We start from the raw sequence: 121971 nt of genomic DNA on the forward strand, positions 1-121971 counted from the left end.
TTCCCTGGTGGCTCAGTGCTTAAGAATCCACCTGCCAATGCAGGGGACACAGGTTCAAGCCCTGGTCCAGGAAGATCCTACATGCCGCAGAGCAACTAAGCCCATGTGCCATAACTACTGAGCCTGCGCTCTAGAGCCCGCGAGCCACAACTACCGAGCCCCTGTGCCACAACTACTGAAGTCCACGTACCTAGAGCCCGTACCTAGAGCTCCGCAACAAGAAAAGCCACTGCAATGAGAAGGCTGAGCACCACAACGAAGAGTAGCCTCCACTCGCCACAACTAGAGAAAGCCTGTGCACAGCAACAAAGACCTAATGCAGCCAAAATAAATATATAAAATAAGTAAATTTATTTTTAAAAATTGCCTTAAAAAAAGAAAACAAACTTATCGTTACCAAAGGGGAAAGGAGAGGGGAGAGATTAAGAGTTTGGGATTAACAGATACACACTACTATATAGAAAATAGATAAACAAGAACCTACTGTATAGGACAGGGAATTGTATTCAGTATCTTTTTTTAAAATTGTCATTTATTTGCAAATAATATAATTGTCACCATAGAAAATACAAGACAACCTAAGGATTTTTTTTTTTTTTTCTGGCTGTGTGGCATGTGGGATCTTAGTTCCCCGACCAGGGATCAAACCCATGCCCCCTGCATTGGAAGCACAACATCTTAACCACTGGACCACCAGGGAAGTCCCTCAATATCTTGTAATAACCTATAGTGGAAAAGAATCTGAAAAAGTATATATATAGGTTATAAATATACGTATATATATGTGTGTTTTATATATATATATATATAACTGAATCACTTTGCTGTACACCTGAAACTAATACAATACTGTAAATAGACTATACTTTAATAATAAAAAAAAAAGAATGCAACATAGTTATCTTGCCTGAGTTTCTAGCAATAATTCAGACTCAAGGCTCCAACATCAACTCAACCTTCAGACTCGGCAGCCCCCAAAATAATCGAGTGAGCCAATTTTTTTAAATAAATATCTTTAGATAAGAAGAAAGGAAAGAGAGAAAGAAAGAAAGAGATAGATATCCACACACAGAGAAAGAGACGCATGTGTGTATATATATATATATATATATATATATATATAAACGTACACATACGGTTCTGTTTCTCTGGAGAATCCTGAAAGATGGAGAATGAATGAATGATGTTGTTCTAGGCTGCACACAGGAAGCAGAAAGCAATGAGTGTCTGTCTTGTGAAGGCACCATGCTAGCGCCATGCCTGGGGTTGCAAACGTTGCTCCTCCCCTCACAAAGCTGAAGTTGAGTGAGGCTGATGCCATCAGCCTTGCCATCAGGTGGTGACATTGCTCATCCTGAAGTAAAGATACTGAAGCCTGGAGTGGTTAAGTAACCAGGTCAAGCCACAGAGCTGGTATGTAGAGCCAGGATCTTAACCCAGGTTTTCACGGCTCCAAAGTCCACCGTGTCCCCATTTCATCAAGCCTCTGATTTATCTGTAACATCATGAAAGTCAAAAGGGGAGGCTTCGGGAAGAACAGAGTGGGCCACAATGTCAAATGCTTGAAAGAGGTCAAGGAAGGAAGGCTGAACCGGGAGTAGCTCCTTCCACAGCCCCGATCCAAGATATAACCAGCAACCAAAGGCTTCCTACCGTCAGTTCCAAAATAAAAGAATCTCTCGCCCATTTGTAAATGAGGAGAGGCACCTTTGGGAATTTCTCTTAGAAGGACCCAACTGGAAAGTCCATCACTGTATCTAGTGGTATCAAAGAGTCAGAAACGTTCATTGTAGACTCAAGTCATTAACAAAATGTAAATGGAAGAATAGAATTTTTTTTAAAAAAAAAAGGAAGTCCTGGTAAAAGTACAAAGAATAATAAATGTGTAAGAAAGAATAAATAGGATAAGAATTATAGAAATGTTAAATATCGTGTAATCAAGCAGTGTGTTCCACAGGGACCAGTTAGTATTTGGCTTTATAAGTGATGGGAAATATACAGGAGGTGCTCCCAGCATGATTTTCCATGAAAAAGATGCCTTTTGTTCTCAAAATACAGGGTGCTCTGAATTAAGTAGAGTGGGTTTACAAAGTTCATTCAACTGGAGTCATCTCTCTCTCCCAGCCAGCCCAGCTACTGGTCATTGCCCAGCTGATTGGAGCCAGAGATCTCCCCTCTGCCAGATTCAACACGAGGGGAGAATGAAGAATGCAGTCTCTTATTTACAAGCTGTGAGGCCTGCAAAAACTTTGCAGAGTCTATCTCTCCATTTGGTGATAACTGATCTCCAGGGGCTCAGAAGGGGAAGCTGTTTGGGTTAGCAAGTGTAGGTGTTTGTCCCGATTTCCTGCTCTCACAATGCTTTCACTTATTCCAGCAGATGCAGCCTGATGATTCACTGGAGACCAATGGTCATTTGTGCTGCTCCCTGGAGATAACTCAGAGCTGGTGTTTGGGGATGTACGCAATCTTTGAAAAACCAGACTGGCCCAAGTCTCAGTAGCTTGTTAATTCCTAAACTGATGAATGAAGCAATGCTCAGAGTAGTAAGAAGTTGCCAGGCTCTGCCAAAGGCCAAGCTTTTGCTCACAGTGGTTGGTTCTCAAGTTTCACTCAGTGATCTCTCAGCCTAGCCCAGAGCCAAGACCATTGAGCAAGGACTCTGGAAACCCAGGTTCCATACTGATACACAGGACTTAACCTCTCAAGACTCAGTTTCCTCAGCAGGACCTCAGCAAGGTCCCTTCTATCTCTAAAGGTATACGAATCCATGATTTAAGTGAACAAGTGCACTTATGTATTTCCTTAATCAGACAACACCAAGAGCAGGGGTTTCCCACCAACATCCAATACACCGGCCGTGCAAGTAGAAACTGCATATTGCCCCAGAAAATGCAAGAGAATCAACTGAAAAAAAGATATCAAAATTCAGAATGATTCTGGGAAACAAGCTTAATATACTCAGCATACCTAACAACCAATGAGAAGAGTTATACTAACATCAAAAAGTGTAAAACACCTAGGAATAAACTTCCCTGGAAACATGCACAAGATCTACATGAAAAAAAGTTTAAAATGTTAATGAGGGACACAGAAAAATATTTAAACAAATGAAAACACACACTTCATCTTGGACAGGAAAACTTAACAAAATAAAGATATTAATTCTCCCTAAGTTAATTTAAGTTTTTAATATTATCCTAATAAAAATACCAATGGGACATTTTTTTAACTGAACGATGGTTCTAAATTTTGTATGGAAAAATAAATAAACAAAAATAGTGATCAAACTCTTATTTTTAAAAAGATTAATAAGAAGGCGCTAGCCCTCTCAATACATTGCAAAGTATGATAGTCAAAGCCATTTGATATCAAAGCTTGAATAAACAGATTATTGATACAGAAGAGAAAAATCCAGAAATAAACCCAAATATACATAAAAATTTATATTAAATATATATCCACATAAGAATTTATACAAGAATACATAGACATAAGAGAATCTACATTTTTTTAATTCCCATTTTGAATTAGTGGGAGGTAAATAGATTATTCAGGAAATGACGCTGGGACAATCAGGTTGCCATTTGGAAAAACATAAGGTTGAATATATGTACACTCTACATATTACAAACGACCAAAAACAAAAATTCCAGGTGAAAACAAAATGTAAACCTTGAAAGCAAAACCACAGAAGTCCTAGAAGAAAACATGGGATTTTTAAAAATAATCTTAACAGTGGAGAAGGTTTTCCGAAATATTATACAAAATTCCAAAATCATAAAAGAAAAGATCGATAAACTGAATTACCTTTAAAAAAAGAAAAGATCATCATGATTTTTTAAAAACATAAACAAAGTCAAATGAAAAACCAGGAATAAATATCTTTAAAGTATATTTCAGACAAAGGGCTAATTTCCTTCATGCAAAGAACTTCTCAAATCAATGAGATAAATAACCCAATAGAAAACGGAAGTAAAAATATGAACAGAAATGGGCAAAGAGTTCACATAAAAGGAACTACACATGGCTCTTATCATAAGAAAAGATGTTCGATCTCAGTCACAATAAGATAAATGCAAAACAACTCTCAGAGATACAGAATTGACAAAAACCAGAATGTTGGATAACAGGCTCATTTGACTAAGGAAAAAAAGGCACTCAAAATTGCCTGTGAGAGTGCAAATAGGAAAATCCTCTAAGAGCAATTTGACAATTTCTATCAAAATTTAAAAAGTAGAGATACCCCTTGACTCAATAATGCCACTTCTAGAAACTCATCTTATAGGTATATTTGTATATGAGTGAAATGACACAGATATGGGATAATAATTGCAGCATTGCTTGAATAGCAAAAGATTGGAAACAAATGTTCTTCAGTAGGGCGCTGATTAAATAATGAACTACTCAGATATACTAAGTGAAAAAAGCAAAATGCAAAGCAATGTGTACTGTACACTACCACATGTGTTTAAAAAATATTGAATATTACTTACATATGCTTGTATATGCATGGATAGTCAATGCATATAATCAATACAAAAACTAAGAAGTTTTATCTGGGACAGGAACTGAGTAGCTAGGAAACAGGCATGAGAAGGGCAATTGTTTTTCACTGTACTCGCATTTATAACTTTTAAATTTTGTGCTATTCAAGAAATTTCAATTAACGCAAAGGCCCACAAACTGCAGATTCTTCAGCCTTACACAGGACCTGCAGGATCAAATTCTCTGGGGAAGGAGCCAGGGGCCTGCAATTCTAACAAGCACTGTGTGTGATTCTCATGCAGAGAAGTTTGAGAAGCCCCAACAGAGAGCATCATTGGTAATGCAACTGGTAATGCAACTTATCAAAATAATAATAGCAACAGTGATGTAAGCAGTAATGAACACGTATTTAAAAAGATAAAGCCTAAGACACCACTGCCAAAATCTTGCACAAGTTTTCCTGAAAAAAAAATGCTCTGGCACAGCCTAGCATAGAAAGAGTTTACACCACGATGAAGTATTCCTTGTTCTCGCTGGTGTTTGGCTTCAACCACTGTTAATCATTTCACTAGCTTTTTATACTTTGCAAAATGCTTTACCCTAATCCTTTGAAATAGGTAAGAGCATAACAAGCCTTACTTGAAGTTACAGGAAAAAGAGATAAGTGAAATGTTCAAAAACAGCTCACCTCCAAATTCACTACTTTCCAGCTAACAACTATGAACCCAGCTTCCGTGTTCTAAAGAAACTTACATCCAGAAGAAACGTATACATTTACTAGGTTCCTTCAATCTAGGCATGGCTTGTGTTACAAATCACAGTTGTGTATTTCTGAGATGCTAGGGGAGAGAGAAAGGGCATAGCCCCAAGTCTCAGACAGCTCTGGCCTCCCCTCTGTGTTCTTCAATTTATTCCCCTGTAAATCAAGGTGAAAAAACAATATGGTGGAGTGATTAAGAGCATGTGCTCTGGAGCTAGAATGCCTGGGCTCAAATCCCAGCTCTGCCACTGTGTAACCCTGAGCAAGTTACTTAATTTCTCTGTGCCTCCACAGACACATCTGTAAAATGGGGATGGTACCACCTCACTCACTTGGTATGGGGATTAGATAAATCAATACATGTGCAGCACTTTGTATAGAAACTGGCACATAGTAAGTGCTAGATAAATATTTGCTATTATTATTTCAGACCAGTCTTGGCGTACTAAAGGAAAAGAATTCACAAAAATAACGGTAAACCCAGGGAAGGGGTGGAGAGACAGGGAGGAAAACTCTGTAATGGCTAAAGAGAAGACACAGAAGGCAAACAACAATGAAAAGTTGGTTGTTTCCAAGAAATAAAAAACCAACTACAAGATATTGAAGCAATGGGCCAAGCAAAGCAAAGCTGTTTTTTCCTAGTTCTGTGGACTGCTCGGCAGCCAGACGTTTCCATTTTCCTGTCTGGGTCTGTATCGCTGTATAAGTTTTATGTCAGGAGCCCCAAACCAAGCAGGTTTGGCGTTGGGGGTGGCAGCACCTCTTACCAAGCCCCTGTGCTCATAAGTATGACCAGGACTGTCACCCTCACTGTCCCCTAAGGCAACAGAAGGGCTTTGCCTCCACAGAAAAACCCGAGGTGGTGAAGGGACTGGAAGCGCTCAAAGGGAATCCCAAACCCACCAGCTTCCTTGGTCATGGACTCAGGGAGCCCAGAGCAGACCACAGACCCACCATCACTTCGTTGCATACAATCTGCACTTGGGACTCTGGGCAGCAAATGCAGATGGAAGGGACCCCTGAGACCACACTGCCTGATTTCTCCATTTTACGGTTGCTGTGGGGACTGAGGTGCAGAAAGAGGAAATGACCTGCCCCAAAGTTCAGTGATACCTAGATAATTATCTTACCACAGGGACCACTGATAACTGAAATAGAAGCCCTTCTACTAATTATGCATTATTTCATCTTTAATTGCCATATTTTAGCCACTCTTAAAATGCTCATTCTTTAAAAACAAGAAAAAGCCCACTACGTAAAATAAGTATCTCGTGAAAATAGTGACTTCAACTGTGGAACCATCTCTTCCCTGTAACAGCTGCTGAGCAGGAAAAACGGTGAAGTAGCAGCTGTCCCCCTAGTTCTCCAGGGCAGATTTGCGAGATGCTATACAGTGCTTGGAAGTGTTGTCCACTCTGACCTGAATCTCAGAGCTGCACCTCCATCAACCTAGTTTTCATTTCGAAGCTGGAACTACCAACCATAATTAATTTATCCAAAGTTCCTATGAACTTACTTAGGCTCTTAGCCTAATATCTTAACCAACCGAAAACACCACGATTCCTTTCCTCTGCAGGTCCTCACAGCCATCTCTTTGTCCCTGACACACCCTTCCTCAGAGGCCACCGCAGAGAGGTCTGCTCAGAAGCAACCGCAGCTAAAGAGTCAGCCACACAGAATCCATCCTGGGGTCTCAACTGGACAGAGCTGCAGGTACCAAATTTTTGCCCATGGACTGTGTTTTGAAAGATCTGGCCTAGCAAATTTATTTATTTATTTATTTTTAACATCTTTATTGGAGTATAATTACTTTACAATGGTGTGTTAGTTTCTGCTTTATAACAAAGTGAAACAGTTATACATATACATATGTTCCCATATCTCTTCCCTCCTGCATCTCCCTCCCTCCCACCCTCCCTATCCCACCCCTCTAGGTGGTCACAAACCACCTAGCTGATCTCCCTGTGCTCTGCGGCTGCTTCCCACTAGCTATCTATTTTACGTTTGGTAGTGTATATATGTCCATGCCACTCTCTCACTTTGTCACAGCTTACCCTTCTCCCTCCCCATATCCTCAAGTCCATGCTCTAGTAGGTCTGTGTCTTTATTCCCGTCTTACCCTTAGGTTCTTCATGACCTTTTTTTTTTCCCCTTAGATTCCATGTATATGTGTTAGCATATGGTATTTGTTTTACTCTTTCTGACTTACTTCACTCTGTATGACAGACTCTAGGTCCATCCACCTCACTACAAATAACTCAATTTCATTTCTTTTTAGCAAATTTATTAATATTTGTTTCTCCTTTTAGATAATCAAACATATCTGACGGCCCATCAGAGCTTCCAAACAACAGAAGGTAACTCGTTTTGTCACCAAACTGACTTGCTATTTCAACCCAGAAACAAAACGCATTTTAATGAGCCTGAGCTGCCTTATTCTGAATAAATGTTTGATTCCCTGCTCTGCCCTCCCGCCCTCTCTCCACACACCTTCTCAGAGTCACGGGGATCCGAAGACCCCGTGGACAATGCCGGTATATATACTGAAGCCACCACACTGCCTCGAACTGAAAGCAGCCTGGAATCCGGCAGAGCCAAAGACTTGCTGTATTGCCCTCCCGGCAGCAAAATTTATCTACAATCTGAAATTACATCAAATTTCCAAGGACTGGCGAAAACATTTCCCATGAGCAAGAAGTTAATTTATTTGCAGGGGAAAATGAATGGTTCCTCTGCTTTCCTGACCCTCCCATAGGCACCGGGAAACAACACGAAGTGACCCTGAGGAGAGACCCCAGACAGAGCCCTCACTTATGTAAGATGACCTAAAATCAACCAGGGTTGACAGAGGACATAAATTCTGCAACACACAGTAATGGGTCTGAGGAGTCTCGAAGCCAAGATCCAGACTGGACCTCTATTTAAATGTACTCCCTAGGGCTTGCCTGGTGGCGCAGTGGTTGAGAGTCCGCCTGCCGATGCAGGGGACACGGGTTCGTGCCCCGGTCCGGGAAGATCCCACATGCCGCGGAGCGGCTGGGCCCGTGACCCATGGTCGCTGAGCCTGCGCGTCTGGAGCTTGTGCTCCGCAACGGGAGAGGCCACAACAGTGAGAGGCCCACGTACCGCAAAAAAAAAAAATGTACTCCCTAGTGAGAAATAACTTGTTTTTTTGTATGTTATTCTTTGGGGGAGGAGTGCTGAAATTGTGTAGTTGGAAAAAATTATCAAACTTATGCCTTATACAATTACAGGTAAACAAGTTATTGAAAAGGCCCAGGTTAGTGGAGTTCATTGTGTTAGGACAGGCCACAAGAAGCCCTCTCCCCCTCTTTCTGCCCCTTGTAATTTATTTCACAAATTCCTTCCAATTTGTGTTCAAAAAAAAAAAAGAGGCACTTTAGAACCTAATGGCATCTTAGGATTAGAAGAAGCACTATTTGCGACCATCCCCAGAAAAAAAAAAAAAAAAAGATCCTTTAGAAGACCCAATAAGAAAAATTCATTTTCCAATCAAAACATATTAACTCTAACATCTCCCAACCCACCAGAAAGCACTCAAAGTAATGAGAACCGTAAGAAGAGGAAGGGGGGGAAAAATCAGTCAGTCGGGGTAATTTCCTTCTGCTGTTGACCATCCCTGTTCTGTACAATAATCTGCCAAACTCAGACTAATATCTCTGAAGCAACCATCTCTACCACCACCTGGGCTGGTGGGGATCCCTCATTTCATTCTCCCCAGCTTTGTTCAAAAGTGCAGGTAAGCCAAGGGACATCAGACTCTCACAGGCCATAAACTTCAGATACCCCACATGGAGTAAGACATCCAAACACCCATGTGCTAAGTCAAGTCAACATTCAGTGCTGGCTATGTGCCAGGCACCATGCTAGGCACTTCACGTGGATTCTCTCACTTAATCTCATGAGTTATATGCCTTATTTTACAGATGAGGAAAATGAGAGCTGGGTAACTTGCCCAAGGTCACAGAGAGCACAGACTTGAAACCTCGTGGTCTGACTCCAGACCCTGCTTTCTTAACCACTGTCCCAGCCCACCATAGGGTGTCAGGGTACAAGCGAGCTTCACCGACTTCCCCAGACACACACGCGCACACACACACATCCCAGGCCTGAGTCTGGCTTCCAGCACCACCCCACCACAAAGGAAGACGTCCCTTCTCCTGATTCAGACTGGACGCCATAGACCGCTGTAATCAGTACATGAAAAATGAGCCACAGTTAGGGAGCCAAAATGAAACGCCATCATTTTGTGTTGTGAAACAGCCTCCCGATTTCCTGAAATCCGTGCAGCAACATAGAAGAAACAAAGGGGCTGTTCAAATCATTTTATATCTTCGGCTGAATGTAAAGACTTTAACTTCAGATGAGCTTTGAGATATCACAGCACTTCGTAAAAGGGAGGAACTAGAAAGGAAATCATTCTGTTTCTGGGCCACAGAGTATTTTTCATTCAGAGGAAAAGAAACTCTGGCCTTTTAAAATGTTTTTAAGGATTGATCCTAAACAGAATGCTTATAATCACAGAAATGTCTTATAATACTGGGTCCTTTTCACTTATAAAGTTGTCCCCAATGCAAGTTGAAAGTTGATAACTCGACTCCATGTGCCAACTTCAAATGAACCAAGGTATAAAACAGCTCCAAAAGGACAATTCATTGAAAAGAAGGCCGTAAGGCAATTTGCAAACGTCACATGCACTTGCTTTATATGAATAGCTATAGCCACATACAGTATCAAAATGAAACTATAAGGGAAGGAATTCACTGTACAGAAGACAAAACAATACCCTTTTTATTTTTAAAACTCTGGTGAAATAGGTTTCCATATGACATCCCATTTTTTAAAAAATTAACGTAAACCAACCTGCCTGTGGGTTAGTCACGCTACAGAGACCTCATCATAGTGTGTACAGATGCCTAGAGTATTTACAAATGTTATCTGTTAGGTAGTAAAGTTTTTGTTGCCATTTTTCCAGCACATATTCCACAGTAAAATAAAGGGGAGATATTGGTGTTCTTGTACAAAAATTCTTAACAAATGGATAAGGCAATTTACCTGAGAGAAGATTTGTTCTTGAAATATTTCTCTTTTCACAATTGGAAATATAGAAATGGGATGTAGTTGTAAAAGAAGCATAAGAATGTCTAAGTTTACATTTTTTCTTTTAAATTATTTAAGTACCATTAAGTTAAAATGTTTACATTCATTATAAAAAATGTTGTTAAATCTTATGCAAATGATTTAACACTGATTGCTGCAACGCAAATTGCACTTTTAAAAAAAATTATTGTATACATGGAAGAAAAATATCTTTTGTTTGCTACCCTGTTTACAAATTCAGACTGACTTCAGGTCAGTCACACAATATGAACTTTGAGAAACGTCAGTCACAGTGTATGTTACAGTTACGATGCAGTCCTGCAAACCGAGTGATATTTTTGACAGGAGACCTCAAGAACCGACTCAGCCTCCAGAGGCGTGTACCAAACGAATGGTCTTCTCCACGAGCGCATGTGAAATCTGGGGGCGGAAAAGGTATGAAGAAATTCTGGAATAACCAAAACCGATCAGAAGACGCACAGGAATTGGGGCAATACACATAAAACTTTTGTTTAAAAATCTCTCTCAATATTCCTTAGCAGGCAAGGCCCCGGTTCCTAGTCCAGGTTTCTGGAAGTGGCACACTGGACATCAAATCCCCTGGCCGACCCTGGAAGTGGCCGTGGCTGGGGAGGCTGTGGGCTGCTCTGGCCCTTCTCCCGAGCCGGTCCATCGTCTCCCTGGGTCTTCAAGACAGGGCCAGGGTGCTAAAGGCTGAGCAAGCCTCACGGGAGATACATCTCTTTCAAATAAAGGCACGGAAATCCTGTGTCAGAGGAAGATGTCCAGTCGGCATCCTCAGCCCAGTCCGGACTGCTTGCCAAGAAGATCACGAAGGCGGTCCCACGGGCCCCGGCTGTGTCCTCCTCCTGTTACCCGTGGCCGCTCAGGCCAGGGCCAGGGCACACCAGGAATCCTGTCTCACCGACGACGTGACTTCGGCCGGCGAGGCCAGGCTGACGCCGATGTACAGCCCATCTTGACCTGAGTACTTGAGCTCGCTGTTCTCGGGATTAGCGCTCTCCCCTGCTCCAGACATCACTGAGGCGCCTGCCTGATGGAAGAGGGGGACGGAGAGGAGAGAGAGAAGGGGAGAGACAGTTACCAATAAATTGTCAGGCAGCTGGTCCCTGCTAGGTAAACATTCGGGGACAAGTGAGACGGTAGCACAGCTGGCAGAGCTGCTCCCTGGGCGGTATGGTGCCACTGACCTAACTCGGGCGATTTCTGCTCTTAGAAACAGCGTCCTATTCACGCCATTAACTCGTGGCAGGAACCACCAGGCAAGATGCGCAGCTGGACGCAGGTAGGAAAGGGGAACTGGAGGTGGCCTATTTGTAAAAAGTGCCAAACACTCAGATCTCCGACAGTGAAACAAACCACACCACGTAGGTCAACAGGCCTTAAGGATGCCCACACAATCTAATCACTGCAAAAGAGAAAAGGCAGAGCACGGCGCGTACACACACGCGCGCGCACACACACACACACAGCGGAACCACGAGGCTTAGCAGTTCTATCAAAGTCTGAGAAGGAAAGATACACAGTTCAGCAAGACCTGATAAATGAAATTTTTGAGCCCTGACTTCATGGAAAATTAACCCATGCATACACAGGATTTAATTCTTCCCTAAAGCACAGGCCACGTTTGAAGCAGACCATGTGATAAAGAAAATGCTAACATCCTATATCTGTCATGATCGTGGCAATCATTTCTTGAAGCAAAAGGTCACCTTTCTCTTGTTTCATTCCTTCCTTCCTTCCATCCAAATAAGAAAAGCCAAATAGCAAACATGATATAATTTAGTAAAATCAAACCAAAATAACTAAAATCATGTTTAGACTATGGTTTGAGAAAACAGTTGCATTTGGCTTTTTTTCTTTTAAATCTAGCCATAATCACATACTTGTGAATCATGCTTTCTTTCCTTCTAAAAGCTCTGAAGCCCATTATTTCTTCTGAGCTTTCAGGGTTCCATTCCATAAACTACTGGACACTTGTTTTTTAACACAGGTAGAACATCTTGTACTTTTCAAAGCACTCCTTTTCTACATTCACAATCCCATTAAATCCTAAAACATCCATCTGTCTGGCCAAGTTGACGGTACATCCACTTCAGAGAAATACAGGGCACCAGACACTGAGGGAACTGAAGGGAAGGGCCCCAGACCCTCCGTGGCTCCACTCAGGAGCCTAGCAGTCAGCGTGGTCCTACCCTCTCCCAGAAAAGATCTGGTTTTCTCTCTGACCCTCACAATAGCTGTATGGGACTGAGAGGTAGGATTTGGGGAAGTGTGACCATGGAACTTCCTGTCCACCCATCCCAATTCCCTCCCAGCTGGACAGACCAAGTGTGGCCCCACCACAGGTAACGAATCCTTCCCTTTCCTAGCAAAAACGAATGTTTGTGCAAAGCCAGCAACAGTCCCTACCTCTGCCCCCAAACTTCTTTTTAAATAATACAAACTTAAAGATGTAAACCAAGGGCTTTGGGTGCCTAAAAAAGCAAATTTCACAAACTCACTGAGATGTCTAAAATTTAAAATAGATTCTTGTGAAATAGATGAAATAATCCTGTCAAACAAACTAAAGCTATGGATTTAGTTACACGTAGAAATACGGTGATTACTTTTAGCTCAGAACCTCGGCTATAAGCAAACTCAACATAGATCCAGATTTAACCCCCAAAGAAATACACAAAAGGATGCTATTCAATTACAAAAAGAGTCTTCATTTTAGAAAAGAGCTATCATACAACTAGTAGAAAGAGTGAGCTCCCTTATAAATGACTAATGTCATACCCAGCTTGGTATTATCTACCTATTCCCCAAAAAAGGCACATTTGCATTTATCTGACTAAATCTGACTTCACCACAGCAAGTGCTATTTTCTGAAATGGAGGGGGTGCCTGGACTGACCCAGGAAGCAGCCCACCTCAAATGGCCAGAAATGCTGAGACAGCAGAGGGGTCTGCCGTCACCACAAGCCGCAACAAGAAACATGAGCAGGGCACCTCGGCCCCGGGGCCGAGTCATTCCCAGGTTGTGTGGGGAACTAGGACACGCACGCACTCGAAAGTAAGACCACTCAACAGTTATCGTGAGTTTATGAGTGTCTGAGACAGGGAGGTAGAACAAGAGGTCAGAGAAGGAATCGCAGAGGGGAAAGGATGCCCGGGGACAGCCACAGGCAGCCTGCACGGTAGGACCAGCACGGACTTTCAAATTCTACCCTGGTTCAGCCACCCGCCTCCTGAGCTTCCTCCTTGGGAAACTGGCCCTACCTCAAGCATGTTTGTGATGATTAAGTGAGCTAATGTGTGCAGGCACGTCAGAACGCCTTGCCACGTTAAATATTCCATGAAGGGAAGCTATTGCTGTGGGTGAAGAAAGGGTGCTCAAAATTGGTAGCATGCAGGATGTGGAGAGGTCTGTTCACAAGACAAGACAGCTGAAAGGGAAGGATATTAAGCAATGAGTCAGAAAAGATTCTGTGGGAGAGAGAAACTAGAGAGTCTGACCTAGAACTTTCTGTGCCTCAGTTTCCTCACCTAGAAAATGGAAATAAAGACGCACATATGTCAGAAGGTTGCTGCAAAAGAATTAAATGAGTGTATGTAAAGCCCTCGTGAAAGTGTCTGACAATAGTCAAGACTACACACGTATGTGCTATTGACACTATGAGAATTTTGTTATTGTAGTGAAGGAGCGTGGACCTCACTCAATCTCCCCAATGTCAGCCTTCACCAGGCAAGGTGCCGCCATCACTGGGTGGGAGCAGCCCTACGAACTCAGCCAGAGCTAAGTGAAAACCACCACAGCCATGACCTTATTCTAATCATCACTGACGGCTCTGCACAGAGAGAAAGCAAGGTGCTCCTGCAGCCCTTCAAAAGGCTCATCGTCCTTTTTCAAATAAGCCGCATTAAAGAGACCTTAATACCCTGAACATTAGTCTTACACCTGAACAACAGTCCCGAAAGCTACTGTTGAAATACCTATTTACTGTCTTCTTTGTTCAGACAAAAACGTTAAGCTATATGGCAGGCAAACCCCAAATTACATGAGTGATGAGCTCCTGAAAAAAATATCAGCTCATTGGAAATCAAAAGCAACATTTGAGTTTGTCAGAAAAAAATACAACAAGTACTTGTGCCCAAGGTTTGAGAACCTTATTTTTAAATGGGGATATACTATTTAAACACAGAATGCTGCGATGCACAGCGTTTTTTTCTATGTCAGTCATACCTCAGTAAAAAATAACTTGAAATTTCATGTCACAATACATAATGAGACCATCACGATGAGATCAGATGGGATGGATAACGCCAGCCCCCTCATCCCTGGCTGGCGGGGTTATACCCTGGCGCACACCTTAGAAGGTAGTTAGCAAAGCCATCAAGAACTTTATACCCTACTTAGCTCTGTAATTTCACTTCTGGAAATGGATTACAAGGAAAACATTCAAAGGGACGGAAAGGCTCCCCACAGGAAGACATCCATTGCAGGGTTACTTATAATAGTGGAAACCATGGAAATAATCTAATGTCTCATAATATAAGGATGGTTTGGGAACGAAGGGATATCTGCTTAATGAACTATTATGCAAGTATTAAAAATAATAAGATCATGTAACAAAATGGAAAAAATCCTGTAATGCAATGTTAAGTGAAAAACAGCAGGATAGAAATTCTAGGTCATAATTACAACTTACCCATGTGCATGCAAATGTATTTCAAGAGAACCCAGTGTGGGGTGGGAGACTGAGGACCACCTGGGAGGGCCCAACCAGTTAGCCACGTATACCTTCCTTCTGAATATTTTAATTGAGTGGCTTACTGCCGTCTAACTCTGGGGGAGAGGAACAGAAACATGAGGCACCAGTACTTGAGAGCCAGCCTGGACAGTCATAAAGCAGCATGAAAAACAGGGGGGAATCAGAGTGGAGGGAGGATCAGATGGGCCCCCATGCACCCCTGAGGTCACCTCTGAGCCATCTGGCATAGGCTGGAACCCAGCCAGCCATGCACGTGTGCAACACAGTTCCAGGTACGTGAAAACCCCAGACACAGTACACAGATGGGTGCAACAGTATAACCTGAGGTCTTGAAATGGGCATTCTAACAGCAGAAGAAGACTAGAATTAGCACAACTCTCCTTAAGAAACCTGGCTTGTCACATTGTCATCTTAAGTGCCTTCCCTTCACTGGGGATATTCACGAGCTACCTCTCAAGAATCAGTTCAATCTGGGGGGAAAAAATTATTAGGACCCTGGACCCAGTACACACACACACACACACACACACACACAGACCAATATAAATGCCAATTGGTTAAGGTTTTCCCACGTCTACTTAAATCCCTGAAAGGATCAGATCGCAGACATCTCAACACGGCCAGAGCAGGCACGTCACTAACCCCAAACCAGCCTAATCCCCCGAAAGTTCCTGAACAACAGTAGAGGAGAGTGCGCCGGACGCCCACAGCCGAGCCATCCTTCCTTCTTTGGGAGGCAGCTCCGCCGGGCGAGGTCCTGGCTCTTTCTCTGATCAAAGTGCAAGACGAGGGTGGAGCAGAAATCTGTTCTGTGTTATCACTCCCAGCTTATCGGCCTCCACCCTCCCACTGACGACTGAAAATCGGGGCACTTCCTGTTGAAAGAATGTGTTATCAGCCCCGACCCAGGCCGGGCTTAGCACTGCAAGCAGGCCCGGTCAGGTGGGGGACCCACAGCCACTGGCCGGACGCCCCCCCCCCCCCCCCCCCCCCCGCCTAAAGGAATAAATGACTTCAGGGACAAGTCGCGGCTGCAGACCTGGACGTGGAAAATCTCCACTGGCCCGTGAGGCAGCACAGTGGTCTTTGGATCACCCAGATGGTTTTGCTGTGAAAATAAGCCTTCGCTCATTTTCGGACACGTATCTAGATGTCAAGGGTTTCTGACTTGCTGAGCTCCTCTAGCCGATGCCCAGCAGTGTCTGGCTCACAGTGGGCTCGCCAGCCATGAGCCTTGTCACGTCCCATTACAGGCAGGCCCAGAGACAGCCTCCCACAATACCCACGAAGCAGATCTGGAAAGTGACACGTCAGAGCAAAGGGAAACCTTAAAGGACACAGCCTTTCCAGAAGAATTACAGAGGTTCTCTGGCTTGTGAATTATAAACAGGAATTTCATTTTTGAGGAAGAAAACCAAAAAGGAGTCCGCTGGGGTGTGCTCTGTCTGCCTGCCATGCTATAATCTCTCCTAACGCTGCCTCACAATCTGGAGAAACAAACCTGGCACGCCCGGCAGGCTGGGGGGTGCGCGATCATTCCCAGAGCACAGGATTTTGAAGATGATCACACTGCCTCCTCAGTTTGGATTCGGGCTGTCAGCTTCCACGGCCTCTGGTCTGTCCTTCCTACACATCTAAGCAAGTTGTGGTTACAGCTTTTCCTTGTGTGAGGGGAAGCCAGCCACCCCTCACTGCCAAAGCTCTCTTCTCTGCTTTCGTCACCTCTAGGTTAGACTCTGGTGTTTGATGGCATCCTTCCTCAAAAGAAAAATTAAAAACTCTGTCTAAGTTCCTAACAAAGGAGAAACACTTTCAGATAAACCTTAACTTCCACTCTAAAAACCAAGTTCATTTCAGTTTGGATGGAGGGAACAGGACCAGACACAAAAGTGCCCCAATAGTTGAGGAGGTAACGCTAGGAAGATACACAAACACACACGGGTTCTGTCTCCACCAGGACACGTGAAAACCATCAATCACAACAAAACCCTCTAAGTCTCCCACAAGGGCTCAAGAAAGCTCAAGAAGGGAGAGTCACGGTCACCTCAGCCGATGACCCAACTCAGTGTTTAGCAGAATCGTTTATTTTTTTGTAATTTAGCAAACAAATTCCTTACTGAGGAGAGCTCACTGGCTGTCCCCTTGACCCCTCGTGCCCCTTCTGGGCCTGAGCTGGCAGGGTTATATCCACAGCCAGGATGCTTCTCTTTTCAAGGAGGGAAAGAATTATTCTACACACACTCTACTCTGGACAAAGGAGCAAACTGTTTTATGCATCTGTACATACACACAGCAAGCATGTTGTGATAAAGAAAGGCATGGCCCCAAGTTTATAAGTACTCTGGGATTATCAGCAAAACACTGATGTACAAATAGAAATTGCAAGAAGAAGGGTTTGTCCCACAACTTGAAGTCACTGGCCTACTAAAGAAAAAGTTTATCTTTGGAAATGAATCAACATGGACGGCTTTATTCTAGTCAAATTCAGTGGTGAAAGATCCAGAGGTGAGATTTAAAACCTGATGGATTAGGATCTTACGAAAGACGGGCTTTTGAGGAGCTCAGATGAGCGTCTTCCTCTGGCCATATCTACTAGACAAAGCAGACCTCGGTCCGAGCACCAAGCAGCATTCACAAGAAGGCATTATGAAAGTGCTAAGAATTGTAACGAGTGAAAAATTGTTGCTATCGGGGAGATAAAAGTATTTAAACATGGTTCCTTTGTGAACACAATAGCTTTACATCTCTAAATTCACCCCATTAAGAAAGGGAATGACATTTATGTCTAATGTCTTGGGATGGAAAAAATTCCATGCAAATAAAGCACATCGCTATTAACTTCCAAGGTCATATTTAAATAGTGCTATTCTTCTTGAGCTTCAAAGTGGTCTGCAGGCATCTCCCACTTACGCTACACTACACTCCTAAGGACCAGATGGTAGGAATTACTCTTCCCCTTTAGGAGAAGGAGGAAAACCTTGGCAGTTTGCTATAGTCACACACAGAGCTGGAGCTAGCGCTTGGTTGCCTGACTGCTTCCTTCCAGCTGCTAATCCGTGAACCCCCAGGATAAACTTCAGACCATATTCAGGCTTCATCATGAATGAAGCGACTAAACATAAGGAGAGCTTTAAATTAAAAGTATTTTGCGTTTAATAGGATAAAAATATGATTCTGGAGCGTGTGCACCAGCTCTGGTGAAACCATGCCATGCTAACAACTACCAAAAGGGGCAGTACACCAAGTAAATTATCATTTAAATATCATCAGAGGGCTTCCCTGGTGGCGCAGTGGTTGAGAGTCCGCCTGCCGATGCAGGGGACACGGGTTCATGCCCCGGTCCGGGAAGATCCCACATGCCGTGGACAGGCTGGGCCCGTGAGCCATGGCCGCTGAGCCTGCGCGTCCGGAGCCTGTGCTCCGCAACGGGAGAGGCCACAACAATGAGAGGCCCGCGTACCGCAAAAAATATATAAATAAATAAATATCATCAGATAATGACTTGGAATTGTTCACTCAAAAGACTCCAATGTGACATTGAAATCAATACCTGTTATTTGTTCAAAGCTTTCTTAAAATCTGAGGTCAATAAAATAATTTCTTTTTGCTCTGGCTCACAAACTCTTTTGAGTACTGGCCCTGATATGACAGGTAGCTGAATCACGAATGATCACATATGTCAACACCTACCTTTGGAGGTACTTTTTTTAATTATTAAAGTTTCAGAGAAAATTAACAAATAGGTCTAAACACAGAGTTAACAGATTGTATTTAATTCATATCCATTAGATCTTCATATTGCTAGTAACTCTTTTGGCAGACACCCATGAAATGCATAATAAATTACTTTTTGTTCCAGTAAAGGAATTCATTTTCTTCGAAGATTCATTTAGCAATAACATTTCAGAGTATCCTAAGCCAGCTTTCTTAAATTTGGCCGTGTTTTCCGTAACATTATTTCATGTTTTGTGACAATTTTTGTATATTCTTATAGAGGCAGGGGGGGAAAAAAAACTACAAGGCATCTGTAATCCGCAAAGAAAAGTTGTGCTCTGAGATGAAGCCTTCTAACTTGAGGCCATATGAAAAGGCAGCCCACACTTATTCTTTACCTAGTATTCTGGCTTTCAGATTGTGATATTGAGTCAGTTATTAAACAAACCACAGTCCTGTGATAAATTGGGTGGACATATATGTTATAAACTATTTAAAGAGCAATACAGTTTTACTGTTTCCTAATATACATACAGGGACATTGTCATATTAATGTAGTAAGTGTATTTCTAATCACCATCCTCCCCATGACACGCGCACACAAGAAAAAAAAAAAAAGAGGGAAGTCTAGAAAAGGCCTTCAGATCAAAGTGAAAGTATGCAAACTCCACATGCTTTCACATTCCCTGCCAGGGTGACGTGTGACTTTCACGGCGAAGGCCAATGTGGTCAGACAGGAACGTGAGTGAATTATTAGAAGGGTCTGTGAAAGAAGAAAAGAAAGGGAGCCTGGCACGTAAGGAGCGTGAAGATAAAATGCCAACAAAATATTTATGTTCATGGCTAGCAGCAAGTGGCGAGTGGGATATTAATAACTGTGATGACTGCCAACTCCCTGGGAGAGGTGGGAGACATCGGCTCCAGCCCCGGCTGCAACGCGGGCTTGTCTTATGACCTTACGGAGTCACTCCGGATCCCGGTTTATAAATGAGGCAATAATAATACCTAAGTGCAACTCTCTCGCCGACCCTCGTGGGAGATTAATGCCTTTTTAACTCTTTTTATTCATTTAGAAAAAAGTATCTTGGACTATAAACTCTGGGGGGAAAATGGACACTTGCCTCTTAAGAAATGCTTTTTTAATGATTTTGTAAAAATTAAATTGAAGGCAATTTGGACATTCTAGAAGTTCCAACTCACTTGGCACTCACTGTGTATGGGTTTAAATCACACCATCAGGATTTTAATACCGTGATCTTAAAGTATTTCATATTTTAAGGGAGACTTTTTACCATCACATGCACGTCAACAACAGTAAATTTTACTACTTATTATTTTTCCTATTACCCAACTAACAAAGTCTTAGAATTATAATACATTTTATTGATAAGTATAATGTTTCGCAAGAAAATGTATACAATGTGCCTTGTGTATTTGGTCATGAGAAAATCACTTCTCTAGTGCTATTTTCCTAGCTGTACTTGATGCTGAAGTTATAACCAAAATTAGTCAGCTTTCTTTAAGAACATGTTATTTCTTCTCTCTAAAGGCTTCAGCCTATCGCATATTAATCCAGCATGCCATAGGAGTAAGAACACTGACTCTGCCTCGGCCAGACCTGCATCCAGACCCAAGCCCTGCCTCTTAACCTGATACATAGCCTTGGGGCTATTACCGGGTCTCACTCCCCCACATGGAAAATGTAAATAAAAACACTTCATTTGTACAGTGATAATTGGGAATAAAAGAGAAAGGGTACATAAAACATCTGGCACTTAAAAGGTACTTGACAGAAGCTAGTTTCCTGCCTTCCTACATCCACAATCTTATGAGAAAGTACAAGAGAGGAAACTCCCCCAAAGCAACCGTAGGGTAATTAATCCACTAAGGCCTGGCTCTCAAGTACCCTAAAGGCAAGTGTGGAACATTCAAGGTAAGAGTTAAGCAGGGGGACTTCCCTGGTAGCGCAGTGGTTAGGAATCCGCCTGCCAATTCAGGGGACATAGGTTTGAGCCCTGGTCCGGGAAGATCTCACAGGCCGCAGAGCAACTGGGCCCCGTGCGCCACAACTACTGATCCTGCGCTCTAGAGCCCGTGAGCCACAACTTCTGAGCCCACGTGCCCCAACTACTGAAGCCCATGCACCTAGAGCCCGTGCTCCACGAGAGAAGCCCGCGCACCGCAACGAAGAGTAGCCCCCACTCGCCGCAACTAGAGAAAAGCCGCATTCAGCAACGAAGACCCAATACAGCCAAAAATAAATAAATAAGTAAATAAATAAATGTATTTAAAAAAAAAAAAAAGAGTTAAGCAAGAACTTTGGTCCCCACTCCAGCGGCCTCTTGAATCTTCTCTTCTTCACACTCAAGTTACCCTGCGTGAAAGCAACTCATACTGTATGCAGGTCCTTCATGAATGTTCATTTCAAGTATTTAACTACTACAGAAATAGTTAATAACAATAGAAGCTATTATTTTGTGACCAATCATAGTGCCAAGTAAATCCAAAGTGATTCAGCTACTCAAAGAAAAAGACAGTGGAATATAAACTTGCTAATAAAGAAATAAGCTACGTGACTCAAGCCATGTTTTCCAATTTTCATCACAGTATGCAAATATTAACATATAAAATAAAATCTATAAAAAGAATATAAAATATTAACCTGCCAAGTACCTAACCTTTCTTCAGAGGGCCTTATAAAGACATCCAGATATCCCAACAAATGTCAGTCCCTAAATCACTGCCCCTCAGCTACGGAGCACTTAAGCACTTAACTCTTTCAAACCACTTCTAACATGAGATTTAGCACCATGCAGCTCAGAGGTATTACTTCTGACAAGGTCATCGAATAAAGCTATTACCTAGGACTGACTGCAGTAGGGAAATGGGTCCCGCTACACATAGTGCATCCCAAAAGGATAAATGAGGCAGGAAGGAAGATACCTATTCAACACTGAGAAACTGACCAAACATGGGCAAGGCCCATCCAAAGGCAGAGAACCAGCCAGAGAGGAATCTGAGATGTGGTCCTTGTCTGAGTATAAGGATGCCTGCCTCTCTCTCTGTGGAAGCTGTCACCAACAACAAACCACAAAGTGAGGAAATGAATTGCACTTAGACACACCACCCTTAACACATCTCCATTTGGAAGGGTCACCTGGCAGCTACCCTGAAACCATCTTGCCCCAAGTAGTCCCTCAGGTCAGGACACGTCACCACCTCCAAGGAGGTAGTTTTCCTTATTAACTGTGAAAGGAAAAGCTGCTTGTAAAATGTACAAACAGGCATGCTAACATTTGTTTGCATCAATTATCAAAATGCGCCCAGTTAAGGATGTTTTAATTGTTGGCGTATAACAACACATTTTTGGACAGAAACACCACAGTGGGTGTTAGAGAAAGTCCATCATTTAGAAATGAACATAGTGTGGACCCTACTTAAGGCTGACTTCAAATTGACTTGAAACAGTTTTAAATATCTGCCTTCCACCTAATTTATCCACCTCAGCTCCTGCCTTTGGCTTTTTCTAACCTACACTCCAGCCACACTGAATTCCTAAAACTATGTCCCTGAAGCATCAGTTACCATGTTCTTCTTCCTGAAAACCTCTATCCCGATTTTTCCCCCACAAAAATCCTACACAACTCATTCAAATTTCCTCTCCTCTGAGAAGCCGTTTCCAACCCTGCGGTCAGAATTCACGGCTCCCTACTTTCGACTCCCAGCTGTGTTGCTCATTTAAAACACTTTCAAATCTGACCAGCAGGAAGATCTGTCTATACACACGTGTCCCCACCACGACCACCACGTTACCAACAATCTGATATCCAGGACCTTGTTTTACTACACTGAAAACAGGGCAGCCCGTAGCACAATGCTTCTTAAATGGAACAATGACCGTAAGGCAAGGGCTAGTCAGATAGAGTTCGTCTCCATTTATTTCCACATTATATGTTTAACGATGACTTCAACATTATATTTGCAGTTTTAATATAAACTTAAGTAGGCTTTAATTTTTGTTAAATAATTATCTACAGAACTACTTGTAGGCAGACAAAATATATTCAGTGATGTTTTTATCCTCAGCCATTGTCTTATTACTCACTTTATCAAATTAATCCTTCCTGTCCCGAAGAAAATTAAGAGATAACTTTATAAATTGGGGGATGAGTTATAAGGTTTTTGTATATTATAGTTACATACATATATACAATATACACATGCATTTTAGATATGTGTGTATATATGTAATGTATCCTCCAGTTTTACAAATTTTTAGTTACAAGTCCTAAGAGGGATAGAATATATAGAGACTACTTATTAAATCTTATTTGGGAATTGCTGAAATACAATGTTACCATATTTGCCTCCTAATAACAACAAACGTAAAACATAACTCAGTCAATAAATGGAATTCAATGAAAAATTTAAATATTCTTACAATCCACAGAGACTCTAAATGCCAAAGAAAATCTGATGTCTGTTTAGGTCACTAAATAAACACTTTTCAGTAAATCTAGAAGATTTAGATAAAGAAGATTTCAGACTGAATGAAAAAAAAACATTTGGAGGAAATTTATCTTTACATTCAAAACTCACAAAATTAATCAACTGCATCAAAAATTAAGTGCAACACATTTCTTAACAAACACAAAGAATTCCATACAAGAAACTGATTACAAAATTCTGATAGGACTTCCCTGGTGGGTCCAGTGGTTAGGACTCTGCACTCTGAACGCAGGGGATCACGGGTTCGACCCCTGGTCGGGGAAGATCCCACATGCCACATGGCAAGGCGCCCGAAAAATAAATAATTAAAAAAAAATTTTAAATACAGAGAAAATAAGGAAAAGAAAAATGAAAAATAATAAGGTCTAATGAATAGTAAATATCATATAAATGAAAGCAAATAAATCATTTATTGCAATAATTTAAAAAAAGAACTCCAAAGGAACAAGACAGGGGCTATTTTAATACCAGGCTGCCCGGCAGCAGCAACGGGTCTTCCTGTTCTCATACAGGAGACAAACTGCCCTCCCTTCACCTCCAAAACTTACACACCACACCTGCACAGCCTGCAACAGAGAAACTGAGTCATAAGGGAGCAGGTCAGCAGCCTGATGACTATCAGAAGAAACGAGACAGAGGTCTAGTTAAAACACAAAGGAGCAACATGTACATAAAGCTAAGACATGCCACAAAGTCAACAAAATGAGGCTTCAGAGCAGTGCAAAAATGATTTTCGTGTGCTCCAGCCAGGCTTGCTCAGGTGCCAAGTCACGATAGTACCACCACTGAATATGCCCACATGCAGGGACATCAGAACTTAAAAGAAGTCCTCTAGGAACGCCTCCTGGTGATCTCCTGCAGCTGACTTCTCAGAGGGGAGTTAAAACAGCAAGTCTGATACGGTCTCTGCAACGGTCTCTGTGCTTTAAATCACAGTCATTAAGGAAAGGTAAGTAGAGCGTGTGGCCCCTTTCCTTGTTCCACTGGGAGTATGCCTACGATTGTCCTTTGTTTTGTAGCTTGGCTGTCCCTATTAAATGAGGACAACCCTGCAGGACTGATTTCCACCCCGTCAGTCACAGGGGCCGCTGGAGATCCACGGGGCAGACGCATCATCACTGGAGGTTTTAAACGCCAAGCCGAAGAAGGACCCAACCTTGCTGTGTGGATATAATAACATCCCCCTCACCTACAGCGCTCACAAAATCCTATAAAGCAGTCATTCACAACGCCAGCTGCCCTCCAACGTGATAAACTGGGACCAAAATGGGAAAATGTCACTTCTTTGTCAACACAGACGCCTTTCACAAATGCTTCTGCCAGTTGCTCACAGATAACGGCTCCAGCAGGCTCTTCACGGCACCGCCGCTGCCACGCTAGCCACGCGCACGAAGAACCAGCCGGCCCAGGAGGGTCTGAAAAGTGTCCAGGGACCAACGGACACACACTGGCACTCCTGGGGAAACCACTGAGTCTGCTACAATTATCCTTGGAGGGGACAGTTTCCCAAGGCAGCCAGTCTACTGGCTTTTGCCGGGTAGTCAACACCCACATCAGAAAGGCACCGATGCTGGGAGACTCCGTGATGGGCTGGCCATCCGGAGAAAACCCACGAGCCCAGTGCCAGCCCAGGCCAGGAAGGGCGGGTCCCTGGAGGGAGGAGGGGATGATGGGCAATCCTCCCCCCCAACACCCCCCACCCTCCCCTCCCCCGCCAAGCCCTGACCTCACCCCACCAGCTTCGGGAAAAGCTGTCAGGAAGCACTTCTGAGGCCACCTGGGCTCAGAGAACTGCCCACCCCCGGGTCTGCAACTCGCACCGCTGGTTCCCACAGAGGCTGCCCGGGCGCTGGGAGTGATGGGGAGAGTGCAGCAAAAGACCTTGTAAGGAACTGCTCTCCAACTCCCCCAATCTCTAAAGTACTTTTTAAAATATTTTTTTTAATACTAAAATTGCTTTGCCTCCTGGCCTCTGGGAGAAAACTGAGGCTTTCATCCGACGGCACTGGCCGACGAGCCGCCCCTGGCATGCTGGGTCCCAAGTGAGAGACAGATGCAGGGACACCAAAGCTGCCATGGGACTAGCTGCTGGACTCCCGAGGTCCTTCTTCCAGACAAGTCCGGGCCTGACCCTGTCACTGCCTTTGCACTGTTCCTCCCCTGGAGGGCAAAATTGATTGGACTTGCAAATAGCCAATTTTGAAATTTTACATCACAAAACCACAAGGGCAAAACAGACTCCGCCCACTAAGGTTCCAAAGCCCATTGTTGGGCAAAAATCTCTATTTCTGTGCCATTTATCATTCAAATTTAGCTTTTGCCATGCTAAGCTTGGACTGTAGCACCAACAAAAGTGAGTTGGAGCTGGCAGCAATCCACTTTTTAGCCAGGAGAGACAGATACTGAGGCTGAAACCCTAGCTGATCCCTCAACGCTTCAGAAAACCAGAACATCTTTTCTCCTGATTTAAGCCGCATAATTGCTTCTGAGGACTTAGGGCACAATAAAGGATATTTTAAAATAATATTGACCTTTTCATTTCCTCACAACTTCTATTTACCACTTTAGACCCTTGAAGTTACATCTTACCCTCCTGTAAAAAGAAGTCATTCACCAGAGTTCACCTTTATAAAGGCTAGAAACGTTCTTTGAGAATATGTGTCTGCAACAAACAAAAACAGCAGAAAGGCTTTTTCCCTTTGGAAACTCTGAACAAACTTCTTGTTCATTAACAAAAAAGAGTCCAAAAGAGTTTGAATTGGAGGAGTCAAAGAAAAATATCAAATATACCTTTAAGCAGTTAACAACTTTTTTTAAATTTTTGTTTGTTTAAGCCAGTAAAAATACCAGCTCAGTGGTTCCTGGTTCAAAGACAACTCAAGGGCAGTAGTTTCAATTTCACCTGTGGCGACTGTTCAAAAACACAAATTTCCAAGCCCCACCCCCAGAGACGCTGACTCAGAAAATCCAGGGTGGAGCCCAGGAATCTGTAGTATTTCAAAGTACCCCAAATAAAGCAAAATTAAATGTAGAAAAGAATTACTAAGTAGGAATTTTAATGCTAATGTTTCGTCCTAAACCAGTCTCAGTGTAATCCTCACCCGGGGCTGTGAAATGCTGCCGCACAGGTCGGGCCCTGGATCTCTGAGGACCAGGGTGCGGCCCGGTCATTTTTAAAGGGCATTCCAGGTAAATTTGGGAAACACTAGGGTGGGAAAGTGCTCTTCATTTGAGAAAAACTGAGTTTCAATTACAGCTTTACTGAAACGAAGTCTGTGATCTTCACAAAGACCCAGGCACCCTTGTCCTCAGGGGCGCGAAATCACACACAAACCGAACTGCTCACAAGCTGATCACCAGGCTGAAATAAGCCTGGGTACAATCAAGGTGCATTAGAAGACGGCGAGGCTGCCCAGCCCAGCAGAGGACTGTTAGGTGAAGATCGGCGAATACAGCAGCACATCACATGACTCACTGTGATGAGCTTTGCTCTGGGTAGATGATTTTTTTTTTTTTAATGTAAAGAAGGAAGAAAAGAAAGAAGGCTGGAGTTGATAAGACAAGCAAAAGCAATTTAAATGCCATGGGCACTGGGATATATAAAACCACTGAGCTGGTACTTTTCCTGATCTACATTAGAAATACATAATACATGTATATACATTTCTACTGTACACACATGTACATATATATATAAACTCAGATAAAAACCTGGAAATAAAACAATTTAAAGCACTTCAAAACTTCTTGCCTTTACTTGGGTTAATTTAACCATAAAAAAATGATGTGGATCTTAATTAAGAGGTTTGTAAAGTACTTAAGTTTGTCATTTTGTTGACATTTAAATGTAACTTCCTCTAAAAACTATTCTTAGGTATCAGCTAACAAAACTGAACTGTTGGTTTAGATTATTGTACTACCAGATAAGATAAAATTTGAGATAATATACCGGGAGAGCAACCCACTAGCTTAGAAGGAGTCTATACTGTTTTAACACTTACCCCTGAGGCTGTCGGTTGTGTCGTAGGGGAAGTATTTTTGCTGCAGTCATCTGAGTTAGAAGAGGTGGAAGTTGGAGTCATGGGAACAGAAGTATTGCTATTACCTGCAACAGTCAAAATTAACCTCATAAATATACATATACTCTGCTAAGTTTGGCAAATACCTGACAGTCAAATAGTATTTTGTTATATTTACCGGAGCAAGCTTTTGACTTATTTATGTTCTTAGGTTTTCGTTTCCTCGTTTGAATTCCCTCTTTTTTCATAGCAAGCGGTCGAGGCACCTAAAAATTGTTCACATAGGCCATGAGTTTAATAAATATTATATTGAAGAAAAACCAAACTAACTAAAGACCCAACCTCAGTACTGAAAGCCCTCATTTAAAAGAACTTGGCATAAATGCCAATCCAATTTTTACATACACTTCGAACTGCATAAAGACTACACTTTCCCCATCAAATGCAGAGATTCCTCCAGAAAAAAAAATAGGGAGGGTGATTTGCCAGGGAGAACTTACTCCTTCAACTTAATGTTTATTGTTTTAAACAACTTCAATTACAGAGTGAAACCACTGAATACATTCAGTGTAAAAACACTGAATACATACAAGAAAAATAAATATTTTTATTTCAAAGAGATCATGTATTCTTCTCCCTACATATACCAAGGAAAATTTTCTTTTTAAAATTGACACATATCTTGCGCTATCCTTAAAATGTAGAATCTAACTATAGCTATCAAATATAGCTATTCCTCTTTTGTATAAATGTATTTGATTGCATTCACATTTTTTAAGCTATAAACTAGTTAGTGTGAATTTCTAGTTGGTTCCATGCTTTTTTTTCTTTTTAAGTGTACAGTTTTTTAACATACACACACTACTATATACAAAATAGATAACCAACAAGGACCTACTGTATAGCACAGGGAACTATACTCAATATTTTGTAATAACCTATGAGGGAAAAGAATCTGAAAAAGAATACATATATATTATACGTATATAATATATATATTATACACACACATATGTATCACTGAATCACTGTGCTGTATACCTGAAACTAACAAGAACATTATAAATCAACTATACTTTGACTTTACAGCTTTTTTTTTTAAAGCTTACTACCATCTTATCAATTCTAAAACGCACTTTCCCACTTTTTAGTATTTCTAAAATTGGGATGTCTTACTATGGATTTGTGTGACAGTTTAATTGGCAGTATTTTTTGTTTCTTACTAGTAAGATAAAAGTTTCTATTATAATTAACAGGACCCTCCAGTCACAGAAGTACATATAGAAAATCAGATTTTTCACTTTTATGCCCTCTCCTTTGCTGATTTTTTTTAACTGAAACTATGTACAAACAAGACACTGAACATGTAGACACATGAGCAGAGTAGGTGGCGCACCCCATGGAGTTTCATGTAGAGTCCACAAGCATTGCACACAGGTTCACCCTCGGCGTTTCTGCGCCACAAAGTGGTGGTTGTGGTGTGACAGTTGGCACAGGACAATCCAAGCCGGCGGGAGGAAGGCTAAAAAGCAGCACAAGAATGTAAGTGTACAGATATGTGATTTTTTACGCATACGTTACATACATCAATGTATCACGTCCCTGCCATCAACAAGCATGTACCTGGTTATTATAAATAAGAGGTCCCTTGAGAAAAAAACCTTGACGTGTAATTAGGTTGACCTTCCTGGACCAGAGTGTGCTCCATCCAATACATAAGATTGATTTGCTCCAGCCCATTAGCATAGATTAAAGCAGTCACAATGCTGGCCAATGCCTGCACTCACTGTTGGCAGACGGCTGAGACACAAGAGTAAAGAAATGAGTTTTTCTGTGCCCACTCCTCTGGAATTCTGCTCGCACAAGGGAAACCAAGCTTCCTGGACAAGAAATGTTTTCTATCTGTGTGTATTGTCAGAGGCTCTGGCAGACCTGGTCCCAAATGAGGAAATTGTTAATTGAGGAGAAACTTCTAGATTTTTTTCTCTTTTTAAAAGATGTTCTAGGGGACTTCCCTGGTGGCACGGTGGTTAAGAATCCGCCTGCCAGTGCAGGGGACACGGGTTCAAGCCCTGGTCCGGGAAGATCTCACATGCCGTGGAGCAACTAAGCCCGTGTGCCACAGCTACTGAGCCTGCTCTAGAGCCCGCGAGCCACAGCTACTGAAACCTGCGTGCCTAGAGCCCGTGCTCCGCAAAAAGAGAAGCCGTTGCAATGAGAAGCCCGTGCTCCGCGACGAAGAGTAGCCCCCGCTCACACCACAACTAGAGAAAGCCCAACTGCAGCAACAAAGACCCCATGCAGCCAAAAATAAATAAATAAAATAAATAAATTTATTTAAAAAAAAAAAGAAATGCAGTCACAAACCACCTGCCAACATGTTAAGTGGCTTTGGGAAGTCTCTGCTTCACCTGAAAACTGAGATATTGATCTACTTCTCAGATATGTGCAGAGGAATAAACCAGAAACTGCAGAAGGGCCTATATATATTCACAGAAATGGATTTTCGAAAATGTACACAAATTTTGGAAAAAAATATATTTTAATACATCTCATTAATTATCATCATGATTGCCTATTGCGTGAATTTTTGTATTAACCATTTTATAAAGGATTAGCAAATTTTACAACATTGTGTTAGTGCTGGCATTGTCTTATATATGGTGATGCTGCTATATTTTATTTAGCCTGTCGATATAGTACTCAACTTTTGTTCATACAAAGGGTTAAATTTATCAGAAGAGGGCAACAGTCTGTCACTCTGATTTCTATGTTCCCTTTATACCCATAACATCCTTATATGGAATTTATTTCCTCTAAATTATTATGTGTGAATTATAAAGAGGGACTATTTAAGCTAGTATAAGTTCCTGCCTAGAATGACAAAAATCTAAGTTTGTTTTTAAATTACCTAGATAGGCAACTAAAACCCTGCTGTGATTTCAGTTAAACAAACAAAAAAAAAGCTATGGGGAAAATCCAGGGACCAAAGCAAGCTGAAAGACACAGAATTAGGGAAGTTGGTAACGATGATTAATTTAAGAAAAGAAGTTATAAAGAATGGACAACAAAAACACAGACTGAGCATTCACTGAATATTCAGACTAAAAAGACAGAGTTCCAAAATCTTCATTGGCAAATTTAAAAGTTAAAATTGTATTTTGCTTTTATAACTCACATCCTGTTGTATTGCTGTAGCATACTCTTTACAGACAAGTTGTAAAACCAAAGAGACACTGGGAAGCCTTTTAGTACTGCCATCTTTTTAAGAAATCAGTGCTCAGAAAGAATCAATTTGACTTTTGGTTGAAATGAATATGTTTGGCTAACAGAACTGTTTGGGAAATTGCTTTTAAAATGATGAAAACATAAAATCTTACACATCAGGGCTTTTTTTTTTTTCTTTATGGTTAAAATAAAATAATTTCCCAGAAGAGCACTCCTTTCTCTTCATAAATGTGAAATCAGTAAACTAGGGACAGGAAGTTTCATTTTATAAACAGGTCATTTATGACAGTTTCCAGTGGAATTTGGAGCCAATGTGAGGCGAACTTGTTATCAGAATTTGCCATTATAACAAAGAACTTTATGACTGTCAACTGCAGATCATAAGTGAAGCCAGTCCCCATAAACATGTGAAATGAAGGTGAGCGGGTTATAAAAGTTCCTGTAACAAGTGATCTCAGCTATAGTCATCACTGACAAGGAATTCAAGTTACACCATAAATCTCTTATTTTGCAACGTATTACAAGTTCAAATTCAGTGATTGGTTCTGTACTGCTAGCTAAACAAACTTGGGTTCAACATTCTGAGAACTAACTAGATCCAGCAAAACAATAAATAAGAAGCCCACAAGGAGAACTAATTGATAGACACACCCTTCAATTGGTATCATTTATAACACATTTACCAAGCACATTGGCTGACCTTGGTCACTGCCAAGACACCTGCTACACAGAAGGAAAACTCATAGATTCAGAGATGTTAAAAACTGGGGTTTTTTTCCTGTTAACAGTTATTTTTACTGGTAAGTGCACAAAACTAATGCCGCCATCTAAATATGGATGTTACTAGATCAAATTTAAAATGCCACTAGAACCTAAATTCTGCCAGTTTTTTTGCTCAATCTTGAGAAAATGTTACCTTCTGGACTCAGCTCAATGCGCCTTTCCAAAAAAATAATAATCAGTTTCATTGTTCATACATTGGCTAATACATGAAAACAAGGAACTTCCTTGGAATATTTTCCGGCAGTACTTTTTCTTTTTAAATATGATGCATATAAGAAAAATGAAAACCACAGGGAGTCAGGCACTGAAGTTAAGGATGCCCTTTGAAGAAAAGTTTAAGCTGTGGGAGACTGTAACTAGTTTAAGGCACATACACTCATTAAATTAACCTCGGCCACTTTATTTTAAATGCATTAAAAACAAAACAACCATAAAACTAATTGCTTCTCTTTAAGGTGTCAGACTTACATTGTGATGCAATTTCACTCTAATCTATTTAACACAAACAACATGTGTAGCATTTGTTCCTGCTAATTAGAGTATAACAATTAAATAAATTACTTGGATACTTAAGATGTCTGGCATCTAACTGTAAAATATTTTACTTTAAAAGGTATTAGAGTATGAGTGCTTGGCTAAACAAATGTTAGCCTTACGGTGGGGCTTGTGAAAGCTTTCGTTTATTTTCTCCAATCACTACAGCAGTAAATACCCTTTCCTTCTTAACAACACACAAGACAATAAGAGATTAATCCCTGAAGAAAATCAGAATTCCCGCACTTTAATAGAACATAGTGAAATGTGTCGGGATGGTGAAAATCCTCTACTTGCAAAAAACATGCAGACTGCATTTTCTTCTCAAGTTCTATGTAGTTCACTCAACATCCACATTTCAAAATAACAAAGGTTAGAGTAAATAAATTTTTCACCCGACTCAAGGACAGTCCAAAAGACGGATGGAATTTGGAGCTAAAACTAGTCTGGCTCTGAGAAGAAGTGGAAGGGGCCCAGAGGTAGAAGGGACAGAGTCAAAGGGGTCCAGGAGGATGAGGCTGTGGGGAGAAAGGGACTGTGGGTTCGCTGTTGTCATATCCATTTGAGGGGGCATGTTACAAAGAAGCATGCTTTTTTTCAAGAATAAACTCCAAACCAGACCAAAGAGTCCACAGTGAAAATAAAAATCTCCTTCCTTCACCTGACCTGGGGCTGTAGCCTCAGTTTTTCTCCCTGGAGGTTACTAACATTACTCATTCCTTGTATCTCCTTCCAAAACTATTTCACTGCATTTACAAGTACATCTAGAGATTTGTAAATATAGGGAGTTTGGGTACTTTTAAAAGATGGTAGCACACTACACCATTATTATTATTTTTTTTTTCCATTTAAGGACGTCACTCTCCTTTCAGGACCTGCGCTCGTGGGCGCTCAAACGACCGGAGAACCGGGCGTACCGCTGGGGCCGGCACTCGGCCCGCCCCGGGTGCCCCCGCGGGGACAGGTGCGGTCGGGCGGGGCCGGGCGGGGAGACCCCGGCCCCAGGGGAAGAGCGCCGCTTGGGGCCGGGCTGCAGGGGAGGGCGGCGCTCGCACTCACCACGCGCTTCTGCGGCTTGATGAGGGGCCGGCTGAGGCCGTTCATCTTGCTGTAGAGGCCGCAGGCGTTGCACAAGTAGTGGCCGGTGCCGTCCCGCCGCCACAGTGGCGTCTGGATGGAGCCGCAGTTCACGCACTCGCGGCTCTCAGGCAGGTCCTCCAGCAGGTCTGCGGGGACGAGAAGCCGGTGAGGTCCCGCCCGCCCGCCGGTCCGTCCGTCCGTCTCCGCGGGCCTCCCCGACACCCCAGCACCCCGATCCGCAGTGCCGGCCTTCCCCACCGGGCTTTCTGCTCGGCGGCCCGGCCGGGAGCCGGCTGTTGATGTCATCGCGATCGACCTGTTGACCAACACTTTGTCCAATACTTCTGCACCCCTGGGCGCACCCAGTGCAAACCCCAGGGCAGTCGGAGACAGAGCTGGAAGCCCGGCCCGAATCATCTGCCTCCTGTCTCCAAGGACCTCAGAGTTGAGCCGTGGGGAGTTTGGTTTGGGTCCTCTGACCCCTTCTTTCCGGCTGTTCCCAAGCTTTTCAAAACTGAAATCCATCATAATTACAATATACCACTTGCCAAACCCCAGCAAGCCTTGCAATATTAACAGTGATCACTGACCCCTGCCCTAACCCACAAACATCCCCGGACAAAGTGAGGTTGTCTTCTTTACTTCTATCTCAAGTTAACTTTTTGAAGGTATTTGCTGTATCTACTACTCTTCCTTTTCCTCAGTAAAAAATAGACAAGTGAAATTAGAAATACTGTTCTTGGGCACTTTTGTCAATTAATTAGAAATTACTCAGGTCTCCTCAGGGGGCGGGGAAAGCACTAAAAGATTAATAAACACAGAGATAAATGTTAAGCTCGATTTTCATGCCACAAAGACCAAATACTAAAATATTATGATTCCAAAGTGGGTCTTATTGCTTCAATCTACAAAACGTCTACAAATGGTTGATGCTTTACCAATTCAGAAAATTACTCGGACTGTCCCAATGCTAAATAAATTTTTTCCTATTTTCCTGCACTAAAATTTCAACTTATGTCATCTATTTAAATTATATTTGTCATTTGGCTACTTGGTTAGTTTTCCGGAGTTCACAATTAACCTAAACCTGCTAATTTACTCTAAAGAAGCCTTTAGAGTAAATGGTTTTAACATTTATTACTTCCCCTTGAATAAGTTAAATATGAATAATTATCTAAAATGAGGTTCTTATCAAGCACTTTTTAAATAGACTTTAAAATATCTCCAGTCTAGAGTTACTTATATTATAGAAAATTTAAATGTTACCATTTGGCTTTCTTTAAGGAGCATTTCTGAATCAATTTTTAAAGTAAATAAACATTACACTTTACAGTTTATTTGAAGAGTATGCTAGCAAGCCTTTCTATTCACGAGCAGTCTCCAGCTTGTGTCTACCGTCAACTTTTGTACAGATATTTAAACGGGATTTGGACATACAGAAATCTTTCATTCCATTAATATTATTTACCCTGCAAAACAAGTCTCCTTCCTCCTCAAGAAATACGTTTAAAAGAAACTAGCCTCCCACATAACTCGAGTTCAAAGTTGTCATGGGGATACTGCAACTTAGAACACATCACAAAGATTTATTCTTCTCCGCCCTAAAAGCTACTATTGACTACGGTAATCAGTAAAATGCTCAGGACTTCAAGGACACTGAAGTTAAACAAGGTATTTGTCTTTGTTGTTGACTTTAAAATGTTACCTATCAGAGCCCCTCTCCGTGGAGAATTGGGGCATTCCCTGGAGAACCCAGCCCTACGCCTGGCCTCCTTCTCCCGGGCTGGGAACAATAAAGACTCCCCGGAGAAGACAGTGTGAACGCCCCAGGTAAATCTCTTTAGTCAGCTGAAAACTCAGAGACAAAACGTAAAGTCTACTTTGGATAAATAAAATTTAGGAAGTTTGCTTATTTTTAATTAAGTAAAATCTACAGCTCCCATTGCCTCCACACTTTTCCCCACTCCTCATTCAGCAGCTGCAATCCTATAACTAAAATAAGAAAAAGCTACTTTTTATAAATCACGAAATCTGATTGTGCTGGAAGCTCTCTCACCACTTCCCCCCAATTCATCCTCTGTCTCCTAACCTGGCTGCTTTGGGTGGCCCTGGGCAGTGACAGACTCAGGGGAGAAGGGCAAGGCCAGCGAATGTCATCCCGGGACCGAGAATGGAACCCAGCTCAGCGGCAGCTTGTGAGGGCACTGGCCTCTGGAGACAGAACTCACCCCAAAACTCCCCACCAGCACCAGCACCAGGGAGAGGTAAATGGAGCAGGTTCCCAGAGAACAGCCCCCTACTCCACCCCCCCGCACTGTGCAGGTTGAGAAAGCTCAGTGCTCAGGTTTTAGCCCTGCCCATTTGCTCGAAAAAGAGTGCCTCCAAAAATGGTTTGTTTAAAAAAAAAATCAAAGTGGAGAAGCAGAGAATCAGTTAGGAAGCTGGCAGGAGAGGTGGTCTCTAGCATGGGAACACCTGTAATGGACAAGCAAAGTTAGGGTCATTCATCTCCCCCACCCCCAGACTGGCTTATTCTCAGCAGCTTCCTGCCTTCTTTAAAGACTCTTTATGCAAAAGCTGGGTGTTCCCAAACCCCTTTCCTTTTTTTTTTTTTTTGAAACATGCTCTGAGTCTACACAAGATTTTTCTAACTTTGCAGTGTTCTACCCAGAAAGGGAAAGAATTAGTGAAAGGATAGGCTAAGTTTAAATTGAAAAACTTACAACCTGTCTGTAATTGCACCCTACCACCTCTAAAAGGATTTTTCTCACAAAACCAATTACTTTAAACATCCAAAGACTCCGATTATGTCTTTTGGACTGCTTCTCTGTCCTGTGTAATGCTGGAAGAGGGCAAAGGGAAACGGAGGTCACGCTAAGGTGCGTCGCCAAGCAGGCAGAGCTGCCCCCTACCCAGCTCACACAACCTTTCGGATTCCCTGCTGGATTCTTGACTGACAGAAACCTCACAGCCTAACCACCACCCCCTTCCATCCTTTGAAGATCCTTCTCCCTGTCTCTCTGCTCCCGGGAGCCAGATGTGGGTCCCTAATGCAGCAGGAAGGGTGACAGGGCTCTGTGGTCTCAAGTCTCCAAACTTCAACAGGGCCCTCCCCACCGCCCCACTCTACACACAGACCATGGTCTCCAGGACCAGCTTTGCAAGGAGAGGAGAGGGGATTTTCAGCCCAATGTTACTGAGAGAGCGCAATTCAAATAAGATCCTTCACACCTTCAGGCCACTAGCATTCCCAGGCTGTCTCTGAACACAAGGCTAGCAGTGCCTCACTTGACCCTCACCAATTAGGGTCCCTAAAAGACTTGCTGTCCCTAAGTGAAGGGCTCTCCCGCGAAGCCCAGACCTGGGGCCTGAGAGCACCAGGTAGGGTACCTTAGGCTGATGTGCCTCCTTTGTCTTTGCCACTTCTTGACTCCCACAGCTCCCCTCAAAGAAACAACGGCCAAAAAAAGTCCATTTTTTTTGTCTTAGGAGACTGTCAGGTTATATCAAACAGGTTAAATACAAAGAGAGACCTCTGAAAGCACGAAAAAGGACCCAGAAGCTGAGGAAAGAAGCCAACGTGCCTCTGTCAGGCCAGACAACAGTTCACACCCTCCCTTGTCCTTGAAGAGCAGGACAAACACTTTTCAAGATGTGGGGCATTTGCAGGAATTTTGACAATTGTGTTTTCCCAGTTCACTCCAAACTGCCCCCAGACACTGGAATGGAAAGCATGAGTGGGATTGGAAACTGAAAAATTGTTGGCCTGGGTTCCGGAGGAAGAATAGGCGTGAGTGCTCCTGGATCCCTGGTCCCAGCCTGGGGGACGCAGGCGGGAGCAACAGCACGACACCCCGCCGGCCTGCTGATGACAAGCAAAAGGGCCCCGGCACCAGCCTTCCCTCGGGACAGTCACCAGGCTGACCTCTCTTCTTGCCCTCTCACTGAGGGTCAGGGAGATGCCAACTAGGTCCTTTTCCACCATGGACCTCTTTAAACACTCTCGTTGAGGGAAACACACGCAGCTCCCGACCTTGGGAGAGTTGAATTGGGTGTGACTGTGTGTATTGGAGGAGAGGGTGAATCGTATGCCCAACACGCTCCTAAAGTTACCCTCCAAATGGACTCTCACGCTTCCACCCAGGCAAACTGGAGTCTGCGACCAAGTTCAGGCCCTGTCCGTTTCCTCCTGGGCTCATTTTTTTCCAACTGCCCACTCCAGTCGCTATCCATCAAGTCCCTGGACCTCCTCCCAGACCCTGAGGCATATCTGCGCATCTAGTCTCTCTCGTTCAAAACAGAAGCACCACAACAACGCGGTCAGACTCCGGGCACCCAGACAGGAATGCCCTGGAAACAGGGCCCGTCAGCTAGCTACTCCACACCCCCTCGCGCCCCGACTCCCATGCCGCGGCGCGACCCTTACCTGCGCTGGGGCCCCGCGGCACAGGGAGCGGGGCTCCGGCGCGGCTCTGCAGGCTGTGAAGCACCGGGGTCTCGAAGGGTCCGGCGGGCCAGGCGGGCGTCAGCGGTGCACCCACGTAGGGCGAGTAGGCGCTCGGGTGGTGGTGGTGATGGTGGTGGTACGTCCCGTTCAGCGGCCGCGCGGCCGACAGCGAGCCATATTGGTGCTCGCGGCCGCCCATGGCCGCCAGACTGCCGCCTCCACCGCTCACGCCGCCCGCGCCCCCGCCGCCGGCCGCCGCGTAGCCCCCCGGGTCCCGAGCCGCGCCGTTGGCCATGGGCGGGCTGGGCGAGTAGGGGAAGCGCGCCGAAACGTGCGCCGCGGCGGAGCTGGCGCTGCCGGGCCCCGCCGCCCCGCCGGCCGCCGCGCCGCCTCCGCTGCCGTACGGGGGGCTGTCGGCGGAGGCCTGGGGCCAGCCGGGGTGCGCGCCCGCGCCGCCCGCGTGATTGGCGGGCCCGCCGCCCGCCCCCTGGAGGTACGGCAGGCCGGGCAGCATGGAGCCCACGCGCGTAGTGGGAACGTAGACTGGGGAGCTCGCCGCGGCCGCGGCCGCAGCCGCGGCGGCCGCCGAGTGCACGAAGCCGCCGGGCGCGCCGTCGTAAGCGGCGGGCCCCTGGCTGGAGAGGGCGGCGAGGGTCTGGTACATCTCCTCGGGCTGCTCGGGGGCGAAAGGGCTCAGCTTGGCGCCGCGGCTGGACCACAGCAGCTTGCTGGCGGTCGCGGCCTGGTCGAGGTCAGTGAAGAGCAATAGGTCCTCCCAGCTCGACAGGGCGCCCCCGGGGCCAGAGATCCCCGGCGCCGAAGGTCCGTGGGGAGCCCCGAAGGGATGCGAGGCGTAGGGGCTAAGCAGCAGCGAGCGGGCCGTGGGTCCCGCCGCCGCCTCCCTGTCGAGCTGCGGTGTCCTGCAGTTGCTGGCGCCGCCGGGGCCGCGCTCCCCACCGCGAGAGCAGCAGGAGGAAGAAGAGGAGGAGATGGGGGAAGGCGGCGTAGAGGGCTCCCGCGCTGGAAAGGCTCCGGAGTCGCTGGCGTCCGCAGGCGCGGCCCCGAAGCGCTTCGGCAGGCACCAGCCGCCGTCAGTCAAGGCCATCCACGGTCCGGCGCCCTCCTAGCTGACTTCTAGCTCCTGAGACCGGATGGGGAGGGAGACAGGGTCGGGAGGAGAGATAAAAAAAGGAGTTATCCAAAGCGCAGGCTGCACGACATCTTACCTCCACTCGCCTCCCTGGCTAATGAGATTCCTCAGAGATCCCGTTTCTGCCCCGGGCTCAAGGGGTGGGTAAGGAGAGGGGCAAGGGGCCTGCGCAGCCGCCACAGGATCTTCCCAGGACCCGGATACAAGCTCTCCCTCACCCGCACGGCTCGGGTCCCTTCGCGCTCCCTTCCCACCCCCTCCGCAGCATCCTTCATCAGCGCGAGCGCCAGACCCCAAGGGTGACTGCGAGGCTGGCCGAGGTTTTCCTTCCGCCCCGAAGTGGCTCCCTCCTGGCTGATGGCACACAAAGGAACTTTTTAAGTAGCCGTGCGTGTCGGCGCTGCCTTATCATTCCTCCGTACGGGGGTCGCTCGCCCGGAATGCCTCAATATGAGAGCTGCCCGCGTGAAAATCATTAGCACAGGGAAGGCAACCTGTTCCCGAAAACGAAACCGCCGCGTTCTCCCATACTGGCTTTCCCAGAGCTTCCCGGACTGCGCTGACGAGACAGAACGCGAGCCCCAGAGAGAAATGCAACCCAGCCCTGGAAGGTGGGGCCGCAGGGCGGAGATCGCAGTCTCGGACCTTCGGGACATAGGCAGTTCGGGGTGCGTGTGGGGACGGAGTCTCCTGCCCAACCCGCGTCCCCGCGGCGCCGCACACCTTAAGACACCGCTCGCCTCTGCAGCCACCAGCGCGTGCGCTCACGCCGGCCGCGCCACGCCGGCCAGACCACCCCGGCCCACCCCGCGGTCATCCCCAGCCGCGGAAAGGCCAGACCGTTCCGGAATCGGACGTAGCGGGGTGGAGCGGAGCGCAGAGAAAAGGAGGGGGAAATGTAAGGGGGGACGCGAGACCGCCCCGGAGCCGAGGCCACCCCAAAGGGGAGAGCAGGAAGAATGACAGGGAGACAAGGAGGGGGTGGAGGAGGGAGGCGAAATACAGCCGGACTGGCCTTCTCGGGGCTGCTTTTCCAAATCGCCTGGGCTCATCGGACATAACCATACTAAAATTAATACCCACACACAGACCGGGACTAGATAGCAGGAAAGAAGTCTCTGCCCGCCTGACTGCCGGCTCCCGCCCCTTTGCGCCAAGATAACTCGGAGATAAGGCTGCGCGCAGATAAGCGCTTCGGGGAGAGGAAAAGACACCATAAGTCGGTCCGCGGTGTCCCGGGAACCTGGGTGCCTGCTGGGAGTGGAGAAGGTAGAAACCCTCGGAGCCGATCGCGGCCCGCAGAGGGCCGGAGAGCCGAGGCCGACGGGCCAGCGACGGGTGGGGGGTGCAGAGGAGGAAAGAGGAGAGATCGTGCAAGAGAGGAAGCAGCCGAACCTCGGGTGGGCGCTGCGCATGGAGAACAGCCGTGGCGGAGGGGGCTCCAGAGCGCTGAGAGAGGCCGAGGGCGCCGGCAGGCGAGCGCGAGTCCGGGGTCTGCGCGGTGTTGCTGGTGAATAAAAAGGAGAGAGGAGGCGCCTCTTACAGCTCTGCCGGAAAACTGCAGCCTGCGCTCCTGATTGGACTCACCGAGCCCTAAACAAACAGCGCTCGCCGAAGGGTGCCAGGCTGTGGGTCGGAACTGCGCTCTGCGAGCAGCTGGGCGCTGGAGGTGAAGAGGAGGAGGAAGAGGAGGAGGAGGGAGCTAGGGGAGGAGAGAAAAGAGGGTGGGGAGGAGACGGCGGGCGGCGGGGGGAGGGGAGCGCGCCCGGGCAGACAATGAGCCCTGCGCAGCCTGCGGGTGTGGGCTAAGCCGCGAGCACCGTCCTGGGAGTAGGGGCGAGTCCATCCAGGGGGCGCCGATCCCGGGAACGCCGGGGGAGGGGCGGAGGTGGCAGAACGCCTGACCTGGCTGGCGACCCACACCCATTCCTCCTCCCCCAGTTACACGCGCGCTCAAGGGGGCGGGGGGGGGGCGGCGGTGGCGCTGGAGGAGTTGACCGTGCACAGCCCCACGCAGCCACCGCAGCGGGAGAGACGCGCCAGCTCCCTGGTCAGCGCGCCCCCCAGAATAAGGGGGGAAAGTGCTTTCCTCCGCTGGCCTTCCCCGCTCCTCCCTGCACATTAAATGAGCTTTTAGCTCCGCAGTTGTGTGTGACCGACCTTAAACTTTCCCAACCTCTTCTCGAGACCCTGAGGCTCAGGTCGTGGTGGCCGTCGGGGGTCTCGTCTCCTGTGATCTAGGAAAAAAGGAACTCGAGTGCCCAGCTCCCTATCTCTGCCCTGCTTTTTAGAAATGTACTAAATTCCTGGGAAGTTTCGGGAGGTTCACGTCAGCCCTCCCCAGCTAAACTACGGGAACTTTGGGGGTCATGGTGTACGTAAAGGTTAGTCCATGAAGTGTGCAGAATGGAAAAGGGTTTCCACGCCGGTCACCCCCGGAGGTGCTCTCCAAGTTTTGGTATCCCGTTTGCTCTGAGCTTTCCCTGGAGAACTTCAGGTAAGTATCAGATAAGTCGTTGGAAAGAGGAGGGGGTCACCTTCCCAGGTCCCAGCGCGAAATACCGCTTCCCCACCCCCATCCTCACATACACACCCCTTCTTCGCTCCCTCCAAATGGTTATCACAACTGTGTACAAACTGATACGGTCCTTAGCCAGCAAAGGGACTGGAAATGAACGTCGCGGGGTTATCAGCGCCGATCTGTCAGCGGGGAGTCGCGCGGCCGCAGGTTCGTCCGCGGCAGGAGCCGTGATATATGTCTCGCTCCCTTTCTCTCACAAAAAGGATTTCTTCCGACAGATGTGACCCCAGAAGTCTGTCGAGAGAGAATTTTAACTAGGGCAGGAGCAGTTGTTTTGTGGCAATGGATTTTTACACTTTTTTTTTTAAGGTAAATCGAAGTAAATGATTTTCTAAAGGTCAGTCTCCCTGAAAGCGTTTGGGCTGTGTGTGTGTGTGTGTGTGTGTGTGTGTGTGTGTGTGTGTGTGTGTATGTTTCCAGTTGGGGAAGAGAGAGGAGCCTGAGCAGAGTTGAGCCGGGGTAGGTAGGGCCATAGTAAAATAGGGTTTCGAGAGATTGTGAGACCTCCTGGCTAAATGTATGTTTCCTCTCTATGTGACTGTGAGCTATGAACCTGTGAATCCTGGGGGACAAGGGGCCAGGGCCTGGCAGAGCGGGGGAGGAAAGAGTGGAATCGAGGAAGTCGGCGATTCTTTTTTTTTTTTTCATTCTTCGTAGTAAATTGCTGCTGAACACTTTTGAATTTTAAATTGCTACCGAAAAGGTCCATAAACCGTTCTCATCCAATTTAGTCACTTTTATTACATTCCTCTTTGCCTCCCCCAATCACTGCGGCGGCTCCCAGTTTCAGCGTGGCCGCAATTCCGAAAAGACTGAAGGTAGAAAACTCTGGAACGGAGACTGGCGACTGGAGCAGGATCCAGGGGCTTTAAAATTTAACCTGAGTTCGATCGAATGCGTCTACCAAAGTAGATAACCCGGCGTCCGCCGTCCACTTAACTCCTACCAGGGCTTCCAATGCCTTTCTTTTGTTTTTTACGTGAGTTCCGATCAAATTTTTATGTAGACGGAGTTTTGCAGAAGCTCCTTTGTAAGCCGTTACAGAAAGGTTGTGGGCATTTGATTTCCTTTGAGTCCAACTGTTCTTAAATATTTCTGAGGTTTGCTCTCAAAAGCAAAGTTTTTTTTTTTAAATTCATATCTCAATGAGGTGATTTCTAACGAAGACAAGTTAACAAATAAATAAGTCCATTGGCTGAGTTGGAGTCCGGGCTGTGAACGGCCTCCAAGCCTGAGCCCCGAGGAGAAAGAGCCCCCGGCGCGAACCTGATTCCTGCTGTGTGTGTGTTTCTTATATTTGCAATTACGTGGGTGACCGTGTGAATTTCCTTGGACAATAGTTGACCCCCAGGGACCGGCTTTTCCCGCCAATCCGTAGCAGCGGGGAGAGGGTGCGCTGGCCCCGGCACGGCTGAGACAGAGGTGAGCGGCGGGACGCAGACCAACTCCACAACGTGCGAGTTCTCAGGCTCGAGAAAGGACAAGGCATTTTACCCTCCAGATTCCCAATCAGTTTTGAACATTGCTTAAAACAAAGGTGGGGGCAGGGAAGTCATTGTTTGCTCTTTTGCAGGGTCACAAGTTGTTTTCTGGTTTTTTAGATTGGTCTTGTTTCTCTTGTCAGTTAACAGAGAAATAAAACAAAACTGACCCGTGGAGTTTATTCAGACAGAATGCCAGGTTGCCTGACTGTTCCAGTTTGCAGTTTTCCCAACGCATCGCCTTTGGCCTTGGGGACAACACCCCCGGGGCCCCGGGGAGCGGCACATTTTCAAAGCCACCCCCCAGGGACCTGAGGCCCGGCGCTCTGAGCTTCCTCTGAGCGCCCCAGCTGGTCCGGGAAGGCCGGAGGGATTAGGGGGGCGCAGAGGAAGAAGTGCACCCCAAGAGCTGGCGATGGTCCCCACAGTGCTTCAGGTAGACGGTCATGCTCTTAGAAGTTTTCTTCGTGTTTCCTTTCCTTTCTTTTTTTTCCATTTCTTTCCCTAACGCCTCTCTCTTTTTGGTGGATTTGCTAATCTGGAACGAAATTGTTTCTCTCGGGACTGTTGAGACCCAAGGAGTAGCCCCTCCGGAGCGATCCTGCCTCCGCGAGCGGCCCTCCTCACCCTCGGAGGGGGGCGGGGTGCCTCCCGGGCGAGGCCTGTCCCCAGGGCTGATTTATTTGGGCCGCGCGCGCCACCCCGCTCTTCGCGACTCGAATCCAGCCCGAACCCAGCCGCCAATAGGGCAGGGGGCGGGTGCCTGGCGGCCAAACTGGAAGGGTGTTTGGGAGCCCAGTTGTGCGCCGCTTCTGGACGAGCCGCGAGGCCCCGACGAGGACCCGCGTCTTCCGAGGATCCGCCTTTACGCCCGCAAACTTAAGCTCATCCGCTTATCATTTCACCAAGCTCCTGGGTGCTCCAGCGACGTTTCAGGAAGAAAAAGAATACATACGATTTCTGACTTTAAAGCATAGGTTTTAACTTGAGAGGGTTTTTTGTTGTTGTTGTTTTTAACCAGATTTATGGGGCCTTCTCGCTTGTACCATATTTCTTCCCGTCCCGGGGACGCTTTGGCCAAAGGACACTGGGTCACCTCGGCGTCCTCCACGCCCGCCAGCGCCCGGGCCCACTAGCCGGGTCGGGGCGGCGCGTTCTCCGATTCAACTCGGTGGCTGTCACTCCGACGCAGGCCATCGCCCAGGGCCCTGACAGTTGTTGGAGGGAAGGGGGGGGCGTTGTCGTTGTTTTGTTTTTTAATTCTCGAAAATCCCAAAATACTCCTTAGAAATGTCAGGTGGTGACGGCGGAAGCGCGGGACGTGCGCAGCCTAGAGGTCGCCCCAACCGCGTGCCCCGGCTCCCCGCCCCCTGCCCGCCGCTGGTCCCCGGACTCAGGAAGGCGCAGCGCCCACGCCGGACCCCGGCCGGCCGCGATCGCGGCCCCGCGACCCCGCATCCCCGCGCAGACCCCGCGCGCCGCCGGCGGCCGCCAGCGCGGCGCGGAGGTGGGCTCGCGGCGGCGGCGCGCGAAAGGTCACCGCGGTGGCATTCCTCTCCGCGCGCTGTTTACGTGACTTAATGTACTTCATCCGCTGCGGGTAAGTTAGGGCCGCGATAAGGGGGCGGCCGGAGGAGGGTCGCTGTAAAAGCCCCACGCTGGGCGCCTTCCAGCCCTCCCCTCATCCATTAACCTTTTTACTTTCTTCTTCCCTCTCTCTTTTAAAGCTTGTTATCTAGGCCACCCAATGACCGACGAAAGATTTTCCCTCCCTGCTTCTCCCAAGGCCGCTTTAAACCAAATAAATTTAGCTATTAAGGGCCAAGATGTCTGACAAAAGATCGAAAGGTGTCTTTCCGTGATCGCTTAAAGAAGCGAAGGGGAAGCTTGTGGCTCTCGGATCCCGATAAGACATTCCACACCGGCGCCGGCCTCCCTCCCCGAGGCCTGCTTGCGTCCCGACACGCTGAGAACCCCACTTGGTGGCCCCGATCTCGGATGGCCGCCAAGTGGGGAGTGCCAAGCTCTGGGGTCCCGGGAGCCGGGGACTCCAGGCCGGAGCTGGACTCCCCAAACAGCCCCCCTGCACTAGGCAGAAAAACTAAACCGAACTCAGTGGGACCCAAATTACCTCCCATTTGGATTATTTTCTGATACTGAATAATACTACAAAGCCAAACCACTCCTAACCTCGTGCCCCGCTCCCCGCGGTTTGCCGAGCTAGGGGCAGTGTCACTCCCCATCTCTGGTCGTCCGAAGCAGACCTTTTGAACCCCAGTCAGAACGTGGTGGGTGGAAGGAACCCGGCGTCGGGATCATACAGGCTAATGGGGAGGGTGTGGACCCTCAGAATAACAGTGTCCAGGTTGGAGGCAGCAGTCCAAATACTCAGCCATCCTCAGGCTGAGTTTGGTTATGAAGTGTGGTATTTACTATTAGTACTATTAATTACTACGGGCTTCACTACATAAAGCCTAGGGCTGCCAGCTGGGCTGAGGCCCTGACCCTGGAGTAATCCCTTCCCTCTCACCAAAGGTGAAGCAAAAAATAATCCAGTTTCCTGATCCAGGACTGAGAAGTGGGCTTGGGGAGTCAGATGCCATGTTTTCCGTTTCCTGCACAGAGCTGCTGCTTCTCCCCTTAAGGAGATGGAATATCCTCCATACTCCAGGCCCACTTAAGCCTTTTCTACCACTTTGAAATACGGCAGGATAAGAAACTGGGGGTAAGAGATGAGACCACTCTCGGCTTCGCTGCTGTGGGGCTTCTTCCCACATCTTCTGCCTTTCCCATCTGTTCTTCTCTGGCAACATCAGAGACAGGACTCTGAATCCCAAAAGGCAATCCAGTATCTTCAGCGTCTGTCTGTCCTCTCATGCTGGGCCCCAGAAGTTAAAAATGTCCTTCTTCTCACTTCTCCCTCCAAATAAGGTGAAGTCCCAAATCATTCACCTTATCTAATCCTAAGCTCTTACCCAGCCTCTGGAGGTGAGAGAAATCAGAGCATCAGAGGGAAAGGGACCATTTATGCTCTCAAGAAGGTGAGAGAGATGCAGAAATTTCCATCCCACTAGACAGGCAAAACCTGGGCTTTCTCTGGGCTTTGCAGGTATCACTAAGTGTTTAGGCAATGCCCATTCCAGGGTCAGGGTGCAGATGCCACCGCCCCAGAGCTGTCTCAGCTCAGAGACCTTTGTGACTGGTTTCCTAGTGGGGCAGGGGGCATTGGGGAAGCAGAAAAAAATGAGATGATAGGCTTTAGCTGTTTGCTAAGTGACTAATGTCCTCCTTGAATCAATTAAAGAAAAAAAGTGCCCAAAAATTAAAAAAAAAAAAACTTGCTGCGTTTGCCACCCAGAAATATGACCTCTCCAGCTGTGTTGCAAATATGCAGAGAATTAAGACCAAAAGGTTGTCTACTTACATGCAGTCCTCCAGTTTCCTGCACTTGCGCGACAGTACTGAGTATGCACTGCACAAAGAAGAACTAGAAGAGGTAGCTACTAGTTTTGAAGTGTTTACAGTCTGAAAGGTTTGCAGTTCTGTAGAGCCGGTTAGGCAAAGTACCACAGACAACTTGCAAGATGGAGGGAGATGTCTGAGTCTTTTTTCTTTCTCTAGAAAAGTACCCATGCTCGGATTTTCCTCTAGGCTTCACAATGAGCTTATTAAAACGGGAGGGTGGTGTGCTAGCTCAAACACTAGGGAATTCCTAGGAGCCCAGACTCTGGGCCAGCCTTCCTGGGTTTGAATCATGACCCCTCCCCTTCCTAGCTGAGTGACCAAGACAAATTGCCTAACCTCTCTGCTTCAGTTTCCTCATCTTTAAAATGGGGTTGATAAAAGTACCTCCCTTACAGGATCATTGAGAGGATTAAAAGATGTCTTATGTATCAAGGGCTAAGAGTAACCAGCATATGGTAAGCACTGTGTAAGCATGACCTGTTTTTACCAATATCTATATTGTAATAGACTTACACCTACTACATCAGATTTCAGTTTTTTGGGAGACCCACCTATCCGCCAGAGTTAAATTAACTCCCAGGAAAGAACTTCTTTGAGCACTCATTCAACTTTGAGACCTGCCATTCACCAGAGGTCTTGGGCTTTTTCTATGTACCAGCAGTGAGGACTTTATTTATCGCATTATGGTAGGAAAGGGTGATGGGGCAGACAATTGTAGATCTACTTTTTCTGGTTCCTTTGAAGAGGAAAAATTCCTTGTTCCCTTTGCAAATGCCAGCAGCAGACTACAGGACAAAGATAACAATCTTAAGGTTTGTCCTCTGCTCTGAGAAAAGAACTCCAGTCCTCAGAAGCACCCCCCTCCCTGGAAGCTTCTTTCTGGCAGGAGATAGGAGTGAATGAACAGATGGGGCCATGAAGGAGGGCAACCTTGAGGACTGGCGTTAGATATAAGGGAGAAAAAAGAATTAACTAAATTGACCTGGTCATCTCACTACTCTCATGCTTTTTGCCTTTCAATTTGGCATTGCTGTTTATGCAGGAGACTTATTCTACATTAATCACATTTTGTTAAGGAATTTAAAAATAAATAAATAAAGATCTGTGAGAAGCTAGGGGACCCAATATTGATAGAAGAAAATCTAGACCATTCCAGACTTTTTCCAATTGATTTTTTTTCTTTTTCTTATAGCATCCCATCTTCTAAAATAAGATCTAAACTGCAATAACGAAAACTTAAAAAAGAATCCATGGGACATAACAAAGAATACTGTTCTCTAGATAAAATGATGGGGAAAGAGCTTTGTTTTTCAGGAGGCAAAGTCTGGAGGGATCATAAAAGTCTCCCACACTGTGCAGGTTTCCAGCCACGTTTGTGCCCAGAGCCTGTTTTTCTCTTTCTCTGACAGTCGTGATCTTCTCTCCATTTGATTTACTGAGTGCTGTCATTTCTCTGCTCTTTACTTTCACAATCACACATTCAAACCTGATAAAGTTCAAGACCCTGAATACTTGCAGCTTTCCCAGATTTACAGTCCTGTTGCCCCCCACCCCAGCCAGTGGTCCCCCGGCTGATTGAATCCTCATGGACAAAAGCCATGGGGGATCAGCAAAAAGCCAGCAGGTCCACGAGGGCTGGATCTCCAGAGAACGATATCCCCCATGTCAACTCTGTTAGTCAAAGCGAACCTTGGTAGCTTCCTCCCCCTAAAAAGAGATGTCAACATTCTCTCATTTTAGTTCCAACTTCCAGTTTGTAAACTGCCTGTGGGCAGGGACAGGCACGGTAACTTGCAAATTTTACAGTTGGTGAGAATTGGATGTAAAATCCTGGTCAGCTTACATGATTTTCCTGGATCTACTGAACAGCCTTGTGATCGAGGGCAAGCCACGTAACCTCTCAGTGCCTCAGTTGCTCCATCCATAAAATGGTAGAAATATTACTTCCTATAAACATTAATCACAAACCAATGACTTGAGTCCTCCTCTCTGTGTGTAGCTCTGTCAGGGCCCCAGTAAGACCACGAACACCTGTCTGATCTGGCTGTTTGGATTCTCCCAGGTTAAATACAAACCTAGAAGTTAATCTAAATACCGTACCAATGGGCTAAACAAAAGGAATGGTTCATTTCCAAAGACTGATCAGTTAAATTAGGCTCAAGTTTTCAAACCGCTGAAATGTCTTATGATGGAAGATGCTATCTAAATAATCTATTCTTTGCCTATAAATATGTCATAAGTCAACTAAATCACAGAACAGTGACAAAAAGCCATCAGTGACCATGAATATCCTTATTTCCAGTATGGTGACTATATGGGGACTTCATATTTATGACATAAGTAATTATTTTACATGATTTAATGTTTTCATTTATCTTGAACTATCAGAATTTTCTGAGTAAGGTAAGCAGAGATTTAAGTAGGTTTTTTTTTAAATCACTGTTCCAAATCCATGAATTAAAAAGGTGTGATTTCCCCCCCCCTTTTTTTTCATATTCTAGAAAGCTAAACTGTCATAATATCTAAGAGGAAAATTGTATTCACCTGTTAGGAAAGGAGGTGAATAATTGCCTACCTTCTTCAGAAGGCATATTTTTAACTTAACCAATCAGGAAACACCGATTGGAGTATATTACGATGTTGCTTTTTCTCCTGACCATAACAATGTTTACTTCTACAGAGGTGAATAAAAATAGAAACTTGACTTAGTGGATATCAAATAACTTTTTCTGGCTCCTCCTGAGCTAGGTGACTACTCTGTTTATAATCCCACAAATTAAAGACATGCAATTATCCAACAAAAACAGTGGGACTATTACACCATTTTTTAAAAGACTGACTACCACATAGCCGGTGCCCAGCCAGCTCTAGCCAAAAACCACAGTATGGAACCATAAATAAAGCTGTCAGCCTTCGCATTTCAAAGGCACCTTTCTGTAGAGAGCTCGGCTTGTGGTGAATAGAAAAGGGCCTACCCAGTGGTTGAGCTGGTGGACCGGCAGCAGAATCCGTCCACACCTCAGCACTGTGGCTAGATTAAGCTCTTGCGTGGAGGTTGAGAGCTGGGGGTCTGGGTTCGAATCCCAGCTCTGCAGCTCACTCTCTGTGTCCTTATGCAAGCTACTTAATCCCTCTACTTGTCATTTTCATCATCTGTAAAAAAAAAAAGGGGGTGGTAAGAACAGTAGCCTCCTCAAAGAGTTTTTATGAAGTCTCAATGAGTTAATATTTATCAAACGCTTAGAAGAGTGTCTGGCTCAACATGAAGACTATTTGAACCATTTGATAAACAAGGAAAAACACAAACTTCTATTTCAGGCTGCCTTCCTAGAGGAAGAGAGATGAGGGGGGAAGGGAGGACGCCCCAAGTCCTCAAAAAAGTTAGGTAGGAAGGCAAAGGCATAAAGAAAAGATATGAGAAGAAGACTTTAAGAATGTCAGATATTTCCTACTGGGGATTATTTAAGGTCATAAACTCACCCTTTCTGTGTATAAAACCTTCCAACGTGCTGTCTTTACAATGACAAATGTGCTAATACCTTGATCAGTGAATGGAGTCATAAGGTCTTGCCCAGCATATCGTGTTTATATCAGAGGCAAAAGTGAAGGTTGCAGAGGCAATAAAACTCTCACGGTGCAAATATTTTAACACCTCACACATGTAAAGATTCTTCTTTCTGGCACATGGGTAAATTTTCTCACTTGAAGAAGCCCTGCATGATGGCTAGAACTTGGCCCTGGGGTTGCAGCACCAATTCTGTCCTCGTGAGCTCCCCAAGTGTCCACAGTCACAACTGGTATGACTCTAATGGCCATGAGATCCATCCTAAAACCAACGAAGGCTAACACGTGTTTCTCCACCACACAATGGCCCTCTTCTTTCTTCACTCACCCCACCACGTTCTCACGATTATGGCTGCCTTCCTGATGCTCAGGCAGCACTGTGGTCACTGGGACATGAGGTGGGTCATAGGTGGGTCATCTTTACTGCGTCCCTGTTCTCCCCTGGTCTGCGACACCTGGGGGCTCGGATCACGTCTTGCTCATCTTTGTATCCTCATGGACACACACATTGTCTGGCCAGACTCTTGAGTGTGATCATTTTGAAAGTTTTAAGATACCACACTCCAAGCCCAAACATGAGTTCCAACATTATTAGTATCAGACTTTTCTACACTAGAGATAATTATCTCTTTATTTGAAGTTTTAAAATTCACTCTTTTCTCCTACATCCTCCCAAATAGAATTCTCAGCCAGAAGGTTTGAACGTTGACTTTTGGTGGGATTCTATATTGAATAGTGTTGATTATCAAATGATATCTTTATAAGCCACTTTCTGATCCAATAATCCTAATACAAACGAAACCTGACTGTAGCCTGTGGAAATTCGCTAATCCCAAGTACTGTATAGTTGGTCCTTAAAGGAGCTATTGCGAGGCTATTATTGCAGCAGACGTGTTCCTTTACTTCCCAGACTCTGTCTCAGTTTTTATGGACTTTATATTTCACTACGTTTTACTACTTCCAACTTCAAAATACTTTCCACATTTTTCTCTCTTAATTCAGCCACTTGAGAACATTATATTGTCTGTGTTCAGAATTCTATATTGGCCAATAATTTATTAAGCCAATTAGAAAGTGCACTTTAAAAGAAGAATCAGGGCTTCCCTGGTAGCACAGTGGTTGAGAGTCCGCCTGCCGATGCAGGGGACACGGGTTCGTGCCCCGGTCCGGGAAGATCCCACATGCCGCGGAGCAGCTGGGCCCGTGAGCCATGGCCGCTGAGCCTGCATGTCCGGAGCCTGTGCTCCACAACAGGAGAGGCCACAACAGTGAGAGGCCCGCGTACTGCAAAAAAAAAAAAAAAAAAAAAAAAAGAAGAATCAATGGCAAACAGTCAACAGCATCGCCAGCACCATGAACGTGAAGCGGAGGTGCAAATTCCATTTTGAGTCCTAGCCACATACTCCTCTTTTGTTTCCATCATTCTAACGTTAAGGAACAGATGTCAGTCCTGAGAGCAACTGCCTTTTGCCAGTAGGTATAACAAAGGAACAGATTTATAACTGGCACCTACCAAAAATACAATAGGATAAGGTCACACCAAAAAAAGTTAAACAGCACAAGAGAAACAAGGTCCCTTCTGAAGGATTCATTTGAATACAATGTCAAGTTCCTGTCACTTACATTTTCCACTGTGTGGTCAGGGCAGTGCAGATTGCTTTTCAGCTGTGGGGACTTGCCTGGTGTGAGAGCGGGTGCCCTATCTGGAGAAAACCAGCCATCAACTGCACCACGGTCCTCCCTCCCTGGAAGCACCCAAATACATGGCAAACAGGGCAAGACATGCTAAGGACATGCAGTTCAAACATTCTCACACAACACCACAAAATACAGAGCACCTTACAAGAATACCGTCGATGAAGTTCCTGCCCTACAGAATCCTTTTTTAAAGAATTGTCACCATAAGATATCCTACCTAATTAGAAGCACCCCAGTGAGATTCATAGCACAGTCCCGGACCCACATCAGATCAACTCTACTTCTGTAACCATCAAGAGCAAACATCAGTATCATATTTTCTCATATTTCCTTCATCTCTCGCACTGATGCAGGGACTGTAGGCTGGCCGTGATGAAGAGGCCAGAAAAGAATTGTCTCTCTCTTCCTCCCTCCATGTACCAAACCAGGGGTTCACTGAATCCGTATTAGTTCTGGACATAAACCTAAGGAACTCATTCAAGAAAAGCAGCATCCAAACAGCTACTCTTTTGCCTACGGAGCAACTGCCAGGCACACACAGGGGTCCTGTGGAGACTTCTTTGTAGGTGACCAAACACTGAGCAACAACAGGGCAGAGAATGGGGATTGATGTGGAGGGAAGAGCTGTTCCAGTCCACACCCTCTGAACCTCAAGAAGGAAAATGAGATCTATTAAATCGAGATAGATAGGGAAAGCCCAAGGCAAAGCTACGAAATACGTCAGATTGTCTTTCAAAGGTCTCTTGTTCCCCTACCCAGTGCTGTGTCGCCAACAGGGACAGTCATCAGTTACCTCACATTCAATCCTTCCATTCTTCCCTTTCCCAACAGCCCGCCCCAAACAGGTAGACACCAGGCTGATCTAAGTAAGGCTACTGGGATAACCAGGCCATCAGAGGTGATACACTCTTGTTTCAGCGGAGACTTTGTATGGTATGGTTTCTAAAAGGTGTGACTGGTGGAATTTCAGACTCCTTGGCAGTCTCGTGGGAGAGATTTGGGGGGACGAGTCTCTTGGTAACCTTTAATTCAGGTAGGCCGTCTCTTGCCACCCCTATATGCAAAGTAAGTTTTATCCAATCACGATTCCAAGCATGGATCCTTTCACTTCAAGGCACTCTCTCTGCTTACTTGACCAATTGTTTTTCAATCTATAACTTAAGTGTTGAGCCCAAAGCATTACGAACCATTGCATTTTTGTGTTGAAACCATCTAAAGATGACAGATATCTCTGCTCTTAGAAAAAGTCCCTGCTTTGACTAACCCATGGGTAGAGAAGGAGAAAATTACTATTTGCTTTTGCTTAGAAATACGAGCCTGTTTGGATCTCTCAAGTTTCCATAAATCTGACAGCTCAAAAAATGAGTTTACTGTAGGAAATAAGGTTTATAAGTATTCAGAGGCAAGATATGAGCTCTGTGCTAGAATTTCAAAACTGGTTAAAATAATGACGGCAAATCCTCAACTGCTGTGAAAACAAACAAGATACAGCTTGCTGAACGGCAAATGAACAATTGGCAGATGTCATATTATTCAAGAATGCTGCCCTGTTACAAGAACTCACTTTTTTTTTTTTAAATAAATTTATTTATTTATTTTTGGCTGTATTGGGTCTTCGTTTCTGTGCGAGGGCTTTCTCTAGTTGTGGCAAGCAGGGGCCACTCTTCATCGCGGTGCGCGGGCCTCTCACTGTCGCGGCCTCTCTTGTTGCGGAGCACAGGCTCCAGACGCGCAGACTCAGTCGTTGTGGCTCATGGGCCCAGTTGCTCCACGACATGTGGGATCTTCCCAGACCAGGGCTCGAACCGTATCCCCTGCATTGGCAGGCAGATTCTCAACCAATCCGCCACCAGGGAAGCCCAAAAGCTCACTTTTACTTACTTTCTCACCCTTGTGAGAAACATGAGACCCAGATGATTCCCAAAAGTTCATTTGTAAGTTGCTTCCAAGAAGTTGGAGCAGATTTTCTTATAGAAATAATGTGATAAATGATGGTTAGAGCTCAAAATACCACCCCTCCCTTCATCATTATACAGTATTGTAGACATGAGCATTGTTTTCTAGTATTGTTCACTGCAAGTATATACCATTTAATCTACATTCCTGGTTAATATGAGCAATTGGCTGCCATTCATAACATGTCAGAAGGAAGACACAGCCCCTAGAGATGGACCATATGATGCCTAGATACGAGACACCCCCAACCCTCTGTAAAGGTCCCAAGACGCAGAAACTCTCCTCTAACTGGATTGAGCAGTGAGAACGGTCATGTGCTGATGTAACTGAAGTTCAGAGTCAGTTTAATCCAGGAGCTCCTGCCCCATTTCTCTGCCCCTCCCCCTGTATATGTCTCTCCCATTTGTTGACTTTATCTTGAGGTCACTTCTCTCAGGCGGCAAAAGGACTTCTTCTGGCATCCAGCAGAAGAGGAAGAAAGCCCTGGTCACAGGATTCTAAGCAGGAGTCCTGAAATTCACTTTGATTGGACCCTGTAAGTCATATGCAACCCTGAACCACTGACCTTAGCTGGGGAATGGAATGGGCTGATTGGGTTAAGACGATCAAGAGTTAAGGTTGAGATCATCTCCCCTCAAAGTACACGGGTGATGATGTAAACGAAAATGAAAACGTGCGCCCACTGAGCTGGGGGAAGGGGAGAAATGGATAGATAACCAACAATAGCCACTAAACCATCTTTCCCTGTTGACCCCAGCCCCTGCCACTGAAGGAACATGTTACATGGCATGGTGGAGCTAAGGAAGCTAGGTTAGCAGGGGCAGGCACACAAGTGTGGGGATCAGAGGAAGGAAATGGACACGTTCTGCTCTGTTCACTCCATCCTAGAGTACCCTCTACCCCCAACCTCCAGGAGCCCCATAGAACCCCACTCTGTCTCAGATCCCTGCTACTAGACCTTCACCCCACCTTATAACTTTAGGACCTACCACCACCACGAAAAAAGAAAATATCAGTAAAAAATATATCTTTTCCTGCATCATTTAAAAGTGGCTACATGTCTTCCATCTTCCTCTTCATTCCACTTCCTTGTCAAAGGGAAATTCAAGGGCCCTAGGAATTCGACTCATGCTTTCTCCCCTGACAAAGTGGCTCTGGTACCCGCTGACTTCCCAGCATACTTTGAGACGAAACTGTGGTGGCTTTGAATCTACTCTTTAATCGTCTGTCTGTAGTCAATCACTCACTAAACACTGCAAGTTCAACCATGAGGCTGTCTAAAGAAATGTACAAAGAAAGTGGGATTAATACTGCTTTCCCAACTACCTCATATTAATAAAACTACATATATCCAGCTTTTGGCAGGGTACCCTCTTTTTGACTAACAGTGGGCACAGTGTTCATCCCTGAGCCATGAAGCTATAAAATATAATAAACAGGCTTGTGATTAGAAAATAGGCTGGAATTAAATTCACGACAATCAATGAAAACACAGAAGTAAAATAAAGAAAGGGTCAATTACTCAGGCTTCTCAGCAAAATTGCCCCACATAAAGACTGATTTCAATCTCACTCCCACTGTACTCCAAAAATCCCGCTTTCTAAAATGGTGGTTTCCCACTGCAGGACTGGCTCAGAGCCCAGGCCTGTATCTCTAGAGCTTTCCCCAGAGCTCCAAGTAATGCGGCCTTTGCTTGAATGGAAGTGGAAGGCTGGAAATAAATTGTCCCATGAAGTGTTAAATGGAAAAGAGTTAAGCTATTGTATTGCGATAATAATAATTTAGCTGTTTGTAATGGCTCACGGTCAGTTGAAATGCTGACTTAATAGAGAGATGGGCACGTGCTATATTTAGAAACTGACCATACCTGCCGTAGGTCCTGAGCAAAGCTGACACCTGCTCTGCAGTCTCAGAGGCGGAATATGCAGTCGCAGAAAAAGACAAGCACCGGAATGGAATTTTCTTTCTGATAATGGCACATAACTTTGGAAAGATTTGGCTTTTATTATATATCATTTTTGAAAATGAGGGTTTTGTTTCCGAATGAAGCAAATATATTCCTCAGAGTAAAAGTAAATTTATTTTTAAGTATTCTCTCTTTTTGACTGATTCCTCTCCCAAATAGTTTCACCTTTTCACTAGCATGATTTTATCCTCTGTAAAGAGAAAATCACTTTTAATTTGGGGTCATGAATACAAAGACAACAATCAGTATAACAATATTGGTTGTTTTGTGTTATTATCGCTCAATTTGGGATGTCATTGCCCCTTCGCTTTATTGCACAAGCTTTTTTTAAAAGGGCGAACTCTCTCTCCTCCATTTGGGTCGCAGTTTCCAGGAATGTTTTCCAAATTATCCACTCCCCTGTGATTTACCCTTCTCAGGGGCCCAGAGTTAAGTCTGGAGGAAAAGGTTAGTTCACTCTCATCACACTGGAGGCTGTTTAAATGGAAAGGAGTTTCGAAACCCTCATTTCTCAACTGTCAGCATTTAAAATATACGGGGCAGTCGCAAATGGACTTAAATGGACATAATCTTTTGGAAAGTAACGTGATAATCAGCTTTAATAGCCAGAGAGTTTATTGTGCAACATTGCAACACTGCTGCCAATGGTGGCAAACTGTAAAGAATTTATATGACCCACAACAAGGAAGTGGTTAAACATGGCACATCCACACAATGGACCATTCTATTGCCATTAAAAACATGTTTTTGAAGAATATTTAGTAAATGGGAAAATGTTCATCTTTATGGCCTAGTCATCTCTGCGGCTAGTGAGATAGGGAAGCCTTTATGTTCTCTTTCGTGCGTGCGTGTGTTTCTCTATTTTACATGTATCTATAATGAGCATGCCTTGTTTTTGAAATAAGAAAAAAAATTCCAGGAATTCAGGAAGGCTGAGGCTGGGCCCTCATCCTGGGTGTGAACTCTGGCTGTCACTGGGTCAGTGGATCAGGGAGCAATATTTATCCAGCGCCTACTTTGTACCAGGCACAGGGATGAATACTGGGGATACAAAAATGACAAAAATGAAATTAAACGATGCCAATCAGACGGAGTGGCTGGGCTGAGGCACTCGGAGTTCACGAGTCTTGATTATGTGAACAAATGTTGATGCTTGGTGTCCCCTTGGTCAACTCTAATTATTGGTACCCTAAGGATAAGAAGCTGGCGTAACAACAACTGTCTTAGTAACTTTTTAAAATGCAAGATACCAGGACTTCCCTGGCAGTCCAGTGGTTAAGACTCCAAGAGCTCACTGTAGGGGCTTCCCTGGTGGCACAGTGGTTGAGAGTCCGCCTGCCAATGCAGGGGACACGGGTTCGTACCCCGGTCCGGGAGCATCCCACATGCCGCGGAGCGGCTGGGCCCGTGAGCCATGGCCACTGAGCCTGCGCGTCCAGAGCCTGTGCTCCATAACGGGAGAGGCCCCAGCAGAAAGGGACCCGCATACCGCAAAAAAAAAAAAAAAAAAAAAAAAAAAAGCCATGTGGTGAAGCAAAAAAAAAACCAAAACTCCAAGATAACAATCATCAGAAAGTCCACCTAATCTAAAATTTCTTTCTCCTATATGCTATTTTTAGGAGAAAAAAAATGATAAGAAAACAAGGTAACATAGGAAGTGAATATTTTTTAAAAAATCAGCTCATCTCCTACCTCCTTTATAATGAATGGGACTGTGCAATAAGAGTTGCCTTTCATATTAATGTAAGATATTGTCTAATTTTTTTCCAGCCAAATTTTATTCTCTTTTTATTTATAGTAACTTGACTAATCCTGCACATCTAAGGAGTGGCCTAAAATGTGTATTTGATTCTAAAGAATACTTTTCCTACATCTTTGTGTTTGGATTCTTTGAAGAGTGGGAATCCTGCTACATATAGAAATGTTTAGTTAACTAGAACCTCTTAACCATTCTGGATAAACGGAAGATTTTGTATTGAGAATTTCAGGTCATCACGAAGAATTCAGCTTGAGATAAAAATAATTTTTGTAATTTATGTCTGCAAGAAGCTTCTGTTTAAATAACTATTGTTGCTTGCAAATAATAGGTTGGATTACAATGGGTGAAAATTTACATAATAATTAGCCAAAAGAATGATAGTCTTATTGATAATAATTTTGTTCAAAAGCAATATATTTTCTTGAAGACATATCATGTTATCAAATACAAATAGAAGTAATGTAATTTTTAAACAGTCCCAGAGAGGAACTAAAAAACTCCAGGCACTGCGGCTCTGTGATCTGGGGTGGAGTATCAACACTCTTAGGTTTCATTTTTCTCATCTGTAGAGTAGAAGTGGCAATGGCTACTTTCTTATTACTTTACAGCAATTATTTAAGGATAAACCATGTAGTAAAAAGTGCCTGTGATTCCTTCGCAGAACGATCTATAATTAGCTGAAACTCAGAAAATCAGGAGTGAGTGCAGATACATGAAGATGCCCCATCATCTCCAAGCCTTTGTCTGGGTACCTCCACCTTTGGCGGTCCCCAAGTGTTTGGGTAACAGGAACAAAAAAATAAGCAGTAGGTAAATATTCTCTTTTTTTTGCTTTAACAAAAGTATAATCTAAGGCTGTATAGGTAAATATATATATATATATATGAAGCCTGCCCAAGGTAAATCACAGCGAATATTCATAGAAAGAATAATGAAAGTAGAAAATCACCATCTGGAAAACACCACAATAATAGGTTCAGGGATGAATCATCACTGAAAGCTAAAATTAGTTAGTGAAAGTATGATAAGAAACAAGATTTTTACATAGTCTCAAAGTAGATCCCTATACTATTTACTAAGGAAAAAACAGTAACTTTATGGTGGGAAAACCTGACAAAGACCACCTTAACTAGGTAATTAAAGTTATCCTTTCTTGTAATGAGGCAGATCTACATCACGTGCCTCCCCACATAGATGCTCTGAAAAGGACCCAGCATCACTCTGGTGGTACACAAAGATTCATGAGGAAATACAAGACGACTCAAATTGAGGGTCATTCTATTAAATAGTTGACCAGTACTTTTCAAAAGTGTCAAAGTTGTGAACAACAAAGAAGGATTGAGAACATGTTCTGGAGTAAAGGAGATTCAGGAGATGCAGACAGCTACTGCAACCTGTGATCCCTCATTGGATCTGAGACCAGAAACAAATGGTGAAAGTTGAATCAGGTCTGTAGATTTGATAAGAGTCATGCATCAGGGCTTCCCTGGTGGCGCAGTGGTTGAGAGTCCGCCTGCCGATGCAGGGGACACGGGTTCGTGCCCGGTCCGGGAAGATCCCACATGCCGCGGAGCGGCTGGGCCCGTGAGCCATGGCTGCTGAGCCTGCGCGTCCAGAGCCTGTGCTCCGCAACGGGAGAGGCCACAACAGTGAGAGGCCCGCGTACCACAAAAAAAAAAAAAAAAAAGTGTGATGCATCAAAGATAATTTTCCAATTTTGATCATTGTATTATGTAAAATGTTAACTTTGGGGGAATCTGGATGAAAGGGATACAGGAATTCATTGTTCTAATTTGGTGTTTTTTTCTTTTCTTTTTTTTTTTTTTGGTACATCTGGAAAAAAAATGTCAAAGATAGGCAACTAGATAGAAATTTCTTAAAATTGTTTTTATGAGAGTGATACTCAGAGGAAATAAACAGAAATATGACTTGATGGGGACTTTCCTGATGGTCCAGGGGTTAAGACTCCGGGCTTCCATTGCAGGAGGCACAGGTTCCATCCTTGGTCAGGAAACTAAGATCCCGCATGCCATGTGGTGTGGCCAAAAAAAAGAAAAAAGAAAGACGACTTGATATACCATGTCAGGGTGTCTCAAAAGGCCCCTCTTAAGAATTATAGAGGGAGAAAATAATTTGAGAAGTCGTTTTCTTTTTCCCTTTGCCAAATATAGAATCATAGAATCTCAGTACTGGAAGGAACCTTAGGGAGAATATTGATAAGGAAGAAACTAGCCACAACCTTAACATCCAACAATAGGGGAATCATTTATTATGCTTCACACACTCCATGGACTTCTGCAGCCATTAAAAGTTATCCTTATGAGAAATCATGTAGCAAAATGGGAACATGTTTGAACTAAAATTTTATTCCTTTAAAAATCAGGATGCAGAGCTTCCCTGGTGGCGCAGTGGTTGAGAGTCCGCCTGCCGATGCAGGGGACGTGGGTTCGTGCCCCGGTCCGGGAGGATCCCACATGCCGCGGAGCGGCTGGGCCCGTGGGCCATGGACGCTGGGCCTGCGCGTCCGGAGCCTGTGCTCCGCAACGGGAGAGGCCACAGCGGTGAGAGGCCCGCGTACTGAAAAAAAAAAAAAATCAGGATGCAAATTATATGCACACTTTCTAAATCCAATACCTGAAGTATACATACATGAAGGAAGGCAAAGGAAATACGTGGTGAATTTTGTTAAGATGGTGGGATTGTGGGGAGAATTTTTTCTTTTCCTATTTTCCAAATTTCCATTTGATGTTTTAAAAAAGAAAAATCAGGGGCTTCCCTGGTGGTGCAGTGGTTAAGAATCTGCCTGCCAGCTCAGGGGACACGGGTTCGAACCCTGGTCCGGGAAGATCCCACATGCTGCAGAGCAACTAAGCCCGTGCGCCACAACTACTGAGCCTGCACTGTAGAGCCCGCAAGCCACAACTACTGAGCCCGAATGCCTAGAGCCTGTGCTCCGCAACAAGAGAAGCCACCGCAGTGAGAAACCCGCGCACCACAACGAAGAGTAGCCCCCTCTTGCAGCAACTAGAGAAAGCTCGCATGCAGCAACAAAGACCCAATGCAGCCAAAAATAAATAAGTAAAATAAATTTATTTCAAAAAGAAGAAATAATGAAAGTTCTCCTAACTTTTAGCCAAAATTTATCCTCCTCTATGATAAATTCTAAATCTTCTTTCACACGACTGCCTTGCCTACACCCACTCAGCCATAGATAGTGGAGCCTTTCACACACATGCCAACCTGGCCCAGACACTGGGCCATTCCCATGGGGGCAACCAGCCTTCTTAAGCTCTTACTGCCCTGGATTTGATGCCAGATCTTGTACGTTTAGGAGATGAGTCCTGGGAAAGCCCGTGAGTGCAGCGTTAACATCGCTGAGTTTGCCCCAATTCACTAGGCTTTACCTTGGTTCCCCTTTGTCACTTTCATTCCCCCGTGGGGTTGAAGTTTCACTCGCCGGCTTGGCTGTTACTCTGACATCCTGCCTGGTCCTTGACAGTGCCCCTCCTCCTCTGGGAGCTGAGCTCTGGTCCCGTGTATTGGTTTGCTAACGTCACTGTCATAAAGCACCACAGGCTGAGTGGCTTAAACAACAGAAATACAGCTCTGGAGGCCAGAGGTCCAAGATCAAGGTGTCGGCAGCGTTGGTTCCTCCTGAGGGCCGTGATGGAGAGCTCTGGTCCAGGCCTCTCTCGCTGGCACCAAATCTCCACCTTTTCTTTTTGTCCTTCACATTGTCTTCCCTCTATATGTTTCTCTGTGTCCAAATTTCCCTCTTCTTAAAAAGATACTAGTCTTTGGATTAGGGTGAGCCCTAATCCAATATGCCCTCATTTGAACTTGATTACGTCTGCGAAGACCTTATTTCCAAATAAGGTCACATCCTGAGGTTCACTGAAGGTTGGACTTTTTTTTTTAACACATTCTTTTTTTTTAATTAATTAATTTTATTTTATTTATTTTTGGCTGTGTTGGGTCTTAGTTGCTTTGTGTGGGCTTCTTCTAGTTGCAGTGAGTGGGGGCTACTCTTCGTTGTGGTGTGTGGGTTTCCCATTGTGGTGGCTTCTCTTGTTGCGGAGCACGCCCTCTAGGCACGTGAGCTTCAGTAGTTGTGGCTCTTGGGCTCTAGAGCACAGGCTCAGTAGCTGTGGCGCACGGGCTTAGTTGCTCTGCAGCACGTGGGATCTTCCTGGACCAGGGCTCAAACCGTGAGCCCTGCATTGGCAGGCGGATTCTTAATCACTGTGCCCCCCAGGGAAGCCCCAGGTTGGACTTCTACATAAGAACTTGAGGTAGGGTGGGGAAGAGGACACAGTTCAACCCATAACATCCCAGGCACTGAGGAACTATGGCTCTAAATGAGATTAGACCACCTGAGAGCATCAACATGCCTCTGGCCTGGCACTTTCTAGATACTCTCTGATAGCGATTTTTTTTTTTTTTTTTGGCTGCAAGGCTGGTGGGATCTTAGTTTCCCAACCAGGGACCAAATCCATACCCTTGGCAGTGAAAGCTGTCCTAACCACTGGACCACCAGGGAATTCCCCACTGATAATGAAATTTTTATCAGACCCCTTTTTAACAGACTCATGGTCCTTGGCTACAAGGGGTTATTAACCTGGCTCGCGGGTTTTCCCCATGGGTGAGCTACAAGTGTATCTGTGAAACTGTGTAACCCAGATTGGGACTCGAACCCACAGTCTTTTAATTGAGATCACACACCTGGTCCCAGGACTTAAGGAAGCTCAGGTTCTTAATGAAGCTCAGGTTTTTTGTTTTTTGTTTTTTTTTTTTTGCGGTACGCGGGCCTTTCACTGTTGTGGCCTCTCCCGTTGCGGAGCACAGGCTCCGGACGCGCAGGCTCAGTGGTCATGGCTCACGGGCCCAGCCGCTCCGCGACATGTGGGATTTTCCCAGACCGGGGCACGAACCCGTGTGCCCTGCATCGGCAGGCAGACTCTCAACCACCGCGCCACCAGGGAAGCCCCAAACCACCCACTTTTTGACCTTTATGGTCAGCCTTGGAACTGTCATGGCGCCTGTGGGTGTGTCATTTAGCTGATGTGTTACAATGAGCAACAGTGAGGCTCGAGGTCTGCCATCTTGGACTTACTTGGTTCTAATCAGTTTATGTCATGTCCTCGGGCTATGTCACTGTTTTAAAGGTTGTGTTCTGCCCCTTTCCCTCCTGTTTCATCTGCCCATTGTAAAGAATCTGTTTGTCTTGTCACATGAATTTTAACATTATATTTGTCAATGAAAAAAAAGGAAGTACTGTTTGATTTTCTATAGTCTCAGTTGTTGAGACTTTTTTTTTTTTTTTTTTTTTTTTTTTTGCGGTACGCGGACCTCTCACCGCTGTGGCCTCTCCCGTTGCGGAGCACAGGCTCCGGACGCGCAGGCCCAGCCGCTCCGCGGCATGTGGGACCCCCCCCGGACCAGGGCATGAACCCGCGTCCCCTGCACCAGCAGGCGGACTCTCAACCACTGCGCCACCAGGGAAGCCCCGAGACTTTTAAATCTTTAAAATTTTTAAAAATTTTAAATCTTTATAAAAATATTTAATTTTTAGGGGCAGCTTCCCTGGTGGCATAGTGGTTAAGAATCCACCTGCCAATGCAGGGGACACAGGTTTGAGCCCTGATCCGGGAAGATCCCACATGCCATGGAGCAACTAAGCCTGTGCACCACAACTATTGATTCTGCGCTCTAGAGCCCGCGTGCGTGCCACAACTACTGAGCCTGTGAGCCACATCTACTGATCCTGCACACGTTCTCTTGCTCCACAAGAGAAGCTACTGCAATGAGAGGCCCGCTCTCTGCAACCAGAGAAAGCCCACCCACAGCAACAAAGACCCAACGCAGCCATAAATAAATTAATTAATAAATAAACAAGCAAATAAATAAAAGAAATCAGGGTCAGATTTTCCATTAAAATATTTGAAAGGATTTTATCTGAATGTTTTATACAAATTTGCTATTTAATATTTTCCCTATTACCTTCTGGCCAAATGGTGTGTAGTAGTTGCTTTAATGCTCTGATCCTCTCCTGCTAAATATTCATCTTTATGCTCTTCCACTTAGTTCCTCTACAAGACACACCAATCTCCTTCCCCACCTCATAAATATGCTTCTTTTGAATGGGCAGAGATTTGATTTCATCACTGTATGTCAGTCTTTGTTTTTTTTGAAAACAGTAATAGTTTCTCTATTTTACCAAAATTAGATCATATTATGTACATCTATTTGTAACTTACTTTGTTTATTTAATGTTTTCATGTTCTATGTAGATATACAAGGAGTTGTCTCATTTTTTTAATCTTTTTTAAAGTTATTTTTTTATGTAAGTATAGTTGATTTACAATGTGTTAATTTCTGCTGTACAGCAAAGTATGTATGTCAGTCTTGAGTCTACAAAGTTCCAATGAGATCACCTTGTTTACCCCTGGTGTTACAATCTCAAGTTTACTTTGCTTGTTACCTATGCCCTGTGTGTTTATACATAGACATCTAAGGCCCTAAGTATTGTTTCTGGCCTCCTTCCCAATTGGTTTCTCATGTGAATCACCAGGCACCTCCCTGCTCCCTTATTCTTTCTGTATTATGCCTATTACTCTTTAGAGTAACTGGATTCACAGGCTTACCTGGGTGCTTTCCTCCCTTCCCTTACTTATTCTCTTTTCCAGCTCCATGGATAAATGATTATTTATCCAGTAAACTCCTGGTTTAATTATTATTTCCCAATTTTTTGAGATGTCCTCCCTCCCAAATCAAAAGTGCATCATTTTCATAACATAACTACCCAGAAATAAGATCCATAAATCCAAATACAATAAAACAAAACCATCTTCATGGCCTGCCACTCAAGTCTCAGACCTTCAAACTTACAAACATCACTCGTAAGATACAAGATAAATAACCAGTTGGGCTCCCAAGTCCTAACTTTTATAGTCTCTTAAAAATGCTTCCTTTCTTTGCTGACAAAGTCATTCGTTCCCACAGGAAGCAGGGTGATCATTTTGCAAAGTCCTAGGTATAACCTTCAAGCAACCAATCTCTTCCACTCACTTCAGCCAATTCATTATCCTGCTCATTCTTCCTCATAAAGGCTTCTTGGACCTGTCGCATACCTATCTCTACTGTATTGTCCCGTTGGAAACATTGCACTGGTCTCCTTTACAGTTTAGTGTCCACTCTGCTATCAGAGTTAATGCCTGACGCCTCTCAAAAATTGTCAGTAGCTCACATTACTACTACACAGTGAAATTCATCATCTTTGACAATATGGACCCAGCCCTCTTTTCTGGCCGCATCCTCCATTTTGTGCCAATAATCTTGTGCAAAGTGAGCAATTTGCAATTCCCTGAATGTATCATGTGCTTCCATGCTTTGGGGCCTTTTCCCATCCACTAGTTACCTATGATTCCATCTTTCAAAACTCATTCAGGGAACCTTCTCTGATTCTCCTCCTTCCCCACACCCTGCCAAAGTTAATCTCTTCTTCCTCTAGTTCCTCTTTTAGCTCCGCCACTGTATGTCTGTTGTCTGGCAGACAAGGATTACATCATAATCTTTTCTCCATCTTCCCCATACTTGACCCGGAGCCTGGCACATAACAATTGCTTGAATTGTTAAATTTCTCAGAATTTGTGAGCTAGTTGACTTTACTTTGCAATTAGCCATAGTGGAAGTATTTACACCATGGAAAACCCTATGGTAGGACAACACTACAATAGGAATTTTTTTTTTTTTTTTTTGGAAGGAGTTGCTTCTTTAACATTTACCAGCACACCACTGATCATACAGGTAATACAAGTAAGTTTTGATTGAGTGCAATCAAAATCAATGATCCCCTGTAGTATCTCCCATACTTAATCCTAGTATCCTCCTCAGAACTAAACAGTTTGGTGTGTATCTTCCAGAGCCTTTTTCACATGTTTTATATATTGTAGCACTTGCTGCATTTAAGTCTGCTGGCGCATCGCCACTCAGCCGTGAAGCTTTCTCAGACTTCCCCTGCCGTCGCTGTTGTGACTTTCCTCTCATCTCCTTCCACACCCACTACATCTTTTCTAACTTCTGTGTGCCTTGTGGTAGCAAGATTTTAAGTTGTTTGGAGAAAGGTATCATTAAAGACCTGTATTTTCCACTGAACGGCCAACCCTCATTAAAATGAATAAGTTCTAGGGATCTAATGTAGAGCCCGGGGACTACAGTTAACAATACTGTATTATATACTTGAAAGTTGCTAAGAGAGCAGATCTTAAGTGTTCTCGCCACATAAAAACGCAGTTATATGAGATGATGGTGTTAACTAACCTTATTGCAGTAATTATTTCGCAATACATATGTGTATCAAATCATCACGTTGAACACCTTAAACTTATACACTGCTATATGTCAAATTAATCTCAATAAAGCTGGAAAAAAATTAAAATAGAATAGAATAAAAAGAACAGACCCTCCAGAATGTCAGTGGTTTAATTCTTCGATCCAAAACTTGCTAGGAATCATCCAGTGCTGTCTGAATATAACATTAGATATGAAAGTATGCTAACAATAGGCACTTTGGGGGTTTTTCCTTCATTTTTTTATATAAAGGACAACTTCCTTTTTCTGCACTGCAGTGCCTCAGTTAGGGAATAAAAGACAAGGGATAGTGCTGTGTTTTCATCAGTTAGCATGTCTTTAGTTAGGTAAGCTTTCCGTCTCTTCCTCTGTCACCCTGCCAGCCTGGAGCTGCGCAGTATAAGAAGGAACCTCCTGCTCTCAGCAGAGATTCTCATGCTAAGTAGCCTTTCCCTGTGGATGTGGAGCTGCCATCTGCCTAGTAAATGTACTCTGCTGTGCCCAGCAAAACACTGTGATACAGCTTGAGGGCCAAAGTGGGACCCCCCCGCCTTGGGCTGCACACCCAAATTTCAGATACAGAGAAGAGGTCGTATCCAATAAGTCCAGTGCCACTGAATGTCTTTATAACCCCGGAAGCAGAAAGAGTAAGGTTTCTTCCAGCAACCTCTGCCCCACTCTCTGCAACAGTACAATATAAAATTTAGATATCCGAGGAAAGGTGATAGAGGTCACAAATTTTCGTCCTTATGCATTGTTTTCTTATGCGTTTCTCAAGTGTTAAATGAAAAAGTTAAAGCAAATGGGGATACGCATGGGAGGACTTAGTCCCCTTGATTCCAATATGAGAAAAGCAGTTAAATCTTCCCTAGAGATGAGAAATCACAGCTATGACTACCCTGTACCATCAGTCATGTAAGAGTCGTTTGGAAAAACTAGGAGATGCTGTTCTCCTTTGAAGGAGAAATGAGTCCTACATCCTTTTAAAAGTCTTCTTACATTTCAAGTGTCATCCTTCACTTCTGTTCAAATAAGTTAGGAGGGTTCATTCCCTTGCATTCAAAACTTAGTTGTAACAACTTAGGGTAATTATACTACAAGGCTCACTTCTGATGGATTCCAGGAAATGGGAAGCAAGTTGTTTCTAGAGGACGGGGCCCCAAGATCTCACTATGGCCAGGGGCCCCCGAACTTGTGCATTACCAACACCAGGGCTGACTCATCAGCAGAGTAGGCCCAAGAAACTTCAGGCAGGATTCCTGGCAGACCCCAGCCCTGGGAACCATGTTCTTTTTCTTTCCCCAAAAAAGTAGAGGCAACCTCTTTACTAATTTCAGAAAGCATTTTGGGCTTAAAACTTTTAGAGTGGTCAGCTTCAGTATCTTCCAGAGCTGGCTCTACTCTGTGGATGGATCTTACACTGGTGCCTGGGCTTTTCTCTCTGCTCAGAATCACTTACTCCATCACTGAGATGCAGTTCCCCAAATCTTCCAGGCCTTGTCAAATTCCCATGACTTCAGCCGTGCGGCTCTCTTTACCTGAAATATACTCCCCTGGAACACCACCATGATCAGGCCATATTATGGTTTTTTTGTCTTATGCTCTACCTTGTCCCATACACCACGAGCAGCTTGAGCTCAAGCAACAGAACTCACTCGTATTTGTTTACACAAAGGCCACCAGAGTGCCAAGCATACAGTGGATGCTCAATAAATGCCAACAGAGCAAATCAGTGAGTCTAAGTGAAGGCTATCATGATGTCCCTTGTACTGGTCTTTCAACTTTTATGTAGGCTTGAAATTTTTCAAGAAAAAAAGGTTGAGGAAAAAAGATGAATTCAAAGGGGTGAGGGTGGGGTCACTAAATTTCTGAGTCACGGTGCCTAGGGCATTAAGTTTGACAAATTTAGTTCTTCCTAAAGAGCAGCAGTCTTCCAGGATCTAAAAGCCTCTGAAACGTTCAAAGGTGGTTCTGTCTGGTGTGAGTGTGCATTGGAGTGGGCGGGAGAGGGATGGGCAGCAGCCACTGGGCAGGGGCATGATTATGGAGTAAAATATCCCAGCTTCCATCAGGGGAGGGGCCCCTCCCCAGTCTGGGGTCTGTCCAAGGAAGGCTTGAATAAGGACATTGTAAGTGGAGCAAAAATCTGAGATGCAGAACTCCAACCACTCCATCCCAAGGACCAACCTCTCTATACACTGCCACAGGTGCAGCAAGACCCGCCCCTGGGAAGTGGCCAACTTGCCTGGCTCCACAGGTCTCCACCTCAGAGATCACCTTCTCAGGTTCAGAGCCCTCAGCTACCAGGCTGTGCCTACTAATCTTAGTAAGTCAAGGTCACCTACAGCCTTAATCTGGCCATTCCACTACCACAACCCTGATTCTCCACTTCAGAGACTGGGAGCACTTGTATTGTTTATCTCTTGAGAAATTAAGAATTCACAGTATCAAAAAAAAAAAAAAAGAATTCACAGTATATCTTTGCTCACATCTTAGAAATTTTCAGCCCCAAACTCAATCTCCTCTTCTCTTTTACTTAATGTCAAATGGTGACATTGTCCTGGTGACCTGGCCTTCACAACATCCCTGAGCCCTTCTGAATATAGCTCCCTCTTCTAGTAGTGAGCTCTCTGGTCGATGTCGGCAGTAGCCACAGAAGAACACTTGAGAAATCAAAACACTTTCCCTGAGAACTCTTTCCTAGTGAAATGATTAGCTATCATCTATTGAGCTCTAATAGCCTTACCTCTGCTAAGCACTAATAATAATAGTATTAGATATGTATTGAGCACTTACTATGTGCCAAGGACCAGTTAGTGCTACCTTAATTTTCTCATTGAATTCTAACATAGGTCCTTTCTGGTGAGTGTTATTTCTATCCTACACATAAGAAAACTGAGACATAAGGAAGTCAGTAAGTCACAGAACCAGAATTTGAAGCTGGTCGTTATTTCTAAAATCTGTGCCCTTCATACATTATGCTAAAGTGTCTTTTCCTAAGTAACTTATTTTGAAGTGGAATAAGTAACTTTAGTTCTAAAAGTGTTGAGAGAATTCCCTGGCAGTCCAGTGGTTAGGACTCGGTGCTTTCTCACTTTCACTGCTGTCACCCAGGTTCAATCCTTGGTCGGCGGGGAACTAAGATCCCACATGCCACACAGCACAGCCAAGACACAAAACAAGCAAACAAACAAAAACAGTTTACCTCTAAGGCTCTGGGCATAAGAATGTCTGAGGGGATGTCAATAATGACTTTAGAATTAACATACAGAAACAATAAAATACTTTGGAATAAATTTAACTAAGGAGGTGAAAGACCTCTAAAAACTACAAGAAATTGATGAAAGAAATCAAAGACAAATAAATGAAAAGGTATCCCCTGTTCATGAACTGGAAGAATTAATATGGTTAAAATGTCAATACTACCAAAAGCCCTTTACAGATTCAATGCAATATCTATTAATATTCCAAAGGCATTTTTTACAGGGGTAGAAAAAACACTCCTAAACTTTCTATGGAACCATGAAAGACTCTGAATAGCCAAAGAAATCTTGATAAAGAAGAGCAGAGCAGGAAACACCACATCTCCTGATTTCAAGCTATACTATAAAGGTATAATCATCAAAACAGTATGGTACTCACATAAAACAAAGACAAATGGAACAGAATCATGAGCCCAGAAACAAACCCAAGCATACACAGTCAACTAATATTTGACAAGGGAGTCAAGAATACTCAATGGAGAGAAGACAGTTTTTTTCAATGAATTGTGCTGAGATAAGTGAATATTCACAGGTAAAAAAATAAAACTGAACCCATATCTTACACCACTCACAAAAATTAACTCAAAATAGATTAAAGACTTAGGTGTTAGACTTCAAATCATGTAATTCCTAGAAGAAAACATAGGAATAAAGCTCCTTTACATGGGTGTTGGTAATCATTTTTTGATATGACACCTAAAGCACAATCAACAAAATAAACAATAAATAAGTGGTACTACATCAAACTAAAAAGCTTCTGCACAGCAAAAGAAACCATCAACAAAGTGAAACAAAAACCTATGGAATGGGGAAAAATTGCAAGCCATCTATCAGATAAGAGGCTAATATCCAAAATCTCATACAACTCAGTAGCAAAAAAAAAAGATGAACGACCCAATTTTAAAAATGGGCAAAAGGACCTGAATAGACGTTTCTCCAAAGAAGATATACAAAAGGCCAGTAGATCCATGAGAAGATGCTCAACACCACTAGTCATTAAGAAAATGCAAATTAAAACCACAATGAGATATCACCTCACACCTGTTAGAATGGCCATCATCAAAGGACAAAAGATAATAAATGCTGGTGTGGATGTGGAGAAAAGGGAACACTTGTGCACTGCTGGTGGGATTGTAAGTTGGTGTAGTCACTATGGAAAACAGTGTGGAGGATCCTCAAGAAATTAAAAATAGAACAACCATATAATCCAGCAATTCCACTTTGGGAATATATCCAAAGGAAACAAAAATACCAACTTGAAAATATATCTGTACCCCCATGTTCATTGCAGCGTTATTTATAATAGCCAAGACATGGAAACAACCTAAATGCCCATCAGTGGATGAATGGATAAAAGAGTTGGATATATAATAGGAAATCCTATCATTTACAAAGAACTGTGCCAATTTACACTCTTATGAGAAGTATATGAGAGTTCCAGTTGCTCCGCATCCTCACCAACACTTGATATTATCAGTCACTTTAACTTTTGTCATTCTGGTAGGTGTGTAGGAGTATATTACTGTGGTTTTAATTTGTATATCCCTTATGATTAATGACATTGGATACTTTTTTATATGTTCATTGGACATTTGAATATCATCTTTTAGACATGTACCCATTCAAGTCTTTTGCTCATTTTTTATTGGGTTGTCTTTTTCCTATTAATTTGTAGGAACTCTTCAATATTCTGGATATAAGTCCTTTGTCAGACACTTTTATTGCAAATATCTTTTCCCAAGAATGTCTGCATCTTGCCTTCTCACTCTCTATATATTATGTCTAGGTTGAATTTTTAGAAAATCATTATATGGAGAAAAGATAGCACAAATGACCTCAAAACACCATTTTAGATCTTTTGATTTGTGGAAATATATGTGACTCTTTTCTTCTTATTTTCACTTCTTAATATTTTCCTAAACTTTTATTTCTCATTATAAATAATAACATTTCTATTTTAAAGCTAATGATATTAGACTCTAATGATGAAATCATGAAATGCTAATGATGACGATAAAGATAAAATAGAAAGAAAAAAAAATCCAGGAAACAAATTTGATTTTATCATTTGAAATGAAGAAGGAGTTTCTCTTCTTATTATTAGAAAACAAAAATTTAAATAGAGGAGTCCTAAAGTCTACTGGAAAGCCCTCAGGAGATAACACTGTGAATGGAAGAGAGAGTCTCCAAGGCAAAGCAATACTTGTCTAAGCTCCTCAGTTTCCTCCATTTTCCTTGGGTCATCACTCACCTGCCACGACATCCAGATGCTTCAGCAAGCCCAGGAGTCACTGTTTCCTTCTTGGGACCAATAGGACTAAAGCCGGTGGCGGATAGATAGAGGGGCAGGTTGGTGGCTGAGAGTCCTCCTGGTCAAACTTGAAACAGCCAGTCAGTACACTGGATGAACCTATTACTTATCTTGATGTATTAGAGCTTTTGGTTGAACATGAGACCATGAGTTTGAAAGAATTTAAAGCAACATCTACTTTAAGTTTTCTTTCCTTAGAAGATCCAATTTTTGAGGAGGAAACCAGTGGAAATGAGAACTATTTGGATGTGTGGTGAGAAGGTGTTCCTTTAGAATTGGTTTTTAATCATGCTAATCTCACCCATTTGTGCTTGGACACAAGGCAGAGCTTCCTTCCTTTGCCATTCCTAAAGGGCATTTTTATTTCTTCTTTTGAATGGAGTTGTTTTATGGGGATACAATTACTTTCCTACATTACTTCATAAGTCTGAGAAATACACTTGTCCTAGAAAGTCTTTTTTTTAAAATATGACATGGAAACTGGAATATTTGGAACATAGAATATTTTGAAACTGCTACTGACTGCTAAGAAACATAGCAATTCTATTTTGTTCTATTCCCCACCCCGCACCTTAAACACTCAAAGAGGCTCATGGATTTCCTTATTTAATATTTCCCAACCATCTAAATCTACAGTTTCCAACTGTAAAACAGGGAGCAAGAGACAACATGGGACAATGGATGAAGATTCTTAAGTCTACCTTCCTTGTGCATCTATGATCACAGTAATACCTTTCTTTAAATTTCCATGTTCAAAGGAGTAAAGCAAAGTTTGATATTTGTCCCCCAAATGTGTTAACTCCTCTTTGAAAGTATTCATTTTGGAATCTGGAAAGTGTTTGAGAAAGATGCAGGGTTCTGGGCAGCTCAAAGGGGTCGCACACATCATTGAGCATCCTGTCTGGCTCAATTAACAGGATGAAACCCCTCCCAGTAGCACCGTACAGGTGTTTCAGGGATACACAACCTGTGCCTGCACCTGGACCTTGTCTTGGGTGCCCCGCTCAGCCTAGGAAGTGCCACCCTCCCCCTCACGTTCCCAGGGCAACGAGCAGCTCCCCCACCCCTTTCCTCTGTTTTCCCCTCCAGCCTGACCAAACCCTTCCTTCCTACCTAAATATTCACAAAGCACCAGCACAGACTTCGGAAGCTGGGAAGTCACATGACCACAGTGCCTTTGCCACCCTTTTATATTTCTTACTGAAGTCCACGCTGAACTTTATTTTGTTTTTGTTTGTTTTGAATTAGTTTTGTTTTTTGCTCTGTCTCTAACTGTGACAGTATCTAATCTTGTCAATGATCTGGCTCAGTCAGGGTGTGAAACCGTCTTCTTTGTGAATTAAACTAGGTATTCCTAAATGTCCTACACTTTCAAAGTGATGTGAATGCTGTTAGCAATTAAGCTAAGCAGTCTGTCTCTCAGGTTTTCCTTTACAACATTATCACCAAGACATTTGTCAAACTACAGTTACCTAGAGGGATGACAATAAATATGTTTTCGAGTGAAAAAAAGCACACTGGATTCCCAAACCCATCTGAAAGAGTGTTTCTCCCTATGGGACCTGCTCTACCTTCCCAGGCAGCTAAAGCTCCACTCAAACTGCGCTGCTCAGAAAACCAGTGGCGCAAGGGTTTACATTCCCCTTACGACTCTGTCTTCTTTTAGGGACTAACTGTAGCATCAACAACAACAAAAGTAATTCCTGGAGTCTCTAGTTCTCTCAAGACCTAATTTTCCCTCCCCTTCTTTTTAACTTATGTTTTGCTCTGCAGAAACACAAGCCAAACAGACTTAAAAATCGGCCGTCGAGAAGCACAAGTCCCCAGCTCTCCCTACCTTCTGATTCTCCAGACATCCGTCCCTGGAGATTCCTTCCCAGCCAGGAGGCAGAGAAAGTCACCCCTCTTCTCTGGAACACCCCAGGGTTCTTTCTCTTTTGTGGCGAAGCACAAAATGACATTTAGGCAATCCCACTTCCATCACTGAGATGGCTATACGAGATGGCTATATAAGGGGCTGTTTTCCTGCCCTTGACCTTCCTTCCCACTGACGTGATTTCTGACAGGTGTGCGGATCTGGAGAGGGGCTGGGTTAGAACTGCTAGCGCTTCAGACCCTGTGGGAGGAATCTCCAGCTGAGGGAAGGGCTACTCCTGATTCGTCATACCATCCCGCATTGGCTTGTGTGTCATCCGGCAGGCATGGTGCCAGATTCTGTTTCCTAACACTGTCAGTGGGTGGCAGGTAGGGGAGGTGAATGCGATGAGATAGGTTTTTATTTGGGTCAACTCCAATAAAATTAATTAAGGGCAAGTGAGGCACTGGAGCGTGGTTTCAGAAGGAAATATCCTGCTAGGATCACCATTTTCTGTTTTCAATTCATCAAAGGAACTATAAAATCCTTGAGCTTTTGAGCTCCCCAGAAGATTCTAACCGGCAGCCAGAGTTGAGAACCACTGGTCCACACCTAGCATTCTATTTATTAATCATTCTACTTATTAATAAGGCTTTGAAAGATATTTGATGAAAGAGCATCAAGGAAGTCCACAATGCTTTGGGTGTATTCAAATAGGTACTTTCTGGAAACTTACTCCCAATCCTAGAACCAGTATGTCAGAGAAGCAGCCATCCCTGGCAAGACACAGGGCACCCATCACCTCCCTCCTTCCTACGAACATGTTCTTACAGATGAGCTCTGCTGCAAGTGAACTTGGAGCCCAAATGGAGGAAAGATGCCTCAGAAGAACCCTAAGCCATAGGGGTACGGAGGGGCACAGGGCATTTGCCTCCTGGACCAGGGTGTTGATTATTATGGGATGGTTCTGACCTACAACCTATATACAGAGAACCCATCCCAGAATAATTGGATGCCCTATCATTTATTAAATAAAATATTGGAGCCATATCATTTTCCTTTCCCAGGCTGCCTTGTGGATAGAAATTCAAATGCAGGGAAACAAGCCTCAGAATTTCTCTCCCATTTTCTTTGGCACTCCAAGGGATTGATACTATGTTAATATGTTCGTGTGTGTGTGTGTGTGTGTGTGTGTGTGTGTGTGTGTATTTCCTCTGAGCTTAATGACAAAAGTCCAGCTACCTCTGAGATCTTCTTTAGACCCCAGGGTAGCCAGGTACCACTTATCTTGTAGGGAGAATGAGCCACCCATCACAGGAAGCCACACGCCCTCTCCATGGTTCTCTGCTGAAAGCAGGTCCCCCAGACACCCAGAGCTCTCTAGACTGGTGACCCCGGGGGTGATGCCAGTCATCTCCAGTGTGTCCATGGCAGGCAGGAAACTCTGCAGGAATCTGGTCTCCTCACTACCAGGTTTGGCTGTCTCGCCTGCCATGTTTTTATTGTTTAGATACAGTAAAGGTTTTCTTTCATTCACTCATGTAAATCAAGGGGCCCCAAATGTTCCAGATAACTTTAGATAAAACAAGTGTGGGGCTTCCCTGGTGGCGCAGTGGTTGAGAGTCCGCCTGCCGATGCAGGGGACACGGGTTCGTGCCCCGGTCCGGGAACATCCCACATGCCGCAGAGCGGCTGGGCCCGTGAGCCATGGCCTCTGAGCCTGCGCGTCCGGAACCTGTGCTCCGCAACGGGAGAGGCCACAACAGTGAGAGGCCCGCGTATGGCAAAAAAAAATAATAATAATAAAAAAAAACAAGTGTGGCAACAGTTCATACAAAGTAAGCCATAGCATCGTGTAGGAAATGCTCCCTCAGAACACTGTGCATGTCAGACATCTGGGGAGATGCCCAATACATGCATAAAGCAGGTGCCTGCACGCAAATACTGCTAAACATCAGGTAACACCAGCCTGGGACCTTTTAATCCTCATTGTAAATAGAAACCATTGAAAATATACACCTGAGGAAAAATCAACTTGATTTATAATGTCAATCCCAGATGTGTATTTAGAAGTATAACAAAGGAGCCAACCATATTCGTTTACTTAAAAAGTGCTCAAACTCTACTTTTGTAAAAATATCTTTTAAATTTTTTTTTATTTTTTTTTAAAAATTTCCTTTTATTTATTTATTTATTTAGGCTGTGTTGGGTCTTAGTTGTAGCACACGGGATCATTCGTTGGGGTGTGCAGGCTTAATTGCCTCACGCGGGATTAGTTTCCCCGCGGCATGTGGGATCTTAGTTCCCCGACCAGGGATTGAACTGGTGTCCTCTGCATTCGAAGCCGGATTCTTAACCACTGGACCACCAGGGAAGTCCCAAAATGTCTCTTTTTTAAAAAATTTTATTGAAGTATAGTTGATTTACAATGTTGTGTTTAATTTTTGCTGTAGAGCAAAGTGACTCAGTTATACATACATATATTCTTTTTCATATTCTTTTCATATTATGGTTTATCATAGGATATTGAATATAGTTCCCTATGCTATTCAGTAGAAAAGCATCTTTTTAATATGACCAAATACATAATAAAACTGACAACTAATCTATGGCTCAGGTCCACATGAATGAACACGTATTTATTTATTATTAAAATTTATTTATTTATTTATTTTGGCTGTGTTGGATCTTCGTTAGTTGCAGCGAGCAAGGGCTGCTCTTCGTTGCGGTGCGCGGTCTTCTCATTGCGGCTGCTTCTCTTGCTGCGGAGCACGGGCTCTAGGACTCAGGCTTTAGTAGCTGTGGCTCGTGGGCTCAGGAATTGTGGCTCGTGGGCTCTAGAGCACAGGCTCAGTAATAGTGGCGCACGGGCTTAGCTGCTCTGCAGCATGTGGGATCTTCCCGGACCAGGGCTCGAACCCGTGTACCCTGCACTGGCAGGAGGATTCTTAACCACTGCGCCACCAGGGAAGTCCCTGAATGAACACTTTAAATGCAGGTTAGTGTAGTCACGACATTATATTATTTCCTTTCCTATCTGGGCCATGCCCATCTCATCTAATTCTATTATATAATTTTGGATATATATTTATCGAGGACCTACATAGGCAATACTTTTATATCTTGAAAACAGTTTAAGGAGTGTCTAACTTAACCCCATTTGAGGACACTGAGGACCAGAGAAATGCCTGTGTGCCCATGTCCCCATATACGCCTCAGCTGCCCATGGGTTTTGCTGCTCTTCCTGGTTAGGGGGCGACAGGAAGGAGGGGCAGAGCTGCTCAGGCCTGAGTTAAAATCCCACTCTACAGCTCAGCATTGCCGTGTAAACCGCCTAACCACTTGGAGTCTTGGACCCCTTCATCTGTAAAATGGAGATGGGAAAGCCTGCGTTTCAGGGCTGTTACGAGGCTTAAGTAAGACCATGTAACGTGCTTGACACGTAGTCAGTGCTGATAGTAAGTACTCAAGAAATCCAAGATCCTTACTTTCTTCCTCTAGTTTGTTCTTTTATTCTTTGGGTTTTTTACTCAATGGTTTTTAAACGCCTCATAAATACTTTTTTGATATGCTAAGAAATCTTAATAAAAATAACAAATGCCGGGGTAGCTCAGCTGGTAGAGCATCAGACTTTTTTTTAAATTTATTTTTGGCTGCGTTGGGTCTTTGTTGCTGCGCGAGGGCTTTCTCTAGTTGCGGCGAGCAGGGGCTACTCTTCGTTGCGGTGCGCGGGCTTCTCATTGCGGTGGCTTCCCTCATTGTGGAACACGGGCTCTAGGCGCACGGGCTTCAGTAGTTGCGGCACGCGGGCTCAGTAGTTGTGGCTCACGGGCTCTAGAGCACAGGCTCAGTAGTTGTGGCACACGAGCTTAGTTGCTCCGCAGCATGTAGGATCTTCCTGGGCCAGGGATCGAACCCGTGTTCCCTGCATTGGCAGGCAGATTCTCAACCACTGCGCCACCGGGGAAGCCCGAGCATCAGACTTTTAATCTGAGGGCTCAGGGTTCCAGTCCCTGTCCAGGTACAAAATAAATAAGTAAAATTAAATTTTTTAAAAAAATAATGAAATAAGGAAACCAAGCTTCGCCTTATTATGAAATGCGGTGTTTGAACAATTACTTGGAACTGGGAGTTTGAGCCGTATTTTACCCACACAACAATGAGCACCCTCATCCATGGAGGGGTAGGACACTCAGTGTTCAAACCCATTGTCATCCAGGTGGGAACCTGTCAAGTGCTGACAGCAAGTGCTGGCCATGAAGGTACTGGGTGAGAGCAATGCCCCTCTGTCATTGCTCCCTACGGCTACTCCCCCAAAACCAAGAGAAGGCTTGCTCCTTCCACCTCCCTGGATGAAGGCCCCACTGCTGCTTATTCTGTGAGTGTTCTTAGGGTAACACCAGAATGAGGAGTACCTGCTTTCACTTTGGGGACGTGTCTCTTCATGAGGCATACTCTTCACGCTGGGCCTGAGCCACTGCATTACCTCTTCCCATGACACAGGGGAGCACCTGGAACGAGAGCAAAGATCTCAACAGAGCAAGAGCCAGTGAGGGAAAGGCCGTCAAGCCAGGCTCACGGAAGGGGGCACCGCCGATGGAAAGTTAAACAAGGACCCCAAAAGTCACCTCGAGCTGGGACAGGTGAGTGGTGATCACCAAAACCAGATTTCTTGAACTTATTTACAAAACAGAAACAAACTCACAGACTTAGAGAAGGAACTTATGGTTACCAGGGGGGAAGGGTGGTGGGGAGGGATAGTTAGGGAGTTTGGGACTGACATGTACACACGGCTATATTTTAAATGGATAACCAACAAGGACCTACTGCATAGCACAGGGAACCCTGCTCAATATTATGCAACAACCTAAATGGGAAAAGGATTGGAAAAAGAATAGATACATGTATATGTGTAACTGAATCCACTTTACTGTACACCTGAAACTAATACAGCATTATTAATCAACTATACGCCAGTATAAAATAAAAAGTTAAAAAAAAAAACAAGAACCAGATTTCTGCTCGAAATTTCACAGAAACATGAGGCAACTATAAGCAGCGCCAGAATAATGAGCAGAGGGGCTAGGGAGTAAAAATAAGATTAATCAATCTATAATACTTAGACAAAATTTTAATAATATCTTCAGAAAATACCCTTGCTCCAGGCTCCTTGAAATGTTTAACACAAATATATCTCCCCGCAAATCTAAATTGTCTGGAAAAAAACGTTTTTCATTTTGCCACTCTGGTTCCACATCTTATTTTTCACAGCCTTTTTGTGCCCTATTTTGAACGTGTTTGTTAAACCACCCTCTTTATATATAATCAGTGCATTGCAATGGGTTTTGATTGTTGTCATTTTTAATTTTCAAAACTCATATAGCTCATTGGTTTATCATTGTAATGTCTTTTATTGAAAAAACATCAAAATTAAACAAGCAACCACTAAGGCTTTGCTCTTGAGCAAACATGCCTTCCAAGAAATCAGATGAATTATCCACATTGTCCTTATTCTGTCAGCTGAAATTCATTTTTCTAGCTAAAAATTATTTGAATTTACACACATATACATGTCTGCCTTTTAAACAGAACCAGACATTTAAAAGTCTTTTAGATATTTAAAAGCTTAAGAAATGCGGGCTTCCCTGGTGGCACAGTGGTTGAGAGTCCGCCTGCCGATGCAGGGGACACGGGTTCGTGCCCTGGTCCGGGAGGATCCCACATGCCGCGGAGCGGCTGGGCCCGTGAGCCATGGCCGCTGAGCCTGCGCGTCCGGAGCCTGTGCTCCGCAACAGTGAGAGGCCCGTGTACCGCAAAATAAATAAATAAATAAATAAATAAAAGCTTAAGAAATGCCATCCAAAAGAAGGCACTGCGGATGAAGAAAAGGACTCTGAGGAATGGGAAAGAAGCCTGAAGGACTAGAGTAATCATGCTGACGTGTTATCCCAGGGTGGAGAGCAGACGGGCTTCAGCAGGAGCACCACCATCAAGCCGAAGGCTCTCCATCACCCGGGGCTACTCAGGCCACGCCCTCTAAACTCGTCTTTGGTACCCCTCTCGATCACGACCCTGGCTTTCCTTCACAGGTTAACCTGAGCGCTTACCAAGTGCAGGAAGCTGACCAGATGCCCTTGAAGTCCTTTCAGCCTCAGAAAGCCCTGGTACAGACAGGAGGTGGTGGGAGCTCTCCCGACAGTCTTGTGCACGTTCCTGAAGGCTTGGAGCCAGGACCAATGATAGGAGGAACATACCTGTGCCATCTGCGAGAAAAGAACTGTCCCTCTCCCTTTACAGAAGTGGAAACTGAGGCTCGTTAGTAGAAAAGCAAAGGATTCCAACGCTTCTCCCTCCCATACCAGCTGCCCCCACCCAAAGCAAGAACCGGCCTCAGGCTCTCTGCACTGTCTCAGTACTTACCTGAGTCCCCAGAGGCCGCTGGGATGCACACTCGTCCTTCCCCCCAACTCCCATCCTCCCTTCTCTGGGAGATTCCAGGCAGCAACGGTGGAGATCGGTGAAAGGCAAGGTGAGTTGAGGAAGGTGTGGTAGCTAGACAGAGCCTAAGCAGCTTGTGTTCCAGCACCCTGGGGCCTTTTTCTCTCCATTTCAGGAGGAAGTGAGACCCTCCAGACTTAGGCAGACGTATAAAGGAGCAGGCCGGTGACCAGGGCTGGGACTCACCACTTCCACTGGTACCACACCTGGGCCAATGTCCAGCCTGGTGGTCAGTCACCCTGAGGCCTTCTTCCCCATGTAAAGACGTCACCAAGCCCGCATCAGCCCTGCCAACCACCATGAAATGCCACCAGGCCTCGGGGCAGAATTCCAAGGTTCTGCAAGCTCCACTGATCCAAAAGCCAATGTCTGATGTCCTTGGAAGAAGCCTCTAGAACTTTATGATGCTCTGTTCAGGCCAGACATGGGGAAGGTGGGGTTTGGAGGTGGGGACCCCAAAGGAGGAGTGAGCCCACCCATGTGACCTTGGGGAGATCATATTCCCAGGAAGCACCTGCCCTGCTACACATGATGGCCTTCCTCATAGGCCACTGCAAGAAGGTGCAAACGAACAAGAAACTCAGTCCTTGAAAATGGAAGGTTAAAAACCTGGCACAGAAAGCCAGGAGGAGCCAGCCCTGTCCAGGGTGAGGAGGGTGTTTGCACAGGGACGGGTCCCAGCAGCACCATCTGTTGGTGAGCTCACTTCGTTAAGGACATTTCACTTGGGATCAGTCAGGTGTTGTTTAAAAAACAAAGAAAGAAAGAAAAAAAAAAGCTGTTCAAGGACATTTTCTGCGCAGACTTGGTCAGGTGAGGCAGCCTCAGGGGACCGATAGGGGCAGAAGCCCCGGGCCCTGCCCCGGGCTGCGCTGGTGGGAACCCAGGGCCCTGCAGCCAGGACTCTGCTTGCACAGGAGTTGGGTGGGTCAGTGGAAGACTTTGGAAACTTTGGGCTCAGTGAAAAAAGTTTCTGGATTTTCTTTCCCCCATACCCTATGTATTCTTCTCCACCCCTATTTTAAACATATCCAGATACATGGCACAGAATACACACGCATGTGTAGTAGGTGTCTGAAGATTCCACTCGCTTCGGGCAAGTGGGGCTGAGCCAGACGGGTGGATGCTTATACCGTGCCCTGCCTGCAGCAGAGCTGGGGATGGCCGGCTCCACGAAGAGAATGCCGGGGCCACTGTCCTCAGAGACACCCTCAGACAAGCCTTATTTCCGCTAATGAAGTTACCACACTGTGGGCCAAGACATACCACAAGGTGAAATTTCTTGGAGATCTTTTGCCCCTTTAAGGAAGTGTTTTGGATCCACAGCATATTTCTTCTCAATTTTATCCAAAGAAGAAGTAAGCATTAAAATGGAAGAAGCTTGGGCTTCCCTGGTGGCGCAGTGGTTAAGAATCTGCCTGCCAATGCAGGGGACACAGGTTCGAGCCCTGGTCCGGGAAGATCCCACATGCCTCGGAACAACTAAGCCTGTGCGCCACAACTACTGAGACTGTGCTCTAGAGCCCGCGGGCCACAACTACAGAGCCTGTGAGCCACAACTACTCAAGCCCATGCGCCTAGAGCCTGTGCTCTGCATGCAACAAGAGAAGCCACTGCAATGAGAAGCCCGCACAACGCAACGAAGAGTAGCCCCCGCTCACCGCAACTAGAGAAAGCCCCGCGTGCAGGAACGAAGACCCAATGCAGCCAACATAAATAAATAAATATTTAAAATAAATAAATAAAATAAAATGGAAGAAGCTTAATTTTTATAATATCCAGGGATAATAATCATAATAACTAATTTATCTTTGTATTAGAATAACTTTCGATGTTGATAAAATTTTATCGCCCAGGGCATCTTCATGATCTTCTGCTCCAAGACCTCCAAAATGATCATCACAAAACACCAGAGTAATTCCCCCAACCAGCCCCGTGCTCAACCCTTGATGGCTCCCATCACCTACAGAAAAAACGGCCAAGCTCTTTGGCTTGACACGTAGTCCTGCCCCAACCTGAGTTTCACCTACTCTTTCCCCCACAACTAAAATACGTGCTGTTCTTTCCTCCTTGACCTTGAGCACACTGTTCCCTATTCCTAGAATTGCCTTTTCTCCTTCATCTGACCTCTGAACTCTCATCCTTCAGGATTCTGTTCAAATATTGCCTGGTTCCTGATAATTTCTCATTCCCCAAAATGAGAAATTATTCTCCTTTCTGTGGAGAATATAACTTATAACTTAGTATATGCACTTAACGATCTGTTTGCCAGTCTCTGTCACTACTTTGCAATCTTAACAAACAGGAACTTGGTGTTCACTAATGGATACTTCTAGAACCTAGCACAAGACATCACAAGTACTAAACATCATTGTGCTGCAAGATGCAGGGGTGGGGGGGGAATGCCACCTCTCAGGCCTTTCATGAGATTAATATCATGAATAAGAGGTCTAGCTACCTAGAATGAATCCATTAAAAGTATCAGTATTATACGTTTGTTAACTGAATGCTTGAATCTCACTCTATCAAATTTTACTCACGTGGTCATGCAGAAAGTTCATGTTTAAATTTGTGCAAAGCGGACACGGTAAGAGCAGGCAGTTTGGAGGCAGAGCCTTGGAATGAGCCCTGGAATTCTCACTCACTTGGCCCCTCTACGTCTCAGCTTCCGTGCTCTATAAATTCACCAGGAGTATTAGTCTCGCCCACCCCACAAGGCAAGCAGGTCCAGGAGAGCCTGTCGATAATATTCCTGAAGTTCTATCACCAGCGCAGAGGACTTACTGTGAGGTGATGACAGTGGTGGACACAAAAATAAATCGACATTTTCCTGGCTCTCAAAGAGCCTACAGTTTCACACAGGCAGCAAAGACAGACGTGAGGACAAAAACACAAGCTAGACTTTGGTGACTGTTGCCAGACAGGTACAAGCAAAGTCCATTCACAGCACGAGGGAAGGAGTGGGTTTTGGCTGAGGGGATGGGAGGTAGGGGCTCAGGTATATTCTGTGCCTGTCCTGGGCCTGGGGGTTACATGGGTATGTCATTTTGTCCTATAAAATGGTGAGGTAAAGGGTGTTAGCCCATCTTAGAGACGAGCGTGGAGACTCGGAGAGGCTAAGTCACTTGCCGAAACCATACTGATGATACACGGGGCTTCCAACTGTGGTACTAATGCTCTGTATGACACCAGCCTGATCCCCAAGCAGGATGGGGAACCCTCTTGAAGGTAGTGGGACCACAGTCAGGAGGATGGAGTGTCCCAGGTACAAGGCACCATGTGGACAAAGGTCCAGAGGGTAAATAAAGTTTGACAAAAGGGATAACCTCTGTGTGGGGTGTGTGTGTATGATGGCGGAGTGGGAAAAGGGAGTTGTGGCTGGAAAAAAGACTGATGGACTGGTAGACTAGGGCTAGATCATGGAGTGCTTTGAGTTTCAGGCCTAATTTTTTTACAAGTGATAATGATAATTTTTTGTGTGTGTGTGGTACGTGGGCCTCTCACTGTTGTGGCCTCTCCCGTTGTGGAGCACAGGCTCCGGACACACAGGCTCAGCGGCCATGGTTCACGGGCCCAGCCACTCTGCGGCATGTGGGATCTTCCCGGACCGGGGCACGAACCCGCGTCTCCTGCATCGGCAGGCGGACTCTCAACCACTGCGCCACCAGGGAAGCCAATAATGATAATTTTTAAAGTAATAATAACACTTTGTGATTACTGTGGTGCCTTGCTGAGGACCAACTTAAAGTTCTTTCCAATCTGTGATGTCAAATTCCTGCTGCCATTTACCTCATTTTATGAACTGGGAAACTGAAACAAAGAACGTTTTAGGAACTTGGGCAAAGTCATGACACAAGGAGCGCCTTGAACACCTAGTCCCTGGCAATCTGAAATACTCTATACAAAACTTATTAACATCTGAACCCTGAGCCTCACTTTCCTCATCTGTAAAATGGAGATAATAACATCTGTGAAGTTGTCTTGAAGAGCTTTTCAAACTTTATAAGATAGCACAGGGGAGGATGTACAGATAGGGAGATAAGCAAATATTTCCTGTAATCCTGGAAATGTCATTAGGGCCCTTTGGAATAGGGGTCTAATGTTCAGAGAGATTTATCTGGAAGAGAGAAATCTGCAGCTCAATGAGGCTGTGCTGGTGGGCCCTCAGGAGAGGAAACCACCACCTTTGCACATCTGAACCACTAACAATTGCTGAATGTGCTACTTTGCTCCTGCTAGTAAAATCTTGTCAAACAGGAAACAGGTTTTTAAGGCAACGGGGTCCCCGTGAGTTCAAACTTCTGCTTTCAAATGTCCTTCCAAGATGTACAATTGGCACAGACTTACAGGAAATATTTAATTGGAATCGGAAGGCGCTGGCTCCACGGACCTTGTTTTATATTGTCTGCGGGCTCCTGCTGCAATGGCTTAGGCGTGGAAGCAGCGGTCACTCATTTTTATATTTGCCCGTGGGGAGTGAAACCAAAGTAGACTCCAAGGGTGCTGGGGGGCCGGAGTGCAGGCAGTCTCCACGGGGTCAGGAAAAGAAAGGAGGAGGAAAACTGTTGCATGAAAATTAGACTCAGAGGAGAGAAAGGCTGAGGCTGGCTCCGAGTGACATATTTATGAGCTCGGTATCAGTTGCTTGTGCTGATAAGCGTTGGTCATTCAAGGAAGGAAAAGTCACCTTTGTGTATATAAAATATACAAGATTCATAGCCTGAAAGGACTGAACAGGAAAGCATTAGGTAAATAGAGGATTTCCCTTCAACTATAATGTGAAAATTAAATTACTTCAAGAAGGAAGAAGGGAGGTGTTTCTTTCTGAGTCAAATGTTGAGAAAACTAACGACTCGATTTGAAATCAAGGTTAACTGGCTTTCAGCCTTTTGTGGCCCACTTCTGAGAACACAGAGAAAAGAAATTACTCCTCCACAAAAGCCCTTCAGTCTCCCTTTTGCGGGTCCCCTGCCCAGCCTCAGAGTGGGAGCACAGGTTTTAGGGTGTGATGGATGGAGGTTAGGCTCTCAGATCTGCCCCTAACTGGCTCAGTGGGATTGGGCAAATTACCTGGTTCTCCAAGCCTCCCTTTCTTTATTTGCAAACTATGGATAACAATAGCCCTTGTGGGGACTTTGCTGGCGGTCCAGTGGTTAAGACTGCGCTTCCACCGCAGGGGGCATGGTTTCGATCCTTGGTCAGGGAACTAAAATCCCGTATGCCCCGTGGCCGAATAAAATAATTAACATTTTAAAAAATGAAGAAATTACTTTAAAAAAACAGCACTTGCCTCCTCTGATTGAATGAGAATTAGGTGAGAAAATGCACTTTCCTTGCCTTCCCAGCGCCTGGCACTTAGCAACTGTCCCGTAAAGGTGAGCTATGATTATCACTGTGCCACAGACCACTGTTCTTTTCCAGAGTTTTCCAATCGTGGGACACTGCAGAGTTCTGCAGTTATTCCCACTAAGTGTCAAGAAAGTCTCCCAAGGCCCTCCAAAAATAGATTTCGTTCTAAAATCTATGTCCGAGTCTAGAGCACTTTGGTAGGGGAGGGGTGGGGACAGAAGAAGAGCCCTTTCCGGAAATTCTAGCCTGATTTCGTTTCCCAATCCCCAAACTACCTTTATCCATGGAAATGACCTCCAGGCTTTCTTGGCTTTTCCAGTATTCCATGGCTTCTGGATTAGACCTCCCAATGTAGATAAAGGTCCTTCTGCCCTACTCCAGCTACCCCTAAACCTTCCCCTTTCCTTGTTCCCGACTTCCTCTGGAACTGGCAAGATTCCGGTCTGATAAGCCTATTTCCATTCACAGTCAGGCTTTGCATATCTCAGAGCCCACCCTCACCCTCAGAATATTCTCCTCTGTGAGCCACTAACTGACCCATCCCCTTTCAGGCACCACTGTAGGTTTCTGCCTGATGAGGGTTTGTGACAAATGTTCTTCCCTCAGGCTGGGTTAGACAAGATATTCTCTAGAAGAAAAAAGACAGGAAAAGAAATTATCTTTACAGAATTTTCTAGATAACTTCCTGTCCATTTGCATCCACCAAGTATAATTTTGGAAGCCCCCCTTCCAGTGACTCCTGCTTGGTAATGAGGAATAAAAGTTACTCACAGAAGCCCATTTTATTTTTTTCATTTTTTATTTGACTTCGCTGCACAGCTTGTGGGATCTTAGTTCGCCAACCAGGGATTGAACCAGGGCCCATGGCAGTGGAAGTGCAGAGCCCTAACCACTGGACCACCAGGGAATTCCCAGAAGCCTGTGTTATAAATAAGCTTTTCCTTCCTCAAGCCTCTCTATGACCTCAGCCGCGGTAAAATAGATCTCTAGTTTGATTTTAAGTCACTTTCTCATACGCCTCACATGGGACTCACCCAAAATGAACATCTCCGGGGCATCCTAACATTTATCTTTATCTCATATCCCACAGTTCATCAGCAAATTCTAATTCGCCTCCATTTATGTTCAGAACCCATCTGCTGGGCATCCCCTCCTTTGTTCCTGCCCTGGGACTGTCCACCATCATCTTCCACCCAGTTTACTGCAGGAGGCTCCTAACTGGGCTCCCTGCCTCCACCCCGCCCCTCTTGAGTTCATCTCACATGGTAGCCAGAGGGGTCCTTTTAAAACTTAAGTCAGAGCACGTCACTTCTCTGCTCAAAACCCTCCAGTGAGTCCCCATCGCATTCTGAGTAGATGGTGAAGTGCCCCGTTGGCCCCCTTCATCTGCTGCTACACTTTCCTTGGCTTCAGTTACCTACGGTCGGAAAATATTAAATACTAAATTCCAGAAATAAGCACTTCATAAGTGGGTTTTTGGTTTGTTTTGTGTTTTGTTCTTGTGGGAACTTAAATTTTAGCTCCCCAACCAGGGACTGAATCCAGACCCCTGCAGTGAAAGCACCGAGTCCTAACCACTGGACCGCCAGGGAATTCCCTCATAAATTTTAAATTGCCCGCTGTTCTGAGTCGTGTGACGAAATCCACTCTCTCCCACCCAGGATGTGAATCATCCAGCTTATCCTACCTATGAGTCACTTAGTTAACAGATGACTGTCGTGGTATCACAGTGTTTGTGTTCAAGTGACTTATTTTACTTAATAATGGCCCCAAAGCACAAAAGTAGTGATGCTGGCAATTCGGATATTCTCTTGCTCTGGCTAATTTATAAATTAAACTTTATAATACATACATACCTTTTAAACACAGGTAAGTATGTATAGGAAAAGCATAGCATATATAGGGTTGGGTACTGTCTACTGTTTCAGGCATCCACTGGGGGCTCTTGGACGTATCCCCCGAGCATGGGGCGGGGGGCGACTGTATAGCCCACACGGCCCTACACCACCCAGCCTCCATGTACCTCTCTCACCTCATCTACCATCCTCCCCCTCGCTCAGGTACTTCTGCAGTCACACTAGTCTTCTTTGGGTTCCTCAAACATGCCAAGAACAGCTACCTCAGGGCCTTTGCACATTCCATCTTCCTAGATGGTCCTTCTCTAGACAGCAACAGGGCTTACTTCCTCACCTCCTTCAGCTCTTTCCTGAAATCTCACTGTCTTAACTAAGCCTTTCCTGACTGCTGTATTTTAAATGGTAACCCCTGCTCTCATATCCTATATATTCATGTCCTGATTTATTTCTCTCCATATCATAGGTCACCACTTAACTAGTATGTAGTTGATCATTTATTTTGTTGATTTTACATCTCATCTCACTGACCTCACTAGAATGTAAGCTCCAGAAGGGCAGGGGTTTTGTCTGCTTTGGTTCTATATCTCCAGCGTCTGGAGGAATGTCTGGTACCCAGGAGATGCTCTAATCATATTCAGGCTCATACTCAAGCTCAAAACCCCTTCCTTCAATGCCTAAGTCCTGTGGGTGGCGGGCATAATCATTCAAGTGAGAATAGGCGTTAGAACTGGTCTTAAACCCTCTTGTCCACCATTTACTACCTGTATGACCTTGAGCAAGACACCTAGTCTCAAAACCTTAGGTTCTTATCAGTAAAATGGGAATAATAACAGTATCTGTCTCATAGGATTGTGTGGCTAAATAATTCCTAGAGAGTATTCTGTCCAGGACTTCAATAAGTGATAAATTTATTATTGTTGCTATCATTATTCTCAGGTGTCATAAACACCCAAAGTAAAACTCTTCAGCCACAGGATGGAAGAAAAAGGATATGGAATCCTTTTTTACCTAATTACCAAGTGGAAGAGCAGCCGTGACTCAGGAATGTGTTGGACTTCTCACTAGAAATTGCTTCAGTTCCATTATTGTAAAGTATACCGCTAATAACTTCCTTAGAGAAGAAAAAAAGGGCATGGCAGGAAGTAGAAAAATATTTTCCAACCACTGCAGACTCCCTGCATTAATCAAGTGTTTTCTTCTTCCAGTGGGGTAATCTCAAGTACATGACACAAGATAAACACAGAGTCATGCTCCATTAAATTTATGAAAGGATGTTGTTTATTTTTATCACATTTATTAGACTTGAAAGATATCCTTAGTTCTCAGATCAGCATCAGCATCCTTGTTTATTTCTGGGTTGCTGAGTGCTTTAACAAATAATAGAAGGCTGACCTTTCACCTCCTGCAGGCTAATCACGAGCCAGAGCGTGAAGGTTGAAGATGGTTCTGGGGGTGACGCACTGCACTGATATGTTGGGGGGTTATTTTTTAATTAATTAATTTTTTTGGCTGTGCCTTGTGGCTTGTGGGATTTTAGTTCCCTGACCAGGGATGGAACCCAGGACCTCAGCAGCGACAGCGCAGAGTCCTAACCACTGGACCGCCAGGGAATTCCCTGTTGGGGTTTTATTTCATTTATTTTTTTGAAACAGATATCGTTTTCTTTAAGTTTTTTTTTTTGATGTGGACCATTTTAGAAGTTTTTATTGCATTTGTTACAATATTGCTTCTGTTTTATGTTTTGTTTTCTTGGCTGCCAGGCATGTACGATCTTAGCTCCCTGACCAGGGTTTGAACCTACACCCCCTGCACTGGAAGGCAAAGTCGTAAGCACTGGACCACCAAGGATGTCCTCCTGTTGGGTTTTGGTTTTGTTTGTTTTTGGTTGCATTGGGTCTTTGTCGCTGCACACAGGCTTTCTCTGGTTTCTCTTCATTGCGGTGCACAGGCTTCTCACTGCGGTGGCTTCTCTTGTTGCGGACCACAGGCTCTAGGCACACGGGCCTCAGCAGTTGCAGCACACGGGCTCAGCAGTTGTGGCTCGCAGGCTTCAGTAGTTGTGGCTCACGGGCTCCAGAGCACAGGCTCAGGAGTTACAGCACACGGGCCTAGTTGCTCCACGGCATGTGGGATCTTCCCGGACCAGGGATCGAACCCGTGTCCCCTGCACTGGCAGGCGGACTCTTAACCACTGCACCACCAGGGAAGCTGCCCTTTTGGGGTTTTAAAACAGCTTTTTTTTCTGGTGATTTAAGGCAACCTGGAATTCTGTGAGATTCAGAAAATGGGAATGGATCTATCTGCTGGGAGAAGCGATCAACTCTGGTTAGGCTGCTGGAGCCTTACTTGGGCTTCTCATGAGTGGTGACCGCACTATCCATGATTCAGAGCAGTTCGGTGCTCTGCCACTGCCTACGCAGCCGAGAAATGGCTCACATAAGCCTTCCCCAGCTGCCCCCCTGCCCTCTCCCCTTGCCTCTCAACACTGCTGTCTTCCATCCTGGAGAAGTCCAACGATACAGAGGTCATGGCTAGGACAGTGACCTCTGCACCGTTGGACTTATCCAGGAGGGACGCATGATCTCATGGATGTCTTCCCTGGCCCCGTGATTCTGTCCAGAGTGCTACTACGCTCTCATGCTTCCCTCTGCTCTACTTCTGAGCTGAAAAGGAGATAGGGGAGTTGTTAGGCAGTGAAGTTTCTCCATCTTTTATCCTTCACTATCCTCTTAATAGCAAAAGTATCAAAATTACTCTTAACTCCAAATAAAAGTAAAACAGGGATCTCAGATATTCTACCTCTTTGTTTTTTTAACTTTTTTTTTTTTTTTAAGGAAGACAATTTGGTAGGATTTTTGATGAGAGTTAGGCTCGAGGATAAATGCCCTAGGAGGGTCCAAAATATTCTGCAAATTCTAACAACAGGCAGGGCATGACTGAAGTACTGAGGGCTGAGTGGGGAAGCCCGGGTACTTGGAGATTTCTGTGTCTTTTTTTTTTTTTTTTTTTTGCGGTATGCGGGCCTCTCACTGCTGTGGCCTCTCCCATTGCGTGGAGCACAGGCTCCGGACGCGCAGGCTCAGCGGCCATGGCTCACGGGCCCAGCCGCTCCGCGGCATGTGGGATCCTCCCGGACCGGGGCACGAACCTGTGTCCCCTGCATCGGCAGGCGGACTCTCAACCACTGCATCACCAGGGAACAGCTTTCTGTGTCTTATTGCTCCAAGAACATCTGCTGTTAGATGCTAATTCTGCAAGCCCCGCCCCCATCCCACTACCATATCCAGTACATTCTCTTCCCAAAAGATTTAGTCCAGGACCAGGCCAGTATCCCACTTCCCTCCCCACCCCCTCCACACTCAAACCTCCCCAGCCTCCTGCTCATCCAAAAATCAACCTTCCTGGATATTCACCCCACAGTGAAGACTGGCACAGATGTCTGTGGTCAGGCCCCCCCGGGAAGCCACTGCCTCCAACACAGTAACAATTAACAAGTCTCCCAAAGGACGCGCAGTCTGTTCCCAGGAAGAATATCCCCTGCAGTGGGATGGAGCACCAGCTTTCTGGTCTGAAACCTGATTGGCACCACTCCTTTGGAGTTAGGACCGTACTAAGGCGGTGGCCGGAGTCTGGAAAACATGGTCTTAGCCATTTACCCTAAGTCTAAGAAAAGGTAAAGTCTTTGCATTTCACCTGAAAGAAACGGTCACCCTGGAGACAGAGGACACTGAAAAATTGACATTCTTCACTGGTGCTTGGAAAGGCTCTCATCCTCAGTGAGAGACACTTTGTGATTACAACAACCTTTAAGGCTGATAAAAGGAAGCTTGAAACTTCCTGACTGTGCTGAAGACTCAAGTGACTTGGGGAGCTATGTTAGGTGGGGTCTCTGATCTTCCCTGTTGCTCTCTAATGCTCCTGGAGCCTGCAGACTCTGGCCACAGCCCTGTGGGCTGCAAAGCACCCTGCATGCAGTCAGCACACGTGTAGATCCAGCTTGGGAAGGCTGCTCGACCAGCCCCGGCCTCTGTCCTCCGCTGTAAAATGGAGACCTTGGGCTCATGAGCTTTGCAATCCCTTCCCCCTCCAAAGTTCTGGGATTCTGTGCAAGCATTGACTTCCCCTGTGACGCTTTTGGGCCTGGAGTGAAGTCATCAGAGTGGTAACCAGTGGCCCCTGAATCTAAAAGGTCTCCTGCAGGTCGTGTGTCCACCACGCTCAGAATGCCTGCCCTTCGGGAGTCAGCTCTGCAGGGCCCACCAGGAAGCCCCTGGGAGGATGGAGCGGCCCCCACCCAAAAGGAGACTCCTTTGTGCTGAGATCACCGTGGCGTCAGCCCCGGGTTATGCATGAGAGTCCCTGACATGAGTCCTGCCTCGTTGAACAGAACAGCTCGGTCATTTAACCACACTTTTTTTTTTTTAAATTACCAAGTCCTTTCCCCTGAAACTACAGGTTTGGAGGCGCTGAGTGTCAGAGGCACAAGAACAAAGGACACCCTCCCCCAGAGAGGAAATGCAGAGAGGATTGTCCTTTTTCAAAGGTACAATAATGAAATACTTTCCTTCCCCTGGGCAGGCAATTTTATCAGGGTTTACCGTGGGGAACAAGATGCGATTGCCTTGATTTATTGGCATAATATCTCCCCCTCCCCGAAATGATCGCCCAGACGGCTGCTAAATGCTTTCTGCTTGAAGATGAAACCCCTTTCAACTGGGCATCTTTCATCCTGACCAGGCCCCTCACTTCACCTTTGCCCAGTGACTGCCTCCTTCACGGAGCTGGCGGGTGCTGGCTGCCCGGATCTGGAACGTTCTCCCTGTTATCTTTACCCCTCCCCTCCATGAAGCATGGGTGTTCAACTAGCCAAAAAGGAAGCAGCTGGACCATCCCCACAAAAGTCGTAGAATTCCTGAAGTCCTTTCTGGATCTTTACTGAGACTTGGCAGCTGCAGTGGGGGAGTCCAGGGGCAGGGACTGCCAGAGAATTCTATCATGAAGACGTGACCTTTCTGCCCCTTGGAATGGAAGAAAGGGGAATGCTGAGTCATCGGCAAAGCGTCCTGCTGGCTGGAGCTTACCCTACTCCACTAATTCGCCTCTGCAGCCCCTCTGTCCTATTGCTCGAGCTGGACACTTCAGCCAACAAAGCCAGGTAGGCTCCCCAGCGCAGGGCTGGGCGACCACTGCTGTTGTTCCCACCACTTTCTGGCTAAGAGAACATGGAAGCTGTCCAGACACGGCAGCTGCCTGCCTGCCACCTCCGGGGCCTTCTTTCCAGAGGAATTTGAGAACAGAAACTCGAAAGGGGATCAGGTGGCGGGTTGGAAGGTGTAATCTCCAAGGAGAACAATGCGATGTCCGAACATCAAGCAGGCTGATAGCGGGAGGCACTTGCATACAGAGCCCCACTGTCCTGATGCTGAGCTCCGTTGATAACCGAACCCATGACTAATGGACCTGCCACCCTGCCCACCCCCAAGTCATGCATATGACTGAGAAAGACTCAGATCTCAGGTTAGAACTTCAACCCAATCGTAGGTTAATAAATGCTTCAAGCTTAAATCAAACTCACTCATGAGATTGCTGTTCAATCCCCCCACCGCTTTACCTCTTCCCCACCCAACCCATTCTGCAATTAGGTAAAGAGGATTGAAATCTCTAGGATTTTTTATCAGGACTTTCTGCTCAAGATAACTTGTCTCTAACCCAACTTGTCCTGACAGCACTTTGGCGTGGCTATTTCAAGAGCCCTGTTTCTGGTGAGTTGCGAGATCTCCAGGAAGACCAGGTCTCTGAATCAGACTGTTAAACCTGACATGAATTACCCCAGAGAGACAGCAGATTTAAATGTCAAGAAATAAGGGTTTGTAGGTGTTTTCTTCTTGTGGTGATTGGTTTTTCAGGAAGCCTAGAGAGCTCAGAGGGACTTAAGTGGGGGAATTTCTAACATTATCTTCCACTTTTTAAATTAAGAACACCTTTCATCAGAAGCATTTTTCACACAAGGCACTTCCGACCTCCAGACCAAAACAGAAAGAACAAAAAGATACAAGAAAATAAAGACTAACTCATGAAAAGAAGCCTGTTTTCTCCATTTGGTAGGAAGAATATGATGAACCTTCATTTTTAGATTTTAATTCTGGGACATATGATTACATCATAAGTTGCCCAGGAGAAAATCAGTGGCATCTACCTGTGTACCAGCCCAGTATGATACAGGTGTTTTCGTCTAAAGGGACTTTTTCAAAACTCTGTGAGTCAAAGAAACGTTGTAGAGGCACATGCCTACCAAAACTCTCAGACTTCTGATTGGAAAGGAATTCTTTCCTTTGAAGCCTCCCCAGCTTGTGTGAGCAGCTGAGAAAGCAGAGTGATGGTCACCTCATTATATGAAGACCCCTGAACCAAGAATGACTCAAACCTGAAGAGGCTTCCATCTTCCATCACAGTGATGGCTGGCGCCCGTTCACATTCCAACACACACACACACACACACACACACACACACACACACAGAGGCAATGACGTCAGTCATTAGTTGCACTAAGAGGGGATATGGAACTAGAATGGAAAGAGGTCTCAGCTGTAAAATAGGGGCTTGGACTTCCAGTATAAGAAGAATAAGTCCTGGGGATGTAACGTACAGTACGGTGACTGTAGTTAACAATACGGTACTCGAAAGCTGCTAAGAGAGTAGATCTTAAAAGTTCTCAACACAAGGGGAAAAACTTGTAACTGTGCAGTGATGGATGTTAACTGGACTTATTGTGGTGATCATTTCGCAGTGTATACGTGTATCAAATCATTATGTACCCAAATAGAATACAATGTTATATGTCAATTACGTCTCAATTTAAAAAACTACAGGCTTGGGGCAGAACTTCATCTCATGAGAATGGTGATGCCCGTTAAGCAAACTCGGGGTGGGGGGCTCTAATTCCCCCCAACCCAACCCCACTGAGAAAAGCGTTCACATCTACCCAGACACAGCTCCAAGGGCAGAAGGACGACTCAGTGGCCTTGCTCTGAGTCTTGAGCTGAGTCAGCATTTCACTAACTGCTCTGACTTTCTTCTCTAAACCTTTTACATTGAACATTCCCCGCATTGGCTCCCATTCAGGCCTCCTCTCCATAAACCACCACGAAGGAACCCCGCAACGAGCCCGTTGGAAAGCCTCTGTTCTGCCTAGAGCGTCGGGAAGCGACCCTTCTTTATGACGAGGGGGTTGGGTTCTTCTCAGATCTGCTAAGTGAGACAAAAAAAAAAAGAGCCAACGGAAGGGCAGAGGGAAAGGTTTACCTTCCAAAACCCCGCCAAGTGTATAGGCCTTTCTGTATTTCCATCCTTGACTGAAAGTTCACTTTGCAGCCCTGCCCATAACAAGATGTTAAATATTTTTCAAAAAAAAAAAAAAGCATAGCTATTAGATCCGAGAAGTAAATCCTGTTGTAGAGTGGCAATTGTACTGTCACCTGATAAGAAAACAGTAAACAATGAAGTCCCCAGGGCCACATAACTGCTGCTTCCCCCTTGGCATGGTACCATCCGTTGGCTCCCAGGGTGGCCTAGAACAGTCTGCTACTGCTGCTGGGCAAATGGACAACCGAACCACTCTAGGCAATGGGTTATCCATTATCTACCAGAGATGTGGATGTCCCCTGACTCTTTCCCAAAAGCCTGGGTCATTCATATGTATTTTTCTATTGCCACTTACATTTCATATATATGAAGTAGTATTACTTACAAACTTCATTTCAGAAAAAAAATTTAAGCATCATATTTTCATTCTTTTCTCCCCCACCCCCACCCCCACCCCATACACTTTACACTTTTCCACGGTGACTGGTTGCTTTTGTTTACTCTTTTATTTTTTAAGCCTGGGTATTTCTGCTGCCCTCCAGGGTATGGCCACAGTGTGGTTCTCCTTCTGCATTTCTTTGTAACAAGGATGTATTAGTTCCCCTTTGTAGACACCTGGAACCACCAATGACCTCCTTCGTCATGAGGGTTAACACTTTTATTTCCTCAAACTATCTTCCTGGGTTTTTTTTTTTTAATACTTCTTAAATCACAGAAAATTGAGTTACTAATCCTAGACATACTGTTCCTGGTGTCTATGTGTTGTTTACAAAAAAAAAAAAAAAGAAAAGGAGAGGAGCAGATAGTAAGAGAAGTTTAGTACCTAAGCATGGATCGGGTGTCAGCTCTTCTCATGGAGGGTTTAACATCTTGTTTCCAAAAATGCGTTCTCAGGGGAGGTTACCGGTCAATTGTCAAATACTTCTGATGTTACTCTTAGTTAGCAAGTTCCATAATTAACCAATCATATCAGGAGAGTTTATAGCCCACATTTGTTACTTTAACTGTAGTTTGGTTATTTCACACAAGGCAATGGCTCCAGTCTGTAGGTCAGAGCCACAGAGAAGAAGCAGGCAGCTGTCAGCAGCCCCGGCACTGTCTCAATTTGCTGTCACTCTGGGTAATTCATTTAGCCACAGGGTCTTCATTTCTTCAAGCAAAATAGGCTTTCTTCCTGCCTACCCACAACTCAGGGCCACTGCAAGATTAAAAGAGTGCTGGCAAAGCTGCTTGCGAGAAAGAGATGGGAATCATTCATTCACTCGTTCAATCAGCGTTTCACGTGGGCCACCATGGGTATGAGACACGTTGCCTGGCACAAGGATGAGGACATGTGAGGGATCCTGGAGCCTTAGACAGTCTTGCTGTACCATCAAATGAGACTCACTCAGGTCAGAGAAGTGCAGGAGAACAGCTACAGGGGAGGAGAGAGGTGACCATCTCGCGTGAGCCCAGTCATGAAGACCTGTGAGCAACAGTCCTGGTTTTAAACCCTCTGACTTTGTCTCTATGCGGGTGCTTTTTATTGTCAATTTTAGATTGGGAAAACTTGGGCCCTACAGCCTGAGAGGTGACTGTTCTGATCTGTTATGGGACCAGTCACCTTGGTAAGCCAACTGAATTGATGACAATTGAGGTGGAACCATCTGTCAGTTCCTTTTTATAGCTCCAACCTATCCTGTGATGTGAAATGGCAAACTACTTGCTCCAGAGAAGAACCTGATTTTGAGGAGACACTGTAAAGTTGTGATAGAGACTCATGGAAAATGCTTTTTTCATAATTCAATGGGATTCTTTGCTTTTTTTTTGAAGATGTTGGGGGTAGGAATTTATTAATTTATTTATTTCTTTTTGCTGTGTTGGGTCTTCGTTTCTGTGCGAGGGCTTTCTCTAGTTGTGGCAAGCGAGGGCCACTCTTTATCGCGGTGCGCGGGCCTCTCACGATCGCGGCCTCTCTTGTTACGGAGCACAGGCTCCAGACGCGCAGGCTCAGTAGTTGTGGCTCACAGACCTAGTTGCTCCACGGCATGCGGGATCCTACCAGACCAGGGCTCAAACCGGTGTCCCCTGCATTAGCAGGCAGATTCTCAACCACTGCACCACCAGGGAAGCCCTGCTAGTTTTTTTAAAAAGCAATAAACTCTTTAATCATCTCAACTGGTGAATTTAATAATAAATTTAATCCATTGCCAACTCTGGCATATGTTAGGTTTTTAGTCGTATGTGTACCTAGCGCCTTTAAGATACATTTAGACAGAACTTGTGTAAAACATGGAAACTAGGGTTTTGCGTCGGGGAGCCTGCTGTCCACCCCACAAGAGTATTTCTCCTGGCTGATGTTGGGGGATGTGCAGCACCTCTGACCTGCCACATCCAAGTTGAACACAGGCATGTGGAGAGCCAGGGGGCAGTTTCTTTGGTCAGATCAGGGGGTCTCAGGTCCCCAAGACCAAGGCAAGGTTAGGAGGGCTTTTAAAACATCTAACAGGGCTTCCCTGGTGGCGCAGTGGTTAAAAATCCGCCTGCCAGTGCAGGGAACACGTGTTCGAACCCTGGTTCGGGAAATTCCCACATGCCGCGGAGCAACTAAGCCCATGTGCCACAACTACTGAGACTGCGCTCTAGAGCCCACGAGCCACAACTACTGAGCCCGCATGCCTAGAGCCCGTGCTCTGCAACAAGAGAAGCTGCCGCAATGAGAAGCCCTCACAACGCAACAGAGTGGCCCCCGCTCACCGCAACTAGAGAGAGCATGCACGCAGCAAGGAAGACCCAACGCAGCCAAAAATAAATAAATAAGTAAATTTAAAACATCTGACATTTATTCTGATATTTTCTATCTACATATGTCTCCCCCCTCCAGATCCTTGAGAGTAGATCCTTCCTTCCTTCCTTCCTTCCTTCCTTCTTCCCTCCCTACTTCCCTCCCTCCCTCCCTCACTTCCTTCCTCCCTTCCTTCATTTCCTTTTACGTCTAACTTCTAGCTCTGTCCCAGGCATTCAGTAGCTGCTCAAAATCCATTGAGCTGGGGAACTGAGGTTGACTTCCTGGGAGGCCCAGATTGTCCCAGCAGGCCTGCACATCCCCCCGCCTTTCCCCCTCACTGATGTTGTGAGGAAGGGGCTGTCACCTACCTAAAGAAACTTAACTCCAGGCCATCCTGTGTCCCTCCCTGAACCCTCCCCCCATCCACACCCACAGCCTCTCTGATCACAAGGAGAAGGCTGAGCTACTGGAGGAAGGACCCCTGGTTCTATGCAGCCCACCTCCCTGGTTCTGTGCCCCTACGCGCCTCTCTGAATGCATGAGAGACAATGGGGTCTAAAATTCTCCCTCCCTTATCTTCTGAAATAGGGTTCAATGGGCACGATGAGAAGCCCCATAACCTAACTACCCCAGACAGGGCTGGCTTCAGGGCTTCAAAAGACCCCACGCTTGGATCAGTGCTCTGCTCTCACTCTCTTGAAACTCTTCATAATTCTTGAACAGGGGGCTCTGCATTTTCATTGGGCCCTGGGCCTTGCAAATTAGGTAGCAGTCCTGTCTCTCAGGCACAGGGCATTAACAATGAGAAAATGGAAGGGCGAAATCAAAGTGTGCTTATCAAATAATGTCTTTGGGGGAAAAACAAAAAGGTCCCAAGTTAACTTTCATCATTGGCCAGCTTGTAAACAGGAAGTATCTGTAAATTGAAACTTGGGGGAAATGAGTCTTTTCTTGGAAGAAAGGTGGTGAGCCCAGAGGACACATTCTTTGCTGCCTGTGACCCTTTGTGGGTCTGACACAGAGGTCTGTTGGCAGGAAACATGAAGAAATTTAAGTTGTGATGGTTGAGTGGTGGGGTAAAGGGAAAAACCATTTTGCCTTAATTTTTTTTTAATTTGCCCTTAATTTAGTGGTAAACAGACATTTCAATGGAAGAATCATAGGCTTCACGGAGGTAAGGAATGAAAGTTATACAATGTACTGTGGCACTAAACTGAGCCTAGAGTTTCTTCCTGTCATATTTTATCCTTTCGGCTCCAAAAAGAAAAAGAAAAGATGGTTACAGAGATGAGGGTCCAGGAAAACTTGGTTAGTTATATCTTTAGCCATTATCAAAGGAGTCTTGAAGTGTTACAAGGAAAGACTACTTGCAATTTCTGAATGGATTTTGTTAAGACATTGTGGTGTCCTTGTATTTTTTTTCCCCAGGTTAAATCGCTAAACTATGGGGGGAAAAACACAGCCTTTAATATCAAATAAAGGGAGATGGGAGTCAAATTATTGGGTGTCCAGAGTAGGAATTCTTTCCAGTTGGCTCATTCCTTGTATCTGTCCCCAGGGAGTGCCTTCCATCAAAGTTGCCATAGAATTTTTCAGCACCTTCAACAATGAATTTTGCAGTATGCGCTTATCTTTTAAAAAAAATTTTGTAAAATAAACTTTTTACTTTAAAATGGTTTTAGGGACTTCCCTGGCGGTCCAGTGGTTAAGACTCCATGCTTCCACCGCAGGGGGCATGGGTTTGATCCCTGGTTGGGGAACTAAGATGTCACATGCCACGTGGCACAGCCAAAAATCAATAAATAAAAGGAGTTTGTTTTTTTTAAATGAACTTTAGAAAGATAAAAATAAATGGTTTTGGACTTACAAAAAAGTTGCAGAGGTAGTACAGAGAGTTCCCGTATACTCTGCACCCAGTTCCCCTACTGTCAACATCTTCTGTAACCATGGTACTTTTGCCATGACTGAGAAACCAAGTCTTTCCCCCCACATTTTGTATGATTCTATTTATATGAATTGTCCAGAATAGGCAAACCTTAGAAAGCAGATTAATGGTTGCTGGGGACCGAGGGCAGGAGGGAATGGGCACTGAATGCTTAATGGGTAGGGAATTTCCTCGGGGGTAATGAAAATGTTCAGAAACTAGAGAGTGGTGATGGTTGCACTTATCTTGTGAATGTACTGGAAGTTACTGGCTTGTGTGTTTTAACGTGGTTAACTGAATATTCTGTGAATTTTATCTCAATTTTAAAAGAATGTCCAGACAGCAGCCTAGAAATTTTAATTTCATAATTCTGGGACGAGGCTTTCTTGAAAGCTTCCCAGATGATTCTAAGGTGTAGCTGGGATTGACTGAAAACCACTGACCAGCTGGGAATTCAAGTAACAGTAACTGAGGATGGGTAGTATTGAGCACTCCAGGTGTGGTTCACAGGAAGGGGATGGAGCTTTAGAAGATGAAGGGCCAACTCCAAACTCTGCCACTTTGCAGCTCAGCATCTGTGTCCCGCAGCAATGGCTCCACCTGGGAGCTTATCAGAAGTGTAGACTCTCCAGCCCCACCCCAGATCCCCTGAATCATAACCTGCCTTTTAACAAGATCCCCATGGCTAAGAAACCAACTTTGGTACATTGCTATCAACTAAACTTCAGGCTTCATTCTTTTTTTTTTTTTTTTTTTTTTTTTTTGAATTATGAGCTGGTACCCAGCTTTCTTTTTCTTATTTATTTATTTATTTGGCTGCATCGGGTCTTAGTTGCAGCACGCAGGATCTCCATCGGGGCGTGTGGGATCTTTCGTTGCATCACGAGGGTTCTTCATTGCGGGGCGAGGTCTTCTCTCTAGTTGTGGTGTGTGGGCTAGAGAGCACAGGCTTAGTTGCCCCGTGGCATGTGGGATCTTAGTTCCCTGACCCGGTATCGAACCCGCATCCCCTGCATTGGAAGGCGGATTCTTAACCACTGGACCACCAGGGAAGTCCCTTCATGCTTTATTCTGATTTCATTAGCTTTTCCACTGATATCCTGTCACTGGTCCAGGATACCACATTGCATTTCGTCGTCATGTCTCTTTTGTTTCCTCTGGTCTATGACAGGTTATCAGACTTCTCTAGTTTGTTAATGACCTTGACAGTTTTGAGGAGTACCGCTCAGGTATTTTGTTGAATGTCCCTCAATTTGGGTCTAATAATTTTCTTATGGTTATATGGGGTTACGGGTAAGACCACCATGGAAGTGAAGTACCCTTCTCACCACATCACATCAGAAGTACAAGCTATCAACACGACTTATCGCTGAAGATATTGACCTTGATCACCCAGCCAAGGTAGTGTTCACCAGATTCCTCCACCGTGAAGTTACACCCCCTCCCCCTTCTACCTTTTAGAAGCAAATCAGAAGCAAGCCACTCAGCACAGCCCACACTCCAGGTGGGGAGAGGCTGGGAGGGGAACTTAGCTCCACTCCCTGGCAGAAATTTCTATGTAAATTATTTGGAATTCTACAAAGATTTGCCTCTTCTCTCCTCATTTATTTATATCAGTATGGACTCATGCATATTTATTTTATACTTTGGGTTATAATCCAATACTACATTGTTTATTTTATTGCACAAATTATTCCAGCTTTAGCCATTGGGAGCTCTCAGGTTGGGTCTTGTGTCCCTTTGACGTGCCCCATCGTTTTGTTTTGTTTTGTTTCGTTTCATTTCGTTTTACTTCCTTACTTTCCAGTACTGCAAGGTGCTTCAGCCTTATCTTGTTTTTCCCTGCTCCAGCCTTAGATCAGCCTTTTTTCCAAGGAGCTCTTGTTCCTTTTACTGGACAATGGTATTAGAAACCAGGATCTTTGTGCTGGGTTCACCTACCATTTTGTCCCTACCCTGGACCTCAACCTTAACTCTCAGTAACTCCTCTGCTTAAGAGTCTCTGTAGTTCTGATTATCGGCAGAACGAAGTCCAGACTCACTTACTTGACATCAAGGCTCTCTTACAATTAGCTCCCAATCCAGCTTCCTTGGGGCTTATCTTAACTTCCCACAGGTCTCTTATACCTCACCCAGATACTCACAAGGTCCTCAAATCCTCTTACCCTCTGGCATCTTCCCAACTCTGTTTATTCAGTTCCTGCCACTTGGCCCATCTTTTCTCTACAATCTCACAGTGTCAAAATCCACCCCCATTCAACACTTAGGATAATTTCAGCTCTTCCACTAGTCCTCTGAGTCTTCCCAACAGGAAATGATGACTTCTTCCTTTGAAATCGCAGAGATACCAGGTTTACATGCGAAAGCATGAGCAATCTACAAAATATTTTGAGATCCCTAGTTTCACTTAATTCTCCTACAACCTATTTTGCAGGTAAGGAAATTAACCACCCCCTCCCCACAAAAAAGAAATTAAAGCCTAGGATGATAAAGTGACTTTTCCAAAGTTACACAGCTAGTAAGAGGCCAAAGCCAAGGTTAGAAACCAAGTCTTCTGATTCCAAATCCAATCCTCTTCCTGTCTGTCCATTTTACCTTGTATTATGTTTATCTGGACGTCTGTGATCCCTCTTGCTTGATCATAACCTCCATAAGGATCGGGGGAATATCCCACTTCTTTCTTTCTTTTTTTGGCCTCACTGCACTGCTTGCAGGATCTTAGTTCCCTGACCAGGGATTGAATCTGGGCCACAGCAATGAAGGCACAGAGTCCTACCCAATAGGCCACCAGGAAATTCCCAGTCCCATATATTTTTATATGACTCCCAACACCGAAAAACATGTTTGGATATGGTAGGGACCTGATAATTGTTGACGAATAAATCAATAAACAAAATCTCTTTGAAAACAAAAAGGACATATCGATTTACTTTCCACGAGGAATATTATAACCTGCTATCTCTCTCACCTCATTATTACTGTCACCAGTATTACGTTTTCTGGTTTTTGTTTTGCTTTTCTCTTTGCCAACCTTACAGGCACCAAAAACAGGATCACATTGTTGTCTTAATTTGTGTCTCTTGATTACCAGTGATTTTGAAAATATTTTCATGTATTTATAGGTACTGGATAATCCATCTACATCATTTCCATGTCTATTTTACCATAAAGGCAATGGTGATTTTCATAATTATTTAAAAGAGTTCTTCATATATTGAGAACATTGACCCTTTGTCATTCTTTTGCAAATATTTTCTTCTTCATAGTTCAACACCTCTTAATTGTATTTATCTTTTTAGTTGTGCTATGCTCTAAATTTATGGGAAGAATGTTGATCACAGTATAATTATGAGAGAAAAAACTGGAAACAGTATGAACATCCAATAATATGTAGTAACTAAACGAAACGCAGTGCATCCATTTGACAAGGATATTATTCATTGATTTTTTAAAAAATCATGTTCCTTAGGGACTTCCCTGGTGGCCCAGTGGTTAAGAATCTGCCTGCCAATGCAGGGGACTCGGGTTTGAGCCTTGGTCTGAGAAGATCCCGCATGCCGTGGAGCAACTAAGCCTGTGTGCCACAACTACTGAGCCCATGTGCCGCAACTACTGAAGCCCGCGCGCCTAGAGCTGGTGCTCCACAACAGAAGTCACCACAATGAGAAGCATGTGCACTGCAACGAAGAGTAGCCCCCGCTCACTGCAACTAGAGAAAGCCAGCACTCAGCAACGAAGACACAATGCAGCCAAAAATAAATAAATAAATAATAAAAAATCGTGTTCCATAATAAAAGTAAAATACTCATACACCTTCTCACCAAATATTAGATGGAAAAGTATATCACTCTATATACAGTATGACCTCAATTTAAAATATATACTCAAGGGAATTCCCTGGCAGTCCAGTGGTTAGGACTCGGTGCTTTCACTGCCAGCACCTGGGTTCAATCCCTGGTCAGGGAACTAAGATCCCGTAAGCTGCGCAGCACCGCCAAAAATAAAATAAAATAAAATATATATTCAATTAGGGGGAGAAAAGCTGCAGGTAAATTCACAAAACTATTAGCAATGGTTATCTGGGGGTTATGGAATCATAGGCAATTTCTATGTAAAATATTTCTGTTTTCCAAATCTTCTATGATGAACATATATTTACAAATAAGGGGGGGAAATGTGTTACTGCTAAATGTCATCAAAAAGTGTGTATTTGAGGGGCATGTCTGAGGGTGGCAGGGTTATTAGGAAGCGTCTATAACTCCCATTTGCCAAAGAGAGAGAACCGAGGTCCAGAACAGCAGCATGTCTTTCCCAAGGTGACCCAGAAGTGTAAACTCTGCCTTTCCAGAGAGTTGCCTAGCAACCCAAGCCCGCCACAACCTCTCAATAAATATATTCTCGCACATCACACACAGGATGCATGTAGATAAGAAAGCAGGCAGTTTCTGTAGAGCTGCATAAGAGCGATCAAATAAAAGAGGTGGACTAGACTGCAGATTCCCAGAATCCGTGGTGTCCTTATACCACAAATGTCACCACAACCCAGTATTTACCATAAGAAGCCAAACAATCGTGCCTCTTAGTTATCAAGGTATGCAAGAGTCACATTTCTCAGTGACCCCCTGGGGGAATTCATAACCTGCTAATCCTAGCCAGAGCATTCTTGGAAATGTCACCTGCCAAAGCCAACCGCTCTGAGAACAGAGTTGTGGGTCACAGTCGTCGGTGAGGGAGCTAGAGAAGTTATTTAGGGATGCGTGTTTCTGAGAGAATATTGGTGCCTTGCGAGCACCTCCACGGGAGCGTTGTTCTGTCTGCACTGAGCACAGGCTTGGCAGAATCTCGTACCACTCTCTTTCCAAGAACCTGGCCTTCTCCCCTTGTCCTGTGACTTTCTGGTTTTCCAAGGAGGAAGTCCCAAAGCAGGCTTCTGCACCCTGGGAGCTGGAGCACCTTCTCACTCTCCCCTGCTCTGCTATGAGTCTTCAGGACGGGGAGAGTGTCTGAGGCTTGCAGGCTGTGGTTCCCAGGATCAGTGCTAACCGGCTTCTGTCTGGGTTCAGCAATGGCTGATGAGAGCTTCCAGTGGGAGATGGGGAAGAAGATGAGCATCTCTCCCCACCTCCCTCTTGGCCAGTAAAGGAGGCATCTCCTCCAGCTCCAGCTCCGGCAAGATGGACTCACTGCGATCCTAGCTTCTGCCAGATGACCCAGTCCTACACTCAAGTAATGCCACCTCCTTCTTTTGTCCCTCTGGGCTTCCTGCTCTAGCTAACCCCGTGGCTGCCTCACTGTCCCCTGTTGGGCTTCTCAGCCGTTCCTTCACCGACTTTAACCGATTCCTGGCACTGAAGTCCCTCTGTTGGAAATGCTCAGGGTGGGTCCGCTCCTCACTGTTTGGACGCTCACCCTGGCAGGACCAGCAGATACCATCTCCGTGGCCTTCTGTCCCATTTGCAGTTCAAAGATCCAAAAGTGGGAAGAAATGGGTTTGGACTGAAAGAAACCACGTTTTGGGCAAGGAAGCCTTCCCGTGAAAATCCTCCTCGCGGCCGGCCACAGCTTCCGCAGGACTGGGGCACTGAAAACCAGCACAGCAGCGAGCACCTCCGTTGTGCTGCGTCACCTTACACATGGAGTGGTTTCATAACCTGCCTGCAAGAACTGGGCGAGACGCGGCAGCTAAACATGTTCCTTACGTTCCATCAAGACTTCATCCAAGATGTCTAGGAAACCCTGGCACAGTCAGTCCTGTGGCTGGTTCTAGGGAGACTTTTCCCCAAATTCAGTTCCTCGGGCAGCCACCCCTGAGGAATTCCCCCCTTGGGGAATCACCTTCCCAAGTGATGGGTCAGAGGGTGTTCGGCAAGGGTTCGGGGTGACCTCGTGGAAGAGGAAGGAAGGCCGAGGGTCAGGGAACCCTTCCCCATGGCAGGAACCCTCCAGAGCTTCCGGAGAAGGGAGCTGGGCCCCCAAGGCCTCTGGCCTTTGCCGGCCTAAGAGCCAGACCTGAGGGAAGCAGGCGGCCCCTCGGCCACACTGGCTCTGGCCGGTGCTCCGGGGAGACAGGAGGAGGCCTCCTCTGTGGCGGCGGATCCCCTGGCCTGGGAGGAACAGAGAGTGGAGGATCAAATGAGTTCACCTCCTCCAAAGTGCTCTGCTGACTGAAGATGTTTGAAGCCAAGGCCCAGAGGGCACATTTGTCAAGCTCTCAAAAAATAGAAACGAGGATCAAAGCAGAAGCACTTTCCAAATATAAACATTTGTCACCTACATTCACTTTTGATGTGCCCCATTTTGAATGTGTTTCTCCTTTATGAGAAGGACAGCTTAATCTTTCCGTACACACACTTGGGTCCTTCAAACGGAGCCCAGGGATAATTTGGGGTGGGTGGGGGGAGGTGAGAAAGGAAGTTCCAGCCAGGCAAAATAAAAGACGGGAGGAGAGAGAGCCCACCAGAGGAGCGAAACCGGAAGGAGAAAAGGAAACGAGCATTTACGGAGCCCCTGGCCCTTTGTACATTACCTCATATTTTCCTGCAGATTAACTCTGGAAAGAGGACATCATTATTCCCCTTCTATAAAGAGCGTAAGTCATGAATCCAAGCTCTTAAGCATAGACTCAGAATCGCTTCCTGGCTGTGTCTGACCCCGCAGTCCTTGCTGCCACCTGTAATAAGTGGCCTCAGCTAAAGAAAGAGACGTGACCTCAGGTCGGCACAATGCCCGTCGGACATCCAGGGCCCACTCGTATCTATGCATCTGGAAGCGACCATGTTTTAGAGCTGGGAAGCAACTCCATAGTTCTCTAATCCAGCTCTCACCCGAGACCCACTGCCCAATTCCAGAAGCACAGCATATCGATTTTACTTTTTTTTTTTTCTCGGTACGCGGGCCTCTCACTGTTGTGGCCTCTCCCGTTGCGGAGCACAGGCTCCAGACGCGCAGGCTCAGCGGCCATGGCTCACGGGCCCAGCCGCTCCGCGGCATGTGGGATCTTCCCGGACCGGGGCACGAACCCGTGTCCCCTGCATCGGCAGGCGGACTCTCAACCACTGCGCCACCAGGGAAGCCCCGGTTTTACTTTTGAAAACACCCAGCTCTGTCATGTTTCTACAGAAGACCTACGTCTATAAAATGAGCGTGTACCTGCCACTTACTGACGGCGTGCCGTTTCCCTCTTCTAGAACGCCCACTCCTCGTCAGCCTAAACCTTACTTACTCTCCAAGGCCCAGCTCAGGGATCAACTCCCGCCGCAAAGCCTTTCAGGCCATTTCCACACCCATGGACTACCCACTCTCATTTCGAATTCTACTGTCTTATATTTGTTCTCTAATGATTTTCACGGATTAGCCCCTATCCTTTCACAGGATTGTAAGTGCCTTACAGCAAGTGCAGCAAAGGGAACACAGTTGAGCAAGGCATATGGGCTATTCTCTCCCCAGAACCAGGCTATGCGGTTGCAGCCATTGGAGTTGTCAGTAAAGGGACAGAACAATCAAGAGGGTGACTGGTGAGGGGTCTGGCCCTCCCAAGGGTTCAGAGGAGTCTCTGCCAGTGACTGGCTTCTCCAACTGGCCTAGGCAACGGAAAAAGAGAAACTAGTGTTCTCTGTCATAAATCACGGACCTCGACATCCTCACTTTCCAAAAGCAAAAGAGACGAGGCATTGGGATCTGGAAGGAGGAAGACGGGACAGTAGTTGGGAGGGAGGTTCTTCCAACCTGCCTTTCTGACCGGGCACCAGTTCTGGTTTCCACCTTTCCCAAATGAAAAACCTTCCCCTCTTTGCTTCTCCTGAACTGGGAATCAGCCTGCAGACTCATTTAAAAGCCAACCCAGAGGGATTTACACTCCCAGAGCTGATCTATTCCTCTAGATGAAACTGTGAGATATATAGTTATAGCAAGAGATCAGGTTCAATTTAGGAAATTTGGTAATTGTTGAGCATGGTAAATCATCTTTCAAGCAAACACACTTACAGTCTCAGAGATAAAGTTCATTCCCCTGTGATGAGGTCGTTGGATGGAATGCTACTAGGTCCCGGGCAGGGTTTCAAAGCCGTTAAGTTACCCTAGGTGAGATAGAGCTGCTGGGATTTATGGGAATGTTGGCACCCAGGGGACACGTTGGATAATCTTTAACAGAGGAAGTCTGTCTGGTGCCTGCTCTTTGTTCCAACTCCACTTTCATATTTGAGAACCCTTGTGATACACTTGCTATTCACGGCGCGTTTTGGACCGTCACAAGCATGGTCTGGCGTTGGATGCTGAGCAAATAAACCTCCCCCCCACCAGCCCGAGTCTCCCTGCCTGAAAGCCTGAGGGCAAGGGTGGAATTTGCTCTCCACCCAGTAACATTTGGCAGGGGCAGGGGGGTGCATTTTCTAAAACATATTTTACATCCGATGCTTATTTTCTTAAGTAAAATGTTATACATTTGGGGCTCCGAACACATTTTGTGGGTTAGGTTGCTGGTGTCACACAATATCTCTTGTAAAGAGAGTTTCTCCAGGAGAACGTACACTTTCGTCCAGACAATTGCTTGAAGATTTATAATAGAGAAGGACACAGGAGACAAGTCAGTGTCTTCATAACCAAGAAAAGACTTTGGAAAAGAGCATCTGAGACACCGGGCGATTTGATTGGAAACTTGGAGTCTTTCTCTCCCCTGCAGGGAGAAATTCTTTGAGATACACAGAGTGTACACACAAACGGGTGGTTAAACCAAGAATGACTAGACCAGCCATTGCTTTTCACCTACACATCACCTAACGCCAGCTGGACATTACCAACGGCAACAACGATATCCAAGATGACTCTGAGGTCATTGACTTTCTCCCAATGCCTTTCTGGCAAAGAGGAGTGTCTAGTCCCCACCGCGAGGCCACTGGTGAAAGCATCTGGATTGAGTGACTCCATTCTGTTTGTCATATTAGTTAACTGGAAACTGCATTTCCAGCGCTATTTGGCACGCCAGGAGGATGGGCTCAATACTGCTTACTAATAAGTGATCGAAATGAAAGCTATAGTTTGGCTTGGTTTTATTTTTCACAGACTCAAATGGCCAGTTAGCATCTCTTCTTGCAACAGATATCTCTTAAATCCTCACCCCAGGTTAAACATGGGGATGCCGAGATAAATGAGACATGGTGACTGTCATCCCAGGCTCCATGGGGACAGGCAGATTGGGAAGCAGCTATGGAAGAATTGCTATAGGAAGTCCAGGCAAGGAGTCAGGAGGATGGCTGGGCCCCGCTCCCTGGAGGGAAAACATGGCCAAACTCACCACTGTGCTCCTGGGCTGAAGGGGGCTCACCCTTCTCACAAAAGATCCTCCCCGCCCCGCAATGCTGATCCCCGACAGACAGGGTTAACAGAGGCTGAGGTTGGGAGCTGGGGCCAGTGGACAGAGCCAAGTGCCGTCAGCAGCCCCAGAGCCAAGTGGAGCAGAAGTCTGCATGTCACGCTGAGCGTGTGAGCCCACAGCCTCCTGCCCTGAGCCCCCGGGGAAACAGCAGCCTCAGCACTGCCCCCACGAGGCTCACCAAACGCTTTCCTATGGGGCGAGACTTTGGGTGATGAGGGAGCAGCGACAAAACCTAAAAATACGACACCTCTGAAGGATCAACCAGAGTGAGACTCGGCACAGCCCCAATTCACTAGATGTTAAACTAGACGCCTGAGGGAAATAACACCTCCCCCCAACAACGAGCTTTCCATCCGCAAGTGACTTTGCTACCAAAGACAACGCAGACAGCAGAGGTCCTTATGAGGTAACTGAAGGATTTCTTTCCTAAGGGGATTTTCATTAGAGCACCAGGTTGCTGGAAAAATAAGTGTATTCCTTATGTCTCCTGACGCAGGTGAGTTCTGAATTGTCATGAGATGGGGTTTTGCACTCAGTACCTTATGTGTAAGATGAAGGATTCAACTGCGTGATCTCTGAGGTCTCACATTTAATCTATTACCTTCTCTGCCCAAACGAAGCGTTTCCCCAAACCCTCTATCAGCAAAGCCCAACACTGGCTTTTCATTCAACGGCTATTTGTCTTCATCACGAAAGGCCTTTCTCAAAGACAAAGAAAACTTACAGGAAAGAAAAAAGGAAGGAAAAAGAGAAAAAGACGCAATAATCTCACCCAGATATTTATCCATCACGGTGCTTTATGTAGAGAGTGATTTTCCTGTTATATTTAGATTACAATCAAACTGTAAAAGAACTCTTATCTCCTTGTGCCTGCTTTTTACTTTAAACTCTGAGACCTTTGTCCCCCAACATTAGAGAAGCTGTAAATACTACAAGAGAATGTTTACATTTTAAAAATCCATTTTCCTTGATTATTTGTAGAAGGAAGAAAAAAATCTTTGTACTAACACACCAATTCATCTTGACTTTGTAAAAACTGTTTCCCACAGAAATTACGTTTTGCACAAAGTCACATGAAGGCCACTCTTCCATACAGCAACCTTCATTTCTCCCAGCTTTTGTCATAGTTTTGCTATGTGTCTGTCTCGTTCCTTCTCTTGTCCTTGAGAAGTCCCTGAGAGCTGAAAGCACTCTCCAGGCTGGGAAGGAGAAAGGCAGAACCTGACCTTGTAAACTTGGGACAGACCTTGTAAGGGATGCAGGGCTTGGGTTTGTTACGTTCTAAATCTGCAGTCAGTAGCGTGGGGTTTACTTCTACTCTTTTAGGAAAATGGGTTTGGGAGTCCTTCATAAGAATTAGAAAAATCCCAGTCTAGTTATCAAGAAACCCAATAGCAGATCTCACCTGGTCACCAGGAAGGCAAACACCTTGCCAGAGAAGCCTTTGATGGCCAGCAAAAGGTGAAGTGAAAGACTAGCAGAGGAAATCCAAGGGAGATGTTGGGTCAGAGCGCTCGGGTGAATTTCGGTTCGTGAAGGTCTGCACTTACGCTCCACTGTACACTTGCTTGGAGAGGGAGAACCCCAGCAGCCGCTTAGATCAGAACGTCTGCAGACGAGTGTCCATGCAGAGCGTCCACGTGGCAGGAAACAGCCGGGTGCAGATCACAGGAAGTGAGTGGAAACGGTGGAAGCTGGATGGCGGCGAAGTCATCACAGCTCACTTGCCAAACTACTCAGGTCCTAGCTGCCGAGGAAGAGACTCTGGAGTAGTCATTTTCCACCCATTACAAAAGCAGTTGGAAGAATTTGGAGGGGCGCCATGTGACGAGCCCTAACCAGGGGCTTCCTTTCATTCTAAAGTCGCTCCCCAACCTTCCATAGATGTCGTGACTTCCAGAGCCTTGATTGGTCAAAACAGATACCTTTATCCAGAAGAAAACCCATGGCCAGTTCACATCACTAAGAATAATGTTAACAAGACCCAACTCAGTCAACTGCATTCTTATTGCACGTGACCTTATGAAAAGCCCTGTTCTTAGAGTGGAGGGCAGAGGAGAGAGAGGGAAAGGGACAAGATTCAGCCACTGCCCTCAAGAGGATAAAGCAAAAATAATTATAATATAGAATGAGACCACAGATAAGTGAAGCTGACACATATTTTGTGCTTAATAAATATTTACAGAACGGACGAGTGATTAGATGGTAAGAAAGTACTTTAGAAGCACAGATGAGAAGGAGATTATTTCTGGTGGGGGACATCCGGGAGCTGACATTTGAATTTGACCTTGAATGGTAGGTAGGATTTTCTCAGTGACGGCTCGAAGTCCATCCCAGGTCAGGGAAGAATGTGCACGGTCCTAACAGAGTGGCTAGAGGTCTGTTGAGATAGAGTATTTAAAGTGGAAGCTGGTTAGGAGCATGACAGGCAGCTCTGAGTTTGAGAAAGGAAACTTCAGGTGCCAAAGTAATTGAGGCTAGGGGGACTTCTTTTCTTAGGATAAAGTCTATGAGGTTCATCAATTGATCAATCTATCTGCAAGCCAGTGTTCAGTTCACTGCTTTAATATCTTCATATTTGTTGGCCTGAACCATTCCAAGTGCATTCGAAGGCCCTCAGACCAATCCTCAAATTAATGTTTGTGCCCATCTGGACTTCCTGCAGTCAGTGTGGCCCACGTCATGACGCGTAAACTATCAGGGCAAGAGAGAAAATGGTGCAGCCTCTCGGCCCAGGATGGATGAAGAAAGGAATCTAACTCTCTGACAACCCGCCAGAAGCAGCTGAAGTTTCCAATGCATTCAATCTAATCAAGTTTTTTTTTTTTTTTTCGGTACGTGGGCCTCTCACTGTTGTGGCCTCTCCCGCTGCAGAGCACGGGCTCTGGACGCGCAGGCTCAGCGGCCATGGCTCACGGGCCCAGTCGCTCCGCGGCATGTGGGATCTTCCCGGACCGGGGCACGAACCCGTGTCCCCTGCATCGGCAGGCGGACTCTCAACCACTGCGCCACCAGGGAAGCCCTAATCAAGTTATTAAAACTCTACAATATTCTGAGCATTCTGATCTATGCTACCAAAGGTAGTCCAGAAGCTGGTATTCTGGAGGAGACATCCATCCCAAATAACCCTAATGAGCTATCGTAAGAGTGGTCCAAACGGAGCATCACCCATGATCACACAAAAGGACCATTTGGATTTGGGTGCCTCGGGAAAGAAGTTACGAAGTAAGTGGCCTCTTTTAGGCAGGAGCCTGGGTCCGGCAGAGAGGATCTTCTGTCGGGAGGAGCAGCAAAGGCCTTGGTGGTAGTTCTCAGCACTGGCTGCACATTAGAAGCAGCTGAGAAGCTCTTAAAATTACTCACACCCGGGGACTTCTCCTGTGGTCCAGTGGGTAAGACCCTGTGCTCCCAATGCAGAGGGCCCGGGTTCGATCCCTGGTCGGGGAGCTAAATCCCGCATGCCACAACTAAAAGATACTGCACGCAATGCCGCAACTAATCATGCCACAGCTAATCCTGCCGTCACGAAGATCCCACATACCGCAACTAAGACCCGGTGCAGCCAAAATAAATAAGTGAATATTAAAAAAAATTTACACCCAAGCCCAGCCCAGAAATTCTCATTCAAATGATGTAGGGAATGCCCCGGGCATCTGTATTTCTTAAACGCCTGGTTTTTCTGAGGCACAGCCTGGGCTGAGAACTACTTCTGCAGAGCAGGGGCTGCACGCAACTTTGGGGGGAGGCGTGAGCTGCACTGTTTGAAGTTGAGCTTAGGAGGTGAGCGGGGTGGGCCGGAGGAGAACCTGCAGAATCAGGGACACACTGACCAAGACGCGGTGATCCAGTTCCCAAGTATTGAAAGCATTCTTCTCCTTGGACACATCCTTTCCCTGTCGTGTAGGACAGAAAACAGAAGCAGCTGTTTTACACATCTCAAACCTAGAGAGAGTCCTAAGCTGGTAACTGAGTGGCAGGTCTCACCACTTTTCCTAACAAATCCTTCCAACCGGCGCTCATAGATAGTAAGGAGAACAGAGAGAGAACGTGGAAAGATACGTCATTTTATGTTAGCAAACGGAGGAATAGCATGCATTTAAAGGAGAGCTAGAGAGTCGAGCATCCTCTTTCCTCTCTTACCACTTCCAACCCCCAACACCACCAAATAATGCATAACAGAGCAGGTGTCCTCTCTTTCAAGTGGCTGTTCCTCCATATTCTAGAGAAAACAACGTGTTTATCAGATATTGGGGGGACAGGACCCGAACGATTCTAATGCTATCAGGCCTAACTTGTGAGCCACAGACTGTATAAATCAGGGAAGTCTTCATTCAGCAGACTTTACTGAGCATCTGCTCTGTGTGCCAGGCTCTGTGTTTTAGGGGCTTGAGAACGTAGTACTGAGCAAGTCTTGGCCCTGCCCCCAGGGAGCTTGCCATCCAGCAGAGGAGACAGATGCGTCCCAGACACTGAGCTGCTCCTATGGTTGGGGGAGCACAGGATTCCACTGGGGCACTCGGGAGGGAGACACACCCTAGCTAGGCCAGGGAGACTCCTCTCCTTACTATCTATGAGTGCTGGCTGGAAGGATTTTTTAGAAGCCAGAGCAATGGCTGTGTGGGTGTGTCTTCATTCTCGGCAGAGGAGACAGCAAGAGCTAAGGCATAGGAAACCTGACAGAGGACAGAGCGCATGACCAATTACAGGAACTAGGAGTTCAGTTAAAGTCAACAGAACTTAGAATTCCAAGGATGAGCTTATTTTTTAAAGATGAGACTGGAGAGAGAAGCGCAATGGACTCAACTTTATCTGGGGCAGTGGGAGGCCAGAGGAGGTTTTTAAGTAGGGAAATGATACGATCCATGTTTGTGTTTGGAAAGATAACTCTGCAGTTTGGAGGAGGGATGGGGACCAGAGGGAGGGACGAAGCAGACAGTTGGGGAAGAGAATGAGGCGCAGAGCCATTCATGTGACCCGCAGGGGTCGAGTGACGGTTCAGCGGGATGGAAGGTGGATAAGACCCATGGGGACTACTTTCAGTGAGCCTACATTTTAGAGGGAATTATTTAAAAATGTTAAATAAATGATTACACAAGTAATTAACTACAATTATGATAAATGCTGGGAAGGAGAGGTATGGTGTGTGGAGAAAAACATACAACCAGGAGGACCCAGCCTGGGGTATCAGAAAAGGCTTCCTGAGGGAGTGACCATTAACTAAGACTAGAAGCTGGTTTGGGGCAAGATGAGACCTGCAAGGTAGTCAAGAGCCTGGTAGCCGTGTTGAGTGGAAGACTGTGGTCTGTATCCTAAGAGCCAAGGCGGGTTTGATGGAGGAGAGAATGACCCAGTCAGATCTGGAAGGGGCTCCAGCTGCTGGGTGAAGAGAAACCAGCGGGTTCTGGAGCTAGTAAGGAACTTGGAGTGATCAGGGTAGGGTCTGACCTACCCTGGGTAGGGACAGACCCCGAGAAACAACCACATGGAAAGAACCGTGGGGAAGAGACGCCTGTGAAGGGGGCAGTGAGGCAGCGGCCAGAGAGGCAGGAAGAAAACCAGGCGAGAGCGCCAACCCATAAGGGTAGAGCGTCACTGTGGAGTCAGGTAAGACAGCAACAGAAAGGCATCTGCTCGATGTTGCCCCAAGCAGGTCTCAGGTGACCCTGACTGGAGCAGTTCCAAGTGAACGGTGGGTTCAAACCAGATTCCAGAGGTTTGAGGTGTAAATGGAGGTGAGGACACAAAGACTTGAATGTAAAAAACTCTTGCCCGAAGCAGAGCGATGAGAGAGATAGCTTAATGACTCCTTGAGAGGGTCAGATGGGATAATGTATGTGAAAGGGCCTGAGTAGCTCTGCTGCTCTGTAGCGCATTATTATTATTAGATCACGAAGCGGGGTCCAAATCCACATCGCCAATCGCTCTCTTCCTGCAAGCCAGGTAGGGCCGAGTGCTGTAAGTAGACCAGCCTGTGAGATAGGGGCTGTTGTTCCACTTTATAGATGACAACATCGAGGCTCAGAGAGGCTCTTGCCCGCATGTTATCAAGTTAGAGACAGGATTCGACCCAGGCCTGTCTGCCTGCGAGGCCTGCGCTCTTTCCGCCCTATCGCACTGGCCATGCCGCACTGTCTCTGTGTTAGGGCAGCATCTTCACACACACGTCTCCCCCAAACCCCTGAATCCCCATGTGATTGGCTCTGTTCACTCACTGTCTGCCCCCCGAGGTTTGTGAGATTAGGCCATGGCGCGGTAACGTGCAGGACATTTGGATACAGTCAGGCCTGCTTTTATCACCTACTATCTGTGAGCTTTAACTCTCTTTTCTTTTTTTTCTTTTTTCTTTTTGGTTATGCCATGTGGCACGCAGGATGTTCGTTTCCCGACCAGGGATCGAGCATGGAGTCTTGGGAGCATGGAGTCTTAACCACTGGACCACCAGGGAAGTCCCCTGTAAACTCGAACTTTCATGTCATGAGGAAAGAAAAGAGAGAGTTTTTTTTTTAATCTATTAGCTTCATGGAGAGAATTAATGGCGGGCTTAGGTGGCCGCATGTATAGAAAGCCCTTTGCCCAGTGCTGACACAGTAAGAGCTTGGGAACGGCAGTGACTGGTGTTTCTATGGTTCCTCCCTCAGCACAAGCCCGCACGTGAGCCCAAACCCAGACTTTCTCCCCGACAGCACGACGGCCAGGAACAATGCGCTTCTGCTGAACAGTCCGCCACACTTCAAACATGAGCTGTCGAGCCTCAGACCCGCACCAGCTATCTCAGGCTCATGTCAGGGAAGTCCCTGACCACAAGGGTCTCCTTCTGCCATCACCTTGCCCACTGGCGGGCTCTGACCTTGCTTCTTGGAAAACCCTCCCCATTTTCCAGAATTCCCTATTAAAACACGATACAGGCAGGACAGTGACAGCTGACAGACAAAGTAGACAGGAGGCAGAGAAAACTCCATCGTGTCAGTGCGAATAACGTCAGGGCTTTAAGGTCATGTACTCTAACCCTACACTGCCCCCACTGGGCTGGGGTAATTCAGCACTCAAGCCACTCCAAGAAATAGCATGTAAAAATGACAATTCCTCCCACTATTTTCTGTATCCCATTCCCAGGAATGAACCTAGTCTTCCACTTGATGTGTATCCTTCCAGACCTCTTCCTATAGGCATGAAAACTGCAGGTATTTGAGGATGATCCTGTTCAAGTTTTTCAACTCACTTTCTCATCCGATACCAAGGACATCCCGCCATGTCAGCAATACAAGTCTACACCCTTCTTACAAATAGTTACATCATTTTCTGTGCTGTCAATTTCCCTGGCTCTTTGGACCATTGATGAGCTCCGATACATTGCTCTCGAGAACCGCACTTAAGATAGGACCCTAGAAGTAGAATTCTTCGATCAAACTCGTTGTTTAAAGCTGTTAATACAAGAATGCTCTCTGAAAATCCTTTCTTTTTGCAGGTTTGGAGCACGAGGACTCCAGGCCCAGAGCCCTCTCCACCATACCCAGCACAGTCTTTTCAGGAAAACCACTGAGCCAACCAAAAATAGTTACATGTTGTCAAGAATGCTTTAAGAAGGCATATCCAATGCATATTGGGAAGATTTCTATTTAAAATGACTGAGAAAACAATTACTGAGCACCTGTATTTTGCTACCTCTGTAAGGTGCTGGGATAAAAGAACAAATATAATAATAATAATAGTAATAGTAGTAATAATGATTTTTTTAAAAGAAAGACAAATAAGAGCCATGCCTGTCCTCATTTATTCAAACTGGGAGAAAAGGCAGATCTGGTCTCAGTGGAACAGTCATGCAGGGCTGCAGAGTCACATAAGACAGCCAGAGACATGCAGCAGAAATAACCTGGAGAAATTCAACCTGTGAGTGGCACAGGGTAAGAAAAGAGAGAGGGAGGGAATGCCATATCCTTAAGGACCCTGAATGTCTTGTGAGGGCTTTTTGCAAAAACTATAGGAAACTATTAGAACTTTCTAAGCTGGGGAATGACATGCAGCTTTTCGCTGCGGGGAAACTCACTCTGGCCGTGGGGTGGAGACTGGGTGAAGGGAGACCTGACAGGAGATGAGGAGGTGGGCTAAGAGGTCCCAGAGCTCTGCACAGAGGGACCCAGTGAGGGACCCCCGGCCAAACTGGAGAGCTTGCAAAGTGGAAGCGTGGTGCTGGGCCTTACTGGGCTGGGGGGTAGGGGCCAAGGGGGAAAGATGGGAGTTTCTTGAAAGGGTACCTTTTCGGTCACCCCGGAAGACACTCACTTCACTAATGTTGCGAATTGCCCTTGATGCAGAAGATCAGGGGAGAGCTGTGTTAGACCCCTCAGTCTGCTGAAAGCAAGTCCTATAAGAATGCGCAGGGAGTACGCCTTAGGGCAGAGACCAGGGTGAGCACAGTCCCTGGAAGAATGTGGGAGGAGATCCAAGACTGACTCGGCTGTCGAGCCCTTCGAGGAGGCTGACCTGGGGTCCTCTCTGACCTGCGGCTCTACCTCCTGATCTAGCTTCTTTTTACTCAGCTTATAATCCCTTTAGCAGGACAAAGGGCCTGAAATGCCCACAGCGTTTCTGGAGGGGGAAAACTAAAACTACAGCAAAACAGCTGCTGGAGTTTTTCAACATGAGACCATTGCTACGATTAAAGTGACTGTGCAGAGAGATGTTTCAGCCGCACAGATCTCGCTGTCAGGGATATTCTGGATGAACTCCTGCAGTCCCAGCTTTCCAGGGACCCAACTCTGAGGAACACTGCCCTCAACTCATCCCAAGGAGACGGTCGACTTCTCCATGAACCCGATGCCTGAAGTTTTCCCTCTGCCCCAAACCTAGTCAGAAACTTGTTCTCAGAGACCCAGGAATGAGCTCACCCTCCAGGGGTGTAATTCAGTATCACCCCAACCAAGAAGGATCACAGGACGCCCTCAAGCCTTGGCCAAGTGCTCTCAACACACCCCAGAGACTAACAGAGGCCAGCATTGTCGTTCCCATCCCCCAGGAGAATCGGTAGGAGCCAGCGTCGTAAACAGATCCTCCTCTGCTCCGGCGAAGCCACACAGGAGCGTGTAAAGGAGCGTTAACAAGGCTGCTTTGTGAAGCTGCTGGCGCGGCGCCATGCTGCGTCGCACTCCCGAGAGGCGGCGAGCAGCGCGGGCTGCACATCTGCGCGTAAGCCTCGCTGCACATTTGGGAGGTGTCCACGAGCTATTCGAGTAGTTCCACTGGGGCTGCAGGTTCACCCCAAGGCAGAGGCCAAAGCCCCACATTGTGGCCCGAGCGTTCTCTCTCCTACTTGCAGGGTCGACTTTTTTTATGCAAGCGAACCTGTGTCGGATATGATTTGAAAGAAAGGAAGCAAAAAGGGAAGAGCCGAGGCAGGGAGTATAGGGGGGTGGCCACCTGGGTCCCTTTCCACCCTACCAGCCTTGAGCCTCACACAAAGACCCTCCTGTAGGCAGCCAGTCTGTGCCAAGTCGGTTCTGTTTTCACACCTCTCTTTAGAGATAAGAGGTAATGCTCGGGCATCACATAACCGAGTTGCGAAATGAAACCGATCAGCTAAAATTGACCATTTTAGGTGCCAAAGTGGGAGCTAGCTCGGTAGGTCCTCAATGGGGCCCCTGTTTTCCTTCCTCCTCACCCATGAGGAAGCCTCCGGTCGGCCGGCCCACTGGCTCATTGGACAGGGAGCAGACAGGGATTTGTCCTCCGTCAAGTGCACCGATGTTCACTCACTGCCCTTCAGGAAGCACTGGGGTCAGCTGACACCAGGAAGCCTGCTCTGACCCTCCCGGCGGTACAGGCAACTGCTCCGTTGGCAGGCAACACCTGTCAGAAGCTCAATTACCTAGACTTGGGGGATTTTAGGGGACAAAGGCAAGATGTCAAAGGACCCTTGGATCTCTGGGCTCCTGAGTACTACCCCCTAGGATGCCCACAGCTCAGAAAAGCATTGTGTGCACGAAGTTTGCACTCAAGACCCACTGCCAGCTGATACTCGGTCCACTTCCTGAGATAGGATGGGAGGGAGCCCAAATCCAGGTACGTAAGCAGAAGCTGTAGGGAGGTGCACCTCTGGGAGAGACCACTGGCTCAGGCTGCGTTTGCCCAGATCGCTTCTTTAAAGCTAGCTATCCCGCCACCCCCCACAGTCACCCCTCAGAGCTCCTGCCCTCCCCAGCCAGCCTCCTCTCCTAGCCAGTCAGGCTTAGGAGGCTCCCAGCCACCGGGCCACACGCTGGCTAATTACAGTTCATCATTGCAGTTGTTCTGGTGTCAGAATCATCATCCCTGTCACTGCCATTGAGCTGGGAGCGCAATGTTTAGGGCATCGTCAACTTCATAGACCTTGGGCTCAGAGATGGAGGCCCCCAGGCCCCGTAATACCTTGCACAAAGACGCTTGTTGAATGACTGGATGAGAAAACGGGCAGATGAAGAGTCTTTCTCATCATGAAAATTGAATGAGAATAAATGTCAAGTCTTGGACGGAGCTAACCTGCATGTGGCTGCTCTAGGCTGAGAGCGGGGTGGGGACAGGACGGGGAGGGGTTTCCAGGGTGCTTAGCTTGTCCTTGCAGATACCAACTGACACCAGATTTGGATAGGAAGCCTGATAGAGACAGAACTCTTCCTAAGGTTGGTTACAAATGGTGACCTCCACTCAAAGACAATCAGAAATGAGCTGCAGGACACCTCTGCCTTGCTTTCTTCTCTCCCAGATGCCACGGTCTGTCCTGGCTAGAAGGTGCTCTGCCGGGCTTATGCCACTCTCCCATGTCCTTATTCCCCCTTGCTTAGCAGAACTTGCTTCTCTTTCAATTACTTACCAATCTTTGTTCACGCACTACCCTTTATTATTATTATTGTTGTTGTTGCTGTTGTTATTTTTTTTTCAGATTCTATTTTTTTTTTAAACATCTTTATTGGGGTATAATTGCTTTACAATGGTGTGTTAGTTTCTGCTTTATAACAAAGTGAATCAGTTATACATATACATATGTCCCCATATCTCTTCCCTCTTGCATCTCCCTCCCTCCCACCCTCCCTATCCCACCCCTCCAGGGGGTCACAAAGCACCGAGCTGATCTCCCTGTGCTATGCGGCTGCTTCCCACTAGCTATCTACCTTACGTTTGGTAGTGTATATATGTCCATGCCTCTCTCTCGCTTCGTCACAGCTTGGACTCCACGTACTGAAGATCCGGTCTACCAAACAAACTGCATTTGTTAAGAAATGCTTCTTTGCAATCAGGATAGTTGACCAATGTCACCACATCGGGTAGACAGAAGTCTAGCCCAAAGCAAAAAGGACTTGAGCCTGTTTGTCATATGCATCTTATCCTGGGTCAGTGCATTAATTTTTATGCAAATGTTGTAATGCATAATTTCTATAACTTTATATTTTTATATTCTGCCATTTGTAATATTAAAATAATTGAGAATGCCCTCTCCCCCCATACCCACCCACCCAGTACTATTTAGAGTTCCCAAGTTAGAACTGAAGACATTAAGTTGAGGTTCTCTTTAAGGAGTGAGGTTTTTGGAGCTTGCAGAATGGGAAGAATTCTTTTCTTCTGGTTTTCTGGAATAAGAAAAGCTAGTGAGCTGAGACAGATCTTGTGGAAAGCAGCTACCCAACTCCGCAGCCTCTGGGTTGACCAAGCCAAATTCTTTTATATGTCTGGCTCCCCGCCCCCCCACCGCCGCCGCCAATTCCAACAAGGACTGAGAGCTGAAGGGGGTCCCACAGAGGTGGGCTCCTTCCATTCCTGTATGCCCTTAAATGGCCTTCCTTTGCCCACCTCTTGTAGGAAGAATTTGTGCCTCCGGTGGGAGTGGTGACAGTAGCAGGGACATTAGCAACATCTAAGGCCCTCTTATCTGGTCCTAACCTACTTTCCTGGGGAGATTATCTCTCTCCCACCTACACTACTTATTTTGCAATCAATGGTCTAGGGGTAGACAGTGGTAGGGAGGGGTGGGTGAAACTTGAAAAGCATAGTTTGTATGATAATTTTATGTAGGGGTGGGGTCTGGGGGAATGAAAACAAATGCCTATGCTGTCCCAATAATGCTTACAGAAAGAAAAGCTCGATAAAATCTTGGCTAATGGAGATCCACAGAAGATAACTGGGAACCAGCCTAATTTCGAGTTAATGAGCACCTTCAGGGGTTGTGTGGGGGAGGTGAGGAGGGTATGAGATTCTTCTGTTTATCCAAAGGGGGCAGGGTTGAACAAGACCACTTTCTCTGGCCATGGGGTCTATTCCCAGAGCTGGTCAGATCCTGCTTTCTCGTCCCTCCAGTGTGTGTTCCGTTTATTCGGTCCATGCTTCCCTCCAGCCCTCCAGCCCTTCTACCAGCCCACAGGCTACTCTCTGAGGCCCCTACCCTCCTCTGAACCCCTCATTGGCTGCCCCGCCCAGCCCTCAACATTCACTTGCTCCTGGTGTCATCACTTCCACGGGCCATGCAGGTGTTGGACACTGCTATGTAGGTGTTCATGGTCATTCTCCTCAATTTGACTTCTAAGTTATTCAGTATCTTAAAAATCTCTAAAGTCCTAACAGTGAGCCCCCAGGATAAGTCCAGAACTTTTTAAATGATCTCATAGCACCCTATACCTTTGTTGCACTAATTTTGATAAGTAAACTTTTTTGTACACAGATTTGTCTAAGGTCTTCTCTTCCATTGGACCGCAGGGACTTTCTCTGTCTCCATCACGGGTACAGCAGAGTTAGAAGTTACTGTTTACTATGGGCTGGCTGTATACACTCTGGGTCAAGTAGCTCGTGTAAGGAGCTTTGCACACATTATTCACACCAACCCTATAAATTATTTAGATGTCACTTCCAATTTGCAAATTAGGAAATTTAGTCCTTAGGGGGGTTAACCAAGGCCACCCAGCAAATATGTATGGAAGCAGGACTGGAACCCCAGCCCCCCTGATCCCAGAGCCTTTGCACTTTCCCCACACCACCTGCCTCTTATCTCCTTGGCTGTGAATAGTGTGTTTGTTAGGTGATTGAGTGAATGAATGAAGGAATGAACGATAGGACGTTTAACAACTTACCATCCACAGTCACAGCGTGGACCATGTCACTTCCAAATTGTGTTTTTCTCCTCTTTTTAGTTTATTTATTTATTTATTTTAATTTTAATTTTTGGCCCCGCTCTGTGGCTTGTGGGAGCTTAGTTCCCTGACCAGGGATCGAACCCCGGGCCCTCGACAGTAAGAGCACGGAACCATAACCACTGGACCACCAGGGAATACCCTATTATTATTTTTTTAGATTCTCATTCCCAATCCTTTCCCTGTCTTAAACCTCTAAGAATACATGTCTTTGTAAAAATACATTGTGGTGTTTTGTGTACATATTTTTAATCTATTTTAATTATGGAGGGATTAGAGACTTTGTTCTGTATCTTACTGTTTCAACCAACAGTGTGCTTTTTAAATACATGCTGGTGTATCGATATCAAATTCCTTACTTCCCAGTGCTGGACAGAATTCCATAGTTTATATCCAGCAGTGTAGACTTACCTTGTCCCCAACACCTCAGTTGCCTCTACTCCCCACCACGACACACAATACACCAGCGCACTTTCAATCCCATTGGAGGCAGGCTCCACTTTTCCATGAACGCGTCTAGCAGGTTGCACCTGGAGATGTGAGGCTGGGGGAGCAGGCTGCCCTCTACCCTCTGACATCTTGGACTGTGACAGACAGCATAAGAAGGGATCTGTCAATCCCTTTTGGCTTTGTGCATTCAGATTCTCGTCTCCAAGGACACTTTCAGAAAGAATTTTCTACTGCGTGGTTTGATTTTTTTCCTTTCTTATGCATGTGAACCTGGCCTATATACTGTTAAAAATCACTACAACTTAGTAGTCATGTGGGCAGATTCTGGAAACACACAACCTCAGTTCAGATTCCAATTTGACTACTTACCATCTATACTCAACTCCTG

The 121971-nt window shown here is 45.5% G+C and overlaps 1 protein-coding gene and 1 long non-coding RNA gene across 4 annotated transcripts; one reads left to right on the forward strand and one right to left on the reverse strand.

The window, feature by feature from the left end:
- Nucleotides 1-7760: 7760 nt before the first annotated feature.
- GATA6 (GATA binding protein 6) lies at nucleotides 7761-40246 on the reverse strand. Of its 2 annotated transcripts, none has more exons than XM_079942024.1 (7): nucleotides 40006-40246; nucleotides 37440-38601; nucleotides 32993-33159; nucleotides 28785-28910; nucleotides 27567-27654; nucleotides 27371-27474; nucleotides 7761-11423 (listed from the first exon to the last, which is right to left on the reverse strand). In XM_079942024.1, the coding sequence occupies exons 2-7, from the start codon at nucleotides 38563-38565 to the stop codon at nucleotides 11256-11258; spliced, it is 1779 nt and encodes a 592-aa protein (XP_079798150.1). In that variant the 5' UTR covers nucleotides 38566-38601; nucleotides 40006-40246; the 3' UTR covers nucleotides 7761-11255. The 2 variants fall into 2 exon arrangements, with proteins under 2 accessions (XP_079798150.1, XP_079798151.1); XM_079942025.1 differs by lacking the exon at nucleotides 40006-40246 and adding an exon at nucleotides 39334-39621.
- A 2750-nt stretch (nucleotides 40247-42996) lies between these two features.
- Nucleotides 42997-116108, forward strand: LOC307196741. Of its 2 annotated transcripts, none has more exons than XR_013831206.1 (3): nucleotides 42997-43108; nucleotides 77362-77501; nucleotides 115451-116108. It is a non-coding gene; the product is annotated as an uncharacterized lncRNA (long non-coding RNA). The 2 variants fall into 2 exon arrangements; XR_013831207.1 differs by lacking the exon at nucleotides 115451-116108 and adding an exon at nucleotides 102085-102626.
- The last annotated feature ends 5863 nt before the right edge of the window (nucleotides 116109-121971 follow it).

This window comes from Stenella coeruleoalba (genome assembly GCF_951394435.1).
Source record: "Stenella coeruleoalba genome assembly, chromosome: 14".
Classification (NCBI taxonomy): domain Eukaryota; kingdom Metazoa; phylum Chordata; class Mammalia; order Artiodactyla; family Delphinidae; genus Stenella; species Stenella coeruleoalba.

Coding starts and splice junctions, on each gene's coding strand:
- GATA6 (XM_079942024.1), bottom strand. CDS start 38,565: ATGGCCTTGACTGACGGCGGCTGGTGCCTGCCGAAGCGCTTCGGGGCC. Junction 27,655..28,784: donor TCTACATGAAACTCCATGGG/GTGCGCCACCTA, acceptor AACAATTTTTAG/GTGCCTCGACCGCTTGCTAT. Junction 11,424..27,370: donor CACAACCGACAGCCTCAGGG/GTAAGTGTTAAA, acceptor CTCTTCCATCAG/GCAGGCGCCTCAGTGATGTC.